Here is a 144,179-nt window from a genome sequence, read left to right as displayed (position 1 = left end):
TCTGTCCATGCACACGTTTCTGTCATGTGCCAAGCAGGGGCAGAAAAAAAAGTAATATGTAAGTATATTTCTATACATAAGTACATTTATAGAAACATAAATAAATATTTATAGATATATATATTTCTTAAATCTACATTTTTGGTAACATTTTTTGAAAGTACCAAAGTGGTCATTATTAGAAAAAACAAAACATTTTTGGTCTCCCTTGTCCTTGTATGGTTTTGCATTGTTTTTAGTTTAATTGCTGGAGTTTCAGTGCCTGAGGCCTCAATGGGTTTTAGTCTGGCTCAGAATTCTCGACTTCTGCACCTCCCTGGCACCTCGGGTTCAACATGTCACAGACAGAATCTATGATTTTCCCATGACTCTGCTTCTCCTCCTTCTGAGACTATAGTCAGCGAGTGACATCAGTATCCTCTCTTCCTTCCGCTTTCTCGTCTTCCCTCGTCGGTCTGTCAACCAGTTTTGCTGATTCTGCGTTCCAAATACTTCCAAGTCTGTCTCCCCCTAACTGTTCCACAGCAACTAATTTTGCTCACTTCTTCCTCGTTTCATACTCAGACCCCTACAGCAGGTTCTTGCTGGTGTTCAGGTGGAGCTGTCTTCCGCACAATGGCTAAAAGGATTTTCTAAACACAGCATCTGGTCTTGTGACTTCTTTCCCAGTTTTAAACTCTTCAATTGGCCCTTTGGTTAAAATTCCTACCATGAGACTTCATGATCTGGTCCTGATTACCTTTACAAGCGCAGGTTAACCTTTCCTCCATCCCAACGACTCTGTGCTTCAGCCTTCCTCATTACTTGTCATTTCTAGAATCTGATGTCCTTGACCCCACCCTCTTGTCTGTAGCGGCTGTTTCCTTCTGCCTGAAATGCTGCTCTGCCCCTCCCCCCACACCCACTGGCTGACTCCTATTTTTTTTCATATCCCCCACATCCCTTCAGCTGTTAAGAGCTTGCTTCTCTATAGACCCAAAGCACCTTTACATAACTTTACCCATAATTAGAGTATGTCACACTGTGTTAAAGTTATCTGATTCCTGCAATGTAAGATAATTGAAAAAAAGTGACTGTTTCTTTTTTCTCTTTGAGTCTACAATTTTTACCATGCATTATACATATAATTAAATAGGGTTGAATAAATAAATGAGGAAATAAATAACTGTGAAACAGAGGGAATAGCAACAAGAAGTGTCTCATTTCAAGGCCAAATTAGAGGAAGTTTAATAGTACTTTCTAGAATAAAAGAAGATGGAGGTAAAGGATTCATAAGCCTAGGCCAGTATTCATAGAATCCTAATTTTGGTGTCCAGGAGTTACTAAATTTAATATAAATGTACTCAATATACAAGTCAGGTGATTCCACATGTTGAAAATCATTTTATTTAATACATCTGGAAAAAAACCTGTGTCCTAAATTTGAATATAAAGGTATTCTGAGTGCCCCTAATCTTAATGCCTTTGGCCTTTCTGCCTTTCATCAAGGTATAAATAAATAGATGGGAAGTGTCTGTTTCTGAATTTTCACTTTGAAATTCAGAATCAATTTTTATAAATATGGTTTTTCATGAATAGCACCCATCCATAGTTTCTATCTGAAAATAACTATCTTACCTGCTGATTTTTTCTTTCCTAGTAAATGTTTTTTTATTATATTACTATTGTTCATGAAAACAATAGAAAAATATTTTCAGAAATTACCAAAGGTTGTAAAGCGTGACAGTTAAAAACCAACAGAGGTTTTTAAAGAACTAACTGGAATTCTAAAATTGTAGTAGGATGGGAAGTCTGAAGAAGCTTACTAGTGTAGGGGAGGAAGACAATTCCTCTACCCTCTAGGTCCTCTGGCTTGTCTAAGAATTAAATTGACATGAGACAGAATAACAGGAGAAAATCAAACAAAGTTTAACAACATGTATACATGGGAGAAACCCAGGAAAACTGAGTAACTCATCAAAATGGCCAAAGCTACCACCTTAACAACCATCTTTAGCTAAAGACAAAGGAGATTGTTGGGGGTAGTGGTTTGGGACTTCAAAGCAGAGGAAGACATTTCACATGGAGATGGAAAAGCAAATGTTTGATAAACAAATATTTGCCATGTCTTGCAGAGACAATGAGAAATGGAGAGGACTTTGACCAAATGGGCCTTGCTAGGTTCCTCCCTGTCTACCACGTCTAGTTCATTTCACACTATAGTTATCGATGATATAAGCTCCTTCCTAGAACAGGCCTTCTATCTTAAATTCTTTTAGGCAGTTAGGAGGAAGGTCAAAGTTTCTTTCTGAGTCTTTCATTCTTAAAGATAATCAAGCCAAAGAGACACATTTTGGGTTGGCAAATTCTGATCTCCCACACCAGCAATTAGTGTTTATGTGTCAGAGTACATATAATAGCGTGCTTTTTCACCAATGGGGCTCATCTGTGTTAGGTACTAGAACTTTGTAGAATAATTCAGAATTTTTTTGTCATTGAGACATTCTAGAATAATGTACTCAAAGTGCCTAGGATGTGCCTGGTACATAGTAGGCACTTAATAAATGGTAGCTATCGTTTTCACTGAGAGCTCCCTGTGTGACAGGTAATTCAAAGCTTGCTTCTAGCCTCTGAACATGCTAAGAATTCCCCCTCCCCAAAGGTGGGTAAGACTTAAACCTCAATTATGCGAAGACCGATGCGTGTTGCTCATTCTTTCTCCGAAGGAGAGTTTATAATTAGATTTCCACAAGAAGACAAAGGTATCACTCATTTTTTGTTTCCACAGAGGAAATGACAGACAACTTTTCAATCTTCTGCTAATGTTCTTACTACCTTTCTTGGTTTTTGTTCTGAATACACTCTACACCATAACAGGAGCTGGACATTAAAAATTTGAAAACAAGGAATTCATTTACTATGTCTCACTTCCTCATTTCAGCTCAGCAACTCAAATTATCTTTTCTTTTTACTCCCGTCTCAACTACCCAGAAAAGCCTCTTAAACAAAGCGGTTAATTTCCCTCCTCTTTCTTCTTCATCTCATTCCATGAAGGGTGTTTTCTAGAAAGGGAGCTTAGAGAGGAAAGGCAGGCTGGCTGGTCTGGGGTAAGTCTGTGAAGCAATGGCAGAAGGGGACTATGATTCCCTCTTGAGGCTTCAGTGTTACTCCACTTGTTTATTTGAAAGATTGTGATTCCCTACTCCAACTGGATTCAAATAGAAGTAAAAATTTATTCATTCAAAAGCGTATGTAAGTAATTTGTGGTTACATGTATCTATGGATCTCTGACTTTTGTCTCTTAGTGTATGTTACTGGGAACCAAAACATTTGTTTTTAACCTTTTTTCAAAACGTTCTCATCATGAGTGCAAGATCAGTACTTGGGAAAGTCACCAGTCCTTGTTACACAGTGTGGAAAGATGAAGGTATTGGTAAACAAACGGCAGTGGGTTATGTAAGGAAGCCATTTGGTGTAAAACTAATTTGGTCTAATCTTGTTTGTTCCAAAAGAGCCTGACGTGGCCGTTGAGCATGCGTTGTATGTCTGCTTTAAGTATTCGCTATGTCCTAAAGACAAAGAACGAATGCCCTTAAGATAAAGGTGCAACTTCCCCCACATTGGCATTTCCTCAAGCATAAGCATCTTTCCCCAGGCTAGGAATTGACTGCTGTGCTCACCCTGTGACCACCCAGCTGGAGACCGCAGACCTACTACCTGCCGCGTCCATCAATCGCTGTGCCGACAGGGCAATCTCGTGACTATTGTAGAAGGGACATTTCAGTCACACATGATACATGCTCTTCAAAAATTACGTTCTGATCATTCTCTGTGTTAGAAAAGATCACCATTCTAAGATTATATTTTCCAGTGCACTCCTTCCTGGAGCTGTTTTTTCCATTCTTTTTGGGATGGTGTTGGGGTTTTCCTTCCTATCAGTTTTCTATTATTCCAATTGCTGTCCCACCACTGTCTTAGAAGTCTTTTTCTTTGGAAACACATATCTGCTTCTTTGTTTTAGCTTGGACTCCACTGCTTGGCCGGCTGCTCAATTCCAGTGTTAGATTACAGGAGGATGGCAGACCATCATAAGCAGCAGTTAACTCTTCATGGCCTTATTCAAGGAAAAAGCTTGAACCGCCACAGCCTGGCGAAAACTTGGCATGGTGGACCAGTTTTTCTAGAAAAACAAACTGAAGGCACTTCTGGCTCTGGTATGCCTTTTTGCTTTTTAGAAGAAAAAACTAGCCTGCTTGAGCAAGGCAGGGCGTATCACCCCCTTAAACAAGCGCGGTGTTCCTTTCAATTGAATGCCACAAACATTTGCATCGTGTCAGAACGCTCTGTGGAGAAGTCACTGGTGTGTGCAGTCTATCGGTAACGAGGAACAAAACATCATTTCAAGTTGTTGGAAAACATTTGGCTATCTTAAATTACAAAGGACAATGGCTACAGCCCATTAAAGTTTCCTGTAAATGACCAGATTAAACTAAATATGCATTAATGTTTTGGTCAAGTAGACAGTGTACGTATATTTCTTTTTAAGCAAAGATTCTTAGGCTACTTGGAAAAATATAGAACCTTAATGTAGGGTACAGTTGAAAACAAAACAAACCCTATCTTTGCTTTGGAGAATGCCAGAGACGAAAGCTGTCCAATAAGCCCGGTTTGCCCTCTATTTCTTCTCCCCAACTGGACCCACTTCTGTCCCTAGAGATCATCCTAAGCACTGTGTTAGGAGAGCAGCCTTTCCCAGCCTCTTGCCCTCTCGTCGTCTCAACTCTTCCTTCCTCCTTGCTCGAGTCCAGCCTTTGAGTCTTGCGCCCTGATGATGAATTGGATCGCCACATCTCTGTTCTTCTGGTCAGGAAAGCAGGTCATGAGCCGCCTTCTCAGACCTGAAAATATATATCCAGTAGGTTGAACAACCATCTCCCACAGGTCAGGATCAAAATGCAACCTTGTTTTTGTCTCCCACAGCCCTTTAAAACTGATTAGGGGTGGAGAGGCGCTAATTTCCCCTGATCTTTATTAAGAAAAATTATTAAAAACTTGGAACTAAGGCAAGAGGATGGCTGTGTGTTCTTTCTGTGTCATAGTGAAGTATCGTCTCACAGGCCCACCCTTCAAGGATTGTTTGATTTTCTCTGGGAATATGCCATTGTTCGTTACTCCTCATTGGGGCCCACCCTTTGTCGTGCTGCATGTTAACTTTTAGATTTTTAGCCAGTAAAGATGCAAATGATTTCTGTCTAATAGGAAAAGAATAACCCAAAGTTATGATTTTATGGCCCTGCAGGAGTTTAATCATTTTCTAATCTCTCCATCTTCCAATATTCTAGCCTCAGTCAGTTCCCACAAATGTTCAGTTTCTCTAATGCTCATTGAACCAGCATTAACATCCTTCTGGCTCTCTCACTAATGAGTTAAGTAAATTTGACACGTGTTTATTCTATGCTTATGTGACAGTCATGTTTTTATCTTTTGAAAATTATACTTTGCCATCCTAAATGAACACTCAGGCAGGCATAACTTTTCGGATCACTCTCAGAAAATAAAAAGTCCTCTAGTCACTTTTGGTAAAAACGGTTTCAATTCAGTAACTAGAACGTCCCATTTGTTTCATCATCGAGACTCTGAACTCCTCTCCTCCAGCCTGGGGCAGCCTCAGGGCAGAAGTCTGCAGAGGGAGAAGGGAATGTGGTTCTTCTGCTCTTATTGTCTATATACTCAGCAGGTGAGTTGTAGTCTTGAACCCCACCGGGGTCAAAGGTGAATGGGGTACATGGAGAGAAGTAAGTGAATCATCCAGAGCTTGCTTGGCTCGCTGGCTACGTACTGTCTACCCAAGGCCAACAGTTCATGCTACATCTCTGCTAGGCCCTTCTCTCAAGCAGGTCCATTGACTGGGGCAGATGAAAATCTGCTGGATTCTTTTATCAACCCCTGGGCAACCAGGGGGTCTGCCTCATCTTCTTTCTGCAGAAGATCTCAGTCCACTGCAGATGGCCCTACTGAGCAAGACCCAATACAACCCAAGCCATTGGTCCCTCGGAATGCACATCTTCTGCCCCACAAAACTCTGAGAACGTAGGATGATCCTACAAGAGCACTCCTCTCCCGCCTCCCTCAGTAAGTAGTTAGCACTTTCTCTCACTGTCTAGATTTCCCGGCAAGTGATCAGGCTGCTGCCCAGAGCCACTTTAAGCTTTCTCAAATGTGAGTCAGGCCTTGGTACTCTGTATCGCCATGTTTAGACAGCAGGGTTCTCTGAGGGGTCGTCTTTAAGCTCGTGGTTAGAAGTTTGTGCCTCCCATCCAAGGTGGGGAGTGGGTCAGCACCTCTGTCCTCTCCAAAGTAGTTTCCCCATCAATCCAACTCCTGCCCGCTCTCTAACCTCTTTATGTGGTTTTCAATTGCCCGAAGAGATCAGGGCTGAGGAACAGCTTCTCAGGTCCATTTCTCTTGTCAGTCTGCATATGGTGGTGTTGGTGTGGGGGTCGCCTCACTCTTGCTTGGCTGTCTCATTATTGCCTCGCTCAAACTGAGTTAGAAGGGGAGTCTCCACCATGTCAGGAGAGGTGTTCGGATTGAAACACACCCAACAAGCAATCACCTGCTCAGTCCAGGAGTAAAGTTCACTTTGAAATAAAAGCAGGAGCTTTGTGAATATGGCCAGTAGGCCGCAAAAGGCATACATTTTCCCTTCATATGCATATGGTAGAAATATGTGCATATTAAAAACCCATATTTGTCATAAAGTTGGGGTGGTACATGCAGCTCAATCTCTATCTCCTCAACTTTCATTTGCTGTTTATTTATTGATTCAACAGTCAGGCATTGTGCTCACTGCTGGGGCATGCAGTGGTGAACTACACAATTGTGTCCCCAACTTTCCAGAAGGTGTAGAAGACTGAGTGTGTGTCAGGTTTTATCATGTTCTCATCTCCCTCTCCTCCTCTCCACTCCACTCCCCTTTAACTTACAGAACTCCTAAGTGACTCAATGGATTTTTACAACCTTCTGACTTTTTTCCATCACACCCTGCCTCTCCTCATATTGTGGTTTCTTGGGAGTTATGACTCTCATAAACTGGACTAGCCCTGAAAATGATTACATTTTTATATTCCTTCCTTCACATCCTTGGGATTGTACGAGTGCTGAAAAGCACTCGTTTTGGAATTAGACCTGGATTTGAAGACCAACTGCCGTTTATTATTAACTTTATGACTTGGACATCTTACTTAATCTCTCTGAAACTTGGTTTCTTTATCCACATGTAGGACTAATACTGTCCAGCTTAAGTTGTTGTATTAACTGAGATGATGTCTTCAAAGTGCTGATATGAAGTAGATATTCCTTAAGTGAACTCCTAGGAGCTTCCTTTCTCTTCGTCTTGTCTTTGAGGCACCCCTTCCAATTTGGGTACAGGGCTAAGGTTTATTATCAAAGCAATTTTGTCCCCTATGTTGTTAAAACTAAATGTCATTCTTTGTATTTGCCATTTGGAGCATGAAGATATCCACCCTTGTTTTACACAATAGGATTATGGCTATGCTTTTTTTTTTTAAAATCACATTCTAAATAGCTATTTCAATAACTGTGCCACCTCACAGACACGAACTAGACTACTATGCTTTCTCTTCTCCATTCACTCACTATACCCCTTGTCCAGATTATTTCTTTAGGATGCTTGTGAAGACTCACAGGTCTTTAGAGATCATTAACTCACTTCTTAGAATGGAGCAAATAATAGATTTACTTGTTAGTCACCAAGTTAGTCTAAGATTTGTTCAATAAGCAACTCATGTGTGACAATTTGTGACCAATCATTGACAAAGTAGTATTTTGGAAGGGAGATAGAAAGTACTATGGCAGTCAAGAGGCATCATCTTAAGAGCATGAAACTTGATTACGTCAGTACTTCCTGGTTTCAATTCCAAGGCATCACCAGACTGATGGATTGTTAACTCCCACCACACCCCCAGATTAGCATCAAATTGACCTAGTTTTTCAGCCTATCCCTTGTTTCTTATTCTCCACCCAACTCACCAAGACTCATTCAGCACTTCATGTGGGAAAGAGCTGGACTCATGTACTCACCGGAGGACTGACAAGGGGTCAATGGCCTTGGATAGTACTTAGTTACTACCACCAGTCACTGAAACCATAGTTATAACTCTTCTCACTGGCCCTGGGCAGACACCAGATCCCTGATGAAAAGGCAAATGGACAACTGCCAGAGATATTCGAGATCATCCAGGGTCAACCTGATGTTTGATTTTTCTAATTGATTTTTTAGAAAAATCATTGAAACCTTTTTTTCAAACTATTGTATAAGAATCATCTTACATAAAACTAACAAAAGATGGCTAGTCTGGTTAAAGCAAGGGTGGGGCATCTAGAGCTCTACCCACTCAGCCCCTCCTTATCTGGGTTATTTCTGAAGACTCCATGCTGTGCAGGTCATAGTCTGAAAAGATACCTAGGTCAACCCCTCCATCTTGCAGAAGAGGAAACTGAGGCCCAGAGATATGAAAAAACTTACTGAAGATCATGTGGTGCTTAGTGGCAGATTTTCTTCAACTCCTATTCAGGGTTTTCTGAGTTTTGTTCTGTTGTTGTTATTTACACTATTCTGCCACTTTGCTTGATGGCTAAATGATGCTAATGGGCCAGGACTAGGATGAGGCAAGTAAATTGTCTAGGGTATAAAATTTAAGGAGGCACTACCTCTCAGGTCTGTGCAAGTGTCGACTCCGCATTTGCAGTGCCTTGAGAGTGAGTGCTTCCTTAAATTTTGTGCCCTACTTCTCTTGTTTGCCTCCCTAATCCCAATCCTGCCTCTACTTATATTTAAAATAAGTAGTAATTTACAGACATGCCATGTGTACCTTCTACCTCTTGTTTCTTAACCTCTTCTCTTTGTCTTTCCTATTAGACTGAATCTTGGACATTAAAGACAATGTCTTTCATCGTTATATTCCCAGGGTTTGGTTCAGTACATGGGAAATATGGGTACTCAACAGCATTTGTTGAATGGACAGATGGGTTGGTGGATCTAAATTCTGTCTTTTGTGAAGGTTTTCCTGACATCTCAAATCCACCCTGATCTTGCCATCATCTGAACTCATAACACATTATCTGAATAACTCAAGTCACGTTTAATCATGTGTGTTGACATAACTTTTATGTTTATGTAACTCTCGTGCAGCACTTAATTTTCTAATGCTCTGTCTTTGTGCCTAATTAGATCTTGGTTAGTTACGAGAAAAAGCTGATTTGTGTTCTTTGAATTCTCTCAGCAGCTAGCAGAAGATTCTGCACATTGCAGGCATGCAGCAAATGGTTCTTCAATATGTGAATGAAGAGTGAATGAATGAATGAGTAAATCAATCAATGGCATTTTCTCAGATGAAAACTGAGTATATAATATAAAACTTGGTAACTGTTTTTAAGTCCTAACTTGCCTGCTAACTAATGACCTTGGACAAATCATTTCACCTCTTTGGCCTCAGTTTATTTATATGTAAAATGAGGAGGTGGCCTGAGTGATTCTGAAGATGTCTCCAGCTCTAGCATCCTGAGAATTGTGAATTTAGAAATCTGTGGTGCAAGAATTGTATAGGTCAGGTATAAATTTTGCTACTATGAATCCACTTGTCAGTCTAAAAGAATTGCCTAAATGTAGTTGATGGCCCAATTTTTAAGTGTTCAGAGAGTCCTGAAATTATGAACAGATTGTGTGTCAAAATTAATTTGTAATATACTCGGTATGTTATGGTTATACTACCTTTTGTGGTCTAGCCTGGAAATTAAACACCTGGTATATAGAACTAATAGCATTTCAAGTGTGCATATTCATTTATAGCCTTATTTCCCTGGGCAAATGCATTCATAACTCTAACTAGGATTTTCAAGAACAAATCTCCCCAAGTTACTGCATGGAGAAGGAGACTGGAAAGGGATGGAATATTCCCATGACTTTAACCACAGTACTTCAAAAAAAAAAAAAAAATCAAACACTGCACCTTCAAATTTCTATCTTGATTCAGAAAGTCATTAGCATATAACAAGGTCAAAGTGAGTATTTTATTATTTCAAGAAAGTAAAACAGATCCTTTAAAATAACCAATTATATCGTTATGTTCTCATTTAGCTATTTTCAATATTTACTTTTTCTTCTGTAAAATAAATGCAAGACTGAAAATGGCTTGTTAAAAATTCTTTAGAGAAATATGAGTAATATTCCGAGAGACCCCTAGAAAAGATTTAACTCTCTTCTCACCTGCTTTTCCCACAATATATTTAATTTCAGATCCATTGTTAAAAAGCATGGAGATTCCCTATGTGAATGGTGTTCATGTTTGGTGACTAAATTAACTGTGTGATGAAATTATTATTTTCTTAAGGAAAAGTGTAGTTTCATAGGAAGTATTTGGTGGTTCATGGTGGGCCCCATGCCATGCTGGAATTCGTTGTTCAGAATCATCTTCTAGGCATTTCAGTTCATGGCAACTAACCCACTTTGCATATACATTGTAATTTCTCCCCTAAGTCCCCCTTTATCTAGGCCCTCATTCACTTAATGAATTATCACTGCGTGTAAAGATGGGTGCCAGACTCTCTGTTAGATCTGACAACTTTATTAATTTACGTGGCTGTCACTTACTGGTCTCTTAGATGCTAGTTCTTTCCATCTAGTTCCTGTTGATTGTGGTTGGCAAGTTAATCTTTCTTGAAAATTATTTCTTCTTCCTTAGTCTTCAGTTTTACCTATGGTCTTTAGATCAAATCTGAACACTTCAGGCCAGATTTCAAGTCTTCTCCACCCCCATCATCAGGCTTCCCCATGGCTGTTCAACATCATTTATCCCATCTTGCTGTCCTTTGGCTGCGATCTGTCGTAGCTAGTTAGTCTGACACCAGGGATCTTTAAAAACCTCTTCCAACTTTATTTGTACCGGAACTTTGTGAGAGATGGATGAGGCAATGGGCCACGTCCTCTGGCACCTGGCCTCCTTCTCCCATTCTCTCAAGACCTTTATTGCCTAAGCACTTATCGCAGGGCACTGTGCGATAACAATGGACATAATAACAATATCTTCCATTACTGAGTACTTACAATGTCAGGCACTAAATTATTTTATATGCGTCATCTCTGCTAAAACAGTAACACAATCAGGTAGATATGGGTATTATTGTCTCCATTTTAGAAACAACAAGAAAATGCTGTATAACAAAGTCATACAGCTGGGGAATGCCAGAGCCAGGAGATAGAGGAGGTCATCAAGGGGACCAACGTTTGACCCACGACCTGGACCTGGGCAACTGGAGGCTCCTCGTGACTTCTTCTGTCCTTGGAATGTTCTGGCCACTGTTGTCATAGCTGAAGCCATTTCAAGGACATAGCCTTGAGATAGTAAGGTGTTGTTGAGACCATCTGGACTGGAAACGTTACTGAACCCCGTTAAGGTCTCTATATAAACTCAAGGTTCTGGAAGGTGGATGTGGAGATCTACTCATCTTGCAGGCAACTAGGACGAGCCTGATATACAAGTTCCTTTGCTTATTAAACCTGTCACCAATCTGGAGTGGTCTACCTTTTTCTTTGGCCTCTCCTTACCCTCCATGTATGGGGACCAGTTTGAGATTTCACCCGAGGAACTCCCGAGGTTTCAAACCGACACCAGGATTCAGCCTGTTGGTATGACTCCAAAACTTTTTGATCTTAACTATTGTACCTTGCTGGTCCCCTCAAATCACCATGCACCATGAGGAATGCAAGGATGTAAAAGACCCAGGGTCTGTGCCACAAAGTTGACTGTTTAGTGTGGTAGATCAGAGATGCACGCAAATCATTATCCTATAAGGCAGAGTGTGAAAAGTCCTGGAAAATTCAACCTAAGGTGCAGTAGGTGTTCAGAGTTGGAAGAGGGCCTTCCCAAAGCTGTGATACTTTATCTCTGAAAGACAGGTAGTGTTTTAATGGGTATCTGAACCATTCAAAATTATGTGGAATTTTATTCTGATTTGCATTGTTTATTTCATTTTATTTTTATTGGTCTTCACTTCAATTAGAGAAGTTGTTTTAAAGCAAGGTCCATGACTTATGCATCTATGTTTCCCAATATCACTTAGTACAATGTTACATACACAGTAAATGATAAACAATTTGTGATTAGTTACCCAAAGATAAAATTTATTCATGAAAACAGTTAAATTAGGCTTTTTCACAGTACACTTTACTGAACACTATTCTTTCTCAAAAGTTCTGTGGCAGCCTATATTTTACCTTTCATCACATTCGTCAACTTTGAAGTGTGACTTTCGTGTGCCTTCTCTCCTAGACTGTCAATTCCATGAGGACAAGGACTGTGTGTGTCCTGCATTCCACTGGCTCCCAGGTGCTCTCAACATGGGCACAGAGTAGGTGTTCAATAAGTATTTGTTGAGTAAATGAAATGGGCCTCTCAAGGAACTCTTTCAAAAGGGGCTTCCTTGACCAAGTGAGTTTAGGAAAAGTTGGATATTATGCCATCCTCTTCCATAGTCATAGTTTCACATCAGCAGATGAAATCTCCAAGAATCTTGCAGTAAAGAAAGCTGCTTAAAGCTGATTGTGTAGTTTCTTAAATTAAATTAACTGAAGACCCACCCTTCTCCCTTTCTCCTGAGAAACATCTGTTAATAGTCTGTGAAAGCACTATTGAATAGACACTCTAAGGAAAGCCATTTTTGGGAGAATCTGGGTGCAGCATTTGTCATACCATGTTGTTACAACTAGAGATTCCAAAAAGTGTGCTCTCTTCTTGATCCTTTTCCTGCCTAAGGGAGTGTGAATTCCAAAAGGTGGAAAACAGGATGATTCTATCTTAAGGTGGCTTCATCATCTACACAAAAGGGCCTGTTTTGTGCTCGTATTCCTCAGCATGTGACAATTGAAGGCTTTTATTCAACATAGCCTGCCCAATTGAGAATTATTTTATTTGTCTGTCTCCAATATTCAGCTATGAGCTTCACATTTATTCATAAGGACTGTGGGAGAACTGACTTCACAGGGCTCACACAGTAATAATAACAAGGTTAAAATGTTGGAAGGTATGTCTTTGAAGAAAGGTTAAATGAGTCGAAGTAATTTTATTTAAAGGAAAGCACAAAAATACTAAGGAAGGACAGACCAAATGAAATGAGATGCCGCAGGCTATGCAGTAGATCTGCATAGGCTGTGTGGGTTTTTATCACTGTGTGCCTATAAGCCCAGAGGCTGGTTCTGTCTAATGCCTCCCTTCAGGTCCAGCGTTATCTCTGGTTCCAGAACTTATGCTAGCGGCCATTCCCTGCTCTGTATCAATATCAAAGCTATACTTACCTCTTTTTGAAGACTAACATTAAATAAATGCTTACTGTGTATCAGGAAATGTGCCAAGTGCATTTCATGGATCATTTTTTGTTCATTCAGTAAGTCTTTTTCAAGTGCCTCCTTTGTGCCAGGCAGGCCCGCCCTTGGTATTTGGAATACATCTGTGAATAAAACAGACAAGAATCTTGCCTTGTGGGACTTATACACTGGTGAGCAGAGACAGACAATAAACATAATCAATAAGTAAATTATATAGTATGTAGGAAGGTGACAAATGTTATGAAAAGTGTGGATCAGGGAAAGTGGACAGAGCATGCGTGTGGAAGGGGAGGTGGGGTGTAACCTTAAATAGATTGGTCGGGATGGATCTCACTGAGAAGGTGCTATTTGAGCAAGGATTTGAACCCATGAGCAGGTTAACTATGTGGATATCTGGAGGAAGAACACTTGGCCAGAAGGAACAATCGACTTAAAGGCTGTAAGTCAAGTGTTTGTTGACTTTGAGAAGCAGGAAAGAGGTCAGTGTGGCTGGGCACTGGGGCTCGGGGGCCTGACCCTGTAGGGCCTTTTGACAGTGAAAAGGATTTGGACTTTCACTTGGAAGAAATAGGAAGCCATCCGAGGATTTTGAGTGGAGGGGTGTCATGTCTTACTTGTGTTTTAAAAGGTCAGTCTGCCTAGAAGGACCAGAGTGAAAGTAGGGTAATGAGCCAGGAGTGCAGGCCAGCAAGGCTCAGGGCTCAGGCCAATCCTAACCGTGGAGTCGGTGAGAACTGATCGGATCCTGGATATTTATTCTGAACACAGAGCAACAGGGTTAGCTGGAAGTGCGTGTGAGAAAGAGGGAAGTCAAGGATGACTGTGAGACTTCTTAACCTCCAGAAATCTCTACAGCCAGGTAGGTTACAATATCATCCGTGTTTTACAGATGAGGACACTGAAGCTTAGGTATTAGCTTCAGGTTATTTAGCTAGTAAGTAGCAGAGCTGGGATTTGAACCCAGGGTTTTCTGAAGCCAGAGGCTGAGCTAACATCTGCTGCCAATCCTCCTCGTTTTGCTGAGGAAGACTGGCCCTGAGCTAACATCCATGCCCATCTTCATTTACTTTATATGTGGGACACCTACCACAGCATGGCGAGCCAAGCGGTGCCACGTCCGCACCTGGGATCCCAACCGGTGAACCCTGGGCCGCCGAAACAGAATGTGCACACTTAACCGCTGCACCACCGGGCTGGCCCTAGGCTGGGCTTCTTAACCATGATGCTGTATGGCATCTGGAGGCATTGAGCTATTATTGTGAACTCTGACCTTAGATCTCCAAGAAATTGATTCCAGGGGTGTTTTCTGGTTACTCGGTACCTACCTTGAACACTATTTCCAAGCCTAAAACCCTGGTTCATTAGTGACTATATTCCTGTCCCTCAACACCTTTTCTTAGAGTCTGCCACTTGTGAAGCCAGTTGCCCAACTTTCTTAATCTCTCTGACCACTAAAACATCCCTGATTACCTTGATTTTCCCGCAGACCTTGGGCTCAGTTTGGTCTCCTGCCCAAAGCTCCCCTTTCCACATTGGCAAATCTTCACATTCCAGAGCTGTTTTCTAAGATTCGTTTTCTTAGATGCACTTCAGATTAATTGACTCCTGACCACTTAAAAAAGTTAAAAGCATGTGATTTTCAGCGAGGAGGAAAACAGCAGGCTGCCATGACATTCTTGAGTCTCCATCTTTTCCTAGTCACATTGGGAGAGAAATGTGTGGCAACTGCAACCAGCTAGCAGGCCTCTAGGCAGGACAAATTCCCATCTGTTGGCTAGTGGCACCTGGCCTCAAGGCTCTCTTTGCCGCTGTTTACCTTCCTCAAGCTGAGCAACTTAGTGTCTTCCTATATCTCCCTTTGCAGCTTCAAGCAAACTTATAATGAGCTAACAGTATTACCTTAACAATCAACATAGAAATTCCTCCTACAGAGGAAACTGTCAATATTGGGGAAAGAGTTTTGATATGTGCTTAGGGCCAAAGATTAGTTCCCCAATGGCTGGGGTGTCATCCGGCACCCAGGTCTCAGGGGAGGGTGAAGCTGCCAAGCACAATGGAGAGAAAGTGAAGCTCCTGGTTTGATGGTGGAGTAGGAGAAAGGAGCAGCAGAGATGAACAGAGATGGACAAAGGAAAGGAAGATAAAGCCATCAAATTGGAGGAGGGCTATTCTGAGCATGGTATGACCCTCTCCACACTTTACCACCACGATCTATAATTTACACCACCAAAGTCTGCTTGTCCCCAGAAGCCTTGATGTGAATGAGGATTGCTGTGGCTCTAAAGAAGAGGATCAGTTTTAGGTTAGGGTATTCATAGCGTAGGGCAGAGGCATTGTGTGAAGGAGACAGAATCCAAGAGACACAAGAGGCAGGAGAGAGCGTAGGGTACCACCAGTCATGAAATGAAGGGATTCAAGGCAATTTTACCTAGATCTTATAGGCAGGATGGTTTCCAGCTGATGCTTGCCTTATTTCTGCAGTACCTCAAATAGATTTAATCCTCTTCCATTTATATGCTAATATTAATTTCATTCTCTCTACCTGAAAATATTTCAGTTCCAACATTTCTACATATTGAAATCTTGCTCAACTCAAATTCTGTCCTTCTGGAAAACTTCATCATCCCAGCATGAAATGAACTTTCTCTCTTCTATTGCCTATATGCCCCATTTTTTCAGTTAGATTTTAAGCTTATAGAATACAGAGATTTATTGAATTTTTGAAATAACTAACTTATACTAGTCTTCCATAGGAAATCTTCTTTTGGCCTCCTGTACTCTAAAGTATATTTGACTCACTCTCCTTAATGGTCACTCATAATTAATGTATTTTCATATATTCATATCCATGACAAGATTGTATCTGACCATTCAAATTTAAGGCCTTTGAAATTAAAATTAAAATTAAAATGAGCTACCACTATATTTCTATCAGAATTGAAAAGACTGACTAAATCAAGTGTTCATGAGGATATGGAGGAACTGGAACTCTCATAAATTACTCCTGGGAAATGTAAAATGGTACAACCACTTTGGAAAACAAATTGGCAGTTTCTTTAAAGGTTAAACATACACCTGTCTTAGGATCCAGCCATTCCACTCCTAGGTGTTTTCTCAAGATAAATGAAAGCAAATGTCCATGTAAAGACTTGTATGCTACTGTTCGTAGCAGACTTATTCATAATAGCCTATTAGTGGATTCAACCCAAATGTCATCAACAGGTGAATAAATAAACAAATAATAGTATAGCCATACAATGGAATACTACTCAGCGATAAAAAATGAACTACTGATACATGCAACAACATGCATGAATCTCAAAATAATTGTGCTGACGAAATAAGCCAGGTATAAAAGAATACATTTTGTATAATTCCACTTATATAAAATTTCAGGAAATGCAAACTAACCTATAGTGACAGAAAACAAAATAATGGTTGCCAGAGAACCAGGGGGAGTATAAAGGAATTACAAAGGGGCAGGAGGAAAAACTCTTGGTGGTGAAGCACGTGTTCATCATCTTGATTTTGGAGATGGTTTCAGAGGTGTATACCTGGGTCAAAACTTATCAAGTTGTCCACTTTAAATACAAGAAATTTACTGTATGACAATTATGTCTCAAAAAGGTGGTTAAAAGAATTTTAAGACCCTGAAGACCTCAAATCATGACGTTTCTTTAATAGCTCTCTGAAATGCCTGGTAAAATGCCACTGTGGGGGATCAGAATTGTCCACCTCAGGATGTATCTCTTTGGCATGAGGATTATTTTGGGCTGGTTACTTTTTTTTTTTTTCAAGATTTTATTTTTTTTCCTTTTTCTCCCCAAAGCCCCCCAGTACATAGTTGTATATTATTCGTTGTGGGTCCTTCTAGTTGTGGCATGTGGGACACTGCCTCAGCGTGGTTTGATGAGCAGTGCCATGTCCGCGCCCAGGATCCGAACCAACGAACCACTGGGCCGCCTGCAGCAGAGCGCGGGAACTTAACCACTGGCCACGGGGCCAGCCCTCCTGGGCTGGTTACTTTTAAGAAACTGTGGACAGGGGAGAAGTTCTGAAAACCAAGTAGAAATTACCCTTTGTAAGAAACATTTGCAAGGGAAATCTCCCTTTGTAAAGATATCTCCCTCTCTGTACCAGGAAGATGGGGGTGACCTTATCTCTAGAAACTCTCATCGACGCAGAAGGGGAGGAGTTAAATCTGCATAATAACCTTTCCCTTGTTTCCTGTGCTTTTCCTGGTAATCTCCTATAACTGACTCCCCCACCTCCGACATCCTCCTTTGTCTTTAGCTAAAGGAGGTATTTAAGGTGACAACCTCAGTCATTCTGGCTCAGTTTTCCTGGGTTTCTCCCATGTACACATGTTATAAAGCTTTGTTTGATTTTCTCCTGTTATTCTGTCTCATTCAATCTAATTCGTAGACCAGCTGGAAGGACCTAGAGTGAGTGGAGGGATTGTCTTCCTCCCCTACACCGCACACCCTCTGGGGAGTAAATCAATACTTACCATTAATTTTTGGACTCAATAACAGTTCAGCAGTTTCCTAGGACCATGAAATTTAGATATTTTCCTGACTTCAAGAATAGTTCAATTAAGATCAGCTCACATTTATTGAGCTTCTCTTATTGAATCAACAAAATAAGAGATGTGCTTCTGATGAGTTTATAGTCAGGCTGATTTTAACATAGCCAGGGACATAGGTTCTTCCTCTTTAACAACAAAACAAAATTCAGTAAACTCTATAAAAATTAAGCAAGTCAGTAAAAAATGTAGTCAGACTAGTTTCACAATCACACAAGTTAAACATTTGACTGACTTTTGTTTTCCCAGCAATTGTTATATTGTATGATGTTCAGGAAGAATTTTCACTTCAGTTTCTTGTTGATGATAGCAAATGTACTTACCACTTGTTAAGTATAGGTAATACCTCACGCACTAGACACTTTATAGAATTACCTTAACTTAATCTTATGACAACAACGTGGGAAGTAATTAGCTAATTAAGCATTTCTCTTAAATAGATGAGAAATTAAGACTCAGAGAAATTAACGATTCAACCAAGGTCATACAACCAGTAAGTAGTAGAAATGAGAGTTGAATCCTAATGTGACTTGAAAGCACAGTTTTCTATCTTAGTAGCCCCCATTCTCTAGGACTGTCCTTGCAGAAATGTCATGGGCTTTAATAATACTGCTAACTATTGTTAAACTACAACATAAAATTCTCTATGTTTTTGAATGGACATGACACAAAGAAGATTAAAAGCAGTACTCTGTTTATTCATAATAAAGCTAGAAGCTACTAAAACTACACACACACCCCTCTACAATTAGAACCCTTTAGCATTTAAATGATACTTCTCTCCTCCCAAGCATTTTATTTATTTATTTATTTATTGGTAAGGAAGAGTGGCCCTGAGCTAACACCTGTTGCCAATCTTCCTCTTTTCGCTTGAGGGAGATTGTCCCTGAGCTAACATCTATGCTAATCTTCCTCTATTTTGTATATGGGATGCACCACAGCATGGCTTGATGAGTGGTGTGCAGGTCCGCGCCCTGGATCTCAATCTGGGCCAACAAAGTGGAGCGTGTGAACTCAACCACTACACCACTGGGCCAGCCCCTCTTCCAAGCATTTTGATTTTTCTTGTCTCTCTTTAATATACGTTTTATGCCCAGGTTACTGTAATTATTATATTGCCGACACTTTTCCTGGTTCTTGTTTAAGCTTCCTCTAGGTTCGGACATTCTCAGTGTGACACGGAAATTTTGCTAGAGGCAAATTCCTCACATCTGGCCTAAACTATATGGAAAGTTCCTTTTCTGTGGGGTTTCTCAGATTTTTGCATTCTGTAACTTCTGCCCACTCTTTCTCTTCTACTTTAAATGTTCCCCACTGTGACTAATTTTCAGTTTTCATAACTACATGAAAAACAACAAAAAAAAACCCCTGGTTACCCAACAATACAAATAGCTGCCCAAAGCTTGTAATGATAGTTTCCCCTGTTATGGGAGCTGACCCTCTAGACTGAAAGGAAGGAGAGAAGAATGAGGGAGGAGCCTAGCGTCACTAGCCCTAAAACGTCAATGTTTGGACATAGTTGTTTCAGACATTTTAATTTAAAAGCTCATTAATTATACAGGTATAACTAAGCTTGTACCTTATCAATGCAACCTCCCACTTCCCTTCCAGAGGTAACAACTATGCTTAGGTCGATCATTTCTCTTTCCATCCATGTTTTTACCCGTTCACTACACCTGTGTGTTTTCCTCAATAAATGGTATTGATCTGGATGTTTTTACTGTTTACCATAATGGGAAACATACTGATGTAACTTGCTTTTTTTCCCACTCGCTATTGTTTTAAAGATTTATCTACACTTATTCATGCGGCTGTATTTCATTAATTTTACCTACTAAATAGCTTTCCGTTACATGAATATACCTTAGATTTTAAATCTGTCTTCTGTTTATAGGCAATAAGGTTAAGTTCAATATTTGCTGTTGCAAAGACAGCATCAGTAAACTTCCTCATACACATTCCCTTATGCATATGTGTTAGATTTCCCCTAGTTTATGGAGAAGAATCTATCTGGAGATAGAAGTTATGGGTCATAGAATGTATGTATATATCCTTGTTTATTTAATTTAAAACATTTTTTCCAGCTTTATTAAGATATAATTGATGCATAACATTGTGTATGTTTAAGGTGTACAATGTGTTGATTTGATACACTTGTATATTACAAAACGATTAACACCAGGTTGGAGGAGGTCTTCGAGAGGACATGACCGCAGGTTGACCCAAGAGCTAAATCTGGGCAATCAGAAGCACCTCACCCCTCCCTTATCTTCGGAATGTACATTCTGCCCACCAAACCCACAGTGGGAGCCATTTTCAAGGAAGCAGACTTGAGAGGGGGAACTACTGTGAGCGCATCTGGACAGTATACAGACTGAACTCCGCTAAGGCTTCTCTAGAAACTCAAGATTCTGGTGGGTGGGTATGGAGACCTACATGTATTGTGGTGCCCAAGACAAGCCTCTCTGGAAGTTCCCCTGCTTGTTAAACCTGCCACCTACCAGTCTGGAGTGGTCTGCCTCTTTTTTCAGTCTCTCCCTGCCCTCCGTGCATGGGGGCCAGTTTCAGATTTCACCCAGGAAGCTCCGAGGTTTTGAGCAAAGGCACTGTGGTGTTAGTGAACACCTCCATCATGTCACATAATTACCATTTCTATTTTGTGGTGAGAACATTTAAGATCTACTTTCTTAACTTCCAGATGAGTAGATAAAGATGTAGTATACACATACAATGGAACATTGGCCAACCATGAGAAAGAAGGAAATCCTGCCATTTGTGACAACATGGATGGACCCCGAGGGCATTATGCTAAGTGAAATAATCCAGACAGAGAAAGACAAATACTGTATGATATCACTTACATGTGGAATCTGAAAAAGCTGAACTCATAGAAACAGGGAGTAGAATGGTGGTTACGGGGACTGGGGGTGGGCAGTGGGAAATGGGGAGATACTGGTCAAAGGGTACATACTTCTAGTTAGAAGATGAATAAGTTCTGAGGATCGAATACACGGCGTTGTGATTATAGTTGACAGCGATGATATCCTTGAAAGTTGCTAACCGAGTAGATCTTAAATGTTCTCTCCACTCTTAACCTACTGGAGGTGCGCCTCTTCTCCAGCCGGACTTCACTGTATTGCCATCAGTACCTTTCCAGCCTCTGGAAACGTCTGCTGCAGCCGGTGACAAAGAGTTTGCTGGCTCCCTGGCTTTACAGGGGAAAAGTTTGCCTTGCAGGCTAAGTGCTTCCAGACCTTCCTCATTACCACTGGTCATATTAAATATTTATTCATTTGTTTATTTTTGTCTCTTATTACTTAGAAGCCTTTCCTTACAGTTAGTTTTCAGCTCTCACTCTCTAGTGTCCCATGGCATCTGAGGTTTTCAGCTGTCCGGATGGATGATTTAAAAAAAAATTCAACTGCTTCATATCTTTCAGGTGAATTATAACTTGAAATGTCCAGAATACTATCCTATTCAATAGTTCGCAGGTAATTATCTTATTTGGCTCTCCCAGCTTCCTGTGTCCCCAAGGCACCGCCGGTCAATGCCAGTGAGAGGACACAGAATGGAAGGAAACCTGTGGAGGAGGAATGTTTGATTGGGGGCAGTTAATGTCGCAGTCAACTCAGGTTTCTGATGTGATTTCTGTTCTGAAAGTGTAATTTGGAAAATGTCTGACTTAAGAGTCCTGGACTTCTATAACTTTACCTAATGTCGACCAAACACCATCAAACTTATCAGAGGGGATTTGACTTTCTAATGTAGGCACGCTCTTAAATAAACAAACTCATCGTGATATTGTCAGTACTGTGCTCAACTCCCTTTAGAGGCCCCCAGTTCCATTATAATTAATTATTTATTGGAATCCATCTGTGTACTTGACTCTGAACAGCCATAAATGAAAACCTGGGCCTTCCCTAGGGCCTCCCAAGCTAAATTCTGTTGGTTAATATCCTGGCATTATTGGACAATTCATTGATCTAAAGCTCAAAAAAATTCTCTGAAGTTTACATTAATCATGAAAACCTTAAAAAGTGATTATCTTTTGTATTAGCTCTAAGCCAAAGTTAGACGCATTTGTTTCTTAAGTACCTAATAAGGTTGATGGTAAAGCTCCTAGGTTATACTTCAGAGTCTTAATATAAGGATAAACTCTTGGTGGGTAGATTAATGATTAAATGAAAGTCACTTGCCTTCATAAAAGACAAATCTTATTAGTGGCTATGTGCATACTTTCAATGTGTGCAATAAACTGGGCCTGCAAAGGAAACTTTCAATGGTGTACCACTACTGTAAAGCAAACCATTCAAAACTCAAAGTTTGTTAACTTTGGCTTAGTGTCCCGTCACCTGCAGGCCACAGCACAGCATTCTGGGGCTTTGCTACTGAAGGTGTGGTCTGGTTGTCCAGTAACTTCAGCATCACCTGGGAGCTTGTGCAGGTCACCCAGACCTGTGGAATCAGAGTCTGCATTTTGAACAAGATCCCTAGGTGATTCGTATGCACTTTCAAGCCTGAGAGACACTGTGTCTAGTCCATTAGCGAACTGTTAGAGCTGTGAGAGCCTGGAAGTCTCTCTCCTCCCTAGGTAGAAAACAAGGCCCATGGGGGCTTAAGAGGATCGCTCAGTTACTAATAGGCAAGTAGCTAGTGGCAGATAGATTGTCAGGTCAGGTCCTGTCCCACACGTTGCTGACATCTGTTTGAGTTGTCTGCCCAGCAGGTCGTGCCCTGCCCTTCTGTAAGAGCCTCAGCATTGCCTCCTTTGGGGAGGAACCATCTGTACTGCCAGCCAAAGGAGATTTCCTCGCACCCCCTATCCTGCCCCCACCCACAGAGGGTGTGACTTAAGATGAATCAATCAGAGTCTGTCATGAGTGCACGCAATCCTTAGTTGAGACACACAGGAATGTAAGGTACTTGGACTCGAATCATCTCCTGGCAGCACTCCAGAGAAAGAACAGGAGCCCGTTCCTGCTGCCCCAGGCCCCAGGAGATGAGCCAGTCCCTGTGATGACAGAGTTGCTCAGCACTTTGTTCTGTTCCACCCCTTAGAGATGATCAACACATATTCTTTCCTTATAAAAAAATATACTCCTTTCAGAATTTCCAGGCATAAACCAGTGTATGTATCTTTTTGAATTATGTAAATTGGATCATCCCGCAGATGCTATTATGCATCCTATTTGTTCACTTAGTGTGGACCATAATTCCTTGCTGAGGGCCTTTGGGACCAGTTGCGTTTAGGAGGTCAGAATCTTTAGATTTTAGAGTAGTGATACCAAGCATGTACCATATTTCACATTACACAGGGGCGTGGTCTGAGGCATCGCCCCATAATTAAGCAGAGTAAATTGCTTTTTCATTGGAAGGTATGCATATTCTATTCATAACAAGTGAGATCAATTAAGACTACATATTTTCATGTCAGGACGGGTAAATATTTGCTGTCAAGTGAGTTTAGGACAGATCAGATTTTGCCACCAATTAAGTTTCAAAAAAGCCTTTGAATTTCTAGAATGTTTTAGATTTTGGAATTAGGGATAAGAAATTGTAGAGCATGTAATACGTCTTGGAGAAATGATTCAAAAATCAGTACTTAGGGATGTACCTCAATCTTTTGCAAGTCTGCAGAAGTGTTCTATTGTGTGGATGCAGCATAATTCATTTCCGCCGTCTTCTGTTGATGGATGCTTAGTATTCTTCCATTTCTGCTCTACATATAATGTTCCAGTGATCATCCGGGTGTGTTTATTTTAATGAAATTGTGCAAATATGAAATAACAATTTAAATGTATGAACAGAACCAATTTGAGGGAAAACGTTCCTCATTTTCTAGCTACAACTGATTTCTCCCAGTGTTGACGGACCTTGACGCAGAAAATTCTAAATCTAATGGTGGAAAATATCCTGGTAAAATGGAAAGAGCTCAGCCTTGGGAGTCAGGACTCACTCAGCCTAGTTCATGCCTTGCCATTTAACATGGGCAACTTTGGGTTTTTGTGCACCATTTCTCGGTTTATAACACAGAGAACTGTGACATAGGACTTCAAGGAATACTGAGTTCCTACGTACAGACACTGTCCTGAGTGCCTGAGAAATAGCAGAAATCCAAAACAGACAATCCCTGCTGTGATGGACCTTACATTTTAATGAGAAAGGCCAATAATAAACATGATAATGAAGTAAAATATTTAGTATGTTAGATAGTGGTAAGTGGCAAGGAAAAAAATCAATAAAGCAGGACAGGTAATAGGACACACAGAGGAGGGAGGTTGAAATTTTAGGCAATGTGGCCAGGGAAAGCTTCATGGAAAATATCTGCACAGAGCCTGAAAGAAGCAAGGGAACCAGCCATGCCTCTGTCTGAGGATGAGCAGTCGGGGCAGAGGAAGCAGCAAATGCAAAGATGCCAAGGTGAGATCATGCCTGGAATGTTCGGAAGTGCAGAAAGCCAGTGTGGTTGAAGACAGCACAACACGATGAGGATTGGAGGAGAATAGGTGAGTGCAGAGAGGCACCAGAGGGCCAGATGAAAGGGTTTTAGAGGTTTCTGAACGAACTTTGGCTTCTACTGTGTATGAGATAGGAAGCCCTTGGAGGATCACGAACACAAGAGAAATGTGACCCGATGCTTTAAAAGGGCCTCTCTGTTACGACTGTACTGAAAGAGGCGAGGGCAGAAGTAGGGACTATGGTAAGGAGGCTTTGGTAGGAGGCTATTGAACTACCCAGGCAAGAAATGATGGTGGAAACAGGAAGAGTGGTGAGAGCTGGCTGAATTCTGGATATAATTTGAAGGTGAATCTAACAAGAGTTGTTGATGGATTCGATACATGATGTGAAAAAGAATTTAACGATGACTCCCTGGTTTGTTGTCTAACAACTGGAAGAATGGAGTTGCCATCAAGTGAGAGGGGGAGCAGACTGCTGGAAGGACAGGTGGCGGGGGAGCATCAGGAGCTCAGTTTTGGATGCATTGACTTTGAGGGGTCTATTAGACACCTTAGTGAGGATATCGAGTAGACAGCTGGATAGGGATGAGTCTGGAGTTTAAGGGGAGAGGTTCAGGTTGAAGCTATAAATCTGATACTCATCAATGCATAGGTGGATTTAAAGCCTTGAGGCTGGGTGAGATCACATAGTGAGCGAATGCAGGTAGAATAAGAGGTGTAAGGAATGAATCTGAAGGAATTCCAACATTTAAAGTCAGAGGAGCCAGCGAAAGAGATTCAGAAGGAACCAGAGGGAAGAGAAAAACCAGGAGAGCGAGATGTCCTGGAAGCCAACGTATCCAGGAGAGAGTGATAGACAGTGTTAAACGCTGCTGCCAGACCAGGTTAGGAGAGGAATTTGGCATCAGAGGGTCATTATTAACCTGACAAGAGCAATTTGAGTGGAGTGGAGGGGATGAAAGGCTGGCTGCAGTCGGTGCAAGAGAGTTGGGAGGAAACGGAAGACAGTGAGTTTTGGCAACTCTTTCAGGTAGTTTTTGTGGATGTGTGTGATGAAAAGAAGAGAAAAGCAGCGGAAACTGGAGGGAGCAGTTGGGGTCAAGATAAGTTTTTATTTTTTATTTTATTTTTTTTTTAAAGATTTTATTTTATTATTTTTTTTTTTTTCCTTTTTCTCCCCAAAGCCCCCCGGTACATAGTTGTGTATTCTTCGTTGTGGGTTCCTCTAGTTGTGGCATGTGGGACGCTGCCTCAGCGTGGTCTGACGAGCAGTGCCATGTCCGCGCCCAGGATTCGAACCGACGAAACACTGGGCCGCCTGCAGCGCAGCGCGCGAACTTAACCACTCGGCCACGGGGCCAGCCCCAAGTTTTTATTTTTTTAAATGGGGTTGCTCAATGACATTATATGCTAAAGGGAATGTTTCAGTAGAGAGAGAAAAAACACGGACGCTGCAGGAGAGAGAGGGGAGGATTGTTGGAGCTTGTTGTGGAGCAGATGAAAGGCGACAGGCTCTAGTGCACAGGCAGGGCCTCATCCAAGATCATCCATAGTAACAGGAGAGATGATAGTAGGTGGAAGATGTGGGGACTTGTGAAAGTTCTGGGTTTTTTGTTTGGGGCAAGAACATTTCAGTTCTGCTCTCAAAAAATTTCGATCCTATAACACACTGTTATCAACTATAGGCACTGTGTCTTACGTTAGATCCTCAGACCTTATCTATCTCATAGCTGAGAGTTTGTATCTTTTACCAACATCCCTATTTCCCCCACTCCCCAGCACCTGGCAACTACTTTTCAACTTTCTGTTGCTGTAAGTCCGACTTTTTATAAAAAATTCCACATGTAAGTGATACCATGCAGTGTTTGTCTTTCTCTGTCTGGCTTATTTCACTTAGCATAATACCCTCAAGTTCCATCCGTGTTGTCAAAAATGGCAGAATTTCCTTCTTTCTCATGGCTGAATAACATTCCATTGTGTATGCAGACCACTTTTTCTGAAGTTCTCTTTTTATGCTTCGGAAATGGGAAGTTAGGTCATTAGTGAGGCAGGAAAGTATGAGGTGGGGGCTGCTGTCTATCATTATGGGCTCTTTGTTACTGCTTGAGTATCAAAACTATATATACATGTTAGTTTGATAAAACACAAATATTTTAAAGAAGTAAGAGAGGAGAATGTCTGGTTTACTTCTGTGGGGAAATGTTTGAGGCATCCTTGAGATGGATGGAGGGTCAGAGCAACCACAGTGGGGAGGAAAGACCAGGTGTAGAGTCGTGGTTCTAGAAGATGCCAACATCAGGATGAGTCATTGGGGTATGAAAGCTTTTCTAAGGCTCTTAAAACATGAAGAATATGAAAAGTATGAAACAGCATTGCTGCATTTCAACAGGACTCCCAGCGGGAAGAATTCCGTCTCCTCCAATTCCAAATATGTTCCAGTGGTCAAGCAATGTTAACCACTGACATTTCTGCGTCTCAAACGCTATCAAGTAAATAGCTATTCAGTTCTATGGATGGGGGTGTTTGGGAGAGTAGACCTGTGGAGGGGGGCTCTTAGCATCCTTTGGTAACTTGAAGGCTATGACTGGAGCATCTCTCTCTCTCTCTCTCTCCCCCTCCTCCCTCTCTCACTCCCCCATCTCTTTCTCACTCTCTTCCCTTCATCCTGTACGGACATGGGCCTCCATACATCACATTCTCAGTGAGGATCTTCTTTATCTTCCTGGGAATCTCCTCCCTTCTTCCCTCTTCTTGTCTAAATCATCCTTATTTTTCAAAATTCAGATAAAATTCTATTTTCTTGCTGAAACTTCTTTGACCAATCTAGTCCTCAGTTATCTTCTCTTGTTCTTTAGTTATCTCAATCCCTGGGGAGAAAAAAGACCCACGTCTGCTATTGGGAAGAGTGAAAAGGTGTTAAGATGTGCAGGATTTGTGAGAATTTGCGTGTGGAAAGCTTCCTACTGAAAGATTACAAGTTAAAAATAAACTTTTGATAGAGCAGCTTAGAAGGGAAAAGAAAGTTTTCAGCATGGCGGAGTTGGACTAAGAGTCAGGAAATTTGGATTTTACTCCTGACTCTGCCGTTAGCTGCATAGCTTTGATCAAGTTGTGCAACTTCTCTGGGGCTTAGAAGACGTGTCTTTAAAATTAATGGGTTGGACTAGATGATCCAACACCAGAAACAATGGCTAAAATCAAACTTTTAGCCGTACTTTGAAGGTAGGGAGAGTGTTGAGTGGGGGCAGATTTTGCCTTGGTGGAGAGTTTGGGATTATGGGTTGGCTCTGGACTTCAAGTCCCTCAGATACTGTCCATTGTCAGAACCATCCACCTTCCTTCGAAGCGACCATGCACTCCCTGGGCCTCTCACCCAGCCCCACAGCACAGCGCACTGTGCCAGCTCTTGCCAGTCGTGGTCTTTGTTCCAGTCCACCTACCTTGGCCCACTCCTCCTTCATATTTATCAGCATCTGCCTCCTCTCAGCGCTGTACCTACTTGTTCTTTCTCATTTCTCTATCTCTAACTTGTTCTTCAGATCAATGCTTGGTCCTGTATTCTTGGCTATGAGTCTGTCTACACCTTGACAATAATTTGGATATTCCATCTGGCTACGGATCTGATTCTATCTTGGGTATACACTTCTCCTTGCTCTCGTGAACTTGAATATTATGACACCTACCCTTTTTCTGAGATTCAAACCAGAGGAAATCACCCCAATTTTCTAGGTCCAAGTAATGACTCTGGTGTTGGTGTTATCTTGGTAACTAGATTGTAGTTCCCTGCATGTCAGCATCAATGCTTTTTTTTTTTTTTTTGGAAGATTGGCCCTGAACTAACATCTGCCGCCAATCCTCCTCTTTTTGATGAGGAAGACTGGCTCTGAGCTAACAACCATACCCATCTTCCTGTATTTTATGTGGGATGCCTGCCACAGCATCACTTGACAAGCAGTGCATAGGTCCACACCCAGGATCTGAACCCATGAACCTTGGGCCACCGAAGTGGAACATGCGAACTTAACTGCCGTGCCACCAGGCCGGCCCCAGCATCAATGCTTTTTTCCTGCTGATTCTCCCAACGACCTTATATAATGTTGAGCTCTTATTAGATGATTACTGACTATTTGCCAATTCACACCTTCCTATTTTTCAGATCCTCACCTAACTTACTTTTTATTGGAGGATCTTATAAAAACAAAAGGGAGAAGAGTAGACATTGCTGAAGGAAAGAACTTATGTCAAGAGCTGTCTTGTTTCTTCCTCTTTTATTTTCTTCCTCCTGTTTTTATTTTCTCCTCTTTTTACTTTTAGTATAGTAATAGGAGTTGTAATAGGACTACCAATATATTTATTTGAATTCAATGAAAAATATCTATTCTAGATAATCACTCTGTTTTTTCTTTCAGGGTACTATATTTATCATTTTATTAATATTTATTAACTTGTTATAATTTCATTTATTTGTTTCCTATTAAATAATTTCATAATGGACAAAGAGCCCTAGTGCCTGGCTGACTAAAGCAAGGATCAGTTTTGTTGTTGAAACAGAAAGTCATGTAAACTAGCTTAGGTCAGAAACAAAAAAAAAGCAAGGAATTTATTGAATGTCTGAAAGTGCCTCTAGCAACTGCAGAGTAATAATTATAGAGATATGTCATATGGCACTGGAACTAGAAAATTTGAATCTAAAGTTACTTGCTCTATCTTCCCTAGAATGTTTAATCTCCTGTCTCTGCTTCTTTTGGCTCGTCTACTTTATTTTTCTCTGATCTCATTGTCGATTATTTTACTATGCTGTGGGTCCCAGCCTCTGCTTTTCCTGACTGCCTAGCTCCAGCACTCATCAGAAACCAAGTGAAGTCTCGTTTCTGCATTCCAAATCTAAATCCAAGAAGAGGTTCTGATTGGCCCAGCTTTGGTCAGATACAGACTCCTTATCCAATCGGCAGTGGTGAGGGAGGGACTGAGCCCTGCCCTACACACATGGCTCCAAATATGGGCGTGGGCACAGGGGTGCATTTACCCCTAGAAGGTCCCAAAAACATTGGCACAGAATAGTTCCTCAATACATACTTGTTATATTTAATATGTCAGGCTCACAAGTGAAGGTTATACAAAATGGGCCTTCCCTTGAGGTCTTTCTTGAATTATCATAATCTCTAAAGCTAAAGATAAGATGTGGCTGATGTTCGAATATAGAAACAAACACAATAACTGATGGGCTGTTTGGAGACGTAGCCTGAAGAACAATCAGTTCTTAATTTAATAAGTACTTCAGATCTTGATTTAGCAGTCTTTCTTTGGGTGAAAATCTGTTTGATCTTGTTTTACCATTAGAAAAGTCACAGCATGCAAACTTTATGCATTCTTGTAAAGTTCAAACACATTACCTTTGGTTGACAGGTACTAATTTGTATGAGGAAGGCAAAGGAAAAATGGATTCAAACAAATGAGTTAAGTTCAGAAGTATGCTAATTAATGGATTTTTTAATTGGTTTTCCTTTTTTTTTTTTTTTTTTAGCTTTTGCCCAAATTCTGCTGATTAGTTATGATTGCTTTGTTACAAGACTCTGCAGCACATCTGAAGACTTAATCCCTGCCCTGGGAAGTAGGACCAGGTTCGGGGGATTGATCTTACAAAATGCTAAGCAGCACCATCTAGTAGATCGAGTGGCATTCTACCAGATGCCACACATGAAACTTTAAAAAAGTTTCCACATTTAAAAAAGTAAAAAGAAATCTATGATTAATTGTAATAATTTTATTTAAACTGATGTATCCAAAATATTTTTAACATGTAATCTATATAAAAATTATTAATGAGATATTTTGTACCTTTTTCATACTGTCTTTGAAAAATCCAGTGTGTTTTATACTTACTGCCTAAGTTTCAATTCTGATGCTAATTTTTCAATGATTAAAGAGAAATATAGTTCTACCAAAACAATACATTTGTGTTTAATGGAAAAATATTTTATGCTGCTTCAACTTTTTAATTTAAATTTAAATGAATTAAAATTAAGTAAAATTAAAAATTCGGTTTCTCAGCCTGCATTAGCTCCATCGCAGGGGCTCAGGAGCCACGCGTGGCTAGTGATCATTGCATCGAACAGCACAGCTTTAGAAGGTGAGATTCATGAGAATTGAGACCGGAGTTTATCTTCTGCCAGTGGAGCTTAACCTAAGAGGGGGTTCTATTATGAATAGTGTCACTCTGTTACAGCTCAGGTGTCACTCAGAACTCTGCACCTGGCCCCCTACTGTTAACAGTGGCTCAGCCCGTCTCACCCTCCCCACTGCAACTGGCCGGTCACCCTGCTGTAGCCTTCCCAGACCAGCCCTATAGGAGTGGTCCTGCCCGAGGCTCTGCAGCCCTGACATGTGTCTGTCTCTTGCTCTGGTGCAGACTTTCCTGTAAGTTTGTTCCTCGGGGCAATATCCCGTGACATCCCCCATGACCTTAAATGAGCTTGGCAAATGTTGCAAACTCAGAGATTAGCACACTAAAGACTCTGAGAACAACCACATGGAAGAAACCTGCTTCACTTTGCTTAACCCAGTGTTTTCCAAACTTAGTTGACCACAGTCTCTTTTTAAGAACAACATCACGTTATTTCTTCTGTTTTGCATGTGTTCTACAGCACATGCCCTCAGAAATGCTCTTCCGGTTGGCTAAATATTGCTTGATTCTGACACCTGCTCATTTGACTATGCTTGGCTGCAGCATGTCCTTGAACGTACCATTCTGATACCGACCTGTAGGGGACACCAGTTGTTTCTGCCTGAACATCATCTGTTTCCCTTCTTCTGGTATCAGAATCCTCCTTTCAAAGGGGAAATTCACTCTCCATGGGTTGGATGTGACATCTTCCACCTCTTCCCAGCCGAAGTTGGGCCCACACTGTGGAGACTGCTACTGTATATTCTCACTGTCTTCCTGGGCACGTAGCCAGGCTGCATCTCCCCGCATCTCTTGCCTTTAGGAGTGGCCATGGGACTAAGACTGTGCCAATGGACTGTGAGCAAAAGTGATATACACAAGTTCTGGGTCAATGCCTCAAGGCAGCAGGCATGCTTCCCGTGTGCCCCATTCTCCTTCCCAGAAGCTAGAGCCTGGATGTGCTTTTCACCCAGGTTTGAACATACAGCCTCTAGGGGCTGATGGAGGAATGAAATGGAAGAAATCCAGATTCCTGAATGACTCCGTGGAGCAAGACCTCCACTGATATGGAATATCACCTCAGGCTGAAACATGAGAGAGAAGCATACCTCTATTTTCTTAAAGGCACTGAATTATTTTTGAGTCTCTTTGCTATGGAAGTGTAGCATTACTCTAGTAAGTATCATGCACGAGTCAGTTCTAGCCAGAGTACCCGACTTTTGCTGGCCATGATGAATGTTTCAGGAACTGGTATGAAACCCTACCCAGATTAGTCAAAGTCATCCTTTGGACGTTTATGCCAAAGCTAGATGGATCTTTTTTTTTTGTGGCAGTAGTTAACTTGCAGTTGTGTATCCCTAACCACCTTTTCCACCACTAGGAGAAGACCTGCTTGAGAATTAAGCCAACTCTCCTTGAGAAACAGTAGCAAGAAATGATGACAGACAGATCCTGCAGATCAGCTGTGCTTCAAACGGGGTCATCACTGGACTTGCTAATTGTATGAAATAATGTTACTATTTTTGCTTAATTAGCTTGAATTGGATTAGTGTTACTTGCAATGAATCTTGCCAAATAAACTATCTGTGTTTTCTTCTCACTCTAACATTTTCCCTGCCATTAGACCATGTCTGTTATTCAAACTTGACTGTGGCCATGCCCTCACTTGCTTGCCAGAGCAAGTCAAGGTAGATTCTGTTTACCCTGCATCAGAGATTCAGGAGAACCAGCTACTCTTTGGGTAAGGCAGGAGGTGAAATAAAGCTGAACATTCTATCATGAGAGCTGTGTGTGTGCTGGAGGATGAGTCAGAGAATATCTACCTCATCGACTTGGGGAATTTAGCATCTTTTCAACCTTCAGCATTTTTATTCCTTTATATGGATATATGAAGGATGCTGAGATAGACAAGGGGATTTCCTGGACTAAACGAGACGTGGCTACTTCCTACATGAACAAGGACCCGTTAGATTAGAAAAGAATTTACTAGACAGGGAAGCACAACCACCACGAGTGTATGGAATAAGTCGTGTGGGTGGACAAGACAATGTGTGGGAAAGACATGAGAAACCAAGGTCATCCAGTCCCTGAAGTTGGAACACAAAGGGGAAGATCATGAGATATTCGGTGGGAAATTATTGACTCTCTGCAGCTACTGTCTCTGTGGGTATATAGCTAGGCTTCTGGTGGTGGCATGGGGCCTCTGTTAAGCAGCAGGGCCAGCAATCAGGAAGAAGAGTTGGACAAGGAGCAGAGGAGAGTGAGGGAAAACTGGACCTGCCTGGTACTTCTGTGTCATTCTGTCATTCTATCTGACTGCAAAGACCTTTGGAGAATACTAGCCACTATGTCACTTCCGTCTCCCAAACCCCAAGTTCTTTTAGTCCATGCTAACCTGGAACCATACAGGGCAAGAAATTCTGGAAAATTTTGTTTCCAGCTTGACCAGATTGACTTTGCAACAACCAGCACAAGGGCTATCTCTAGTTGGTGATAGCAAGGCAAACTGTGAGCGAGCCATTAAAAGGCAGCACCTAGCAGCAAGGAACAAGGTGTGCTTGGCACTACTCCCCCTGTGGGGAGCAGTCCAGCAGCTGCATCAGGTTAGTGCTTTCTCTGTGGCTTCCTCCGACTCTGGGTCTTTAAGTAGATCCTCCGTTTAGACTGTCCACACCACAAAAGGGTTCCTGACCGCGCCTGTCACCCTGTTCATTCCTGGCCATTGGATTGTTAAACCTTGACGTCTGGTTGTCTCCTCTTCTTTCCACCAAATTGTTCAGCAGAGGCACTTGCCCAAGCCCTGCCTTAACCATGTTGCTCCCAATTGTTTAGTCTAAAGCTAGACAGGCTTGGGATGTCCAAGACTCTTGCCAGGCCAGGCTCCCGGCTAAGCCCAGCACCCCCTACAGCCATGCCTAGCTCTATTGTCCCAACTTCTGTCCCAACTGGGAGGCCAGTCATCTTTTCCGCTTACCAAATGAGCGCACCGACTGCTCTGATGTTGAAACCCTGGTGTTATTAGTGATTTTTTTCCTGTAGTTAGCAGACTTCCTCTCACTTAATAAAGGGTTTTTCTACACTTGAGTATGAACTAAGTAGATTCATTTGAGGACTATATGGAGCCGAGGAAAGTCTATGGATTTGGTGCCAACAGACTAGCTTCCATATATGTATTGTGGTAGTTAGATAAACACAAACAAACAAACAACAAACAGAATGCTTGGAACCATATCAGATATGGCCCCAGGTTAGGATATGAATGGGAATTCAGGGGTGGGATTAGCCTTCAAATAGCAGAATTTCAATTAGGAAGGCATGGAGTGATATCTTGCTGTCCTGCCAAGTAATTTGTGCCTTCCCCACACACATCTTATTCAGACTAGACTAATGACTGGATCGGGATCACAATTCTAGCTTTTGTTAGCATTGTGATTCTGGACACATCATTTAACCTCTCTGGGTCTCAGTTTCTTCATCTATAAAATGAATAATTCTTACATTTCAGGCTTGTTGTAAACATTAGGTATTAGAACATAAGCATCTCAAGTGTCAGGCACACAGGAGTTTGTGGTGAATAAATCAAGGCCCTTATTGCACTAGTAAATTCTAGGGCCTCAACCCTAGCTTGACAACTGAAACTTCATTACTAAGTTTAAACAGACCTTAAAGAGCTACAGCAAGAGGCAGCTGTCAACTATTAATTCCCGCAGGTCTCTTGATTGTGTAAGCATGTTCTTGTTGAATGTTCAAGGTTTGGACTGGAATAAACTGTCCAAATGGAACAAATCTAGGAGGGACTCAAAGCCCCACAACACGAACATTCAGGATCTCATCTGAGCTAGGAAGCCAAAGGCTAAGGATTGAATGTGGTTGATCTGGGGTCTGGAGTCCTCTCATCAACAAACCTCAACTTTAATCGTAGTGTTTCTCCCCACACTGAGCAAATTAGTCCCCGAGGACCTAATGGAACTGGAGTACCAGCCCTGGAGGGCTGCCTCTGGACATCTTACCAGGAAGGGGTTTAAGCCGCTGTCTTCTGAAGTTCTGGACTTCTCTATGACCAGCAGCTGCACACAAATCCCGTATCTAAGATGTATACTGCTGCGATCCTGTTCCTAATTCTCTCGTAGCAGCGTTCTGGAGCTGGATTCTCCCTTGTAGGATAAATGTCTTTGCAGTTGAATAGCATTTGGATCCTGAAGGCTCAGAAGAAACCAGGAGCTCTCATAGTCTACCATACCTATGTGGAACTTTGAGCATCTGTGCACGGTGTGCAAACTTACCCAGTGTCAGGGTGAGCTGACCTCTGCCTTCAGAATCAAGGAGCCTGGACCACAAATACAAACAGAACTCTTAACTTGCCCTGGAGAAACTTGACTAGCTTATTTGGGCATCATCTAACACCTGCAAGCATTTGACAATTTCTATAAAGGGTTGATACAGTATGGCTTTTATTCACACCTATTGTTACCTCTTAATCTCATTGTCATTGAATTGTCAACTAATGTTAACTTTTGTGATTCATCTTCAATGAATCTTTACTGCTATGGTCTTCGTGCTTTCACATGTTTATATATTTGGTAACAATCCTGGGAGGTATAGGTCATAATCATTTTAAGAGTTAACACATATAGAACACTGACTATGTGCCAAGCACAGTTCTAAGCATTTTATTAACTCATTTCTCCATGTAACACTCCTGTGAGGTAGTTCTTATTAATATCATCATCATCACCCCCATTTTACATGATTACACCCCCATTTTAATATATTATCTAAGGTCACATAGCCAGTAAGTGGTAACACTTGGCTTCAGACCCAGGCAGTCTGGCTCCATAGTTCATGCTCTGACCACTACACTATCCAGCTTGCAAGTTTCATGAAGCCCAGACTCAGTCAGTAAGTGACTTGTCCAGGGACCCACAGCTGGTAATGAGTGAAACCACTAGTCTTCCTCAGGTTTGTGGATTCCAAGGTTTGATCCTTTCTCATTATTCCATGCTTTGTCCATCAGTTACAAGGTGTGATCTTGGGCAAGTCACTTGATTTTGTTGATTTTTTATTTTCCGCTTATAAAATGGAGGTAATAATGCTTAGTTCACAATGGTGTTCTGAGAATAAAATAAAATTAATTTCACAAAATGTTTAATTTACTCCCTAGCACATGATAAATGCTCGATAAATATTGACTTACTAACTAATGGATTCCCAAGAAAAGCTCTTTATTCTTAATAATTGATAAGATAAAATTTACTAAGAACATGTTAACTCTGGAAAATACAATGTATGTAGTACAAAATTGATGGTTTTACATAATTTCTGTTCCCTAAACCTTGATAATTGCATTTAGCCTTGGCTGGCTTTAGAACTAGCTAGCTGTTGTGTCATAGAAGTACTTCTCATAAAGAGCAAAAAAGCTCTTACGTAGGCCCTTACAAACCCACTCCAATTAAGATTCTGTAAAAAAATTCAGACGTTCCTGATCTGTGTCTCTATACTGTCTTAAAATAGCATTCTTTTATTTCCATATCAAAATTTTAAGGTGAGTTAATGCTGGAACATTCTGTTTTCTTATTCTAAAACAAGGTTTTGTTGACCTGATTTAATCTGTTTTCTCATTGTCTCATAATACTTTTGTTGACAGAATCAAAAGAAATGATCAGGTTAAGTAGTAGAGCACTTTACTTTTTTCTTCTAAATAAAATTGTGGTGTACTTAGACTTCAAAGAGGGAACATGGTGTAAATATCCTCTAGATAATTGTGCTATGGAAAGTGAAAGGTCTAGACAATAAAAGGTAAGAGCCAAGAATATTTTGAACTCAAAATGGATAGGGATATTTTTGTAATGTATGCAGTAGCTGAAAATGGATCAATAGAGCAAGAATGTTAGTGGTTTTTGGAGCGTGGTATCCATTTCAATGTGTATTTGTGGTTATATGCAGTATTTTTCACATTCACAGGTCCGTTCCAGTCGATGTACACTGCCACCATCCCAGCCCACCAACTCTTATGTATGCGATGACATTAGTTTCTTGATCTTCATCATTTAGGTCATAATATGCTCCCTCACAAATGTATTAATTGATTACCCGTTGCCCTCAAGATGAAATCCAAGCTGGTTAGTCTGACTTCAAGGCACACCATTGTGAGGATCATGCAAGATAATACAAATTGATTCATTAATTCACTCATTTAGTGTAGGTTTATTGACATCTTGCTGGCCCGTTCCCTGTATTAAACTTTGGGCATACAGATGGAGATCATGGTCCTTGCTCTCAAAGCAAAGTGCTCACTTAGAGGAGGAGGAACATGGTTCACAGTGCAATGTGGTAGAGGTGTGATAGACGTAAACCGAGGGTACGTGGAGGTTCAGAGGCAAGGCACCAACTTTTCCAACTTGCCTCCCACTGCTGTTTAGTCAGCCTCTCTGTGCTTGATTGATCTATTTGCAGTTCTCCTAAATATCATGCACATTCTCATCCCTCTGACTTTGAGGATGTTGTGTTTTTCATGCTCGATCTCTTCATTTTCTGTTTATTCATTCAACCAACATGGATGAAAGTGTACTGCAGGCCAGAATATGTGTGCTGTACACTGCCAGTAAGTGAATGAGAGAGGCACAGCCTTACCCTCGAGAAGCTGATTGTGTTGCCTTTCCCCATCCCTCCTGCTCCCTTTCAACCCTCCTTCTCTGACCAGTAGCCCATGGTGATGGCTTTCTTCTCGAGTTCCAGTAAACCTATTGTCTGTCACATGTAAAATCTTGTACAATTATCAGAGGCTCAGTATTTACTGGTTTATTAATTTATCCGTAATAATAGAAAACACAAATATCATAGAGAAATAAAAATTTTAGATGATTTTAACACTCTTCTCTGATTCCTTTAGCTGGAGGCTGGTTGGCAATCCCCGTGAGACTCAGTCTCCTCATCCGTTAATGTGGCAGGACGAACTAGAAATTCAAGTTCTCTTCCAAGTACGCAGTTAGGTTTTTTTAAATTGAACATTTTGGTATAGATTTAATAAACTCGATTGAATTTCTTCACACTTATTTCAGATGCTCATCGGTGTCTGGAGGAGGGGGCAGGAGCCAAGGTGGAGAAGGAAGAGGATGAAAAAGGAAAGGAGAAGCCGCAGGGGCTCCATCGGGAGGAGGGTGGAAACTCACTGAAATGAGGGCAAAGACCTTTCTTTGCCGAGAATATTCCATTTTCAGGGCTTATTTCTTCCTATTGCCCATGTCCAATCTTGTGGAAAAGCTGTATTTGTTGTTAACCCTTTGTATAGAATTCACATATTGAAAAGCCATGGCTGGATCGTAGAGTGAGAACTGTGTGACTGACTTCCTAAATCTCTCAGTGCATGGCTCATCTAGTTAGTAAAAGTTTCTAAAAAGAGACCCAAAGTGTATCTTTATAAGCATATTTCAATAAGGTTCAATGTTAAAACCTCCAAAAACAAGTAAACAAACTATACTGGGTTCTCATATATTTCTGATGTTATAATCAAAGGCTCATGAACAACTCCATTTTTCTCTTAGATATATTATTTCAGAGCAGATCTACTGGGTAATTCACTTTACTTCAACATTTATTTTATTGAAATAAATAAAGCATACCTATTGTATGCTTGACAGTAGTTTCTATTCTCAAGGTGTTTATAATCATCGGGAGTACCTATTATTAGTTATAAAACAAGTATTTTATAACATTTTCTATGACATATTTACATTTATTTTCAATTTCTTCGTGCTTATCTGTGTATATATATGCATATATTCATGTAGACATATACTCGTACATTCATAACATTCAGGTGTAATTATGCATACACATATATACAAGGATGGAGAAAAATATTTATTTGTGTATATTTACAAATAGACTTCTGCACACCACACAAAAAGAAAATTTTCATACTTATGCGAGATTATATCGCTAAGAAAACTTCTTCATGATTGAATGATGTTGCTCATGATTCTACATGGTTTGGATCATGCCCTCTTTGCACATCTGATGAAAGCTATGGAACCTCTCCTAAGAAAGTACCTGATGATGTGAAATTTTAGACAGTCGGTGCACTCCTTCAAGTTCACTTTTGTACCCTGGGTTGGGAACCTCAGGCAGAAGCAAGAGCAGTTTCCTATAGAAAATTTTGAACTTGCAGGGTATTGTCCTGTCCAACAGCTTGATGTCACCTTTTTAAAATTGAAATGTCCACAAATCCCTATTAACATGCAAATAGAACACCTAAATCCTGCACAGTTTGAAGTTCTCTGTCGTGAATTCAAATGAAGGTAAACAGCCCAATGAATGAACCATTCACAGTTATATTTAAATATCACATCATAGTCTTTTATGAATCAGTGCATGTAAATCTTATTTTTTCCTGTGACAAATCAGGAGGGCAGTCATGGATAGACTCATACAGTTATCGTTGGGAAGATTTTTCTCTTTAGGGAGAGGTAACATCACTAGGTGGGATTTGGAGAAGTTGATTTCTTGCTGGCTGTTTTGCCGACTTTTCCATAAATTTCCCTGTGACAGATCTGAGACCTGGAAATCGCTGTTAGTCTTCTCTTGTTGATTGCGGCGTCTGCCTTCTTGAACTGCCATTTCACTCCCAGCAGTTAGTTCTCTGATGTTATGCAAAACATATCTGCCTTTTAACTTGTCTGATCCAAACCTCACTCGCCATCTGCATTTTTTACCCTTTGATCCCTCTCTGCATTGCTATTTATCATTATCAAAAAGCTGTCGCTGAAGGGTGGGCAAATTCAAAGGTGCCCAGCATTGCTTTTGGACCTGGATCCATAAAATCAAGTCAGTCTCATGTCTGGTGTGTTTTCTGTAACCTGACTGCATCCATCATAAGAGCACTGCTCTCCTCTGTATTTACTGAGTCAAGTAAAGGACGGAATGTGAGCATTATCTTTAAAATAATGAGTAACTTCCTCCCTACTCATAGCATACAGCAACTTAGTCATCCGTGAGAGCCTTTTCGAAATATCACTGTATAATTTTCCTCCTTAACTACTAGCACAGTTTTAATTTTACATTACATTTGTGTGACTATTTAATTAATATCTGTCTTTGCTATTATATCATAAGCATCGTGGGTCAGGAAGTGGGTCCAGATGGCTCATCTGTATATTTCTAACACCTAGCACAGTGGCTGGCTTATAGTAGGTGATAATGGATATGTGCTGAATGAATTTAACCTCACCCAAATATTTTGGAATTTTCTCCTTCAGAATTATCTTCAGAGTCAGTTTCCCAGCAATAAGAGAATGAATGGCTTTCTCGATTTTCTCTGAAGAGCATCAGCGCATCTTGGTCTGCCTGCTGTTTGCCTTTCTCTCCCTCTTTCCTTTGCTCCACTTAGCTCCCCTCAAGTGGCCTCTTTTTCCTCTCCTCTCAGGGCAACTGAAGCAACCACTGGCACAGTCATACTGATGCTGACCTGGACCCCAATGCGGGGACCTTGGGATAGGCTGAGGAATGGAGGCAAAATAAAGTGTTGGCTGAAATGCTCGTTGCACTGGTTAAATTCATCTGCATGCTAACCAACCTGGGGTTGCTGTGAAAGCCTTAAGTGGGTGCAATTAGCTGGACACTGTCAATGTCATTGCTGAAGGTTTAGGACTCCAGTTTAAAGTGAGTTGACTATAACTGAGACAGTTTGAAGTGAATTGATGGTGTTAATAGTCATTATTTATGGTGGGGGAGGGGCTGAACTTACATGAGACTGTAGCTGTCTCTTTTATATATTTCTGTTTTATATATTTTAGTTTTTTTTTTTACACTAGGGTTATATTTACTTTACTAATTTAAAAAAAGATATGCAGCAACTATTTTTAAGTATCACAAGGGAATTGATGCCCTCAAGTCATTTTTGAGAATTTACCAATTTAAAAAGCTTCAAAAGTATCATATAAAATTGAATGAATTTATAATAAAATACATGCAGATAAAGTTATTGAGCTGAGAGTAAAATCACCTAGAATTATTTTATTTTGAAATCAATACATAAAATTATATGGTGTATTGGTCCAGAGAGGGCTCAGAGCCCCGATGCTTCAGGATGCTACTGCTTGCCAGCTATATGACTCTAGCAAGTTACTGAATTTTATGTGCCTCAGTTTCCTCATCTGTAAAACAAGGAGAGTCGTGGCTCTTACCTGACACAGTGTAAAGCATCCAGAAGAGGCCTAGCTTATGGTAATGCTAAATCACTATTGTTGCTGTTGTAATTGTCATGTTGTATTTCAAACAATGTACACATACATAGGGAGAGATTTCAAAACATTAATTCCCTATTTATCTACCAGAGTTTATTGTTCATATACACAATTTATAGTTGAGAGATAAGTAATGGTAATTTGCCTGATATCTATAGAGTTTGTTCTTCTCCCCTGACTGCATTCCCCTTTATTAAGTACTAATTGAGTAAACAGTCATGTGCGACATAACGTTTCTGTCAACAATGGGCCACATATACAATCGTGGTCTCATAAGATTAGTACCACATCTCCTGGGTGTGTAGTAGGCTAGCCCATCTAGGTTTGTGTAAGTACACTCTATGATGTGCACACAATGACGAAATCACATACCCATCTCTCAGAACGTATCTCCATCATTAAGAGACACATGACTGTATTTATTTGTGGTGTCTACAAGCACGTGGGCAAAGGAGTGATATAGAGGTTGGTCGTATACTCAGAGAAAAAATGGTGGTCTGGCATGATGATGACGACAATGATGCTGTTAGAGGTTATACACCAGCTCTCCTACTTGCATACTAGCTGTGAGACCTTAGGCAGACCACTCAACTTCTTTGAGCCCCTTTTCTCATCCCTGAGATCAAGATATTCTCTACTCCACTCAGTTGCTGTGAAATGATTCCTGTAAAAGTGCTTTGTGAACTTTTTATTTCTTGATTCAGTATGCTAGTTCCACCTTAGGAGCCATGTGCCACTCATGTTTCCCTATACCCTTCCCCAAAACGTTTCCTTCCCCTCTCCTCCTCTAACCTCTCCCTCCTTGTCCATATACTCTTTGAGGTTGTGCGTTTATTTCAGACCCTAAACTCAGGGCGTGCAATCACCCATTGGTGTAATTTGTCCCTAAATTTTTTTCTCACTGGTCCTGCCGCTAGTTTAAGGCATTGAAAGCCAGGGAGATAGACATGGTTTAAAAATTCACTGAAACGCAGTGAAAGCAAGATAACCTACCTGACTATAACAGGAAAACAGTCATGGCAAACAGGGTCATTTCTTTATGAGCTAAAAGCAATAGTGTTCTCTTTAAGTGAAAGAGAGAGCCGTTTTTAATCTGCAAAAACTGCTGCCTTTAGTTCCAGTGGTAAGTAAATATTTATCCAACAGTCATAATGGTGCTGGGCAGGATGATCAAAAAGAGAAAACTGAGAGTCATTGTGCCTTTAGGATCCTGTATTTAGAGGTAACACTTAGAGACACAAATTCATGTGTAGCGTAGGAAGGGCTGATGGCCTGTCGGTATACACAGGCGTGCACACACAAATGTACTACTATGTCTGCAAAAAAAAGCAATGTGATCATTTAGAGATGATGTGAGTGCTGAAAACATGGTTTAACTTTTTAAACTGGTGGTTTACTTAGTATGCAGATACAGAGAGCAAGTCATAGTCGAAGTTAAAATGCAAAAGAATATTTAAAACCAGAAAATACTAACTTTGAAAACTTCTTATATAGTTTTTCATTGCCACAACTTCTCATCAAGATTGCTCAGACTGTATTCCTGAAATCTCCTAGTTCACATGCACTTCTTTAAAAAAACAGAAAAAGTCCTATTAAGGCAAGGCCTTTGCTTTTTGAGCCTCTGGCTGTACTTACTCACCATTCAAATATAAAGACTCTGTATTTTCAGAGCCGTCCATCACAAATGAGACATATAATATTTAAGTTAATAGTCAAGTTAGTTCAGTTAATGTGACTAGTCCCATCACATATTTCTAACTTAAAGGGTCTTGATGTGCACTCCATTGTAAAGTATCCACCATATTATGTGGTGTACTGTGCTGCTGTTTAGTTTCTCTTATTAGATGACTACAAGTCCACCCATAATTTTTCTCTGCATCTCGTTCATCAGCCTTAGAGTCTGAAATGACCTGGGACCCGAGAAGACCCAGGATGCCACTTGTGACTTGTCCCGTGGTTTGTGACTTCCCTTTAATAGATGGTCTTCCTCTTTTCAGTGGATATTTGCAAATGTTTCACTGAGTAAATTGACAATCTTTGTGGGAATAAGTATAGTACAGATCAAAATCCAGGCTAAAAGAAGGTAAAGAAACCTTCTCTGGCCAGAAAACTAGTTCTGTAAGAGATGAAGCTTGTGTTAGTGAAGTAAAGGGATGGTTGAAAAATTCTCTCAAAAGATAGTGGGCAATGGGTCAAGTACCACAAGCGTTGGTTTAATTCTGCTTGGTGGGGAGCTACAGAAGCTGATTAAATGCTGAGCCCATTAGAATTGCCAGAACAGTAGCTGTGGTGGGATTTTTATAGCTCATCTGGGTTACTGTTATGAAAAAGAAGAACCATTAAGGTGAGGTGTAGTTTCCAAGAAACTCTTTAGAAGACACTAGAGAGAGAAGGAGATGGAGAGAGAATCAACGAAGGAGCCATAAATACTCCATGGATCAAAATGTAAAGGATAGAGGAGGATTGGCCCCATGGCCTAGTGATTGAGTTCAGCATGCTCTGCTTCGGCGGCCCAGATTCAGTTCCCGGGCATGGGTCTACACCACTTGTGGGCAGCCATGCTGTGGTGGTTACCCACATACAAAATAGAGGAAGATTGGCACAGATGTTAGCTCAGGGCAAATCCTCCTCCTCCTCAAATAAAAGCAAAGGATAGAGGAAAAACAGTTGCTCCCTAAAACGATAGCATCACTGAGCTTCTAGTGTTGTTTTCTTCTCTCCTGGTTAGTGAGCTGGCCAGTTATGACATGTCGCTATTGCTGCCAGTGTTACACTGTTCCAGGTCTAGTTATCTAGTCTGGCTATTGGTAACCTCTGCTTCTCGCTTCGTATTTTCTTTTTGCCTGTGACAATGGAAGTGAAAGTCAAAATCAGTACATTTTTTGCTTGTTAGCAACACTTGTAAATGTTTGAAGGGGAGGGGGTGATAACTGACGACTAAAGTAAAGCTTTTCCAATTATATCTGATATCCTTTGCCAATGTATTTTTCCCAATTACCATGGATAATTGCAAACTAATTGAGCACTATTAAGTAATACTTTTAGGTTTAATATTTGGATGTCTTCATCTAAAATCTTACTACTACCGGCTTCCTTATAACATAGCTATTGACATTTGCTGTGGACTCATGCCAAGAGGCACTAGGAGGTGGCGGTGCCAATCTGTGACTGGAGCCCAGGCAATGTTTGTTCAACGTGTTGGGCTGGGTATCCCCTGCCATTTGCTGAGAACGGACAGCTTCGTTATGTGAGGTTTGTGTGTCCCAGCCATTGTTTTGTGACATCTAAGATTACTTCAGGGGATTACACAATCCTGCAAAAATAGTCTCAAAACAAGATTTAAATTAACCTTAATTTTGTAGGCACTCCCCTTACCCCTGCCTCTTTTGGGAGGAGGAGGAATGAAAGAAGACTGTCATGATGTGAACTCAATTTTATTTTTCCCTCCAGACAAGAGAAAGCATTTATTGAAGATCCACCACGTGCCTGGCAATGTATCTACATGAGAGATAGAGTAACCCTATGAACAAACAGAGTTTGTAAATGAAGGAACTGAAACTATGAAAAATCCAGATGCCTAACTCAGTTGTATAACTATACAGAGCAGCTTGGGAATTTTAAACCTAGTTTCTGTAACAAATGTGTTTACTCCTTCTAGTGCGTCACACTCATTGTCTGGCAACTTAAGTTCAGGGACTACGTCTTAAGTCTTTGCCCATCCTGCAGTCTACAAGTGGAAATCCAGAGTCAAAGACACGAATTTTAACTAATTGCTTGGGTAAATCACGTGACCTCTCTGGGTCTCACACTTCATTTATGGGTAGATCACAATAGTTAACATTTATGGACTACTTGCTCTGTGGCCGACATTGCTCAGCACATTATACTCATTAGCTTGACTAATCTTGTCACCCTCTACACGGCATAGGTATAATTAAACCTTTTATATGAGAAGAGGAGTAGGAGACCGAGAGAGATTAATAGTTTGGGCAAGTTCACAGAGCTGAAATTGTGGGCACTTGATTCAAATGTAGGCTCCGTGACCCTTAACCGCTGTCCTAACCAGCTGTCTGGAAGACGGTCTCACGGCCTCCTCCAGCTCTCCAGTCTGACTCTACCCAGCTCCAGACATTCTCATCTGGAAGAATTCTTTGGATTCTCTAACTCTTCCTTTTTAGAAACTTTTACCCACGATGATTTTTAAAATAAAGTTAACATTTGGAATCCTCCACAATTAGAATAGTTCTCCACCGGTTAACCTCTAATGCTGTTCTTACCTATTTATTCTGTTATTCCATAGTTCCTATCTAGCACAGTTTACTTTCTTCTTCAAATGATTTATACAAGCCAAGTCTTAGGTGTATCCTATTTCTCTGTCTGCAATTCCCCTTTTAAAAAATATACTGCCTCCCACCTTGTGAAAAATATGACCCAGTGCAGCATAAAGTATAGTTTCACATCACATCAGGAGACCACATCAGAACTCTTATGTTCACAGTAACAAGCCGGGATGCTGCAACTTGGGGTTACGCTTTAAAGGTGAGGAGTAAACACCGGGAACAGGTGATCCCTTAACAAACAGCAACACTGTTCTGATTCCGTCTGTGTTAAAACCGTCTGTCTCAAGAACAAAAGCAAATGGAAAAAAGCAATAAAAAGTAAAAGATTATTCAAGCCAATATTCCCCTTGGTGAATGTAAATATGCTAATTAACATTTTAAATGATGAGGATTCTGGGCAAAATATTAATTTATATTAAATTACCACTTAAGCATTTGGCCTTAATTTCCAGAATAGGTACAATTATCTAATTAGGGATGATGGAAATGAAGATAAATAGTAGAGGATGAAAAAGTACAACATAGTGAATAGGTGCTGAAAAATCTTATTTTTGTCAAACTGGATGTTCTATATCATTTATTGAGTTTCCAATCAAACATCGTTTCTTACATTTAGGATGTTTATTTTAATGACTCAAATTGGAAAGGAAGGAAATTTACAGGTATATCCATAAATCTACTACGTTCTGTTTTATTATTTCTCATTTTGCAAAAATGCTGCCTTTTTCTGGAAGCAGATTTTAAGTTAATGAATTTATGGGGAAGAATACATTGAAGTGTTAGGGCATTTGCATTTTGTAAAAACAAACAAACAAAACTTTAGGAAATAATACTTTCATATTCAGTAGTTTCTCTTATTTACTATTTATCAGCTTAAAAAAAAATACTGAGAACCTGGCAACCTTACTTAAGTAGTTCCCAAATATTTAATACTGTTTAGAACTCGTCTTTTCTTTCTGGAGCATCTGGTAAGGTAGGATAAGTGAAACATTTCAGAAAATTCCCCCTGAGTTGTTGGGAATCCAGGAAGAGCTTGTCTAAGGCTTACCATCACATTTTCTGAAGACTTCAATCCACACCCAGAATGAGTCTTTCAATAGGAGAGATGTGTTTCTCTGCTTAGGAGTTAAAGAGGAGAATTGATGGATGCTCCTCAAATACTGGCCAACTCTAAGAGAACATATTTAAAGATCTAAGATTTCATGGGTTCAAACTGTTTAAAAAGAAAAAAATCTATATTGAAGTGAATGGATTTTCCTACGTCATTTTTCTTTCATTTGTGTTTTCTGATACTGCCTACCTGCTTGACTCTGGGTATTTCTGAATTCTTTCCAGTCCTTATTTGACTGAGAACAATCCCTTTTCTTTTATGCTTCTCTATTGAAGTTTTGTTGGAAAAACAGTCAAGAGGAGGATGAAAAATGCAAAGCAGATTGGTAATGGTCAGAGCTGTTGACTTTAATACATGGAATGTCCTAGGGCTCAGGTCAGGGTGGGGTGGGGTGGGGTGGAGTAGAGAATCAGATACTTCCTTACCACCCAGTGAGTAGAAGGTCCCTAGTATGATGATTTATTGCTTTTTTTGGAAGACAGCCCCTAGGGCTGCTTTGGAAAGAAGCATCCGACTACATTCCTGAAGACGGTGATCATGTGTTTCTTTCCCTTGCTGGGTTCTTCTTAGACTTAGCATGGCTCAGAGCAGTTGCCCATCAGGCTGGTAACTACAAGCCTGAATTCTGAAACCTTATCTTTACTTGTCTGCTCTGTAACAGCCGAATCATGAATCATGTGTACCCTGCTGGTCTGGTGGGGGATGTGTGTGTGTGTGTGTGTGTGTGTGTGCGTGTGTTTGTGTGTGTGTGTCTGTGAAGGGGCATAAGCACACTAATAGTGAGCTTCTACCATGTGTCAGAGAGAGGTCAGGCACCATGTATGTAGTGGTGATCAAGGTAGACGAGGACCTGATCACCTGGAGCTTGTGTTCTGAGACAAAATTTGGGCAAAAGTACAGAAATGAATAGAGAGAGAGAGAGAAAGAAAGGAAAGAAGGAAGGAAGGAAAAGAAAGAAAGAAATATTGGATATGATAAGTGCCAGGGTGATGAGATGGAAAGATATTAGTGGGCAGGGGTGCTGTAGATTGGGTGGTCTGGAAAGGTCCCTTGGAGGAGGCAAAACTCAAGCTGAGAACTAAATGACAAGAGATATGCAGTTATACAAAGAACAATTTCCAAGCAGAGGAAAAAGCTAGTGCAAAGACCTTTGGGTTGAAATAATCTCCGTGCATGTGAGGAATATTTCTCCGGCTGGAGTGGAGTGGAGTGGATGAGGGGAGAGTGGTAACAGACAAGTGGGGTCAAATTATGGAGGGCTCTGCTAACGAGTGCCAGGAGTTCAGGCTTGTGATTGTGATTGGAAGCCACCTAGGGGTTTTCCGTCAGGATAAGGAAAGGGGAGGACTTGATCTGATATATATTTTTTAAAAGATCACTCACTGATACAAATTTTATAGGATCAAACATTTTAAAAAATAAATATGGAGAATGTTTTACAGGAGAGCAAGTTATTAGAATGGCGGCAGGAAGGCCAGGAGGAAACTGTTGGCGTAAGTCCAGGTGAGAAGTGATGTTGGCTCACACAGGGATTGGGTTAGAGGAGAAGCAGAGAGATGGACAATTTGGGATGTGATCTGATGATACAGAGGACAGGACTAGCAGATAGATCAGACCTGGAGGGTGAAGGAGAGAGGAGAATCAAGTTTAAGTTATACATTTTTGGCTGGAGAAACTAGATGGATGGTGGTACCTTTTGCTGAGTTGGGTAAAGATGGAGGAAAGTTAGACTGGGGAAGGGTTGTGGATTCAAGAGTTGTTTTGACCATGTTATTTTTGAGATATCTAAGTGACGATGTCAAGTAGGCCATTGGAAGCGTAAGTCCAAGGACTTAAATTTCATGACTATGACAAACCTGGAGATTTGATTTGGCTTTCGTCAAACCATTGGATTGGATGAGATTTAAGGGAGTTTGGTATGTAGCCATAGTCTACCCCAATATTTAGAGGTTGAGGAGAAGAGGAATGGTCAGCAAAGGTGTCTGTAAAGCAGCAGCTTAGTGAGATAAAAGAGAACGAGGAAGGTGTGATGTCACGGAAGCCAAGAAAAGGAGGTATTTCAAGAAGGATGGAGGGCAACTGTGTCGATTGCTGCTAAAAGAGGAAAGAGAAGTGACCTATGGATTTGGCCACACAGAGATCACAGTAGATCAATCTTTGTGGTAAGGTGCAGGCTGAAGCATATTGGAGTAGGTTAAGAATGTGAAGTAGAGTTCTTGACTAGAGGCAACGCTTCTAAGAAGTTCATAGTCAGGGGTTGGTCCCACGGCCAAGTGGTTAAGTTCTTGTGCTCTGCTTTGGTGGCCCGGGGTTCACCACTTTGGATCCTGGGCACAGATTTACACACCACTCATCGAGCCATGCTGTGACAGCGTCCCACATAGAAGAACTAGAATGACTTACAGCTAGGATATACAACTATGTACTGGGGCTTTGGGGAGGAAAAAAAAGAAGTTCTCAGAGGAGTTGTTTTTGTTTTTAGATTAGGAGAAATAGGAGTACATTTGTGAGCTGATGGCTGTGTGAAATAAAATTCAGTATTTGTAAAACATAATGAACTATAGCTTTTGTAGAACTGCTTAGAAATTTAAAATGCCACTTGATCTCTCCTAGTGGATTAACAGTTTTTTGTGGAAAGAAATTGTTCCTTTTCAAATTTGAAGAGTTTATGAGTTCTTAAGCAGGTTGAAGCCAAAAACATGCCTTATGAGAGTCATCCTCCAGGGATGAGGTTTGGAAGGTCACAGTATAAGGTAGTTTTTACACAGAGAGCAGAAAGAATGACAGGTTCTAGTACTTTTCAAAGGCTAATGCAGAGTTGGAGATACTTAAAAAAGAAAGAAGATATTTTCATGAGCAGATATTTAGGGAGATACCCAATTCACACCCTGGGAAAATACACAAATAAATCCAACTTATTTATTTTAAAAAGTGAACATGTATGGTAAGTCTTCTAGATGGAAGAGGGAAGGTAGGAGTGAGGCATTGCAGAAATGGAGACTACTGGCAGGTGCAGAGAGACCACGGCAATTTCCTGGGGAACTTGGGGAGGGTGAATGGGGGAAGGTCAGATATCTGGGTGGCATGAGCGAAGACAGGAAGCTGTGAGCGATATTAAGAGGAGCAGCGGATGGCCAAGGCCCACTGCAGCACAGGCACGGTTAGGAAGCAAGCACACGAGGATAAGCTGGGGCAATATTGCACTTGGCTTGAATGCCAAGGAAAGAACTTAATTTTGTGAGGATTTTGTACAGTTGGAAGTTTTTGAACAGAGGAATGGTCTTTTTGATATTAAAGTATACTTTTTTCTTTAAAGCTTCAGGGCGTGCTTGTGTATCCTAGTTGCAGTTTTAATTCTCTACGTGAGCCGTTGCCACAGTATGACAACTGACAGATGGGAGGTGTGGTTCCAGAACCAGGAAACGAAGCTGGGCCTCGGTGGAGAGAGCACCAAATCTTAAGCACTAGACCACCAGGGCTGGCTCGAAGTATGTTTCTTTTCGAAAGTACACATTCTGGCTTAACTTTCTGTAAGAGTTTCATAATAGAAGCTTTTGAAGTGGTCAAGCCAGGTGTCTTGGAGAATATGAAAACTAAAATAATAGCAATAGTGACCACTGTCTGTTTTTAGAATTGTTAGGTGGAAGGCACTGTGCTAGGTGTGTTACATCCATCCTGTAAGCTAGGTGGTGCTGGCCTCGTTTTAGAGATAAGAAGACAGGCTCAGTGAGGTTTAATAGTTTACCTAAGACCACACAGAGAAGCCAGCATGAGCATTTAGCCGGCTCTGCCTGAAAAGCTGGAACAGAACATCTCTCACCCTTGAAAAGTAAGAGATCTCTGCACTAAAGGGCAATAACTCCCACATTTATTGCTTTTTTCATTTGTGTGTAACTTAGTGGGCACTATCTGTCTCTATCTATCTGTCAATATTTGGCACTATCTGTCAAAGCTGTGGAACGATCCAGGGCCCTTATACCAGGATTGTGACCTTAATTTCCAGCTCAAGACTGCAGTTTCTGTGTGCATTGAGAGTCTACCCTAAATAATAGCCCTTGTCTGTGGTCTTGACATCTTGTCCAGGCTTGTCAGCTTCCTCTTGTTCCCTGTCAATTCTGTGTTTCTGATCACAGGGAACTACAATGCCCAGCCCAGGACACTAGTTCACACTCCAGGGAGCACCCCTCACACTGGAGTCCATGCAGCTGGCACCATGTCGCGTAGTTGGTTGGCCCCATTTCAGGTCTCCTATTGTGCTGAGATTGGACCCCCACAGGCATTGAGGCCCAGAAGCCCCAACCGAAGTTTCGTATGATCCTGTGGGCCCTGTGTTTTGGACTGATGACTTCATCTTCAAACTCCTCTGCCCCAGTTTTTCACCATTTCATCCTTCCTCCAGGTCACTCCTACGCGCCTGAACTGCTAAACACCCACAGCGCCTCGCACTGAACTTAGTCTAATGAGTAGGAAAGTGCTTTAGGAACCTGAGCACCTCATTCAGAGGAAATGCCAGAAACACATGGAAGCTGTCAGAAAGCAGTTTGAAAGATGCACTCACTCATTCATTTATGAAATATTTACTGAGCACCCAGGTGGGCCAGACAGACCCAGCATCACGGGCTTGTGACCTGTGCAGTCATAGAGGGTCCCATGCTCAGAAGGGCCCTGTGCTTGGATTAATGCGTTACTGTTACTATCGTGAAGTTCTTAATAATTTTATGGTTGAATATGTGTTTTGTAAGTGAAGTCTGTTGGGGCAATGGGGCGTGCACATGAGCAGAGGAATTACACACAACATGTGTGTCTACCTCGTTCCTCGCTGCCCATTCCCATACGGCATATGTAATGCCCATGAGTGCAGAATGCCGGTGGACCCGTAATAGATGGGAGTTCAGTAAGACTCAAAGCCAGTACGTGGTAACCGTGCTACATCTGGGACAAAGGATGCATGGGTGCTGACATCCCCAGAGGCCACGCTTCCCATTCAAACCAGATCTTGCTTCATACACAAGAAAGCAGGCATTGGTGGTCTAAGAAACATGGATGATCAAGCAACCTTTGCATACACTTTCTCAGTTTTGTTTCACTGAAAATGATGATACAGAAAGAGAAAGATAGACCTTGTTCCTTTCAGCTATTTCGGACTCACTAGTAGGCTGAGGGTGGATGGTGTTGGCAGAGTGTGCACATATGAAGAAGTGAGTTAAAGTAGTTGGTTAGTTGTGTGCAGCATTTCTACCATTCCAGTAAGAATAAACACATGCGTGTGCGAGCTGCAAAACACAAACTGTAATTCTGATGATTCCACACATGTGTGAAGTGCACTAATATTTGCATTTAAAGTTGGCAATACATAATATAAAGATGAATGGTAAAAATTCATCCTAAAAAATTACTTTAAATTTTTCTTAGAACATCTTAAGCGGCAAATAAAAACACCATGACAAGTCAAGAGAGAAAACATGGAAGGAAAACATTTTGTATTTTAATACTGTTAATAGTATTTCTACGTTACTTTTTGAACAAGCAGTCCTGCTTGACAATTTGCATGGGCCCCATAAACTATGTAGCTGCACCTGGGGCTGGGCACTGTGCTAGGAAACAGGAGTATAATGATGGACAAGTAAGACATAGACTCCTCCCTCACAGAGTCTACATTTCAGTGGGTAATTACATAAAAACAATTGCTATAAGAGGTACGAAGGAAAGGTACGGGTGTTATGAGAACATATAAAGGGAAGAAGCTGCTGTGGTGGGCATTGCTGATTGTCTCTTCAACAGCCCTTCTCCTTGCCAGCAACATGCGCCTCCTTTAGAGACTAAAACTGCCAGATGGTCCCCTCTCCTAGCGTCTAGAGTACGGGCATGTGATTAAATCCTTCCCAATGCTGTCTGAGTGGTGGTCTGTTATGAGAGGGTCCCTTTGGGCAAAGATTTTCCTCCCTGATAAAGAGAGAAACATGCAAAGAGAAAACTCTTCCCTTCTTTTCTACTTTAGACATTGTTGTGTGAGGACACGATGCTTGGCGCTGTGGTAGCCGTCTTGTGACCATGAGGGGAAAGTCAAGAAAATGGCAGAAAGCTCACCCAGTGCTCTAACATAACTCTGAATCTCTGGGTCCATCCAGAACTACATGTCTGTAGAGTTCTTGTTAGGTGAGGAAAAATAAATTCTCATAGCTAAAGACATTTTTGGTTGGATGTTCTTTGCTTACAGCCAAGACTTCCGAACTGACACATTGATCTAGTCTGAGTGATCAGGGAGCGTCCCCTGAGAAAGTGACATTTTATATTCACCAAAAGGATGAGCAGGAATTAAATTTTCAGAGATTTGAGAGAACAGAGTTCCAGGCAGACAGAATAAATGTATTTGAAGGCCCTAAATCAGGAAGGTGCTCGGTGTGTTTGAGAAGCTAAGACTCCGAAGTGTGTGTGCTGAAGACCAGAGCAGCATGCAGTCCAGCATCCTGGATGCCGCATTCCAGGACGCACCAGCAGACAGACGGCAGCCCCCTTTCCTTCAGGAGGATGGCGATAAGCTTGTCGCTGCTACTCTATCAACTGTTCGAGAAATTGGCAGCTCCAGCCCTCCTGTATCAGCCTTCCCACAGCAAGCTGGGGGCACAAGTTTTCTTTGTCTTTTTTGTTGACAGTCCCACTTGTGGGCAGTGGTTGCCTCACCTGCATGAAGTTACTGAGAGTGGTGACACAAACGTTATTGGAAGTTTTCACAAACTATAAACCCTTGGCACGTAACCCTTCTAGTCCTGATAAATAGGCAAAGTGATCTGAAGGAGGCTGAGTAAAACCCGTGGAGGCTTGCATCAGTACCTATACTTAACAATATTTTTATGAAAGACTTGGATGATTCCCCAAATGGTGAGAGTAATGAGAACAGCGAAGTCATCAGGCGTGTTTGTGTAATTGCAGTGTTAATGGTTAAAACCCGCTCAGCCTCCACGGGGGCGGTGCGGTCAGCTGCCTGACATTCCCACAGTAATGACACCTGGAGGAACGAGGCTGTCGGAGCCATTATCATCATCGTGTTTACCAAGCCAGCATCGCGGTCATGGGATTCAATGCGGGGATGGGGGGAGCTGTGGTTCGCAAACAGATAGTTCCCTCAAAGGCTCATATAAACTGCAATTATGGGACAGTAGCAACTTTCTGTAATTTGTGGGAGGGAGGGGATGAAACCCTGGGCCCTGTGTTAGAGATGAGAAGGAAAATAAGAAGGGAAGGAAACTGCATTTTATTTGTGTTTTTAAAAACTTACGTGGCACCTGTCAGCATGATAGAAGCATGATCTCATTAGGCCTCCTAACAGCAGTATTAGGCGCCCAGATGAGAAGAGGAACTTGAAGGGATGGGCTGTCTACGTGGCTTGTCCACAGCATAAATGAACTGAAGACGCCAGGGAAATAAAACCAGCGCTGCTGATTTAATGAGTGGTTCTCTCTTACCTTTTCTTCTGGTTTTTAAACCTTGACCCAGATTGGGCAGGAAATAGGAGAGAATGCACCGGGGCAAAAGCTGTTGCTGGCCTCGTGATGTTCAAGTGGAAATAGCCAGCACGCTAAGTCACCCCATAATCTTCTACAAAAGAGCTCTGAACCTGCACTGGTATTTGAGTGGATTTTCAAGGAAAATCCAACTGAAGTATCTACCTTGAGCTAGAATAGGCATTCACAGCCTTCCCATTTTAGTGTTCTCTCTTGTTCATTCATTCATTCAACGAACATTGGTTGAGCACCTATTATGTACCAGGCACAGTGCTAGGTACTAGGAATACAGCAGTGACCCGACCAAGCAGGGTTCTGCTGTCATAGAGCTCACCTTCTACAGGGAGGGAGACAGGCAATAAAGGAGTAAGAAATAAATGCAGAAGAGAATATCGGGGAGTGGTGCCCGCAAAAGAAAACAGAACAAGCGAAAAGGAAAGAATGTGAGTCTGGAGGATAGGGTTCCTTCGGATGAGGTAGCCAGGGAAGGAAATTTAAAATGTGAAATATGAATGGAGATCTTTGGGGATAGATTCCTGGTGGAGAAGTCTGCAAGAGCAAAGGCCCTGAGGTAGAAACAAGAAAGGCAAAAAGACCTCAGTGTGACTGCATTGCAAGGAGAAAAAGGGCAAGTGGTAGGAATGCAGTTGCAGAATGATTCATTCATCCATTCAAAAAAGATGGAATACTATATGCCAGTTAATGCATTAGACGCTGCTTCAGAGGAAAGTTATATGCCTTCTTTTGTGGGTTCTTTTGTGAGATTCTCCAGAATTATGAAATTTAAGAGAGAAAATGCCGCACCCAGTGAGTCTTGGTCTCTTGTCTCTTTCCTGCCTGCTCTGCATGAGGCGCTTAATAACCTTATTTTGCCTGAATGTGCTTTCATAGAAAAAACCCAAAGACGTTATTCCATGCCTATTTTTAAGGTAGTTTATGAAATAGCAATGAATACAGCACAGTTTGTTCCAGTGTGTCTCTAATAATCAAGTGCTCTCTTACTTGGCATATTTTGGCTTCCACAAAGGAATTCTAATTGGGAGGATTTTTGCAAAATCAGCATTTAGTGTTCATTTGGCAAATACTTTGTTAGTATAATTGCCTTCAGTGGATAAGGTTACTTGAAGTCTCCAACAATCTCTGTCTGGACCCTGACAAATGGCTCGGCAGAAGGTCTCCAGGCAAGTGGAACTGGCATGGATTCCGGCATTTCTGGTTTTAGATTCGTGTATAAATCCAAACCACTTCACTTAGATCCTGGATCCAAGCGCACACATGACTTCTTTTTTCTGCTATGACCAAAGCTCTGATCATGTACGGAACCTCAGAAATCTCAGAAAGACTTACAAATCGATTATTATTTGCTTCTTGTTTTCATTCCCTTTAGGTTTAGATTTTACGGTCACTTGAGCCAGTGCGGGTAACGCAGGCGCACCTCTGTTGTTTTAGCCTAGCTGCTTGGGAAGGTTTGCTTGGGGAAACTGAGGAAGGTTCGGATAGTTGATTGGCTGGCATAGCTGATTTGCAGAAATCAATGTACACTCTATATTTTTGGTGCTGCTTGAAAACAAATTATGTCTGTCTTGTTCGGATTACAGGTGTGAGAGAGTCTCAGAAGTTCATTACATAGTAAATTTGCTGATCTCCATCTCTCACTACTGTCACCGCTCTGAGTAGACAGAGGCCATATCTCACTCACAGCGTCTAGTATATGCTGCCTGGCATACAGTAGATGCTTATTAAATATTTGTAGATTAAATGTCAATAAAAATAGGAACTACAGTGAATTAGTTATAATTAAGACAATTTTCTCTGTGTGTGAGATAAACCAGTTTTTGAAATTTCTAACATATTCTCTTGTAATAGTTCATTTTCTTTTTATTGTTAAAAGTGGCTTTATATACATATACAAATTCTACAGATGTATAAATGTGATGATGTTGTATCATTGTTTTCTTCGTTCAGTCATTTTTTTGCTACATTCATTAGCTTCTTCCTCCCTCCACCCGGCAGCCCTTCAGTCCTTTGCCCCTACCTCCAAATCACATTAATAACCCGGTCACGTGTGTGAGGAAGAGTCTGAAGGAAAGAGGCGATATTCTGTGTTCTCATCTCAGCACCGCCACTTACAAGCTGTGTGGCCTTGGAGAAGTTTCATATATTTTCTGTGACTCAGTTTTCTCATCTGTAAAATGAAGATCATATGTGAAAGAGGTATGAGAATTAAAGGAACAAATAGATTTGAAGCTTTTAGAAGAGTGCCACCTGCCCATATACACAAAAATGGACTGGCTGTGGGCAGAAAGAAGGCTACGGTTCTTCACCACATGGGCCTCTCTGCAGGGCTGCTCCCCACGCGGCAGCTGGCTGCCTACAGAGCCAGCGGTCTGAGACACAGGGAGGAGGAACAGAGCCTTTTATGGCTGACTCCGGTGTGTGTAACATCACAGTTGTAAATGTGTTTATAGTGATTTTTAAAAGGCTACCTTTAAAATAGCTCCAGAGTTTCCAGTCTTGGTTAAAAGGTAACTGTTGTTTGGATGCATATCCACCAAGAGTTCTTACATGATTTGTTTTACTATTAAAAACAACTCTTTAATCCACCTGCAATTCATGACTATGTATGATACAAGGGTTTAATTTTATTTCTCCTTAATGGCTAGATAGTTAAATATACAAAATCAATTTTATAACCTCCCTTTATTCTGAATTGAATTTGTATCTTTATCACTAAGTGCTGTAACATGTAAATGCCCCCCAATCTCAGAGGTTTAATACTATAAAAGATTATTTCCTTTTGCTAACCTGCCCAGTGTGGGTGTTTCTGGGTGGGAGCTCCCCCAGGTTGCCTCTTCCAACCAGTGATTCAGGGATCCAGACTCCTTCCATCTTGTGGCCGCTCCATCTTCAACATGAGGCTTCTAAGCCTGCCTGGGTGGTCATCGCTGTTCCAGTTAGCCAGAAGTGGAAATGTCCACGGAGAATCAGATATATAGGGTTTTCACAGGTCAAGCTTAGAGGTGGTGAACGACGTTTCCATGCCTGTTTCATAAGCCAGAGCCAGATGTATGGCCACATCTAACCACAAGGGAAGACGGGAAATATATTCTAGCTATTTGTCACTTTCTATGCTAATGATCTATTGACTTGATTATAATGACTTAATGGTATGTTCTGATATTTCTTAAAGAAAGTCACCTTTACTGGTTCTCTTTAGTCACCTTTACTGGTTCTCTTTTTGTTATTTCTCTTCCCTTTTCTTGGGCATTATCCTTCTATGTGAAGCTAAATCCATTTTGCTAAATTCCAAAATCAAAATGAAATAACTGCAATAGAATTCTGTGTTGATTTTAATAGAGAATGTATTCAATTTAATATTATTTGTACAAGAGAAGATATCCACGTGCTCTTACTTCTTCCCAACCAAGAACGTGTATCTTTTCCTTTTTTGAGGTACTGTTTTATGTGCTTCCTTAAGATTGGGCTAAGCAAGAGACTGGGAAGGATCAGAAGGTTTCACAGCTGAGGTTTTTCTTTTGTTTTTAAATTGAGGTGTAATTTACTTGCTGTGAAATGGACAGATCTTAACTCCTGTTGAGATGTAGAGTGCTACCAGCACCTCAGAAGTTTCCCTGTGCCTCTGCCGGCGAATCTTTGCCACAAAGGTAACTACTATTTGGATTTCCAACACTGTAGAATGAGTGGTGTTTATTCTTGAACTTTACATGAACGGAATAATACAGTATGGACTTTTTCTAGTAAGGTTTCTTTTGCTCCACGTGGAGAGTCATCTACATTATTACATGTATCAATTTGTTCCTTTGAGTTACTGAGTAATATTCCATTGAATGGATATACCACATTTGTTTACTCTCCACAGGTTGAATGACATTTGGGTGGTCTCAGTTTCTTGCTATTATGTTGAAAGCTGCTATGTTTTTATTTCTCTTGATAAAATACTTAGGAGTAGAATTCCTGAGTCCAGGGGTAGGTATACGTTTAACTTTATAAGAAATTGACAAACAATTTTCCAAAGTGGTTGTGCCATTTTATGCTCCCACCAGCAATGTATTCTCCCCATTAACAGCTGTTGCACATTATATTAATCACTGTGGATTTGTCTTTCTGTTGTTGGCTGTGAAGTTTTGTAGATGTCCTTTACCAGGTAGAGAGAACTCTCTTCTATTCCTAGTTTGTTGAGTGTTTTGTAATGAAAGGGTGCTGGATTTTGTCAAATGCTTTTTCTATGACTATTGATATAATCGTGTGATTTTTGTCCTTTACTCTGCAAATGTGATGCATTACATCGATTTTCACATGTTGAAATAACCTTACATTTCTGGGATGAATTCCCAGAATGGTCATTGTTTTAAAATGTGGGTTTTATGGTTATTCAGAGGTGGTGAGGCGACCAGATCAGGAGATGATTGCCATTGAAAAGATAGTTTGTTGCTCACAGTTGTCAAGAAGAGAGGGCATGCTATGCCAAGGGGCGGGGTACCAATGGGGGAAGCACCAAGGTCAGTCAGGAGACAAAGGGAGCAACGGGAAAATGTGGGCAAAAATCTTTATTGTGGTTTCCATGGGAAGAAATGGGCAAGGCAGTGTAAACAGGTCAGCCTTAGGGCTTGATAGTTTGAATAATTTCTGTGGGCTCTGGGGTTTTGGGGCTGTCTCTAATTGTCTAGTACCTGGCTTTGGGTGTTTAGGGTAGAGGAATAGAGGTCCAGAGTGTGAGAGCCCTGTGAGAGCCTGATAAAGGAGATGGTTGACTATGGGCTCTGGATTGGTTGGTTTGCTTATGAAAGGAGCATTAGCAGATGGGCTGTTTACCATTTCTAGGATTTGGCTAGCCCTGGGAGGGATAGTCTCTCCAGAGTCAGCAAAGCCTCAGATGTCAGAGCATCAGGATAAAAGGCATGCTTAATATAGTCATGATGTATAATTATTTTGATACATTGCTGAATTCAGGTTGCTAGTGATTTGTTAAGGATTTTTGCGTCTATATTCATAGGGGATATGGATCTGTGGTTTTCATCTCTTGTGACGTCTTTGATTTTGGTATCAGGGTAATCCTGGTTTCATAGAATGAGTTGAAAGTGTTCCTTCTTCTTCTATTTTTTGGATGACTTTGTAAAGGATTGGTGTAACAGTTTGGTAGAATTCACCAGTGAAGCCAACTGGTCTTGGGCTTGTATTTCTGGTGAGTTTTTTGATTACTAATTTAATCTCTTTCCTTTTTAAAGGTCAATTCAGATTTTCCATTTCTTCTTGAGTCAGTTTTGACAGTTCGTGTCTTTCTAGGAATTTATCCGTTTCATCTAGCTTATCTAATTTGTTGTACAATTTATATATTTTGTCATTTAGATACAACTTTTCATCAACACACCATTTCATGCAATGAAGCAAAACCATAGGAAAGTCCTGTTAAAGTGCATGGGATGTCATCTCAAAATAAATCCTACTGTGTGGGGAGACAGAAATAGAGATATTGAATTATTGTAGTTGATCTTTTCTTTAAGGATCATTTGGTTATCAGATACCCACTAAAACTGGCTCAGGTGAAAAGATGAGTTATTGTAAGTATGATAGGATGTTAAAATGGAAATTCCAAACACTAGAGAATATAAAGGGTTAAGGTGTTGAAGATTAAGGAATTTGTGAAAAGTATTTCTTAGAGCTGTGTGCATTGTCCCTCCCTCCCCTCAAAGGGTTAGAGGTAGGTGGTATCTGATCCTCCCTTCAAGACTAGGAAAGGTAGTTTCAACAGGATTGACTGAGAGAGCAGATGGAGGACGCTGATTCTTGGTGTCGGACCTGACTTGTGCAAGAGCAGAATGAGAGGAGGTTGCTTTGGCATTAGTCTGCACTCCTGAAGTTTGCCAGGGCAAAGAGGCGTAGGTGCCGCCTAAGAATCAGGGGCAGACCATACACGTGAGAGAGGCAGTGTGATGTTGGATTAGGTTCTGTTCAATAGGGCCATCAGAATGGGAGATAAGACTGTAGTTAGATAGAGGCCAAGGATGGACCACAGGATTCCTAGGGGTTGTGAAAGAAATAATGGTGCTGTTCTATTGAGAGATGCATTTATCTGAGTTAGATGAGCTTCAGGAAGAGATGTCTAGCAACAGATTCCCTGAAGTACCTATAACAGTAATACAAACATATATCAAGCTCACAGAGAGGGAGAAACCAGCTTCTCACAGTGATAGGTAAGAACCTTCTTTTTCTTTGTCCCTCCATCCTCCCACTGACCACTCCCCTAATCCTTTAGGAATCAGAAACTGGCCAGTGAGTAGAAGAGGAGGTAGAGAGAACTGATGAAAAGGCTACTACCATAGCTTTCCCGGGTAGAAATTCCTACCTGGAGGGAAGGAAGTGTCAAGAACTGTGAAGGGTCTGAGAGTTTACCCTACTTGAAAGTTAGCCTGCTATAGTTTCATGGATGCTGGTAGAAGACAAAAGACTCTCGGGCTAAAGGCAAAGGACAGTGTATTACTCACAGCAATGGTATTTTTATGCTGGTTCCCTAAGCCTCAATTCCCACAGAGTGATGCAAAGAGGACCAGATTATATCTGTTCATTCAGTGGATTATGCTATAAGGGAGGAAGTCAACGTTTAGGGAATCTGAATGTTTCTTAGTGGGCAGTAAACATGCCTGCCCTTTTCTCTAGAGGGAGACATTATCTTTATTCTACTGATCAGTAAGCAATCTGCTCTTTCCTCCTGAGGGAGACACTATCTCTGTCTTCTAAGGCTGTTCACTATACAAAGGTCCTTGGGAAGATGGTGCTGAACAAAGGAAAGTCAGTGCCTCTCTAGCAAGATGTGCAGAAACAATGGAGACCCATGCGGAATCTTCCTCCCACAGGAACGAGCTAGAACTTCGAGCAAAATTGAAAGCTTTGTCCCCAAAATGGAACTTAATCTTCTAAATAGCAATATTTGAGACTTTTCTTCACTGTTTAAATTGACCCTAGGATGTTATGTTATATGAATGAGTAGAAAAGAAATTTAAACAGGGGCAGGGAAAGAATTCTCCCACTCCAAATAAAATGTGAAGGAGAAGCAGGAGAAAAAATTCAAGTTGCTTTATGATTAATTCTTAGCAGTTATATTTGATTAATGTACCTATTCCAAAAGAACTCGATGACTAATCCTAAAGTCATCAATGGCCTAGAAATCTGGAGTTAAAGTATAACCAAGACTTCTGCAAATTGGAAAGGAGAATTGCAACGTCAGGATTAGATAAATTCTATCTTCTCTCTTCTCTCTTTTTCTCTCTTTTGTTTGGCTTCTCAACTCTGATTTCTCTGTTTTTCTGTTTGGTTTTACTTTCTGTAGATTACCTTCCTCTGCTTGCTCATGTTTGCAATCTCCCTTGACCTCAGTGTGTGAGCAGCTCTGAATCGTCATCGTCCCAACTCTGGCTTTGCCTCTGCGTGAGCTTTGTGGCTAGATCCTGGCACCATTTGCCAATAGTCGTTTTTCCTCTTGGTCCAAACTCTCCAGGGAGGCAATCATATAGTTATTAAACTCACCAATGGATTAACTCCTCTTACTCAAGTGTCCAATTTGGTCAAATAATCTGGAGGTGGGGCTGGGACTGGGGTCTGGTGAGGTCATGGGGCAATAATAAGGCTGGAGCAGCCACAAACGTGGGTGTGTTCTCTGAAATGATGGCTGAGGGAGGGGCAAGCACACCAAAATGCATCTCTAAATCCTGATTTCAATATGATCTGAATTCAGAAGAATTTCCAGGCATAATGCATACAATAGGATTTTAAACACACAGCGTGATTTCTTTGTTGGTAAAGTCTACAAAATTTCGAGGAAATTGTAATTGTATTCTGTAAATATCCGATATTGGTCATAAGAGCTTGGTGAGTAGAGCTGGGTCAGGTCAAACCCATCCCCCTCACGGACAACCCAAAGCATATGTTCAACTGATGGGAGTTACATCATCCCTGCAAAGAGCAAATGGCCTAAAGCAAGTGAGAGGGACAATTAGCCACCATCCCAAAAATGCACACTAAGGACATTTTTCAAGGTAGTTTTCTTATTGTGGAAAAATCGATGCAATTTTGATGCCATTAATGTTATTTCTATAATAATTTAAATGACTCTTTAAAAGATATCAAACAAGAAAAGACAGGCATCTTTCTGTTCCTAGATAAGAACTGAAAATTTTAAGTAATCCTAAATCCTCTTATTAACAAAAGTAATTTTTATGAGCGCATGTTACTGTTGGCTTAGAGGAGACTGTAGCTTCTTAAATAACACAAAGCAAGGATCCTTTTAAACAGAATTCTGAGTAAAGATCAGGCTAATGATAAAGGAAGAGAATGAGACAGGGTGTCAATTTTGCTAGTTCTTTTTAAAACTTTTTCCTTCTCTGTTATTTCCATTTAGTTGTTTGTTTTATGGTGTAACAAATCGACCTTGCAGATTGATTTAAAAGAAAAAAGCTTTGAAAAGCTCTTATAAATATGTACGTGTTGACATATCTCCCCTTTTTATGTTTTTTTCCAAAGAAAAGCCTACTTACTACAAGGGACTATGGTTGATATCGTTATATTTATTATTATTACATAAAGAAACAAGCATTTCCTAAAACAAAAGGAATCTATTCTCCCCCTCCATTTGGGGGGATGCTTGTCAGTACAACATTCTTTTTCACATCTCCCTGAGGAGGCTGCAGGGAGGTTTGTCAGGGGCCTGACGATCAGTCATGCAGGCATTTTCTAAAATGGTGAAATGTGTACTTAGCATGTCTTTTCTCCGGAGGGAGAATTCTTTTGTCGTTTTGTTTTCTCTCTCCTTGAAAAGATAGCTTCTCCTCTGCTATCATTTTAAGGGTCACTTAGGACCACGCTGCTTCAGGTCATCTTTCATTTTCTTGTAGATTTGTTGGCTCTTTTGTTTGTGTGTCCAGGAAGAGATTTTGTTCTCTATCCTAGGGCTAACTCTGAAAAGGAAGCTAATCACATAAGTGAAAATAGTCAATTATACTCATTAGCTAAATCCAATATAGTGTTGGTTTCCCCACTGCTCAGTCTGGCTCTAAGACCCCAAATCGAGGGCAGAGATGCTTAAGGGGTTTTGCTTGGCTTCGATGCGCATGTGGGTGTGTTTGTGTGTGTATGATTGAGAAGGTAAATGTCAGGAAAATTGCAGAATGCAGACCAAAGCTCCAAATGTAGAATTTGGTTTATCAACAAGCAAATAAATAAATATAGGCAATAAAGTGTGGATCTATACAATTAAAACATGCTTAATTAAAATCAATGCAGTAATGCAAAATGGTACAATCACTTTGAAAAGCTTAGTGGTTTCTTAAAAAGTAAAACATAGACCTACCACATAATCCAGTCATTCCTCTCCTAGGGGTCTACCTACCTAAGAGAGATGGAACATATGTCTACAAACACACTGGTATAGCAACATTCGTAGCAGTATTGTTCATAACAGCCCTGAACTGGTAACAATTGAATGTCCATCAACTGGTAAATGGGTCACGAAAATGTAGTTATACTTAATCAATGGAATACTATTCAGCAATAAAAAGAGTTACTGATATATGCAACAATATGCAAGTCTCAAAAACAGCATGCTAGGGCCCAACCTGGTGGTGTAGTGGTTAATTTCATGCACTCCACTTTGGCGGCCTGGGGTTCGAAGGTTCAGATCCTGGTGTGGACCTAGCATGGCTTGTTAAGCCATGCTGTGGCAGCATCCCACATAAAATAGAGGAAGATTGGCACAGATGTTAACTCAGTGACAATCTTCCTCACATTAAAAAAAAAAACAAAAAACCCAACAGCGTGCTAAAAGAAAGACACCAGATTACAAAGGACTGCTTACAATATGTCTTGGTCCTTTTGGGCTGCTGTAACAAAATACCAGAGACTGGGGGCTTATAAACAACAGGAATTTATTGCTCACAGTTCTGGAGGCAGCAAGTCCAAGATTAGGCTGCACGCATGGCCAGGGTCTGGTGAAGGCCCCCTTCCAAGTTGTGGTCTGCCTGCTTGCCACTGTGTCTTCACGTCGGGGAAGGGGGCAGGGAGCTCTCTGGACCCTCTTTGACAAGGGCACTATTCCCATTCATGAGGGTGGAGCCTCATGATAGTTCAAGCAGTCATTTCATTTATTTGTTTCTTTGTTTAGTTATTTGTTTATTTTTCTTGGCTCCTTCACCATCACTGAAATCACGTGGCTAGCCTCGTGTGTGTTACATATTTCAGAGCACGTGCAAGGCTGAGAAATGTCCCTTTACTGGTGTAAGGAATAGGAAGAGCTTATGTGTTCATTTATTCATATTTTTTGCTGCTAAATTATTTATTCTTATTCAGAATGTTTGTGCTCAAAATCTGAACTCTTCTACATAGTTTCTTCTTACACTTTTGGGTATGTTACCCCTGGCTTTCTGATGTTTTTGGAATCATATTCCACCCTATCTATACTTCTAGACAGACCTATATTTCATTTTGGAAGTTAAAATAAAGCATAACCCTCTAAAAGTGAGATATTTCTTTTGGCCTTGCCACCCTGACTTGAAGAAAGGTGACAGGTGCATCTCAAATTCTAGGTTATTTCTAGGTGAGGAAACCAAAGTTCAGAGAAGGCAATGGACCAGCTCACTATACCCTGTCATTGGCCCAGAGGAGCTAAGTCCTGTTCTGGGCCTGTCCTTGTGCTCTGTCGATTGCACCTTGCCAGGCACTACTTTCTCTATCTCGAATTGCATAGATTACCCATTCTTTGAAAAGATGCATTTATTCTTACACATGTGTATTGTTTCCACCCTAAATTGCAGAACGAAGCAACAAATAGAAATTTCTTTTCATGAACTGAAACTCACTGGGACATTCTGTGAACAGGATGGTTCTGCATTAGCTTCCCTGTCAGCAGCAAGAATGATCAACAGCTTGGTACCAGAAGCAGGCTGGGCTCCAGGACTGACTGATGGCAGGGCCGGAGCCAGGGTGTAGGGAGAGGAAGGTTCGAGGAGCAGCCCTGTGACTCCAGGCGGTCTGGTCTTCCAGTCTACCACTGGTGTTTCTTCTGCGTGCTGCACGGACTTATCTTTGCTCTCACACTGCTTCTATAACGCTTCTGTGCCTTTGCACGCGGTCTTCTCCCCACCTCCCCTTTGCCTCCTCTCTTCGACCTCTCATTCTGTCTTTCCTCGAGTCTCAGCTCTGAGAGGCTTTGCCTCACCTGCTCACGTAGAGTTCATGAGTTCCTCCTCAGTGGTCCAACTGAATCTTGTATAATTCTCTACACATTATTTTCACCTCCTAAGTATCTATGACTCGTCTCCCCATTCTTTCAGGATTTGTATTTGTGGCACCTGGAGCAATGACGGGCAAATTGTAGGCTCCTGAATAAGCAGATGGATTAATGAAAACCCAGCACAACAGACTTAGCAGTCGCTCCCAAAATATTTATGTGATTCCATTTCTGAATTGATACATAAACATGGAAAATAGAGTAAGTATTGTTCAGAAAACTAAATCTAGGCATTAAAAATATAACTGATATGTCTTCCTTTACCAGTTTGAGGGCAAGAAATAATGTCACTTTGCCTTTAGTATTTAAATGAAAATCAATCACTTGTAGACACCACCTGCTGAGATTAGCAAGAAGTTTAAAATTTCCTCGAGGTTGCCCTCTCAAAATATTCCTGAAATCCCATGACTCAGTCTCCTGTTTGTTTGGCTTGTCTCCTTGATCTGAATTACTGAACTCAGAAACACCACTGGAGGTCCGTTTCCCAGCCTGGAGGTCAAGCCCTGAACCCTGGCTTCCACTGTTTTCAGCCACACCTCAGGGCTGGTGGGGGCAGGGGCCTGGGTCACCCTGAGGGTTACCAAGCGGTCCAGCTATTCTGACGAAATGCCCAGAACATCCACCTCTATTTCCCAGAGCGCTAATCCGCCTCAGGGGGGTGGCTGTTCCAGTGGAATGCTCATTCATGGGTTCTCCAGCCAAAACTGTCTGGGATCCAAGTGTTATCACTATGATAGATCAGATCTTTCAAATCATGCACTTACAATGATGCTTCCCAAGGCTCACTCTTGGGACCAGGATGGCCGAGCAGTTGAAGCATCAGCCTCACACTCTGCCCAATGAGCCCATCTCCTCTGATCTTGGAAGGAGATTCTGCTCTCTCAGCTCTGAAGGCTCAGTTCTTGTTCCTTCGACATTTGCCAATTGGAACTCAGACACATCCCTTGAAACTGGAGGTAATGATGTAGAATGGAATTCTTTCACGAGAGAGTCAAGATTGTTAACAAAGTTCCATGAAAACAAGGCCTTTCTGGATTAAGCAAGCAAATATGAATGCAACATCTTATTACAGGAAGCGAAGGAAAAAAGCTGGGTTTCTGGTCCACAGGCAGATGCAGTTAAAGGCGGTGATCTGCCGGGAGCCTGCCTGGAAAAGAGAACGAGGGTAGAAAGCTTGCCTGTGAATGACTCAGGCCAAGGAGATCAGAGAGGAGGCAGAAAGAAGAGAAACTTCAAATCGTGGATGGAGGCTGGCGCCAACTCCAACCTACAGCCCTGGAGAAAGGTCCTTTCTGATGGTAACGATCACGCTGAGCTTGTCAGTGAGGGGCCTGCGGCCTGGGGTCCTGGTTACATTATCCCAATGTTAGAAAGACTTGATGTGAACCCAAAATGGCGTGTCTTTTCCCTGTCATTCTCATTTTATAATAAAAACCTTCCTGGAATTACTGTGAAAAATTCCTGCAATGACAACAACCATTTTTAAATGTGAAATTTTCAGGCCTGGGTATAATCTCCAAGACCTTCTAAATTTCTTTCTTTGTGTTTTGCAGTAAGAGCTGATGTTCAAAATTAGGTATTATAGGATACTAAACAATTCATAAAGATTCGATTAAAAGAATGGGTAATTGTTTTTATTCCCTATTTGGTAGGTAAAGAGACTATAGATCAGAGAGGCTGTGTGCCTGAAGTCACACAGCTGGAAATTACAAACACAGGATTTAAAACCGAGACTGTGTGACTCTAGTCTGTGTTCTTTGCAATCATCTGAGACACAGTATAAGTGTTAAGAAATAAAAAACAAACTGGTGTATCTCAGAAAAGCTTAAAATACATAAGTAGAAGCAGAAATACTTTTTTCCAGATAAAGAGAAAATTTAACTCATCATATTATTATAGTCACTAAGGGTCCTGTTTTACCAATTATTTTACAAAACCCACCAACAAACCACATCTGCAGTAACGAGTAAGGCTATGAATTTGGAGTCAGAACACATTATCAACTGAAGAGAAATCCAAATAGGGGAAACACACGCTAAGCATTTCAAAGCACTTGTAGTAGATTTAGCTGAAAAGGAAATAAAACCAGAATTTTTTGGTAATTTTTCTCAAATGATTAAGCATAATAGCTACTACGTATCAAGCACCTGTATTTGGCAGACGTTGTGTTAGGCCATGTCCATGGATGAGCTTGTTTAATCCTCACTTGAACCTTATGCATGAAGAACGCTTCATCAAGACCCCATTTACAGGTGGGAAACCGGGACTTACTGGTTGAATCTCACCTAGTGTCATGCACTGGTGTGTAGTGGGGCCCAAGTTTGGTCCTGGAGCCTGCTCTCTCAATCAAGAATTTCCTATAAGAATTTACTAGCAACAGAGTCAACTAATAATTAATTCTTTATCCTTTAAATAAGATTATTTCTTTTGCAGTGAGAATTTGTTGTTACCAACACTGTAGCACCAGAATGCTCGCTTAAGATGAAATAAAGATGTCTTTGTTTAGTGGACACTTCCCCCCTCCGCCTTCCCCCCTGCTGAAATTGGAGGACCGGTGCATTTTGTGCATAAACGGAAGCTGGCAAACAGGACTTGATGTTGAGGAAAAAGACAGGTCAGACATATGCTAGTCAGTAATTGAAAGAGTTGAGACTCCAGATACTGCAACCAGAAACGCTCAAAGAAAGTAGAATACCTCGATCATTTCCATATAAAAGACACAGGGGGTGGAATTCGATAGCTCTTTCTCCTTTGAAGAATAAGAAGGTGGTTTTCGTCAGCTGATGAAAACTTGATCAGGGGACGAGGGGCCCCTCTGCTTCTTCCGGGCAGAAAAGAGGTTCTGTGACTGTTGCTTTGTGCTCCAGGTCTTCCCAGGTCATGCCATATGTCTAGAAGATGATGTCATTGGCTTCCAGAATAAAAGCAGCCAAGGGTGGAAGTAGAGTTGCATGGCGTGGCCAGGTCATTTGTGTCTTCTAAATTTGCATTGCTAAGGTGTAGGCCAAGTTCTCAGCTTGTTAGTCATTTTGCTGGGTGAATAGGGCCAGGTGGACACCTGACGTTTGGGAGCTTCCAAGTTACTAGGAACCATGAGGCAAAACCCTGGGGCAAGAAGCCACATGACATGGCTTAGGTGGGAGTTCAAGTCCCCGACTTCATGAGTTTGTATCCCAGATCCCACGGTTTGAGGATGTTGATATTGAAAGAGTTTTTTAGATGAAGGTTGGATGTGTTGTATATGTAAAGAAATCAGAATAGTACACAACTCATTTCAGCTTCACACACACACACACACACACACATACATTCCAGGCCAATCCAAATCAACATTCTTGGTGTTCTAGATTTTCATAGAAGGAGTTCAGGAGTACATCTTTTATGACAGGCCCTGTGTAAGGACTTAACTTGCCCTGACCGTCAACTGTCATGCCAGCCGCGGTTCCCCATTCTGCCTTCTCCCCGGGGCTGCCTCATACTACGTCAGTCAGGAATAATGCAAAGAATGTGCTATTTCTCCACCTGAGAGGTTTTTGTTTTTTGGTGTTTTTTTTGACTATGTCTCTAGATGTGGGGTTTTTATCTTGGTTTGGTGCCTTTAGCTTTCTTTTATTAATGCTAGCATTTATTAAGCACTTACTGTGTCCTAGACACTGTGTTAAATACTCTAAATACATTTATAATAATGCAGGAGGTATTATGTCCATTTTACCATGGAGAAACCAAGGCCCAGACTGGTTAAAACCTATCAAGGGTCACAGAGCTGGAAGACGGTAGAGTGGGAGTTCCAATTTAGGTTGGCATGACTCCAAATCCTGTAGTCATAGCCACAAAACTATATCACCCATCAGCTTTATTTTGTTCTTTCGTGAAAGATGAAAGTCCCAACCTAATTCCACAACCTTGTAAATACCATCTATGGTTCACTCGGAAAATAAAGTAAAAAGTATACATGTGGAAGGATGTAGCCCGTGACCACCACTAGAGACACAATTCAAAGTCTATTTGCGTTTGGTTAGAGTTCAAGAGTGAGATCAGGAGCAGGTCCTTCTTCCTGTGTAAAAGTGGGCCTGAGACAGAGTGCAGAGATTTGCAAGTTATGGGGGAAACAAATGCGAGCTTTAGAGCTGCCTCTCGTGCTCTCTAGACTTAGTGGGGAGGAAAGGGGAAGATTTAGCAGTGGGAGTAAAGCGTTTGGTTTCTCAGCGTCAGATACCGGCACCTGCCCACAGTGGAGGGAGATGTTGTCTTCGTTCCTGGTGGGCGTCCGAGGAAACTGGGGAGGCTGTCAGTCCTCATTCTGTCAGGAAAAGCAGCTTTTCTTCCAGCAGATCTTGGCAGGTGCAACAGCAGCCGCAGGCCAGGAATATGTGCCCTATTGCCTCAGGCTGTCCTGGAAAGACCTCTGGTATGGGCTAGCTAGGGTAGTCCTGACTTATGTCAAGAGCAGTCGGAATCTAGGATGCCCAGGAAAAAATGACCATCTGTCTTTCAAAGTTTCGAGTTAAAAACCAATCTCATTCTTTCATTTCAAAACCTAACTGGTGCTTGAATTGAAATTGTTGTGTTATTATCAGATTGCATCAGACAACTTTGCAAGTAAGGGTTAAAAATTTAAGTTAATTTAGAGAACAGTCTGATGACAAAGGTGAGACAAGCATCATTACAAAATGGTTTTGTTTGGTGGACCTTAAGCGCTAAAAAGAATTTCCCCAGGAGCCAGCAACCCCCACTGACACCAAACCCCTTTGGATGATGCATCAACCACTTCATCTTTGGGCAAGAAGTACAACACTTAGGTACTTTTATATATATTTGACGGAACCTTAGAATCAGATATTGGCTACATTACTACACAGTGGCAGCGTATGGTGAGCACATTGAAAATATTTGTAGTAAGTAAGAATTTCAAAGTATAGGTTCAGGGATAAGGAATAGAGCTTTATTTCCCTTTAACTCTGCTTCTATTATGTAGAAACACAATCTCAGTCAATTTGTGGTGCCCGTCTTCCTCTTAGGATTGTATCTAATAGGTTCCAGGGGCCTTATGTAGTAAGGCCCACGGCATTGGAAGGAGAGAAGGGAGGAGAAATGAATTCTCAGCATCTTCCAGGCATCTGTGTAACATCCATGGTCCCATCAGTCCTAGCATCCATCTACACTAGCAGGGCCTTCCTGAAAAGTGTTGCAGGCCTGGGACAACTCAACCAACATGGGGCAGACAAGCCCAAGACAATTGCAATTGGAAAGAAATGACATTGCTGGCATCTTCCAAGGCATTTGGGATACTATTAAAGACAGAAAATTTAAAGTTAAAATTGTAAAAATTATGAAAACTTTAAACATATATAAAACTGAGAGCAGTGAACCCCCAAGTTTTCCTCACCCAGCCACAACAATCATGAATTTTTGTTTCACCTATATCCCCACTACACTGGATTATTTTGAAGCAAATCCCAGACAATATACAACAATTTTAATGATCTTCAGAAAACAGGGGTAAGGGGCAATGTCTCAAGACTTTCTTCTAGTATGAGGCCTGGGCGGGTCCCCAAATTGCCCAGCCCAAGAGATGGGCCTGGTGACATGTGGTCGCCACTGAGAAGGCTCTTCTTCTCTGGCCCCTTCAGGACCAAAGTCTCTCTCTGCTTTAATGCTGTAACTGAGGTTTTCGTAACCCGCTGGGGCACAGTCATTTTTCTGAAATTCTCTGTGATCCACGTCTTCTTAGATAGGCACCAAAATCACTCACCCCAACTCCAACCTGGAAAGTGGGATGTAGGGCCCCTCTCTCAGACACCCACCTAGGTCACCGCTCTCTCTGCTTCTCTCCTGAGCACCTTCTTCCTCCAGCCCCTTTCTGAAGAATGGGTGGGCGGGAGCACGGGGTGCTGGTAGAGGGAAGACCCGCTCTTTTTCACCAAGCCTGTTGAAAACATCCTGTGCCCCCTGAGGTCTCAGAAATCCCAGTCAGGAAGGGTCTCTTCAGCAACATTCTGCTTTTGGATCTGCCATCTCTCTCTCCCCAGTGGCAAGGAGCTCAGAACCTAGTGTCTCTGCAAATGGGATGGAAATACTGGGAGAAAGGAACGAAAAGAATATTTCAAAAATATTCCCCTGCCGAATATTGGTTGAAAAATCTGTTCCGGAAAATAAGAGGAGCCAGCGCAGCCTTCTTCACAGCCTTGTGAGATGAGCGACAGCATAGGCTGGGGATCTGGAGCAGACAGACCTGGCTTGTAATCTCTTCTACAATTCAAGGTATTTCTCAGTTTCCTTATCTGCATAAAAGGGACGGTAACACCTACTTCTCATAAATGGCGTTATTAGGAGATGAAATGATACGTTAACCTTAGTGCTAGTGACATATTAAGCATCTAATAGCATGAAGTATTATTTCTGTTATTACAGATGCTGTGAGAATGCTAATAAGTTCTCCCTGAGGTCACATAGGAAGATTTCTTGGGGAAGCTGGACTCAAATTGGGTCTTGAAGAGCGTGTACCTCTTCTGTAGACAAACATGGGGGTGTGTGGCAGGGGGAGCATTCTGGGTAAAGAAAATACGTCCAGCAGAGACAATGACCAAAATCCCTTTTTATTTTCACACAGTTATTAGCCACTAAAAATAATATTAACTAAAGGGGAATGGATTTTCATGTTTTCGCATAACCAGGCTCCCCTTTATTTCAAGTAAAATACACAATTCTTAGAAAATATTTAAACAATGCAGACAAAATGAAAAAACTAAAACTACTCATAATGTTATCTTCAAGATATAAAATTTTTAATTGTGGTAAAATACACATAGCATAAAATTTACCACTATCTTTAAGCGCACAGTTCAGCAGTGTCAAGGGCATTCACGTTGTTGTGCAACCATCACCACCATCCGTCTCCAGAACTCTTTTCATCTTCCCAAACTGAAACGCTATACCCACTAAAACAACAATTCCTTATTCCTCCCTCCCCAGCCTGACAACCGCCATTTTACTTTTTGTCTCTATGAATTTGACGACTCTCTGTACCTCACATAAGTGGAGTCCTGCAGTATTTATCTTTTTGTGACTGGCTTGTTTCACTCAAAACTGACATTTTAATATAGTTTTGTTACCTGCTTTGGTATGCTTTTTGTTTGGATCCACCATTGTTTATTTAACTATTTCCCTGCAGTGGGATAGTTAGGGGAGTACAATAAAATAAATCATTATAAATAACAGTGCAATTATTATCTATATACTAAATCTATAGGCACATTCATTGTCAGTTCTTTAGAATAAATTTCTAGAAGTGCATTTGCTGGGTTACAGGGTATGCACACATTAGGCTTTTGATAAATACTTCCACCTGCCCTCTAGAAATGTGGTAGTGATTTCTGGTCCTATCTATTGTGTGAGCACTGATTTTTTTGTCCCTTTCACTTTTCCTCTTTTACGGTTTAAACTGGAACCATTTTTGATCCCTCATCAGTCATTGCTTAAAGCCCAGACTTCACAACGGATATGCCAAGCAGCTCACGGACTCGAGCCCAAAGGGCTATGGAATCAAACTGAGAACTTCATGCTTCAAGATGTTCAGGCAGTTAACCTAATCCTGGCTCACCACGAAACCCCAGGCTGCTGGTGTAGGATTCTCTCAGTATTTGAAGACGACAGAGAAGCGTGTTATCCAGTGGCCTAAGGATGTAGCTCGCATTGACTGAATCGACCTTCGTCATTGTTCTTTAAATTTAATTCCTAACAATACCTGTTGTTGGGAAAACTCAGCAAAGAATTTAATCCAGTTAAAATGCCAGAATAAGAGAAAATAATGTCTAACTCAACAGATGATCCTACCCGCTGAAAAGAACCAGTCTACAAATAATTTCCTCGTGATTTGATCCGGAAAGTGCTTTAATCAATTCATTAGGAAAACCAGAGTGTGGACATACTGATTACCTGTGGTTAGAGTATTTTTGCGTCATGGGATGATTATATTTTCAAGTCTACACACGCAGGTACTGAATTTTCTTGGTTAAATGTTAAGTGCAAATTTAGCACATCCATGGAGATTTTGCACATTATGTCGTTACCTAAACAGTTTTGGAGATTTAGCAAGGTAATAAAAAATTAATAAGCTTGAAGATCAACAAAAACATTGCTTCTGGAAATTAGATTGACTGGAACATGTTATTGAGCGAGCTTAACAAAGTAAAAGATACTAGAAGGATTCTAAACACTTGTCAGGAGGAAATACCAACTAAGACCTAAATCGTGCTTCCTGATGCACATACACTGGTGCACACACACACACACACACACACACACATTAAAAGGAAGAAAGATCGGGACAGCCTGGAACAGTGTTGGTTTGGAAGCCATTTCCTCTGCAACCCGGACCTTGAGTTTCCGTGAGGGTGGGCATGGATTTTGTTTTGGGGTTTGATGGTTCTGGGCAGTGATTCAGTCTTCAGTCATATCCCTTTGACTGGCCTCCATCATTTAAGACACTATTTATGAAATTCCACTTGACTTTTTCTCCTGTCTTCCTCTTTTTATCATTTGTCACGTGGAGACAGATTCACTGGAGTCAGCAGCCCATGACTTATGATTAAAGCTGAATATAGGCAAATCTGGGCTTGATTCCGGGGCCTGGATGGGAGGGAACTGGAGAAGAAGTTCTTGAGAGGACAAGGAGCATGTATTGCTAATGAGGGCGATCTCATCCCCAGTGGAGGGAAACTTGGGGCCAAAAACTACCTCACTCTTTTTAGGTATAAAGAGCATGTGTACAGTATATCTGTGGTATTAAAATTCTGTGAGGGTGATGATTAGGAAAAAAATGTCTAAAAAGGTTATGGGGAGTGATAATGAAAAAGATTGAGAAACAGTGCCTTAGAGGAATAGCAACAGTTCTCTACAAGGCACCCAGCTTCCTAGCAATGGCCAAATTTAAGAATCTGTTCTTAAAAAGGGGAATATTTACCTTTATAAGATATCCCCAATGATTGTGCTTAGGAGTGAGGGGTACAGACCAAAGTTCCCTCAGTTTCTTTTCTGCTCCCACCTTTCTAGGGTTCCCAGTGCAGAGAATAGCACAGGATAAACGTCTGAATCAGAAACGAAAGGCTTCCTGTATTTGTGAAAACTTGAATTACTTCAAAATGCTGAGCAAAAGGATCGGAAGGGAGAGCATATTTATTGACCCTGTATTGTGTGTCAGGCACTGAAGGGCTAACCGGTAGACTGTACTTGAGGGCAACTGTGGAAGACTATAATGAATCATTGTAAGGCTGCAATGAATCCTACAGCTGTGCCCTCTACAATGTCACTTTGCAGCATCTCCAATCAAGAGGTAACCCTATTTCTCTAAGCCTTGAAAGCTGAAGCTTCAAGAGGACTTTGCATGCTTTTGCTCTCTTGAGGGACCCCTGCCTCCTCTGTGTGAACAAGCCTGAGTTAGCCTGATGAAGGATGAGAGGCCATGTGGAGCGGAGATGGACCATCCCTGCTAAGGCCATCCAAATCAACCAGTGCTCGACTGACCCAGCACCCGACCACAGACACCTGAATAAATCCACCCGAGACTATAACTGCCCAACTGAGCCCAGCCTACAGGTTGACCCACAGAATCAGGAACTAAAGAAACGGTTGATGCTTTCATCCACTAATTTTCAGGGGGTTTGTTTATGCAGCAACAGCTCACTGGTAGATCAATTCAGATGCTGCATTACCCAGTGTGGGCAAGGACTGAAAACAAACAAACAAAAACTCATCAGGCACAGGTAAATAACATCAAAAAACCCACAAAAACCTACAAAAAAACAGGTATCACTTGTCTTCACATGGCAAATATGATGGTTGATTTTACCTGTCCACTTGTGTAGGCTATAGTGCCCCGTTGTGTGGTCAAACAGCAGCCCAGATGTGAAGGTATTTGTTTAGATGTGATTAACAGAATCAGGAGACTTTGAGTGAAGCAGATTGCCCTCCGTAATGTGGGTGGGACGCATCCAATTAGTTGAAGGCCTTAAGAAAAAACACTGAGGTCCCTGAGGAGGGAGGAGTTCTGCCTCCAGAGCGCCTTTGGACTCACGATGCAACATCAGCTCTTCCTGGAATTTCCAGCCTGCTGGTCTGCCCTGCAAATTTTGGACTTGCCAGCCCCCACAATCACATGAACTAATTCCTTAGAATAAATCTCCCTCTCTCGCTGCATCCTATTGTTTCTGTCTCTCTGGAGAACTCGACTAACACTGTAAAGATGAAGTTATTCTTTAACTCTCAGGCCACTAGTTTTGTTTAAAACCTGGCTTGGGCCACACTAGCTGGTATTGCCCAAGAACCAAGCTTTTCTTCCTCTCCCTGCCGGTCCTGTTTCATGGAGAGGACCTCACACCCAGGGCCAGCGAGAACACACTTTAGTCTCTGCTTTCTCCTTCTTCTGGGTGTCATAAGGGTGTTCTCTGGGGGCTTCACGGGGTGTTAGTGTTCTTTCTGTTCCTGGCAGAAGAGCTCTTTGGTCTGGTCCCTGATTAATGTCAGTGGAGGCAGACGTGCTCCTGAGTGATCACGGCACTGAGGCAGCCTTAGGAGAATGTGTGTGTGTGTGCACACATGTACACCATGTTGGGCGTAGAAAGGTCCCTCAAAAACTCTGCTGAGGGGCCGGCCCCCTGGCCGAGTGGTTAAGTTCGCGCGCTCTGCTGCAGGCAGCCCAGTGTTTCATCAGTTCAAATCCTGGGCGCGGACATGGCACCGCTCATTGAGCCACGCTGACGCAGCGTCCCACATGTCACAACTAGAAGGACCCGCAACTAAGAATATACAACTATGTACCGGGGGGCTTTGGGGAGAAAAAGGAAAAAAAAATCTAAAAACAAAACAAAACAAACAAAAATCTCTGCTGGGACATAGGCTGAAACCACCACACAGACACAGGCTTTCTCCTGCCCGTGGCTGTGGGATGGGGCACACGCTCCCCTCTATTACCAAGTGTTCACTTCGGTTCGTTGGATGGGCTGGAAGCCCAGCTTGACACTTTCTAACATCTTTTTGGCCATGGTACTCTTTCCTTAAACTAACATTTACATGAAAGCCCAACATATAAAAGGGAGAAAAGCGGAGAGGCTGTGTTGCGGTGGGTTGGAGGCCCGCAGAATTTCCTCGTTGTCCCCTCTCTCCCGACTTGGGGCAGGTCCTGAGCAGATGTGGCGGGACTGCTGGCCTGTGAGGAGCTGTTTGAACACGACTGAAGCTCAGGAATGGTGAGGCCGAGTCTCTAGACCTCCTTGGATCTTGGCTTTCTCTAGAAGAGGATGATGTTCTGCTAGGTGGTCACCAAGGAGTCGTCCAGCACAAACATTTCATGAGTGTGCAATTTCTTTCCTCCAGGAAGAACATTAACCTGTGGTGGGCATGGACTGTGTAGCAGGTACTTTATCCATGGTTACTACCCCAGGTAATATAACCACCCTGTGGAATAAGCATATTATCCCCGTTTTACAAAAGAGGAAACAGAAATTCAAGGAGCTTAAGCGGTAATTAGGTGGCAGACCCGGATTGTGGACCCAGGCCTGAGTGACTCCAGGGTAATGCCCTTTCCACCAGGCCATACTGCTCCTCAAGAAGTGAGAAATTCAGGTGAGGGTCCCTGGGAGCCCTCTTGGGTTCCTTTCAGAAGCGTTTTGTTTCTCTGCATTTTTGACCCTTGGATGCTCCTTCAGGTGCCCTGTTACTCACGTCGCTCAGCTCATACTCTCTGAGGTTCCAGTCTGTTAGCCACTCCTAAAGTGGTTCAGATGCAAACGTCTCAAATTAGTACGCTTTTTCATTATTGCCTGTCTTTTATGAGATGTCCTTAAGATCACACATGGGGTCCTTACACCCCGCACCAATGGACTGTATCATAGAAATAGGCAGCGTTACCTACCAAACAAACACGGTCATGTCCTGGGTGCCCCTCATTGTAGATGAGCAGCCATGACAGTTCACAAGCCATGTCTGTGTCCTTTCAGCCACCAGGTGCCATCTGGAGATGTGCTAACATGTCCTCCTCTGTCAGAGTGGTTTTCTAAGGATCCTTTTCTACAAATTTCTTTCTTATTCATAAAAGCACCTGTGTATTTCTTGGTTGAATGTCTGGTTATGTTGAGTAAACACAGACTGAACATGAATACCCTCATCCACTGAGAAAGAAAGTCAGCTTTGTGTTTGTGGCTTGATGTAAAGACTGTGTAGGGGGTCTTAACGCAATCCCATGTGATATGAGGCTTTTAAAACCTTATTCTTTTAAGAACTGTTCCTTTAAAATCCTACCATATTCAGCTTCTCTTTTATTGTGATACTTTCTGCCCAGTAAATACTCCACAGTTTTCATTTCGCTCCATGTCGTTGCTACTCTGAGTTAGCTGAGCCTCACACCCGTGGCACCAATTTTATTTTTCAAAATTGAGATGTCGGAAGGTTAAGAGATGAAGCACTCGGCAGCTGCATCCCTCTTTGTAGTGTGTATTCGTTATTGAAGAGGCAGCATTCTAACCATTCTAAGATGAAAGCAGACTGTATTTTCCATCTTCTTTGACCCTCTTTTCCATTATTGTTCAGCTAAGGTGGCCTCATTTCTATTGGTATTTAAGCAGCAGCTGACAGTGGAGTTAGCTAGAAGTTCTTCTGAGGGAGGGTTTGTGTACACAGAGGAGTCTTACTCTCCTCCCCTACATTTTTAATGATGGGAGGATGGTTTTCCTGGATATCTACAGCATTTCGTTATTTTAGAGAGAAATAGAAATCTTGGAAACATATAAATGGATTCTCTCTAAAGCACAATGCTTCGATTCACATAAAGCATAATAAAACAAGCCAATTATAGACTTCTTTGTAAAGATATTCCTCTTAAATGTTACTTTCTCATAGCTATCAAAGAAATAAGTGGTTTAATTAAAGGACAACTCTAGATATTTCTTTAAAATATCCTTTTTCAGCTTTATTGAGGTATAATTGATGAATAAAATTATACTATATTCGAAGCGTACAATGTGATGATTTCATATTCATACACATTGTGAAAGGATTCCCACAATCAAGTTAATTAACACATTCATCACCTCACAGTTATCTTTTTTAAAATTTCTGACGAGAACACAAGTTCTACTCTCTTAGCAAATTTCGATTATACAATACAGTGTTATCAACTATAGGCATCATGTTATACACTAGAGCCTCAGACCGTGTTTTATAACGGCAGGTCTGTACCCTTTGACCAACACGTGTCCATTTCCTCCCAGCCCCTGGCACTACCATTGTACTCTGGCTTCCATATGTAAGTGACACCATGCAGTATTTCTCTTTTTCTGTCTGGCTTGTTTCACTTAGCATAACGCCCTCAGTTTTATCCATGTTGTTGCAAATGGCAGGATTTCCTTCTTTTTATGGCTGAATAATATTCCATTGTATATATATACCACATTTCCTTTAGCCATTCATTTGTCAGCAGACACTCTGGCTGTTTCCACACCTTGGCTATTGTGAATAATGCTGCAATGAACATGTGGGTGCAGATATCTCTTTGAGATAATGGGTTCATTTACTTTGGATATATACTCAGAAGTAAGATTGCTGTATTATATAGCAATTCTATTTTTAATTTCTTGGGGAACCTCCATGTTATTTTCCACAGTGGCTGCACCAGTTTACATTCCCACCAACAGTATACAAGGGCTCCCTTTTCCCACATCCTCATCATTGTTATCGCTTGTCTTTTTGATAGCAGCTATTCTAACAGATATGAGGTAATACCTCGTTGTGGTTTTGATATGCATTTCTCTGATGATTAGTGATGTCAAGTACATTTTCATGTACCTGTTGGTCATTTGAATATTTTTGGAAAAATGTCTATTCACATCCTTTCCCATTTATAATCCGGTCATTTGTTTGTTTGTTTTTTGCTATTGAGTTGTATGAGTTCCTTATATATTTTGGATATTAACCCTTGATTGAATATATGGTGTACAAATATATTCTCCTATTCCATAGGTTGCCTTTTCATTTTGGTTGATGGTTTCCTTTGCTATGCAGAAGATTTTTGATTTGATATAGTCCCATTTGTTTATTTCTGCTTCTGTTGCCTTTTCTCTTGGTGTCAAATCCAACAGGTCATTGCCAAGACCAATTCCAAGGAGCTTACTCCCATATTTTCTTCTAGGAGTTTTATAGTTTCAAGTCTTACGTTCAAGCCTTTAATCCATTTTGAGTTTATTTTTGTGTATGGCGTAAGATAGTGGTCCAGTTTCATTTTTTGAATGTGGATATCCAGTTTTCCCAACACCATTTATTGAAGAGACTATCCTTACTCCATTGTGTATTTTTGGCTCCTTTGTTGAAAATTAATTGACCATATACACATGAGTTTATTTCTGGGCCCTCTATTTTGTTTCATTGATCTATGTGTCTACTTTTATGTCAGTACCATACTGTTTTCATTACTAGAGGTTTGTAATATAGTTTGAAACCAGGAAATGTGATACCTCTAGCTTTGTTCTTCTTTCTGAAGATTTCTCTGGTTATACAGGATCTTTTGTAGTTCCATTTGAATTTTGGGATTGTTTTTTCTATTTCTGTGAAAAATGCTGTTGGAATTTTGATAGGGATTGTGTTGAATCTGTATACCACTTTGGGTAGTATGGATATTTTAAAAGTACTAATTCTTCTGATCATGAACACTAGATATCTTTCCATTTATTTGTGTTTTCTTCAATTTCTTTCATCAGTGTTTTATAGTTTGTGGGTTTTTTTGAGGAAGTTTAGCCCTGAGTTAACATCCGCTGTCAATCCTCCTCTTTTTGCTGAGGAAGACTGGCCCTGAGCTAGCATCTGTGCCCATCTTCCTTTACTTTATATGTGGGATGCCTACCAAAGCATGGCTTGACTAGTGGTGCGTACATCTGCACCTGGGATCTGAACCAGCGAACCCTAGGCCTACGAAGCAGAACATGAGAACTTAACTGCTGCACCACCGGGCTGGCCCCTTATAGTTTTTAATATAAGGATCTTTCACCCTCTTGGTTAGATTTAATCCTAGGTATTTTATTCTTTTTGATGCAGTTGTAAATAAGATTGTTTTCTTAATTTTTCTTTCCAGCAGTTTATTGTTAGTATATAGAGACACAACTGACACAACTGATTTTGGCATATTGATTTTGTGTCCTGGAAATTTACTGAATTTATTTATTATTTCTAATAGTGTTTTGGTGAAGTCTTTATGCTTTTCTGTACATGATATCATGTCATTTGCACACCGAGACAATTTTTACTTTCCTGATTGAAATGCTTTTTATTTCTTTTTCTTGCCTAATTACTCTGGCTAGGACTTCCACTACTACATGGAATGAGAGTGGCAAGAGTGGGCATCCTTGTCTTGTTCCTGATCTTAGATGAAAGCTTTTCAGCTTTCAGTTTTCATCATTGAGAATGATGTTAGCTGTGGGCTTCTCATATTTGGCCTTCATGCTGTTGAGATACATTCCATCTATACCTAATTTGTTGAGATTTTATGATGAAAGGATGTTGAATTTTGTCAAATACTTTTTCTGCATCTGTTGAGATGATAATATGACTTTTATCCTTCATTTTGTTAATGTGGTGTATCACATTGATTGATTTATATATGTTGAACCATCCTTGCATCCCTGGAATAAATCTCACTTGATCATGGTGTATAATCCTTTTACTGTATTGCTGAATTTGGTTTGCTAATATTTTCTTGAGGATTTTTGCATCTATGCTCATCAGGATTGCTGGCTTGCAGTTTCTTTTCCTGTAGTGTCCTTGTCTGGCTTTGGTATCAGGGTAATGCTGGCCTTGTAAAATGAGTTTGGAAGTGTTTCCTTCTCTTCTATGTTTTGGAAGAAGTTGAGAAGGATTGGCATTAATTTTTCTTTAAATGTTTGGTAGAATTCCGCATGTAACCACCTGGCCCTGGACTATTTTTGTTGGGAGGTTTCAATGTCCTTATTAGTAGCAGATTTTCTATTTTTCATGATTCAGTCCTGTGGCTTGTTAGTTTATAGCAATTTATCTGCTTCTTCCAGGTCATTTTTCATTGTTTTCAAAAGCACATCAAACAAAATGGGTTCCTACAGATCATACGAGAGTAAGAAATAGGCTGAATCTGAATCTAGAACTCAGGTCTATCTACCCTCAAGGTCAGTGCTCTTTCTTTGAAACAAAACACTCTCCCCAAACAAAACCAAAACCAAAACACTTCTCCAAAAGAAACAAAAACAACAGCACAACCAAAACACTCCCCCAGCAAAAGTAAAAACAACTGATGCAGTGCATTAAGTTTCCTTATAGATGCTTCACATGTTTTTCACTTCTATATTACCAGTTCCATCTTATTTCTCTTTGACCTTGTATATTTTCAGATGACCCTGAAATCAGTTATATTCAGTGAGTTTGTGATTTTTCTTAGCATGGGAAGTTTCTGTAATTTACAAACTACAGGTGGTGTTTTCTCTTGTCTGATGGATAGTGGTCTTTTTGCTTCTTATATGCAGACTTGTAGAGTTTTAAAACTTAAGTGGACCTAATTTTGTAGATGAGAAAGTCAAGGCTCAGTGAATTAAGTGGCTTTCCTAAATTTACACAGTCTAGCAACAGAACTGGGAAACTGAGGCAGAAAAGTGTAGAGGTCACGTAGACACCATTTTACTGTGCTGAGAGAGAAGCATCTGAGTAAGAATTCAGGACATTTAAGATGTATTTAGAAGACGACTGAAACTCAGCATGCGTGGCGTGGTGTCTGTTTGCCACTAGAGATGGATATTACTGTCCACCCTTCTTGTAAAAAATCAGTACCTGCCTAGGCTCCTGACCTGGATTAAAATCCTAGCTCTGTCTCTTTCTCTGTACTCACAAACAAGTTAATTAAGTTTCCATTTTTTCATCAATAAGATGGGGATAGTGATTTTTACTCCATAGGATTACAGTGAGAATGAAATTTTGTAATGTTTTTTCCATTATGAGTGGCACATTGTGTGTGCTTAATGAGTGAGTAGTTTTTCCTCTGATCTTGTCTGTACATAGGAAGACTTTTGGAAATATGCCCATTTTACCATTATTATGGTAAAAATAACTGACCTGAACAAGGTAATCTGAAACGTTAGGTCAAAGGATAAAGGTATCAGGAGAGAGCATCTTGCGTCTAGGGAAAGTGAAGTGCTCTGTGATGCTTCCATGGCTAGCCTTTGAAGTAGTTAATTTGTTTAATTAGGGTAGATTTCCAATAAAAGAAAGAGGTTAGACAAGTGAATAAGGAAAGAATGAGTCTTTCTGATCATCAGGGTATTATATAATAATTATAAGAAGTAGAAGCAACATTATTTTAACTGGAAGGAGCAATGGTAATAGAAACAGAAGGGAGAGGATTTGTTTTAAAATATAAATATAACACCCCAAATATAGTAACATAAAATAGTGATGGTTAAGATGAGGACTTTGGAATCATACAGATGTGGGTTCACATCCTAGCTTTTCCACATGCTGTGTAACTTGGGCACATAATTAACCTCTAAAGCTTAGTATCCGTATAAGAATGGTAATATCTATGAGGTTGAATCTTATGAAATTGCCATTTTTGTAGGTCAAAACTCATCAAATACTGGATATTTCATATGATTCAACCTAATTATGGGAATAAAAGAATAATACATGAATGTTCAGGACTTCTGGTTTTTAATTCAGTACGCAAGAAGCTTAGAAGTTGCCGCTCCATCCTAACAGCAAGTAAAAAGCTGGACAGACTGAAAAACCAACAATTCTTCTTAGATCCGTAAGGAAAGTAAAGTCACAGGACAAACCACTGCCTCCAACGTTGGAGAGGCAGTCAAGCAAATGCAGAGAATCGAAACACTGGAGCAGAAACCCAAAAGCAGAAACTCCGAGGGAACCAGTGCCAGTGTGGGAAAACCTGAGCTGTACTTGATGCATTTCTAGAGGCTCAGTGGAAAACTCAGAGTTAAAAACTCCAGGGAGGCCCAGCCATAAGGCAGACCCCACACTTTTGCGAGTTTTGCTTCCAGAGGTTTGACCTGGTTCTGACAGTGAATATTGGAGAAAAATACCCTTATGCTTCTGGCAGGGGAAGGGGGAAAAGAAATAATTTTGAAATATTGCAGAGCATTCCGTTCTTCTTAACAAGGTCTGCCCTCGTGTATGCAAGGCCAGTTCAACATCGGAAAATCAATGAATGTAATCCATAACATCAATAGGCTAAAGAAGAAAAGAAAATCATATGCTCGTATCAATAGACTGTAGAAAAAGCATTTGACAAAATCCAATGCTCATTCTTGATAAAAACACTCAGTAAACTAGGAATAGAGGGGAACATCCTCGACTTGATAAAGATTTAACTACAAAAACCCTAAAGCTAATATCATACTTAATGGTGACAAACTTGAAGCTTTCCCACTAAGGTTAGGAAAAAGGCAAAGATATCCTCTCTCACCACTGAGGTATACAAATTGATAAGGAAGAAATGAAACTGTTTTTGTTCAAAATAACACAATCTTCTGTGTAGAAAATCCAAAATAATTTATTAAAAAAACTCCTGAACTATTAAATGATTATATCAAAGTTGCAAGATACAAGGTTAATATATAAAAATCAATTACTTTCCTATATACCAGCAATGAACAAGTGGAATTTTAAATTAAAAACACAATACCATTTATATTAACACCCCCCAAAATGAAATAGTTAGGGATAAATCTAACAAAATGTGTACAAGATCTATATGAAGAAAATTACCAATCTCTGATGAACAAAATCAAAGAGCTAAATAAACAGAGAGATATTTCATGTTCACGGATAGGAAGATTCAATATTGTCAAGATTTCAGTTCTTTCCAACTTGATCTATAGATTCAATGCAATCCCAATCAAAATCTCAGCAAGTTATTTTGCAGATGTAGACAAACTGATTCTAAAGTTTATATGGAGAAGCAAAATACCAAGAATAGCCAACACAATACTGAAGAGAAAAGACAAAGTTAGAGAGTTGACAGTACCCAACTTCAAGACTCACTACAAAGCTATGGTTATCAAGACAGTATAGTACTGGTGAAAGAAAAGACAGATAGATCAATGCAACAGCGCAGAGAGTCCAGAGAAAAACATAAATATAGTCAACTGATCTTTGACAAAGTAGTAAGGCAATACAATGGAGCAAAGACAGTCTTTTCAAAAAATGGCACTGGAATGGTGCTGGACATCCACGTGCAAGAGAAGGAATCTAGACCCAGAGCTTATGCCCCTTACAAAAATTAACTCAACATGGTCCATAGACCTTAATGTAAAATGCAAAACTATAAAACTCCTAGAAGATAGCATGGGAGAAAACCTTGACAGCCTTGGGTATGTCAATGACTTTTTAGACACAATACCAAAGCCACAATCATTAAAAGAAATAATTGATAAGCTGAACTTCACTAAAATGAAAAACTTCTGCTCTGTGAAAGATAATGTCAAAAGAATGAGAAGAAAAGCCACAGGGTTGGAAAAAATATTAGTGAAAAACATGTCTGATGATGGATTGTTATTCAAAATATACAAAGAATTCTTAATGGTAAGAAAGTAAACAACCTGATTAAAAAATGAGCCAAAGAGCTTAATAGACACCTCGCCAAAGAAGATATACAGATGGCAAATAAGCATACGAAAAGATGCTCCACATTATATGTTATTAGAAAAATGCAAATTGAAATGATGTACCACCACCTATCTATTAGAATGGCTAAAATCCAGAACACTGACAACACCAAATGCTGGTGAGGACGTGGAGCAACAGGAACTCTCATTGATTGCTGGTGGGAATGCAAAATGGCACAGCCACTTGGGAAGACAGTGAGTAGTTTCTTACAAAACTAAACACACTCTTACTGTAAGATCCAGCAATCGTGCTCCTTCATATTTACTCAAAGGACTGGAAACCTATGTCCACCAAAAACCAGCACATGGATAGTAGCTTATTCATAATTGCCCAAACTTGGATTCAACCAAGATGTCCTTCAGTAGGTGAATGGATAAACAAACTGTCATACATTCACACAATGGAATATTATTCAGTGCTGAAAAGAAATGAGCTACCAAGCCATGAAAAGACATGGTGGAAACTTAAATGCATATTACTAAGTGAAAGAAGCCGATCTGTAAAAGCTAATACTGTCTGATTCCAACTACATGGCATTCTGAAAAAAGTAAAACTATAGAGACAGTAAAAAGATCAGTGGTTGCCAGGGTTGGGGGAGAGAGAGATGAGTGGGTGTGACACAAAATTTTTAGGGCAGTGAAACTACTCTGTATGATATTATAATGGTGAGCATATGTCATTATACATTTGTCCAAACCCATAAATTGTACACCATCAAGAGGGAACCTTAATGTGAACTACAGACTTTGAATAATTATAATGTGTCAAAGTAGGTTCATCAGCTGTAACAAATGTGTCACTTTGGATGTGGAATATTGATAATGCGGGTGGGGGCTATGAATGTGAAGGGGCTATGAACCTAATTTTGCTATGAATCTAAATCTGCTGTAAAATAAAATCTATTAAAAAGAAAAAATTTTATGTAAAATTATTTCCACAATTATAGGCACCATCTAATTGTTCAATAAATGATAGTTCTCACTATGTTAATGAGTCTAACAATAAGAGAATAAAAATTACATCATGGTTCTTCTATACAATGGAATAAGATAAAACCAGTAAGAATCCTGATTCATTTTATCATGAAGGAGTATTCATGATAAAATGTTAAATCAAAAAAACCTAAGACCTAATATTGTATGCATAATTTTGTCTCAATTTTGAAATATCCAAGTATATTTGTCTATTTGCATAGGAGAAAATATATGAAAATGTTAAATAAACATGATTACCTCTGGATAAGCGATATTGTCTTCTCTAAGTGGTTTCTTCCCATTTTCTGTAAGCTCAGACTACTTCTATAATCAATGAAGACACATACTCTTTTGTTCTCCCATCATTTTTCTTCTCAGATTATTACAATTCAAAGTTTTGAGTTTCTTTGGATACTTGGTTTTAATGGCTATAGAAGCTGGAAAAGTAACCCCACAAAAATATGTTATAATATTTGCATCCATCCATATTTCAAATAGTGTCTTTAATAATTTGCATTTTATTATGAAGCTGACCTGGGGCATTGCCCAGCAATCTGTATTTTTCACAAGCACAGAGATGATCCTGAGATCGTTGGTTGAGAACCGTAATTTGAGAAACACTGTCAAGGGTACAGTCTGTAACTTCAAGGATGGGGTTTTTCCTGGAGAATCTTTGGGACTCTGGTTCACTCTGGAAGACTAAATTATGAAGATGGTGCAGTGACATCAGATCCTGAGCCTCATAGCTGTGCTATCCTCTTCATTTGAGCTCCAGTCAGATAGCCAGGATCCTGACTTTCATCAAATCTTGCTCTGAATAGGCAACAGAAAGAGGCTTAGAATCCAGAATAGGTAAATTATTTCTATAAATAGTAGAAAAATAAAAGAGTACAATGGAAAAATGGGCAAAAGATTCGAACAAGTAACTCACAGAAGAACAAACCCAATGATGAGTAAGTATTCACAGTATCAGGGAAATAAAAATTAATAAAAGAATGAGATATCATTTTTCACCAATCAAATTGTCACACATTTAAAAAGTTTGATAATATCAAGTGACTTCTAGGGAAACTGGTACTGCCAGGCATCCATGGGGGAGTATGAACTGGATGAGCCAGTTTAGATGGCAAGTTGATAGCATCCATTAAATATGTTTATATCCTACATTTCATTTCTCAGTATTAACTATAGAAATACTGGAACACAAACAAAAAGAAGCATATTCATGAATGATTTAAAATGATTTAAAACATAAACATGGAAATCAATTGTAAGTCTCCAAAAGAGCAAGTGTCTAAGTAAATTGTGGTATATGGGGCTGGCCCTGTGGCCAAGTGGTTGAGTTCTCGGGCTCTGCTTCAGCAGCCCAGGGTTTTGCTGGTTCAGATCCTGGGTGCAGACATGGCACTGCTCCTCAGGCCATGCTGAGGAGGCGTCCCACATGCCACAACTGGAAGGACCCACAACTGAAAATACACAACCACGTACTGGGGGTCTTTGGGGAGAAAAAGGAAAAAAAAATTGTGGTATAATCTTAGTTAATATCATGCAACAATTAGGAAAAATGAAGTAGGTCCATATGGACTAACTTGGGTAGCTCTCCAAGACTTATTGCTGAGTGAAAAACCTAGTCACAGAATGCTACTTACTGTGGGAACTTGTATCCAAGGTAGTGCCATCAATTCCTTCCCTCCCTATGCACATGCCACTCCTCCAGCAAGAGGTGGACTCTCTTCCTGCCCTCCCCTTGAATCTGGGCTGGTCTTAATGACTTCCTTGACCAATAGAATGGGGCAGAAGTGAATCTGGGATTTCTGAGGCTAGATTGTAAGATTTTCAGCTTTCTCCTGGGTCTCGTGGAACTAGTTATTGCAACTCTTGCTTGGCTATGTAAGAAGTCCAATTGTCTTGAGAATGTCATGTATGGAGAGAGGAAGATGCCAGATAGCCCTGGCTATTCTAGCTAACCCAGCCCAGGCAATAGACATGTGAGTGGAGCTGCCATCTTGGACATCACAGTCCCAGCAGATGCCATGTAGAGAAGAACCAATGTCCCAGTCATTTGTCCCAGTCAAATCATCCCAGCCATCCCTAGCCTTTGAAGCCACCCTAGCTGAGACCTCCTACATGTGGAGCAGAAATGAGCCATCCCTCCTGTGTCCTGCCCTAATTTCCGCCCCACAGAATTGTGAGCATAATAAATGTTATTTGTTTTACCCAGTAAGTTATTGTGTGGTTTTTTATGCACCATTAGATGACTAGAACACTCACAATAACATTGTGCTTTAGAAAAACATGCAAAACAATAGCAGATATTTTTGTTGTATGTGTGACAGAGAGAGAGATATCTAGAAGGATAAACACTAAATAGGTGACAATATTTATGTCTGGGTCAGAGAGAAGTTCAAGCAGGACTCAACACAGTGGTCCTTAAAAGGGACTGTAACCCTGCGTGTGGTCAGGGTTCAGTCAGGAAAACAGAAAGTACTATGTAGATTCAAGTAGGAGGGAGTTTAAATTCAGGTAATTAGCTGTTTGCAAAAAGGGCAGGAGAAGAGAAAGGAAGGGAAAGCTGACACTCATGCTCAGGCGTGCTGCTAACTTTCCAAGAGTCGGAAGCTGCAGGAATTGCAGGAAAGAACTTGGGGTGGTCCCTCTGCTGGGAGCAACAAAGGAAAGGCCTGGAGGCTGCCGGCGGAGCCTCACAGCCACAGACTATCTGCCCACACTGACTGGGAGCAAGGAGGCTCCGTCTCCCTTCTGCCTTCAAAACTTTGACGGAGTGCCTCCTATTGATGAGATTTAACCCAGAATCCTGTTGGCAAGAGATTCTGGGAAATATAGCACTGAGCTGGAGGGAGCTGTCCTTAGATGCCAACAGAAGAAGCTGCTCTAAAAAATTGTGAAACACTACCCTTCCGAAGGGTATATCATTGAAAGTCACTTTCGTTGATAACTCTTTTACAGAGATGTAGATTTTAGGCTTAAGCTCATAAGAAAAAAACTAGTAATTTTCAGTATTTATTTTTGCATTTTTCCCCTTTGACAGCAAATAGTGAATTGGCAGACAGACTCTGAACGTGGTCCTATGATCTCCCACCTCCCAGTATTCATGCTTTTGTGTGGTTCCCCTCCTTTTTGTGGGTGGGACTCATGACTTGCTTCTAACTGACAGGGCAAAGTTGATGGAGTTATGTGATTATGAGTTTTCGATCATGTGATTACACAGCATAAATTTGTAACTCCAGTCTTGCTGGATTCTGTCTCTCCCTAGCTGGCTTCAAGGCAGGAAGTAGCCATATTGAGAAATCCCGTGTGGTGAGAAACTGTGGGCAGGCTCTAGGAGCTGACAGCAGCCTCTGGCCAACAGCCAGCAAAACCTAGAAGCTCTCAGCCTTGCAATCAAAAGCACCTGAATGCTGTCAATAACCATGTGAGTCGCGGGGTGGATCCTTCCACAGTCAAGCCTCCACATGAGAACCCAGCCCTGCCTAACACCTGGATTGCAGCCTTGTAGGAACCTAAGCAGAGCACTCAAAGCTAAGCCAGCCCCAGACTCCTATCCCAGGAAGTGTGAGATAATAAACGTGTGTTCTTGTAAGCCACTAAGTTTGCCGTAATACTGTTACGCAGCAATAGAAAACAAATACAGGGACTTTTTCTATCTCTGGTTGGGCCTGGCCCTGTTGTGGACCCACGAGGCCGTACTGTGGAGTTCCTATATTTAACTGGACCCCTTTTCTAGCAGTGGTCACCAACATGGGGGATAGAGGGAGAGTGCCAGCCTTAGGTGTTCACAAAATGATCCATTGCATATGAAAAGAAAACATTTGAATTTTTATTTCTTTATTTTTTCTAAAATTATGGGAAGGAATTTAAGCGTTCCGAAGAGTCAGTATATAGACTGACAGTCAGCTGGTTCAGTTCACGTGTCATAGAGTCACAAACTGTGGAGGCAGATGAGGAACGTGTAAAGCAGAGGGGGCGTCCCCAGGAAGAGGCTCACAGCGGCGGTCACACTCCTTCCTTCACGTTGAGGGCATTGTGACATAGGACAGTGCAGGGGAATTAGGCATTATTTCCTCTAGTTTAAGTACAATAATCTTCCCCAATGGACCCCTGGTTTAAAGAGCTTCTTAGAAAGACTGTAAGAACCTCTGAGACAGTACTCAGTGCCCGCGTAAGTGATCTACAAGAAAATGGTAGTGCAGACATCATTTATTAGTGTGAACTTTTTTTTTACATTATGAGATTAAAAACAATGACGATATAATCTTACATAATAAAATGCAAATTATTAAACACACTATTTGAAATATGGATGGATGCAAATATTGTAACATGTTTTTGTGGGGTTACTTTTCTACCTTCTGTAGCCATTAAAACCAAGTATCCAGACAAACTCAAATCTTTGAACTGTAATAATCTGAGAGGAAAAATAATGGGAGAGAACAAAAAGGTGTTTTGTAATGTTAAAAAGAAGATACAGGGGCTGGCCCCATGGCCAAGTGGTTAAGTTCATGCACTCCACTTCAGTGGCCCAGGGTTTTGCTGGTTTGGATCCTGGGTTTGGACATGGCACCGCTCATCAGGCCATGCTGAGGCAGTGTCCCATGTAGCACAACCAGAAGGACCCACAACTGGAGTATACAACTATGTACTGGGGGGCTTTGGGGAGAAGAAGGAAAAAAAAAAAGAAGATTGGCAACAGATGTTAGCTCAGGTGCCAATCTTTAAAAAATATATATGTACAGAATTATTTAAAATATTTCATCACATCTTTTGCTCATTTTAAAATTCTCATGTGTGTGTTTTTGAAATGTTCCTAAATATTTGTAATTTATAAATAAATTATAAACATGGAGATGAGAGTTCCACCATATTGGTATTTACAAAATGCTATTAGAATAATATTTAGGGAGACCAAAAGATATTTTTGTGCCATTATAAAGGAAATAAAATATGTAATTACCTAAACATATTTTTATTTTATAATATTTATTTTTCTATTTGAATATGTTTTGAAATGTAAATGAATATTAATAGACATGCATACTTGTAATTTATAAATAAATATCTGTATATTGGGGATGCACGCTTATATATTTTTGCTGCTGGGATACAAAATCAATTTGTTTGAAGATCTGCTGTAGTGGATGAACATACCTGGTTGTGTCTAGAATTGGGTAGTTGGGTTTCTCTGATGTCGTTCAGACTTATAATGCAACGAGGGTTTCTCCCGGTTGGAGCTGCTGCTCACCATCGCGTGTGTGTGTGTTTTACAGGGCTTACGGGAAGACAAGGAGACCAGGCAAATGCAATTTAGTTATTTAGTTAGCAAATTCAATTTCTTGATTAACTACATTCAAGTCATTGTGGGGTGATAGAGAAGGGACTGGATTCCTGCCCCCAAAGGAGCTTACAGTGTTATTGTTATTAGAATGAAAGACATAAATAAGCACATGTGTGGTGTAGTAAAGATATAAGGTGGTCTGTGATGGAGTTTAGAGAAGGTAAATATATTGAGGGCTATGGTTATACGCCAGACTTTGGACTGCAGGCTACTTACATACTTCTCGGTGTTTCTTTCCTAGTCTGTAAAACTTAGATAATAATACCTCCCTACATACATCTTAAAGATGTGAACTTAAAATGATTAAAAGTTGAGAGGGTAATGTAATGTATACAAATAATAGAAATCTACATTATTTTAGAAGCTTTGGTTTGAATTTTTCTTTTTTTCCTCCCTGCAAATGGAAAGGATGATGGTTGGATCCTTGTGTTAAAGCCAGGCTCGCTCTATTAGAATTTATGCAGAACCTTGAATTTGAAACTATAGATAAGATGGAGGTTGAAGCGGACAAAGAGTCTTCTGCTCATAGAGTGAGGATTCCTTAGGTTTCTTTGGAGAATGGTTATTTCTTTTATTTCTTTAAAGATTGAGAAGAATTCTCTCATGCTGCGTATAAATTAATGTATAACTCTTGTTCTAAAAAGATTTCAAATGAAAAATATTGAGTTAGCAGGAATTTACTGACCTCTGATGGCCAGACTTAAAACTGCTCCTTTTATCACACTGCATACAATGACAGAGTGAAGCTCTCTCTGGAAGCCACCCAAGTGCATATGGTAAGGCAATCAAGAATCACCAGCCCAGCGGAGGGATACCATGAGACGTCAACTAGTCACCGTTCCTTTTCCCGAGCTCTGTTAAATCAACGGTGCTTCATTTAAAAACGCTTCTGCGTGCAAGTCAGAGTAATGCCAAAGTGTGTGCCAGTTTCATCTGTAGCCTAGGAGTGATTCGAACATCATTTCAGACGTCTCTGATGCTAATTAACAAACTCCGTTACAGATTTAGGTAGCAATATTTGAGATGCTACTGTCAGTCATTTCTGCAGCGTGGATTCCCCAACAGTCTTTCGAATGCTAATTAACCACTCTGGGAGTATGGATTTCTGATTTGAATACATCGAACTTTTTTTTGAAAAATTCGTGGTCAAGGACACCTGCTTTAGATCATAGTGAGAAGGTGGCATGTTCTCTGCGTGGTAGAGAGAGCTGGGAGGTCGTGTGGACGTCTTAGCAGATTCTATCGGTAGCCTGAAATGGAGTGGTCATTTTTTGTGCACCAGAAGCTTGTGATATATTAGTGCCACTGTTCTGTCAATTTACCAGAAACAGGGGAATAGGGAACAATAAAGTTGACATGAAGATGTTACTTCTTAAGAACATTTTGTTTCATGTAAGTATATATTTTAAAAATGGATTTACATCTTATCTCCAAAAAATGGATTTGTACCCCTTTGAAACCTGCATCCAGTCCTCTAAAGCTGGCCTTCTGGCCGCAGACCTGGCCTCCTCACCTCTCCCTCATTGACCCTCCCGCTGCCCCGGCCCCACGGCTGCTCCTCCACAGCATCACACCCCCACTCACGGTTGGCTGTTCGCACTGCCTGGGATATTCTCCCACCTGTCTTCCCTTGCTTCATCAGGTCCCTACTCCCACTTTTACTGCCAGGCAACCTGGTACAGCTCTGCCTGCGATGGGCTCTTCACGCTAAGGAACCGCAGGTGCTCAGTTACGCAATCAGCGCGCTAATGCATGAACTACAATGTCTCCATTTTCACAGTCTCCAGATAACCCCAATCTTCAATCCAACCAGATCCCGTAATCCATTCCACATTTCTGTCCTTGAGGGTCTATTCTCTGCAATTGCTTTGGCTATCTGTGCCAGTCCAGAAGATAGTAACCAATCTACATATTTTTAGCAGAAAGAGATATAACACAGGGAATGAGATGCCTAGAATCCGTGGAAGGGCTGATAGAATGAGCCAGGAGGCACCGGTGGAAGCACTGAGTTCAAGATCACGATCCTATACAGACCTCTCTGCCTCTAGGTCATGCCCTTCAGCCCTAGAGAGGTAATCGCCACTGTCACTAGCTTCAGAATACTGTTTACCCCTTTTTAATAGTCTCTTCATCAAAACTTTCCTCAAGCTTTAACCAGTTTGGGTCTGCTAGCTGTTTCCTATTGATTCACAAATCTAATCTTTTAGATATTCTAATATGGCAAATTCTCTCCAAAATTACATGTGCTTTAAATAGTAGTTATGCCAAGACCGAACTATCAATTACAAATATTTATTCTTGAACTTAACGCAAAAGCATTACTATTCTTCCTGGAGGTAAAAGATACTTCTTCATGAAGATTGCTACACATGGTTGCATACATGGCTCCTGAACAACTCTGAAGGCAATGTTCACATCCTCCTCGATGTAAGAGGTGGGCCCTCGACTTGGGTGGTACACGCCCTGCACAATTGCATATGGTGGCCCTGTGCCAATCCGGGAAACATTTTTAGTCTTCGAAGGATATGAAGGTTATCCTCTCAAGCAAATTGAGGGTAAGAAAATCCCAGCACACGGAGGCTGCTGACTGGCCAGAGAATTTGGCTCGGTCTTAGCTTTGATTCTTTCCTCGCCACCAACCCATACGAGAGTTTTTCTTTTTAATTCCATGCCCTCCAGGTGGTGCCCCGAATTCACGCTGAACATTATCTAATTCTTCCGTCTGGTTTGAGTCTGAAAATCCCAGCCCAGGTTCCTTTACCCCTTGATCGAATTAAACTAATCTGTTTATGGCCTGCCTCTGCTCGCTTCTTCCCGTCTGGCCAGGCCACAGCCTTCAGGCTATCTATATGTCCTCAGATTGAATCCTGGGTCTCTCTCTGTCTGTCTCTGCAACACAGCACGAGAGTGGTCACGAATGATGGGACAGCGGCACAGCATGAGGCTGAAGACGTGGGCAGAAGTCAGCCAGAAAAACCAAGCCTTGGAAAGGTGATTTTTTTCCGCAAGAAAATGTATATTTTATTTTTTTAGCTTTGTTGAGGGATAATTGACAAAGTGGTAAGATATTTAAAGCACACATTGTGGGATTTGATACTTTGTGAAAGGATTAACTGAGTTAATTAACGCATCCATCACCTCACATATTTATTTATTTTTTTTGGTGAGAAACTTAAGTTCTACTCCCTTAGCAAATTTCAGTTATATAATGCAGTGTTATCAACTACAGTCACTATGTTTTACATCTGAGCCTCAGAACTTACTCATCTCAGAACTGAAAGTTGGTACCCTTTTACCAATCTTTCTCTGTTTTTCCCACTCTTCAGCCTTTGGCACTGATTTTCTACTCTCTGTTTCTAAGAATTTGACTTTTTAAAAAAAATCCCACGTTTAAGTGACACCGTGCAGTATTTGTCTTTCTCTGGCTTATTTCACTTAGCATAATGCCTTCAAGGTCCATCCAAGTTGTCACAAATAGCAGGATTTCCTTCTTTCTCATGGCTGAATAATATTCCATTGTGTGTGTATACACACACACATACAAGTGTCTTCTTTGTCCACTCATCCATCGATGGACACTTAGGTTGTTTCCATATGTTGGCTATTGTGAGCAATGCTGCAGTGAACACGGGAGTTCATTAAATTATCCTGTTCATTAAGCAGGATATCTCTTAAACACCTTGTTTTCATGTCCTGTGGATATACACCCAGAAGTGGGATTGCCGGATCATACGGTAGTTCTATTTTCAATTTTTTGAGGAACCTGCGTACTGTTTCCCATAGTGGCTGCACCGATTTACATTCCCACCAACAGTGCGCAAAGGTTTCCTTTTCTCCACGTCCTCTCTGAAAGGTTTTAAACAGGAGGATTACTTGATCTAGTGTGAGTTTTAGGAAGATCTCTCTGGCTGAGTTCCAAAGAATGAATTGGAGGGAGGCAAGTGGGAAGCAGGGAGATGAGTTAAAAGTCTGTTGACCAGGTCCAGATAGAGATGGAGTGGCTTAGATTAGTGACGATGGAAACAGAGGCTGGTGGGTGGATGGAGAAGGATTTTGGAAATAGAATTGATGGGACTTGGTAGTGACTGGATCTAGGGAGTAAGACATAAAGGAAGATCCCTGGCCATAGCTGGTGGACTGTGGGGATGTTTACTGGGGCGGCGGGGGGGGGGGGGGGGCCACATCGTGAGGTGTGACGGTGAAGCATGGGAGGGAGAGGCTGGGGAGCAGGGAAGATCCCAGGTTCAGTGTGAGGTGCCTGAAGAAAGTTCCTCAAGTGGCGATGTTGACCAGGCATTGATGGATGGTTTGAGAGGTTGCTAATGGTAACTGGAGCAGACACAGGGTCCTTAATTTTTTTTTAATGCAGTCTTTAATGAGTCGGGTGGAGTGGAATAAAAAAATGTAAAATAAAAGATAAAAAAATCATTTAATCATTATCCATCCATGCTACATTCATTCAAAGACTGTTTCTTAAGGGCCTTACTTACACCAGATCTTATTCTAGGTGCTGAGTAAAGTGGAGAATTAGCCAAAGCCCTTACTCTCACAGATCCCACTCTCAATGGAAATAAATTCAGAATGTTGAGATTAAATGGCCAATGATCTTCAGGAAGAAACAGATCAAATTTTGTTTTATTTTATTTTATTTTTCAAGACATGTCACATTTATTTTACTTTTTCCATTATTTTGTGGGACTTTCTCTAAATGCTCTATTGGCTGGTAGTTCATAAGTTTTCTAGTTAATTTCCAGAGATGTTTATATTTGTATGTCCAGCAATGCTGATTGATAGAGTATTCTTTTATATCTTCTTTCTTGAACTTCATTAGCAGCAAAAGCCCTCTAAATATTACACACCAGATGAAGAAATATGTCACGAGGAGAGGCTTTTTTCCTATGTGTGTGAAGTAACTTTGTAACCTAAAATATGCCGCTGAAATATCCTTCATATAGCAGTTTCACAAATATAACTTTAAAATATTCAATAGAACTCTCGCCAAAGATTTGGGTACACAAAGCTAATGTCTATGGAAAAATATGCCTCTCTTAAAAATCTATTTAGGTTGAAATCATGGCATATTACACTTAAAGCAAGGAAAATGATTTTGACAGTAGAAATAGGATGTTCTTCTTGTTTTAAAATACATGCAGATAAGTCTTGGAAAACCAGTTGTAATTTAATTGAATACATCCAAGTTCTAAAATTCCCTTGTTTAGAAATGTACAAATTTGCAAATGGGAAATGAAAGCCGGGTTGCTTTAGACCAAACGAAATAAACAAAGCATGACCCCATCTGAAGGTCTTCGTGAGACAGGCAGACTTTCAGACTTTTAATGTCATAACGGTATATTGCTGACTATTGCTGATAATATTAATCCTTGACTATTAAATTGTTAATAACAATTGGGCGGGGAGGGATTCATGCCACCCAGGCAATCCAAATGCTAAATAAACATTACTGGGTACTCGGTTGTGCTAGGCATTGGGACAGGGGCTTGGGCTACAAAGATAAAAAGACTCACATGCTCTTAATTCAGAGAGAGTTGCTTCCTTCAATTTCTGCCTAACAAATAAACGGGGATCCTAACGCGTTATCCAGTGCACATGGCTGGGACCACTCACCAATCTCTACCCATTCCTACCTGGTTTAGGAACAATGTTTACTTTTTCAGGTCTGCACAATCCTTTTGTTTAACGATGCTGAGAAGGGAAGTGTCATATTAACAAATTTCCTAATATTTTGGATAGCTGATGTCTAGTTATAGTATCCTTCAATGTTCATTCAAGCAAATAGAAGTTGCTCTCTGTATTTTACTATAGGGAATGAGAAGTTTCACACCTGTCAGATGAGAAAGGGAAGGGCAGTTCGCGAAACCCCCTGCCAATAATCTCGGCCAGCAATCCTGAAGCCAGTGGTCCTCAAAAGCATGACAGACGATGCTGTGTGCTTCTCATTCACCAGCTGCTCAGCATCCGCCTGCAACCGATGCTAGAGAATATGGCCTCTCCTCTCCTTTGGGATCTCCCCACGTGCCCCACTCCAATTCCCATGGCCCCATTCTTTCCCGGTCGACATCCTAACTTTTACAAAAGAGGCTTAACAAAGTTCACTGTGAGTTCAGCTTTTGTTGTTACTCAGCCACCTGTAGGATTACATTTGGTTTTGACTTTCACGTATCTCAACCCGGCAGCTACAAGAAATAAAAGGTTCTTTCAGGACAGTCTTAAAGGCTGTGGGCTTCTCTGACTGTGCTTGAGAATTGAAAAGCTTTTCTTCTGTAAGCTGCAGTGTTATGTATCCAGTCAGCTCCACAGTCATGGCCTAGTGAATGTTTCTACTAGAACATTCTATTGCAACAGTCCTGCTGTCTTTCAACATTTAGCTTTCTATAGGCGCTTAATTCCAGGCAACTAGAGTGGAAATTTAAGGAATTATTTTGCCACTGCCTTTGTGCACCAAAAAGTTTTACTTTTCACTAGCAATGAGGTTATTACTTCCTTTAACTTTATTCAGATCAAAGAAGAAGTCCAAGATCCTCTTCTTTGAGGTTCTGTTTTGCTAAAACTGCTGACAATACTAAATGTTCTAAGGGCCAGAGTTTGGTCATTAAAGCAGAAGTCACTCCATATATTCCAAGCACAAAGGACTTTAATACAGGGAATTAAAGACTACAAACCATCAGAAAGCCTAGGGGATCAGGATCAGAGAAACCATTTTTGACAGTTTCATCCTGCAACACTGAAGTAGGTGGATCTTAAGAGCTCACTCAGACACCATGTGAATCTCATATCTGCTGAATACGTGAGGGATTGGCAAACTATAGCCCAAGGGAAAGTCTGGGCTGCCACTTGTTTTCATACAGTGTGTGAGCTAAGAGTGGACTTACACTTTATTTTATTATTTTGCTGAGGAAGATTAGCCCTGAGCTGACATCTATTGCCAATCTTCCTCTACTTTATATGTGGGTTGCTGTCACAGCATAGCTGACAAGCAGTATAGGTTTGTACCTGAGATCTGACCCTCTGAACCCAGGCTGCTGAAGCGGAGGGCGTGAACTTAACCACTAGGCCATGGGGCTGGCCTCTGGTCTTACATTTCTAAATGGTTGAAAAAACCAAAAGCAGAGTAATATTTTGTGATGTGATGATTACATGGAATTCAAATTCCAGTGTCCACAAATAAAGGTTTATTGGAACACAGCTATGCTCACTTGTTTATATATTGTTTATAACTGCTTTGCACTCCTATGGCAGAGACTGTATGACCTGCAAAGACTAAAATATTGACTATCTAGCCCTTTACAGAAAAAGGGTGCTGATCCCTGGTCTTTGGGCAAACAATGGCTTCTCAATCTCTGCCTTCCGAGTCTTACGAGAATGACTCTCATTAGCAGATCCTCAGAATCATATGGGGAAAATAATTTTGGGGGAATGTCACTCTTGGGTTCTCTTCTGAGTTGCAGAGGGGCAGTGGTCCTGAGCTGGCAATAAATAATTGAGAATACTCATAATGTGGTTGGGGATCCCCAAGACCACTTTAGATTAGAAGGCCTCACAAAACTCAGAAAAGCTGTTATACTCATAGTTATGGTGTTTTTTTTTTTTTTTAAAGATTGGCACCTGAGCTAACAACTGTTGTCAATCTTCCTTTTTTTTTCTTTCTGCTTTTTCTCCCCAAGTCCCCCCAGCACATAGTTGTATATATTTTTTAGTTGTGGGTCCTTCTTGTTGTGGTACGTTAGTTATGGATTATTATTGCCAAAGAATGCAGATTAAAGACATGAGCCTCCAGTTGTCCTCTCCCAGTAGAGTTATGTAGACAGTGCTTCATTCTCCCAGCAATGACACGTCAAAACACCCATGAAATATTTTCCACCAGGGAAACTCACCAAACCTTGGTGTCCAGGGTTTTCATTGGGAGTTGATCACATTGGCACGGCTGATTGCTCACATGGCTGACCTTATTTATTCAGTCTCCAGTCTCCAGTCCCCCCAGAGGTCAAGCTGATACTACATGGCACACGGCACCCCACCATATATAATACTGTTAGCATAAACTACCTGGAGTGGCCCTGGTCCAGGCAAAGGAAGATACTCTTACGAGGCAGAATAGTCCAAGTCTTAGAGATGCTCTCCCAGGAGCCAGTCAAGGCCCAGACTTGTCTTTGGAATGTGCAGGTTTGGAAAACCCAGGCCTGCTGAGTTAACCCTTTATTGCCCACAAAGACTCACTGCAATTTGGATCTCAAGGAACCTCAGAAATTTTCTGATTAAACCTCCTTTTTTGTAGATGAGCAAATAGAGGCTTTGGAATCAAGTAGATGAGGATTTAAATCCCAGTTTCACTACTTTACCAGCTGTGTGGTCTTGGAAAAATTATTTAACTTCTGTGAGCCTAATTTTTCTCACAGATTCTTAGTTAATAGGGTTATAGTACAAAATAAATGAGAATTTATAAAAACACTGAAGTCAGATCAGTGGTCAAACATGGTGGGTATAAAAGCAATTAATTTTCATTTATTCGATAAGCTCATTGAAAGCCCATTATTGTCATACTCACATAAGTGGAAGAAAAATTGCTACTTTATTAAAAATAAAGACTTCGATACACTAGTACCAGGGAAAACTTTATATCAGGAGACATGTCACTCTTTGTTTTGAAAATGCCCTGAAGGCCCCTTTGAGAGTGAGGGCTCTCCAGGGCTTAGTGTGCAAAGAAATGGATGAACTGCGCTGCAAAATAATGGAATGAAAAGGCAGTGAGATGAGAGAGAGGAGAAAGGAAGAGGGCTGGAACTGAGCGTAAAAATGAGAAGTTGAAAATATTTCTTGAGAAGCTCTTTCATGCCAGCCAGGTTGTTAAAAGCCTTCAATTCCACAGAAATGAGTTGTCCAGGGTGGTAGAGCTAGTTAATGGCAGAGCTGGGACCAGAGATCTTTCTAGAAATCCGCATTGCCTCTCTAAGAACCGAAGTTTTTCTTTCAACCACTTTCAATGTGAAATTATACCTTGGGATATTAAACATACAACTATTTTGCTAACATCTGCGACTCTCAGAAGCTGTCCACTGACTATCTGGGGTAATATGCTATTTCAAATAGTTAAATATTTACTTGCAGAATAGAAAATAGTTTATAGTTAAGTTTCAGAGAACGCTTCTGGGAAAATAGCGAGGAACCACAGTATCATTACAAACACTGTGAGAGAAAACAAAATCGTGCTTCATGCTTGGCTACTTTTGGTATTTTATAGTAAGCAACTAAAGTTTCCTGAATTTATTGTCATTCCTTTGAATTGATAAATGCCCATGGTCTTGTCCAGCTGACATTTTTATACAGCAGTGGGGAGATGTAAAATGTTCTTAGCTTTTGGAAACCCACAAACTCTGAATTTTGCAAGTGTTGATATCAAATATTACCCTTTGGTTGGGCTTCACTTTTGTCATATGTCTGGAAAGATGATCTAAGTCAAGGAACACGTACAGTAAAGAAATGGGGAAGCTTGGAAAGTATTTTCTCTTTCTCACTTCCTGTTTGTGACAATGAGCGATTCTGGCTCCTGTTAGATGGGCCTGGAGATTCTGTGAAGGCCAGGCATTCAAGGCTTATACACCAAAAGTAAATCCTTATGTTGGTCCCCAAAGTAAACTGCAGGCTGAGCCCCGTAGTAACAGTTCTTTCCCTTCTTTCTAAATGGCTTCCCTTGGGATTTCCCATTCCATCTTTTTCAGCCACTTTACCCTAACCTCTAGCTGCTAAAGATTTCCATGATCTTGGAACCTTCTTCCATTGCTCTGGTTGATTCTTCTTTTGCTTCTTTGTTTGTCTAAGGGTTGGGCATGTAGATTAAATTACTGCTCACAATTTTTCATCTCTATTAGTGTTATATATCCCTTGCCGTGGCCTCATGGTGAATTGACGCTGCTTCTCTACTTGAATTCTGGCTTGGCCACGAGGCTTGTTTTGGCCAGTGTGATGTCAACAGCTGTGATGAAAGCAGAGGTTTAAAACATGCTTGTGTGGTTAGGTTTGCCTTCTACCACTCATGTCAAAGTCATGAAAAGAACATGTACCAGCTGGCCCTCTGGTCTGGGGAGGATGAATGGGACACACCAAGACCCAACTTGCACTTGGAGTGAAGCCCAGTCAAACCCAGCTCAGGTCAGCTGATTCCAGCTGACCTGCACACATGTGCACAAGAATATGTGATTGCCATTTTAAGCTACTGAGTTTTGGGGTGTTTTATTACATAGCATTGTAATAAGTGCCAGCTGCTAGTGTAGGCAATGTTAGGACATGTAGGAGAAAGGGCAAGAGAAGACAGCAAGAAAGAGCAACCTGTCCTCAACATCTGCTCTCTTCTTTTCATTGTCACACTGGTTTTATTGTCAAGCCAGGCAGCAGCCTACTGGCGACTGACTGCACAGCATTTGACTTATGGTTTTACCACTTATTAGCTTTGGACTAGAATTTTTGAATCTGAAAAGTAGAGATAATCATGAGTATCTATTAAGACTCATGTGAGCATACAAATAATGTCAAGTATCAGGGTTCAACAAACGGGAAATAGTACTATCATCATCATCATCATCACTAGTAGTTGTGCCAGCAGAAATAATAGCAACCCCAAACTCATCTTTTACAAGATCTTACCCTTCACCTCTGCCAGAGATCTGTGTGGCAGTTTCTCACAGGGTTCTGGTAAATTCTATGAAGAAATACTGTGATAAAGAAAGATACCTGTGGAATACTTATTTGATATTTTTTCTGAAATGTAAGATTAGTTTTCTCTTATCTTAGTCCTATCCTGTATTTCTATTTGCCCCAAGTTTGGGTAAAAAAGGAAGACAGAAGAAGCATTGGAAAAGATCCTCTTCACTCAAAGGAAAGAGACTCAGGACCACATAGCCCAGCGAATGAAGGTCTGAAGGGAGGTGGACAAAGTTTGTGAGAAAATTAATAAAAAGAGGGTTGTGTAATGTGAGAAAGATCTAGAGCCATGTTCAGTGCCTCTCTGGGGAGTGTCAGTGCAAGTCGTACTGTGTATCTATAAAAACGTACTGAAGTGGTACCCTTTCCGCGGTTTCCCCAACATTGGTAACAATGAAAAGCCAGGGGAGGCCTGAGAAGGGAGCTCCACTGTTCTCCCTCCAGAGGAGGGATATGCTGAGGGAGCCTGTGGGTTTGGCAGTGAGTGAGGGAGGGCAAGTTGAGTCAGAAACAGAGGGTGGTGACCAAGAAAGCGTAGCACGGTGACCAGGCCTGGGGCTTTTCCTGGGATAAATAATGTCTGCAGAGTAGGAGACATGGCTTCTTACTTTTCTCTGACTCTCCCACTTCCCTTCTCCACCAAGGAGGCTGCCCAGACCGTAAGAGCGTTCACCAGGGACTTAGAATGTGAGAGATGGCGGTCTCCTCTTCCAACACAGTTTCACTGGGAAAATGGATTTGATTTCCAAACTGCTGACTTATAAGCTTCCACTTGTCTTTACTGTCATTCTTTGAAAACAGGGAGCTGCTTAGTACTTTGAGAGAGTTTGGCTTGGGATGACCAAGAAAGAGCTGCAGGCTGTCGTTACATCCAGAGGAAGTGCCCTTTCTCGGGTGAAGCTGTCACCAGCAGTTGGGTCTAGACTTGTTAGGTGTGTCCAGAAAATCAGCAGGCTCCAGAAGTCCATTTTTTTGAGGAACTGAAGAATCTCCTGGGAGTGAGTTCACCTCTTGGTACCTCTTGCTTAACCTAGAAAGATGGAAGTGAGGGGTGATTCTGAGCACTTTGTAATCTTGGTTTCTCAGCTCTGTCCTTGGCCCAGTCCTTACGGACTAAGTGGGATCCAGTGGGGGTAGAGTGGTGACGGTGGCATATCATCAGTGAAATCTGCAAGAGCTATTTTATAAAAATTCTGTTAGACCTTAGATCTTAGATCAACGTCTTCGTACAGCAGTTCCCTCTCAGCTGTGCTTTCGCTTTCTGCAGTCTCAGTCGCCCATGGTGATAGGTGGTCTGAAAATATTAAATGGAAAATTATAGAAATAAACCAATTCTTAAGTTTTAAATCATGCGCCATTCTGAGTAGCCTGATGAAATCTCGGGCTGTCCCACTTTGTCCCAACTGGGACATGAACCATCCCTTTGTCCAGCAGATCCAAGCTGTATATGCTATCCACCCACTAGCGTGTTAATTAGGGAAAACATAGCAGAGATAGGATTTGGTACCATCCATGGTTTCAGGCATCCACTGGGAGTCCTGGAACTTATCCCCTGCAGATAAGTGGGGACGACTGTACATCATATCACTCTACCAAATCAGCTTTGGCACCTAAGGGGCTCCACTGTGGTACTGATGGGTGGCAGTGCCTGGAAGCTTCCGCAGTGGTATCTGGTGGGAGACCATGGGACCTGGAGGACACTATGGAGGACATTATGAGGTGAGGGGGTAAGTTTTCAGGGAGCTGGAGCAGAGGGAAGAAACTGGGCAATTCCAGGGCAGCTAAATGGCCAGTGCACTTCCTTTGTTTGTGGCGAGTGGAGTGCCTCAGGCGGCTGGAGTCCCACATGCGGAGGCGGCAAAAAGAGAAAGTAACAAAGTAATATATTTGAGAGCCAAGCACTTTAGATGGGTTATATCATTTAATCCTTACAATAACCTTATCAATTGCTTATTAATTTGTCCCCATTTTCCAGATAAGACTTTTGAGGAAGAAACAATTTAAGTAAATTATCCAAGCTCACTTGACCAGCAAGTGAGGGATGCAGGTTTATAACTCAAGCAATCTGACTCTAGAGTCCTTACTCTCAGCCATTTCCTCCTGGATGCCCTCATATTTGTGAGAGCTGGAAAAATCAAGGTTAAATACTCATTAAGTACAGTTTGTTTGCTCTGACATGGTTTACAGGGCTGGCAACCCTGCTTCACTTTGGTACTCTGAGGCAGGATCAAGGATATTCCCAGCACAGGGCCGGCCTGGTGGCATACTGGTCAAGTCCTCACACTTCTCTTAGGTGACCTGGGGTCTGCCAGTCCAGATCCCAGGTGTGGACCTACACACTGCTCATCAAGCCGTGCTGTGGTGGTGCCCCACGTAGAAGAACTAGAAGGGCCTACAACTAGAATATACAACCATATACTGAGGCTTTGGGGAGAAAAAAAAGGAATATTGGCAACAGATGTTAGCTCAGGGCCAATATTCTTCACCAAAAAAAAAAAAAAAAAAAACCAACAATATTTCCAGCAAAGTGCCTGCATATTTTAACAGTAACTACCACCAAGGGTATGATAATTATCCTGTGGCCAGTTAATTGTTTTTAAAGATATTTTCTTCAGGGAATAAACATTATACTGAGGCATGCATTAACCCAATAACAAAAACCATGTTCAGCATCTGCAGTTTTTTTTGACTGTGAAAGTCTTAGAAAAATAAACACAATTTTCCCGTCCTCAAATTTTTCCAGGTGGCAGGATATCTGTGGGCTAGGGGATAGGCAGGGAATTGACCGCCCTCTTGAGTTAATTAAATGAGATGTGAGGGGAAAAAAATCCACCAAGGTGACTGTCCTATTTTTTGTAAGGTGGTGTCACTTACATAAAGAAGACTGAAGCAAAAATACGCCTAACAAGACCTAATTTACATATTATCTTTCTTCCGAAGAATTAAAAATGGCTTAATAATTAGATTTCTCCTCATCACATATTCCTTTGAAATATAGCTCTCTGTTCCCCTACTTTTTCAGTCAGTAAACATTTTTAGATGCCCCTGTTGTGTCCAGAGCCTCTCTGCTAGATGCCGTCAACAAAAAAATGAAAATACAACATCACTGACTACTGGCTCCTAGAACTGTCATCTAGCGGAAGAAAGAGGTGAAAAGGCAGATAATTACATGAGGCACAATGTAGATAAATACGCGAGGAATAGTGTTGCTGATTTGCACAGGGTATGATTGAATGACAAACTCATCTCTCAGGATGGGGCACGAGTACATAAGGAGTAAGAAAGTGCTTCTTGAGGATGGAACCCCTTTTCTGAGTGCTACAGGACACAGAAAGTTGGCCCCGCACAGGCGTGCCTGGCAGCGGGAGGCAGTCGTCCATCCATGCCCAATCCACAGAGGCAGCTTGAGCCGAGGGGAAGGGCAGGAACATCTCAGAGGTGGTGGGCGGTGAGCTATGAGCAATGAAGAGCGGCTGGAGCTCAGGCTGGGAAGGGTAAGGCTAGGACAGCAGCCAGGGGCCAGCTCGCAGGAAGCCTTGTATGCCGTGCCAGACTCTGCAGACAGCAGCCAGCGTGAGGCACAGTTCTCACGACCTCGGGGATGCGTAGAGAGTTTTTCACAAAGTTAAATTTATTCAGTGGAAGAGACTGTCCACTTTTCTGAAATTACGTGTGTGTGTGTGTGTATGTGTGTGCAGTTTTAAATTCTTTTCTTTTATTAAAAGATTTTGATGGAAGATTTTTTTTCTTAATTGTCCTTCTTTAGCAAAATGTAAATCTGGCATCTTTGCGTAGGTTTCTAATACTTAAAAGAAAAATTATCCTGGTCTGTAAGTGGAAGAGCCTGAGAACTACGGCTGCAGACGCAGGAGCCTTTGAAGGGGTGTAGCCGTGAATGTCACAGCTGGATTCACATTTTAAACAATTTCTTCCACTGTGTGCAGAGTGAATTTGAGGGAGACAAGGCCAGAGGCGGGAAGCCCATTTATGAGGTTAATGCTCTAATCTAGGTGAAAGATACTGAAGACCTGACCTGGGGCTGGGCAGCAGAGAGGATGGGGAGCAGGAAACAGATTTAAAAATACGTTTATCAGATAAGATCAGCAGGACTTGATGGCTGGATCCAGGAATGAGGAGGAAAGCTGAATGTCGCCATTCCATCCCGTACCACATCGCTGTGGGAGACTGAGTTTCCCCGTGTCCATCAGTGGCTGATGAGGCAAATGCAGTTTTTTGCCCCCATTTAGCTCCGTCCAGTACAACTGGCAGATAGATGGAGGGAGACAGCAAAGTCACCTTCATGTAACCAGTTGCTTTCCAGGTCGAAACCACTTTGGAAAAAGCCTCCACAAGCATGAGCTTTAGGTTGGGTGTGAAGAGAAGTTCTTTGTGAGGGGGCCTGGTGCAGAATGAGGTGGTGAAGGGCATGTGCTGAGTGGTCAGCGAATAGGAAGGATGTTATGAAGCCCAACAATGGACCAGGACAGACGTGATTCGCGCATGCAAAGCTTGCCCTGGGTCCTTACACAGTCAGTGCAAGCGCTAATGTCTTCTCCACTCTCCTCACTGTGTTCATCAGGTTTTCTTACTTTCTGTATTTTATGATGCTTTGACATCTTGGGGTCTTGCCAATCTTGGAGAGACTGCCCTGCCCAGGGCTAGCTAATTCCTAGAGACAATAAGCAAGTCGCCCGTAAGGTTTTCACATGCACGCCCACCAATCCAAGGGCCATAGCACCAACCGCCTCCTTTATTTAGCTCTCACACACCAAGCCAATCTTTTCCAGCCCTGAATCACCTCAGGGCCAGGTATCACAACTAGAGACCACCTCACAGCCCAGAGCCCACTGAAAGTATTAAACCTCCAAACCTAAGCTTGCTCAAATTCCCCCATCCGGCCTTGCCCATTCTTTCCTGAGGAAACCACAATAATGGCTCTGGGCCACGCTTTCCCCTCCCTCCTCCTGCCTCCTGAGCAACCCATGTGGCCCTGCACGGTGGGGCACGCCCCCTCCCCTCAGGAACTGTCAGTAATAAACTCTTCTTCCAAAGGCAATTGTCTCTGTGTCTGTTACCTCACATTACCTGATGAAAACAAGTTTCATGTACGTTTTAATCACTCACATCTTCCTCAACACCCCCACCTCAGCTCCTGTGAGAAACTGAAGTTAGCAGTCAGCTCTGGCCAGGAGGCACAGCCCAGGCAGGTCTTGGCTGCAAGGACAACCATAAACCTTTGGTTCCCACAAAGGAAACTGGTTCTAACCACGTGTCTGATTGAAACAACTTGGGAAACCACACTGCTTTTACTCCTGAAGCACAAACCATGCCCTAATGGCTAGCTGGGTGCTCTCTGGGAAAAGAAGTTTTCCTACTAACTGTGGTGAATTACTCGAGGAAGTAGTATCCAAATGGCAGATCTCCTGACTCAGCCATGCATTGTGCTAGGCAGAGTAACGTGACCAGTGAAATACTGAGACCGTCTGATTGGGAGCTGGCAGAGGATGCAGCAGGGCCCCCGAGGACCGCTGGGAAGGGATTCGCTGAAGGATAAGAAAACCATACAAGGCCACATCCCCTGAGTTTTGATTCTCCTTGGCCCTGACAGAAAATAAGCTTGAAATGTGGAAAACAGTCAGAAATGGGCTTGAATTTTGGGAGGCTGCATCACGTGGTGTTACAGCAGGAAATGAACTTTGATGGGAAAGAAGCAAGGAAAATAAAGTTAAGCCGGAGAAGTTATTGAAGATGAGGCTGCCCAACCACTTTGTTCTTAGGTGAACGGCCCGTCTTTGCATTCAACAGCCGGCAGCTGAACTGCAACATCAAAGAATCATTCTTAACTGTTTGCATTTAAGGAGCAGGAGGCAGAATTGTGTTAGCCTCTCTGAAAAGACTCCATCTTATCATCTTGACACAATACTGTTATGAGGCAACAGGAGATAAGTGACTTCAGTAACGTTAACTTTCAGTAAGCAAACAGTGGACAAAGCAGTAAGCAAAGCAGAGGAAAGTGTTTGATACAGTTTCATGCAGCAGCGCTTTCCTCGAGGGTCTACTGAGCACCTGTGCTCTGTGAAAGAGTCCGCGCTGTGGGCGAAATACACAGCCTTGGTTGCCTGTGCACCATCAATTCCCTTGCATCCATCCTTCTGATAGTACCCAGCTTTTCTTTGGGAAACCACTGTTTTCTCCACGGTGCAGCTGCCCTGCAGCTCGGGTGACCCCACTTCCAGCTGCCAGCCCTAGCAGGGTAATCTCATTTTCCACACCACGGGAATTGGTGAAGGGACCCCAGGTCTAAACCAATCAGTGTGTGACTTTATCCCCATCAGAGGGTGGTCCAACCCGTGCGACCCTCAGAACTTTGGTCCTGGGCGCAGCCTTACTCTTCTTGATGTGAACAAGGAAGCATGCAGTTCTGGCGCCTGCAGGAGCATTTTGTCACTGTGAGAGCAGCTGTGAAGAAGAGGGGAGACAGAGCCGTGAGGGGACCCAGCGCGCCTGCCTTCCCTTGGGACTTTCCCGTTTCGTGATCCACGAAAGGCCTGTGGCGTTTCCCAGCTGTTTGCTGGTTGATGGATTGCTGGATTGCTGTCTTCTTGCTGATGCAGGGGATGAAAGGAAGTATAAAGGTTGGTTTAATGTCCTTGCATTTCTACAAGAAACATCAACCTTGGTTCTTTATCCTGCAGCTTCACTGTGGAATGACTGGGTTCCCCCTCACCCGTTTCTGGCAGGCAATATTAACAAGAGAAAGATTTCTGGTTTTTTTTAAAATTTGTAAATATTTCACTTGGAAGAACCTGACATTTTCCCTCCGGCTCCGCTGAAGGCAACACAAGATGGTGTACACTGCCTGGGAGAGCCGGGAGGAAGACCATGGGAACCGTGAAGAGGGGCATAGAGAGAAAATGACCATAGCTCACCCGATTCCTTCCCCAAACAGAATAACCCTGTTATAAAGCTTCCCCTGGGTGTGAAGACGTCATTTTATGTACACGTAGTGAGAGGGTGGTGCTTGAATTTAGGACTTGTCTACCAGTGGGATTCAGATTAGTATAAACATGTCTGACACATTACTGGGGTGGGTCTGCCGGGGGCTTCTGTGCACAAAGGACTGAGGAATATCTGAGGGGAGATCTCATTTGCTGGGAAGCCCAGGAGGCAAGCTTGATATAGTGAACAAAACCTTAATTTTTAGGGCAGAGAAATGATCAGAGTAGAGCCCCAAGTGGATGCACATGTGGTTCCTGAGATAGGAAAAGAGGGCTGTGGGTAAAAAATGAAAGAAGCTAAAAAAGAGGAAAGAAAGAGAGGAAAGAAGAGAGAAAGGGGGCCAGCTCCCTGGCCTAGTGGTTAAGTTTGGTGTGCTCTGTTTCGGCGACCTGGGTTCAATTCCCAGGCGCAGACCTACACCTACTTGTCAGTGGCCATGCTGTGGCAGTGACCCACATACAAAATAGAGGAAGGTTGGCAACAGATGTAAGCTCAAGGTGAATCTTCGTCAGCAAAAAAAAAAAAAAAAAAAAAAAGAAGAAGAAGAGAGAAAGAAGGAAAAATAATGTGGCTGGGCAGGAGTGATTTTCACATGCTGGCTGTGGCCACTGACCACATGAGCTTGGGTTTCTGCTGATTTTCCTGGTGTGGCTGTGTCTAGCCTAGTCAGGGACCACTGGAGTACTGACAATTAGTTTAAAAAAAGCAAACAACCCCAAACTCCACGATGACAAAATAAAAGGAGATCAGATAACAGCAGGGAGTATAGCTAGAAACAATTACCTGGAAGGAAAGGCTGCAATTTCACATGAAATGACTAGTTCTTCAAACATTAACAAGGTATCAAAATTGCTTTCATAAGAAAAATGTGGGGAGAAAGCTTTTATTGCTCTCTTGTGCAAAATAACACCAATTTGATGGATTTGTAGAAGAATACCAACCGATTCTTTGTTCAAAAGAAAGTCTGGTGCCAAGGAAAAATATGTCATATGCATATTGCTGCAGTGGCAGCTGCCAAAATCACTCCAGGCAAGACATCCCAGAGGTCACAGAGCAGAGAGCCTCACAGACGAAATGGAGATGCTCAGATCACACGGTCTATTGCATCAATATAAACATCCATCAAGTAGCAAGGCAAAAGAGATGCGGGGTAACTTTACACACTTAGGGTGGACTGGAGGACCACAGGACTGAATCCTGTGTTACACAATTATTCCTGTGTCCTCTCTCTTTCCTTCTGTCGGCTGGGTGGGAATCTTCCTTCTTCCCTTTTTGTGTTCTTGTGGCTGGACCAATAGTAAAATTGACACAAGATCAGATTAACCGGAGAAAAACCCAGTTTAATCCGTATGCATCGGAGATCATAAAGAAATGATGCTCAGTGAGTGAACAAAGCAGGCAGTATACATATCTTTTACACAAAGAAACAGTAAATTTGTGAAGAATTGATGGGACAAGGAAACTTAGGTTTGGGGTACATAATTAGTGAGGAATTTCAGCAGAGTTTAGGCTTGAGGTCATACATTAGCCGGGTTTGATTAGATGAGCTTCTGGGCCCTGAGTCCCCAGCTCTGGGGATAAGGACGCAGGGAGAGCACTTCACCTGGGAGATTATTCCTTGCTTTCAGGGGGACAGAGAGAAGAGGCTCAGAATGCCCTTTTTGCTTCTCAAGGAACTTTAATTCGAAATAATCAATATGCTATTGTGGGGTATTTTGGGGTGGCCTGCCCTGGGCCCCAACATCTCTCTCCCTCACTATCTCTCTGTAGCATCAATTTTTCCTCATGGTGGCGTGGTTACAAAGACCAGAGCTGAGTCTGAACAAGGGGGCTTAGCAAGCACACAGTGTACGGAGTTAACACTGTTTGCTGACACCGGGGCGAGGAGGCCAGGCCACAGCTGTAGCTCACTGACAGTTTGCTGGGAGCTTTGTCTCTTGGGCGGAGCGTGTGCAAAACCTGAATGGGGCCCTAATATCTGGCCAGTTTAGAGATGACATGTGTCAGTCTGAAGGGGCTTGATTTGTACCTTGTGATTTGGTCCTTCCATCATTTCCTCTTTATAAGTGAACATTCTTGAGTGTCCCATCTTTTTCAAAATCATCTGTTTCATTCCTTCTATCTTTAACATGTCTTCCTGATTGCCAGCTATCCATACACATCTTGTGAATTCTGCCACAAGACGCTTGCTTACTCACTGTCTTTATTTAACGCATATTAGGAGTTTGATCCATCCTACTTGCCTTTTCCTGTCTGCTATAGGAGAACTGAATATTCTCAATTAATAGCAAACAAACATTACAGAATGTAAACTTTGCCTGCCTCCTACAGAGGGCATATCACCATTCTCACCATCACCTACATTTCAATGAAAGAACGGAGCAAAACAAACTAAAAATGTGGTTTGTATTCTTTAGCGTCTTAGCAATGAAGGCTGCTCCTGCTCCTGCTGCTGTCGTCTTCTATGGAGTGTTTACTCTCAGAGGAATGGTTGGCACGTGTAGTTGGATCCAGTCCTCACAATGAACCCCTGAGGTAGGTATTCTTACCTCAGGTCTACCAGTGTGATAGCTGAGGTTTGGAGAAGGAAGGCGACCTGTCAGGGTGAAGTGTATGGGGCGAGCAGAGCAAGGAAAGGAGCCAAGACTCTCTGACCCCCCAAGTCCTCCTTCTGGTCATCGGACGAGGCTCTTCCATTCCCAGAGCCCCCGCAGGGACCTCAGGCGCTCCGCTCCTTGCAGCCCTCTCCCACTCCCGGCCCGACATCCGTGAGTGCTGTGGCTCCTCCGGGGGCCTCCAGGATGGCTTAGCCTTCACGTGCTCATTTCAGATAACCATGTGGCATTAAAATTCAGGTCACATGGGAAGTGAATTCAAGAGGATTACTCGTTTAAAAGTAAGTGAAAGATCCACGTGGCACATTTGGTTGCAGAGTAGGTGTAAATGGGTTGTCAGAAGGAATGGCCAAATTGTCTAGTGAGCAAAGAAAAACAATGCAGCTGGGGAGAGGCAGCCTTACATTCACGTGATAAGAGAACAGCTACAGTTTCCTGAGTGTTATTATGAGCCAGATACTGTACATTTATTATTTCAAATCCACACAACCACTCCGAAGGATGGATATACGGAGGGGAAATGAGGCGCAGGCTGGTTAATAACATGCCCATAGTCACTCAGCTAAGAAGCCATGGGCTGGGTTTTGATCCCAAGTTGTCCCTGCTTGTTTTCATGACCAACCTGCACAAGACAGCACACCTGGAAGAAAGGATGTGGGGGCTAAAAGGGAAGTTAGAGGTCTATAAAGCACTTTCCGTTTGTTTCACAGAGGGGCAGACGGAAGCCTTTGAACACGGAACATGTGAAATCAGAATTACATATATTCTTATATAAGATTTAAAAATACAAATCTTAATTTCTTTGCATCCAGGAACATCATATTTTGTAAAACATACCTTAAATAATTATAAAATGTTGTAAAATATGATTAGACTGGAAGGTAGAGATTTTTCATCCGTTGTTACCTATCATCAATCCTTTCCGATCTCTACCTGCTCAGACTGAATTTACTGAGATTCCTTTCTTAGTTTCCCTTTCTTGCACTGAATTACATTTTTTCCCCACTGACTGTAACATCTTGCTTTAACTTCTGGTCCCTATGATAGTTGCTATAATTGATATCTCCACACTGCAACTCCTTTTGACAAACTTAAATAAAAACGTATCTGACAGATTCTAAGTCTAACCCGTTATTAAATTGCGTTCTTCCGCAGGTCACAGAGTGAGTTCCTGGCAGGATGGGACTGTAGCTGTGGTAGGGGCTGTGTAGGAGAGCTGTCGTGAATTTGCCTCTATAGAAAACTAGTTCTGCATCTAATTTCTGTCAAAGAAAATGAGCTAAATACCACTCTAAAGCAAAACCCATCATTTTAGGCAGCAGCCTTTAATTGGCTTATGTAATTGGTCAATATATTTAGTTACCTGGGAGTACGTTTTGCAACTAAATTCTGTTGAAAAGCTCCTTAGGAAGTCACATTATTTAAAATGTGACATTTCCAGCATGTATTATTGAGTTTTAATGGCCAGAGTGGGAGAGTAAGTGCTACTTTCAAAATTTCAGGCTACAGGAGTCATTTTTGAGCCTTGATTGTTCAATTGTTTGTGGGAATGGGAAGCTCCAGAACGATTCTCTGAAGACAGCAAGGTCCTGCCATGGGGATGCCCTGGGCCCATTTCTGTGGCGGAGGTGTGGTGGAGCTCCACAAGCCGCATGAGTCCTTGTGAGGCATTTTGAATTTCACCAGCTAACACCTTTTTTTATCTTTTTCTCAGCTGTTCTTTAAATCCTATTGAACTGTTCTTGCCAGGAATAGTGACTGCAAACTCCTGATGACCAACTGTCAAAGGAGTGCCCCGAGGCCGTGAGCCCATTGCTTCCTTCCTCCCGTATTCTGAATTCTACTCCTGAATCAGGTCAAACCTTGAGGGACCATATGGGATTGTACTCTCTTGGCTGCTGTGCTCTTGCATCTTGCTGGGATATTAAACTGCCATGGGGTGGTCGCTGTTGAGTTTATAACTCATTAGAAGGCTCCTCCTTTCCATCTTGCATACGACTTATTCTGCCCCTCTGGCGTTGGTGGGTAACAGCGTCAGGAGCAGAAACCAGGGGTTTTGCCTCATGATCTCTTGGTCCAGGAGGTTACCTGCTGACTGGGACACCCCTCTGACAGGTAATTTGCAATGGGGTGGGTTGGTGACGATAGGCTGTTTGTAGAACAGTGTTACATCACTTTCTGAATATCTACGCAAAGGTCTTTCCTTCTGGGTGTTGCCTCGTTTCCTAAATATCTCCTCCCATAATCTTCCTCATGGTTTCCTTCCACGGGCCTCAGCATCCTCTCCCACAGAACAATGATCTTTCACTTAGGATAATAGAATTCTGGCCCCAGGTCCGTCGTCTTTCTCAGATTTCTTCCAGATCTTAAGAGTCTCTCTACCCACTCTGGCATCTACTAACTTCTCAAGAGGGAAAGCTGAACACTGGTCTCGGGTCAGGAGAGGGCAGGAAGTGCAGATGCTTCAACTCTATGTGAAGTGTCTAAAGGCAAACACATTCCACCGTCTACCTTAAATACTCATCCTGTACCTGTGTGACTTCAGTATTCACCTCAGGTGGAGCTGAACCAAGCCCAACTCAATCCAGGCTCAATTCCAGTCTGAGGTGAAGATTATACTTTCATATCCTGCTTTCTGTCCCAAATCTCAGCTCTACATCTATTGAAACCAGTTGTTCAAATGCCTTGAGGCATTTCTCCAAGAAGACCTCCATAGAGAAAATTATAAACCTTTATTAGGAGATATAAAAGTGAACCTTAATAAATGGAGAGACGTGTTTATGGAAAGGAAGGCAATATCATAAAGAGGCCAACTCTCCCCAACTTGAATTATAGATTCAAAGAAATTGCAATCAAAGTCATGGAATTTTCTAGGCTGATTTCAGAATTCGTAAGGAAGATTAAAGGGTCAAAAATAGCCAAAGATACCTCTGAAGTACCAGGTATCAGAACTTAATGTGAAGATGTGATTAAGACAGTGAGACAGCAGCATGGATAGACATGGGGTAGACAATACATAATATCAAAGGACCCCCAATGCTTATTAATCAGATATTAATTACTAAGTTCAAAATACTTATTAATACCTTTGTAGTAGAGATTTTGGCAGACACCAGATTAACTGATTAGAAAAAGTTATCTTCACCACTAATGGGACAAACCAACATCATGTGCCTCCATATAGGATACGCTGACAGGACACAGAATCACTTGTGTGGTATTCTGGCCCAAAATGCATACCCTCAAGCCAATTATGAGGAAACACCAGACAAATCAAGAATGAGGGACATTCTACGAAGTAACAAGCTTGTACTTTTCCAAAGTGTCCAGGTCATGAAAGACAAGAAAAGACTGGGGAAGCATTCCAGATTGAAGGAGACTCAAGAGGCACGACAACTTCATGCAGTGTGCGATCCCAGATCACATCCAGGAGCGTGAAAGACACTGTTGGGACAATTGGCGAAAGTTGAACGGCGTGTGTGGATTTGATGTGGTGTTATATCAATGCTAGTCTCTTGATGTTGATGGCTGTATTTGGCTACATGGGAGACAGATAGTCTTGTTTTTAGGACATACACACTAAAGTATTGATGAGTAATGGGGCATCGTGTTTGAAACTTACTCTCCGAAATGGTTGGGGGAAAAATTACACACACATGCAGGAAGAGAGAAGGAGGGAGAGAGAAGAGAATGAGAATGATAAGGCAAATGTGATAAAATGTTAACAGCTGTTAGTGGGTGAAGACTATAGAAATGCTTTGCGGTTTTCTCTCAACTTTTCTGTAAGTTTAAATTATTTTAAAATAAAAAGTTAAAAGAGTATATTGGGAACTCCTCTGAATAATAATTAACCTCTTACCCACCTTAACCTCAGCTTCCAGCACCCACTTTCCTACCACTGCATCCTGTCTTCTGGTTCATGCTCTCGGGGGTCCTGTCCTCACCCTTCCAAACCAGCAGACGTTCAACCCATTGATTGACCGTCTTTCCCTGGGGACCTCACCTTGCAGCCTCACCTGGCCCACATTCCATTCTTTGAATGGGGGAAGAACAGGAAGAAGTATTTCACACAGTAGAATCTACGTGGCCAGTCAAGCCATGACGACACATTTGACATTATTCATGGTGCCGACCAGACCACAATGAGGCACCATTTTGTATTTTACCAAAAAGTTTAAAATCTGAAACTATCAAATGAGCCATTATAAATTTCTAGGGAAACCCAATTTATTACTGTCACTCTAAGCAATAGTTTGTCATTATCTGAAAAAATTGAATATTTGCATATCCCATGACCCAGCAAATCCACCCTAGGGATATAGATAAAAAACCTCTAATTCGTGTGCAGCATGCTCACAGCAGTACCTTTTACAGCAGCAAAAATCTAGAAAGAACCTAAATGCCCGTCAGTGGACAAGCGTGTAAATGACCTGTGGTACATTTGCGCCATGAAGAATTTTAGCAACATAATATGAAATGAAAAAGGAAGCCATCCCCCAATTACATACAGCAGGCTACCATTGTAGCACAGTGAAGGTAACTACAATTTTTTAAAATTATGAATATATAGTAGAGTCATAGAAATGTATAAAAACAATGCAAGGGGATAGAGAACACACAAGGATATATGTTTTTATTGCCATGGAGAACACTCCGCCTTAAAAGTGAATTGATGTTTTTATCTCTAGAAAATAAAAACTGAGAGTAATTTTTAATTAAAAAGCTTTTTTCTTGGTTTTTATTCACCAAGTTTCTAAAGTCTTAGGGTTCAGCCTTATCCAGGATCCCTATTACACAGATAGGGCCTGTGGTTTATTGTGGTGAACAAAAGGAATTTTATGCACTGAACTATAACCTTCATGAAGACAGAGATTTTTGCCTTTGTGTTTACTAGTGTATCTCAAGAGTCTAGAACAGTGCCTGGTACATAGAAGACGATCAATAAATAATATTTACCAATAAGTAATAACATTGAATGAAACCATCCCATTTGCCAAAGGCTAGCATTGCAGTAACAAGAAATTTCCAGCGGGTGGCGCCCATGTCGCATTTTGTTGCACGTGTACAACAAAGAAAGAAGTGACATTTTTGGTGAATATTTCCATATCCTTGGGTGAATTTTAGGCACTTCTAGGGGAACTCCGTAAGACGTTTCCTTTGAAGTGTATTATTTCTTACCAAACTTCAACCTTTTTAGTTTGGTATTTACGTGTTTGGTTCACAACTTCCTAATAGAAAATTTAAATCATTTGGTTCTGGAGTTAATGTCTAGTGAAAAACATTTTCATCTCTATGCAGTTCAACTAGATTTTTAAATTTGTTGCAGTTAATTCTGGGTGAAAAACTAAGAGTATTAAAGAGAGAAATCTGTTTAAAAGAGAATGAGAGGTGAAAACGTGGTAAAGCATGTAACGTGAATGTCAACAGCGCTGACAACTTCTGAAGGAAAATGGAATCGAAGCGATTTCCCTGTCAGTTAAAAAGGCCAGGTATTCGTGTAAACTCAGCATATTTGAATTGCGTTACTGGATGAATTCGTTTTCCTCCTTGGGTCGGTTACTAGATGCTCATCCTCCTCCGGCTCCGTTCGTCTGTCCCTGGCCCATCGCTCACCCCTGCCCACGCCGGGGACCTCCCGCGGTGCCCCCTGGAACTCAGGAGCCGTCAGCTGCAAACTTCCCAGGTCCTCCTCTTCCTGCCTGATCGCTTCTTTTACTTTGTCGCTCAATGGAAACCTGGCTCTCCTGCGAGGACCCTGATTCCCTGCGGCTCTGCCTCATGCGCTTTCCCTCCCGAGCCTCTTTCCACGGGCCCGAGGGGCAGGAGGTGACCGCCAGCTCCGCGCGCCAGCCCGGCCATTCCCCCTCACCTCCCCAAAACTGCCGCTCAGAATCCTCCACAAGCCCTGCTCCCTGCAGTCATCCACTTCCGGTCCCTCCACCTCGTGTCTTTAATATTTTTAGCTCCTGGTTCACTGCCGTTTTCCTGTTAAATCTCCTGTGACAATTTGTAGTTATTTTAATATCCAGATAAATGACCCTTTCAGCACCCCGTGCTCTTGGTTCTTAGCCTCTTCTCCAGGGATCTCGGCGTTCCCTTACCTAAGGCTCTCTCCGTCATACCCTTGCTCCTGTGTTTACCAAAAAAAAAAAACAAAAAAAAAACGGCATTAACCTCTTACCTACCTTTAACCTCAGTTTCCAGCGCCCACTTTCCTACCACCGCATCCTATTTTTCTGGTTCATGCTCTCGGATGCCCTGTCCTCACTTTTCCAACCCACCAGACCTTCAGCCCATTGATTTGATCACCGCTCCCTGGGGACCTCATTTTCCAGCCTCACCTGGCCCATATTCCATTCTTTGACATAATAACCCCTTGCCAACTCCTGGATGCCCTTGCTCCATCCTTCATCACAGGGCCCGGAAAACCCAAATCCTACTTAAATCTAAGTCTCTGCCTACTCCCTGCCTGCCTCCTGGCAATTGACCACGACTGGGTAAAAGTCTGCAGCCACGACTTTTGGGTCCACGTGAAATTCATCCCCACCAACCTCAGCGGACGCCTCCTGCTGCCTGGCAGTCGGCCGGGCGGTGTCTCCGCAGCGCCTTCCTTCTCCCACTTTGCTAGACAGGGGTTTTTGTAACTGCGGTAAAAAAACTTACACAGATTAGAACAGAATCGCACTTTAGAGTTCATAGCATGTAGTAATGGTGACTATTATTTCCTGAAATGCTTGATTCAGTTATATGTGGATGATCATTTATATACACATGTGTGCTGGCTTAGGATGTAAGATGTGCTTTGTGTAAAGAAAAGGTTCAGGAAGCACTGTCCTGCGTGGTTCATTCATATCACCTCTCTCATCAGCCTTCCGTCCCCTCCGTCCTCTCCTCACTCTCTGATGACCCTGCTTTCTAAGTTACTAAGGGGTTAGGAGGATTAGAAGAGAACTCCTTCACCTGCCAGCCTGCTGCACCCCCGTCCTACTCTCTCCCCCGTTCCTCTCTGTATCCCCCCAAGCCCGTCCCTCCACTTGTCTCCTAGATCCATCAGTCTTCAACTTCTCAAAGACCTTGCTTATTGATATCTAGTAATGAGGCAGAGCCTCAATCAGGTTCTTTCTCATGCATCACCAATTTCTCCCTCTCTGCTAGATCCTTCTTATTAATATCTGACATTCTGCAACTACTCCCATCTTAAAAACTAATATCCAAACCTAACAAAACCTTTGTGGTCCCCCTCTAGCTACTGTGGCATTTCTCTGTCCCCCTTGACAGCAAAGCTCGGTCAAAGAGTTGTTTACGCTGCTGTCTCTGAGGCGTCTCCTCCCATTTTCATTTGTCCTGACTTCAAGGAGGCTTTTACTGCCACTATTCTGCCAAAACCTTTTTACCAAGTTATCAGTGACCTCCACGTTTCTAAACCCACTGAGCTTTCCTGAGAGAGAGCACTCTCTCTGCCTTGAAACACTTTCCTTACTTAACTTTCAGGCCCCCAAGTGCTACATTCCTAATTTCTTCCAACTTTACGTCCTACTTCACATGTCACTCCTTGTGAATGCTGGAGTGGCCGTGTTGGAGTTAGACTGCCCAGGGTCTCAGTCCTTGGACCTCTTCTCTTGTTTATTTATACTTATCCCTTGGAGATTTCATCTAGTCTCATGGCTTTAAATAGCATTTATATACTGACCATTCTCAAATTGACAGAGCACAGACCTTTCTCCCGAAACTTTAACATATATCCAATTGCCTCCTCAGCCTCTCCTCTTGGGTGCTTAACAGCATCTTACATTAAAACTGATGCCCTCCCTGCTCCTCCCGTAGTCTCCCCCATGTCAGTTAATGGAAGCTCCACACTTATAGTTGCTCAGGGCAAAAAAACCTTAGTGCCAGCCTTGGCTCCTCTCTTTCTTTTATGCCCTCTATCCAATTGATATCACCAAAGCCCATTGACTTTATCTTCAAAACAAAGCCTGAACTCAACCACTTTTCATAACCTCCGCAGTTTCCACCTTGGACCTTGTGTGGTAGGTATTGGGCATGTTAACATGAAAAGGCATACTTGGTTGAAGTCATCTGATTAATAACTCCTATGCAGCAGATCAGTGTCAGAATAAAGGAATAATCACTGTGGGGTGAGACGTGGGGTTGGGAAAAGCTTTGTAACTAAAGTGGCGTTTGAACCAGATCCTGAAGGGTGAGTAGTAGTTAGCCAGGTGAACACAAGTGGAAGAGAGTTTCAGGCAGAGGGCGTAGGGCGTGGAGGTATGGCCTGACCTGGGAATGGTCAGGGATTTGAGAAAGCTGAACACATTTTCTCTGTTGGTGCCATGCCTTGAATGCTAACGGTGGAAAGAGAACCAGGATGCAGATGTTTTCAGGAAGCATTTTCAATTCACTCGATGACCATATTGAAGGCGAATGTGAGTCAAACGTGTTACATAGTCACATCTACGATGTTCTGATGGATGACTGCCTGACTCTGTCAAACCTATGAATAGTCCTAATGTTGGAAGTTCTTTAACTCTGATCTCTATATAATACAGTCCATTTTACCCAGTTTTGAAACAAATGCAAGCACATTGCCTCTGACCCTAGCAGTTTTCTCTCAAGAAAGTCAATAAGCACTCACTGAATACCTTCAATATACCAGACACTGTGTTGAGTTGCAATGAATTAAAAAAAAGTCAAGTTTTCAAGGCATGAAAAAACGTGCAAGAATCTTAAATGCAGATTACTACGTGAAAGGAGCCAATCTGAAAAGGCTACATACTGTATTAATATGGCCAAAGTGGGGATTGGGAGAGGGTTGTGGAAGAGACAAAACCGGAGAAGCAATCGAGGCCAGATCATGAAGGGCCAGGCACACAACAGCTTTGTTCAGAAAGAGCATTCTATGGCAAGTTAAAAAGGATGAGGGCAAGACTGGAAGCAGAGAAGTCTCTCATAGAAGCAAATTTGTTATTTAGATCACACTTCGTTACGACGTTCTACTTGGGTGGTACTAACTTTCTAATAGCAGATTGTTGCTTTAAGGTCTATACTGAATTGTGTTTATTCATGTATTCATTCTATAACCCTCACTAGTGACTATTAGATGCCAAATACTGTATGTGTGGTATCTTGGGGATCTCAGAGTGATAGACACTGTCCTTGGCCTCAAAGAACTCATGGTCTAGCAGTGGTAGTGGATACAGGATGGATAAATGTGATTCAGATCAGTGCTATGAGAAGAGTGAGCATAGACTACTTATAGAGCACAGAAGCGGAATGACCTCTGAGACAGGAGTCAGGGAGCCCAGGCAAGGCGGTCCGGAGCAATGGCTTTGAGCTGAATTTGATGGATGAGTAAGAATTACTCTCAAAAAAGCTGGAGGCCTGCCAGGCCACTCCAGGCAGTGGGAACAGCTTGTGCAAAGACTAGAATGAGTCAGTAGAGTTTTCAGTGGCTTGAATTTATGGTGCAACAGGAGGTAGGACCAGGAATGAGGTAGAAGCAGGCATGCCATGGTAAAATTTAAGTTTTATCTTCGGGGGCTGGTCCCGTGGCAGAGTGGTTAAGTTTGCACACTCTACTTCCACGGCCTGTGGTTCACCGGTTCAGATCCTGGGTGTGGACCTACACACTGCTCATCAAGCCATGCTGTGGTGGCATCTCACATAGAAGAACTAGAAGGACTTACAACTGGGATATACAACTATGTACTGAGGCTTTGGGGAGAAGAAGAAAAAGTGGAAGACTGGCAACAGACGTTAGCTCAGGGCCAGTCTTCCTCACACACGCACACGCACACACACAACTATCTTGAAGGAGATCTCACAGAAGAAAGTGGAATTCTGACCTCCTTTCATTAATGGATTAGGTGGAACAGGGTAATAGCTATGTTACTTATTTAAGAAACTGAATTGTAAACAGTAAGACAAATCATCAAACTCATCAGGGCCTTTTGGTAGAAATATTCTCAGAGAAGAAAGGTTAGCGAGTCTTTCTCTAGTCACCAATCCACATTTCTGGGTTTGCATCTGCTTCTGGCTCATGCTCAAAAATTGAATCCAAGAAATCCTGCAATTTCCCAGAGGGCCAGTAGTTCCTGTAATAACTACTCTCATGACGTTTCCTGGATATGATAAACCTTCTAGCCGCATATTTTAAGATGTCTAAGTCAAAGATTGTCTTCATCGTGAGCCCTCAGAACACCTCCAGGTAAGGTAGTGACGAGACTGGCGGAGAAATGGTGGCAATTCCTGGCTGCAACACTATCTTCTCCTGTATGAACAGATTTGGTCAAAGTTTTACTTTTTATTCCAAAATAGCTTGGGTTCCTCAGAACATTGTATGATGCACCTCAAAACAAAATAATTACTCACCTAGCAAAAGTGGCCAGTGTGTGTCTACTGGTTACACACCGCTACCTTCAGACGGAGAGATGTGACCCTGTCAGAGAAGGATGAGGAAAGAACAGAGTTTTAGAATTTAACAGATGTACAGCATCCTGAGGGGGATTTCATTTTCTGCACTGAGTTTCAACATCGCTGCGAATTAGAACATGTTCTTTTCAGATGGAAATAGCACCACCAGTTTCCCTGTCATTGGGCGGGGGTGGGGAGGGGAGGGGGTCTGCTAATGATAGTTTTACCTTTAGGATTTAGGAAGAAGCCAAACATCTTCCTTTTCCATAGGATAAAATTTTGTGTGTTTAGATTCCTCAAGTAGTTTAGATTCCTTTGGTTTCTTTCTATCCGGATGCCTTTTCTTCTTTGCCTGGCATTCCTGTGTCTTTATTGAGTACTACTGCCTTATGCGCATGCAATCACAAACAGCCCAACTTCTGAGGCCCAAAATGTAGGCCAAATGCTCTTTAAAGGAATATGGCTTTTTTATTCAAATTTAAAATATATTAATTTTGTCTGCACATCAGTCTTTGATATTTAGAATTGTTTAAAGAAATGTTAAATAATAAAGCAGAGTTCTCCGCAAAGACACGCACTTATAATAAGGATGGACAGTAGAAGTTTTAGTAATAATGTAAGGTCAGTTAGTTAATACCTTGGCTGCTTCTCTGTTAATCTCAAATTTAGCACATCCAAATCCGACCCAATCAACCTCCCTCCACTTTGACTGAGGCCTCAATGTTTTTCTAACCTCAGAGGAAGGCGGCACGATGATTAGGAAAGTGCACAGGCTTTCTGACTCAGACGGAACGAGGTTTGCGTGCTGGCTGTAAGACCTTTGCAAGTGGTGTAACCTCTAGGTGACTCTGTTTCCTTATCTGTGGAAATGGAATAATAATTCCAACCTCACAGGGCTGTGATGAGGATTAAAGGAGCTGTGAAATGTAAAGCAAGCCATCAAGAGGAATGAGTACTATGAGAAATTCTGGTATCACGTCTTACTCTCTTTTTCTCTCTCTTCCCAATATCCAGTCTTTAACAAAGTCCTGCGACTTCATTTCTTGGAAATATTTCACATATATTTTCCTTAATATTCTTACAGCCATGAGTTTATTACATTATACTCGGATTATTGCATAAATCTCTTAGTTGACATCTGTCTCTTTTCCCTTCTATAAATAAATTTTTTTCCTTAATATTGAAAAGTGATTCTGAAGTCGTCTTAGAACCCTTATTTGCATATGCCATTTCCTTGGGTTAGGACTTCAGTGACCCCTAATTTTGTCAGAATCATGTCAAAACGCCCCTTTCAACTTTTAGGACCTGGAGAGGAGACTGTGTGTTACAGTGGAAAGAGCACAGATTTTCAATTCAAACAAAAGTAGGTCCAAATGCTGGGGACAGGGTTTATATCTACCAGATATTGAAAAAGTAACCTACACTCTCGGAGTATCAGTTTCCTTAACTATAAATAAAGTCTGCTTGTGCGCAGGTCTGCACTGTCCCAACCCTGCACGTTCCGAAGAAAGGGTGGCCCTTGGCTGACTTCTTGGACAGAACCTCTGAAATCTTGGAATATCCTGCCTGTTAAGAGTGTTTTGTCTACCTGAGGCCTTGGGCCTGTAGGGGAGGAAGACATTTCCTCTATCCCAAGTGTGTTCGTCTGGCCGGAGAACAAATTAAATTCACATGAGACAGAATAGCAAGAGAAAATTAAACAAAGTCTTTATGAGGACCATGGCCCAGGGCCCTTCTTCCTGAAGGAAGAAAGGGCACCGAAGGAGTCGGGTGCACAGAGCGGTTATATACCCCCAAACAGGGTGTTTCACATATGATTGAAATGTCCCTCCCACAATAGTCACAAGATTGCCCTGTCAGCACAGCGCTTGATGGACACAGCAGGAGGCAAGTCTATTGTCTTGAGCTGGGTGGTCACAGGTGAGGGCAGCAATCAGTTCCTAGCCTAAGGAAAGATGCTTAATCCTTAAAGAAATGCCAACGTTGGGAGGGGCAGTCGATCATGGGAGATTACCACACAAGCACAGTAAACAAAATGCAGATTTAAGTCCTTGCCTTTGGCATTGATTAAGAGTTTCTAGAGAGAAGGTCATCCCCTTTCTTCTTCCTGGTACAGAGGGGGATATCTTTACAGGTGGAGATTTCCTTTACAATGTAAATGTCTCTTATAAAGGGCAAGCAAGTTCCACTCCTCAGAGCCTCCTTCCCCATCCCAGTTTATCAAAAGCAATCAGCCTCAAATAATCCTCATGCCAAAGAGACATATCTTGGGGTGGCCAATTCCAGTCCCCACAGGCCACACCAGGTGGTTCATGGTGACAATGTGGTTTATATGTGATTGAATCCGAGGGTGGTCTTGGGGACCCCCAAACTGCACTACTTCTCAGAATTTTTGTAAGAATTAAATGAAATAGTTCATGTAAAGCATCTGGACCATGAGCTGGGTGTTTCTTTCCTTCACAATCTTTATAGTCCCCGCCCTGCTTACAGCTGCCCACTCTCCTGCCTTCACCTTCTGGGACCTTGAGTCTGCGTTTCTCACTGACCAGACACACACTTGATACCACGTGTCTTTGCCCATCCTGTCCCGACTGCCTGGAGCACCCTGGTTTTCCCTTTTGTTCAAATGAAGCCTATGTATTCCTTCCTAGTACAGGTGAAGCCCTCCCTTCTCTGTGGAGCCTCCACTGACTACCCCAGCCTGGACTAATTTCCTTCTTTCCTGGATTTTTATTGCACTTTTAGCTGGTATCAAAAGCTGGCAGCACCTTATGTATTTATGTATTGGGCCTCTAAGTAGATTGTAGAAAACTTGAGGGCATGGAGTATGTTTTATTTTTCTTGCTCCTCTCCTTGGTAGATGCTCAGTAAATGTTGCTTTATGGATGTACTCATAGCTTCCTGTTTCAAGCTCCAACACCCTCAGGGGTGTGTACAGACAGGTGCTGGCAGCAGCCAGAGCAACTTGCCCATGTTCTTTTCACTCCTGTGGCTCTAGAAGGCCCTGGAGTTATAAATACTTGAACTGTGTAGGGGTGTGCCAACTCTGTGAGGCCAGTTGGCCCATGACGAAGAAGCCATACATTGCCAATTTATTGAAGAGTCTCATTGCTTAGGGTAGAACCATGAAATGCCTTTTGTTCCCCAATAACTGCCTTCTAAGTGGGCCATGTTGAATCCCTTTTCCACTGGGGAACATTTCCGTCAATTACAAGTTGGCTTATTTCTTTATTTTCAATGGTTTTTAAAAAAGTCATTTTAACCCTGTGCAGCTTAAAATTCAATCTCAGAGGAATTCAGAGCTCTTCTCCTCTCTCACCAGCACAGGATAAACCCATCAGGAGCTCTAGTTGGTGGTGAAGTCTCATTACACACTGATCCTTCCTCCCTCTCTAAGGGTTCACTCTTCTAGTGTGAGGGGCAGGGAGAGGGAGGGAGAAAAGAACAAACACCTCCTATGTGGGCGGTGCTGTAGTCTTCTCTCTGCTTGGCAAATACTGTTTTCCCACTTACCACTGACTCTCTATGGATCACATCTCTGAAACACAGGTCCAAATGTTGGCTCTCTCATGGTAGGCATCTCTGGGTGCTTTGAAGGTTGGTTCCACAGGGCTTCCTGCTGCGCAGTCCACTGACATGGGATCAGGGCTGGCTTCATGGCTATGGAAACTGTGGAACTTGAGCCCAGGGACACAGGGCCTTGCACTCAGAAATCCCCCACCCCCTTGGAATTTAATGTTCTGCAGTTGCCATCTTGAAATTCTTAATAATTTTACCTTTGCATTTGTGCTTCTTAAGTGAAGTCCAGTAGGACAATGGAGCATGGGGTGGGTGGTGGCTTGGAGCCTCAGCTCATGGGTGGTCCTGCCCTGGCAGTCTCTGGCCTTCCCTGGGCAAGGTTCCCAGGGACATGGCTGTTCCCTAGGGACAGGAACTCTCTCTCCTGGCACCTGCCTGGCTACTGCTCCCATCTTCTGCCCAGGGCACTGAGGGAGTCGCAATGGTGTGGGGTAGAGGGAAGACCTGGGCTCTACCATCACCTGGACGCAGACGTGGGAGAGTCAGGGTTGGGTGGGGCAAAGAAGTGCCTCAGTGTCTTTGGTCAGTGACTTGTCAAGAGACTCTTGGCCCCCTCCATCCAGGCGCATAGTGTATCTCTGCACAGAGGCAGCAATCCCTTGGGGGGATTCCTTGGATTGGGGCCAAGGAAATGTGCAGGAAGGGGAGAATGACATCTCCACCCTCACATTTTCATTTTGTGCCAGACTGCAAGTTGAGTAGCCAGCCCTCAAGATCTCTGGCTCTTGTGCCCCCAGAAGCCTTACCTCAGCCTTTGCTAGAGGAGATCTATCCCGTTGTCTGGGAGGCCCTCTTGAGAGGGATGCTTACGTGTCAGATCAAGCCCATGTGGGGACCTGGAAATGGCTACCGGAAGATATGTCTCTTTGGCATGAGGATTATTTGAGGCTGGTTTCTTTGCAGACAGGAAAGCAACTGAAAAGTAGAATTTACTTACCCTTTGTAAGAGACATTTACATTGTAAAGGAACTCTCCATCTGTAAAGATATCTCTAGAAACTCTTAATCAATGGGGAAGGCAAGGACTTAAATCTGCATTTGTTTTTTGTGCTTGTCTGGTAACCTCCTGTAACTGACTTCCCTCCCCCTCCCAATGTTGGCATTTTTTTAAGGATTAAGCATCTTTCCTTAGGCTAGGAACTGATTGCTGCCCTCACCTGTGACCACCCAGCTCAAGACAATAGACTTGCCTCCTGCTGTGTCCATCAAGCGCTGTGCTGACAGGGCAATCTTGTGACTATTGTGGGAGGGACATTTCAAACATATGTGAAACACCCTGTTTGGGGGTATATAACCACTCTGTGCACCCCACTTCTTTGGTGCCCTTTCTTCCTTTGGGAAGAAAAGCCCCGGGCCATGGTTCCTCATAAAGCTTTGTTTAATTTTCTCTTGCTATTCTGTCTCATGTGAATTTAATTCATTCTCTGGCCAGACGAACCCACTTTGGATAGAGGAAATGTCTTCCTCCCCTACACCCACCTATCTTCTTTGAAGTGTCCACTCAACCCCAGGGGAGCTCAGGTAAGCTTGTGATGCCATTTGGCAGAAGTGCAGGCTGCTCCCCTATTCCCTGTCTCAATCCCACCATCTCTCCCTTCCTTCTCCTTCCTGCTTAGCTTTACAAGCACAAATCTTGAACTTCCCAGAAGGCCGCCACCTATACCTCTCACCTCTCAGTTCTCTTCTGCTATGGATGGGGTGGGTGGCGGTGGTGATGGGGAGAGGTGGCTGGTGGTAGGGCACCTCTCACTGACTCTTGAGGGAAGATGGTTGGCTGTCTACGAGATTTGGTGACTTACTAGCATCTCTCTGAACCTAGATTATGGGATACTGTCTTGAGCTCTAGTAGCAATTTGGAGCAAAAAGAAAAATTCCACCTGGCACCCCACTCACAAAGAATGGAAGATAGACACTGGATATTACCAGCTTTATTATCAAAGGCGTTTTATGAACTACTTCAGGGTACAAACCTCAGTACTCTTTGAAAGGCAAATCCCACATAAGCTAATGATAATGAAAATAGCTTCCAGTTATTGCCAGATGTTATGTTATGTACTCCACTTTATTTACACACACACATCAGGTACACATATGTACACAAACATGAAGTTCAAAGGAGGTAAGCACTTTGCTCAAAGTCACACAGCTGGTGAGTGATAACAGCCAGAGATCACGCTGAGACCCTCCAGCTCTGAAGCTCTACTCCTAACCACTACCCAGGGCTGCCAACCAGAGAGCTTGGACACTGCAATTAGAAGCATTTGCTCACACGTGAGAGAGACAGTGGTAGCCAATTAAGGACTTACTTCTCTGAAGGCGGGACTAAAAATATTACTCATACAGTGTTTCTCGCAAGCCACCAAACCAGATGATTTCTTTTCTTCCCCATGGGACGGTGTCCATAAAAACTGAGAAGTTTCAGGGAAAGTTTTGGATTTTCTCCTTTTAAAGCAATAAGCTTCAGGAATTGTCTGAAGAAAACATAAACATGAAAATTATTAGGACAGTAATGGTTTCTATAGGAGAAATAATCTAGCATTTTCCTATAGCAAGAGAACTTCGTCTTCTAGAGCAGAGATTTCATTGGGGGCATAGTCTTGGCAATAGATCGTAAAATTTTGTTGCTGTTGTTTTTTATCCTTTTTTTTATTGCAGTAACAGTGGTTTATAGATTGTACAATTGAAGTGGTCAAATACCACATCTGGTAACCAGGGTTTATTTACTAAAGGCTACATTAGAAACAGCTTTTAGATATTTCTAAAGTTTCTTCTTGGGTCTACAAGCATTAATTATTTACGTTTGTTTTCTTAACCGGGGAGTACAAATGACCATTTTAAATTATTCTGAATATATAGATTGAGATCATCAACTATTGTTTCTCTCCCTTAATATAAACAACTGTCTGCTTGAGGCCTTTCTTTTCCTTCAGAATTTTGATCACCCACGGTTACTTCACCATAGTTTATTGGTCAAAGAAGTCACCAAGTCCAGCCCAGATTCCTGGCAAGGGTAATTAGATGCCATCTTTTGATGGGACAGTGACAAGGTCACACTGCAGAAGAATATGTGGGACGGCAGATAGTTTGGAAAATACAATCTGCCAAATTCATATTTATTCTTTAAAAAGGCATGAGTTGTATCTTTTAACCTAAAAATTTCTTGGTCAAAGTGCTTAGGCTCTTGGAGGATAAAAGTCAAATTTCTTAGAGGACTTAAAAAAATCTGGGAAATGAAATTCAATTGAAGGCAGACACCAACCTGTGTGCCCACCAAGGACAACGAAGCTATGTACATGGGAAACAAGCATTAGATTAGGAATCGGGAGCAGAGAGTCCTGATCCCAACACCCTTAAGGGCTTCCTTGTAAATTTAAATAAACCACTTCACCTCTAAACCTCATACTTCTCCCCTGTCAAATGAGGGTTAGATTTGCCCAGCTTTTCTATTCTGGTTGTACACTAGAATCGCAGGAGAGCATTAAAACAATACAGTCCCTCACAACCATCTCAGACAAATTGGGCTGGGGAGATTGATGCCAAAATCTTTTGTTATCACCTAATCAGTCAGGGTTGAGAGATACTAGATTAGATTTGTAAGGCTGTGTCAACCACACTCACTTTCTTCAGAGTCTTGGCTACGGACCCTGATGGCACATTAGAATCACCTAGCAATGTGTTTGTTCAAACTGATTGAATTGGTCTGGGGTTGGGCATAGGTGTTGGTGTTTGCAAAGAGCTGCCCAGATTATTTCAATATGAAGCTAGGGTTGACAACTGCTGTCTCACAGAAATGGTTTTTAAACTGTAGTGTGCATTAGAAGGTATTGTAAATACATGTATTTTCAGCTTTCTGTATATTATGATGTTTCGATATCTTAAAACACCTTTCTGGCCAGGGAGGGACTGCCCTTCCCAGGGCTCACTAATGCCTAAAGATAATAATGACTTGCCTAAGAGGATGCCTTTCATATACAAACCAAGCAATCCGAGTTTATACCCCCCGACCACCTCCTTCTCTAACTCTCACACCCAAAGCCAATATTTCCCCTGCCCTGCATCATCCCAGGGCCACGTACCAGGCAGCTAGAGACCATCCCTCTAGCCCAAAGTCTGCCAGAATTCTTCAAACTAGCCAGTCCTAACTGTTTGCTCCGTCTTGCCTCTCCTCAGAAACCCCAATAAAGGCTCTGGCTTTACCCTTCACCTCACTTCTCTATTCTGCCTTCTGACCACCTGGCATTTTCCCCTGAGACCCTGCGTGACATGGAGTGACACTCTCCGGGACCTGTGAGTCTAGGAAACTTCTTCCAAGCCTCGTTCTCTTTGCCTCCTGTGGCCGCACAACTTTACCATGCCATATCCAACCTGAATCACTTGAAGGGCTTTTTAAAATGCAGATTGCTGAGCCCCACTCCCAGAGCTTCTGATTCAGCAAGACTGAGAGAGGCCTGGAAATGTGCGCTTCTAACAAGTTCCCAGGTGCTGCTGGTGCGGCTGGTCTGGGGACCACATTTTTGGAACCACTGTCTCAGAGAATGGCTACAGGGTTGGCTATTATTAGCAGGAGTGGGTTGGGTAAGCCCCTCGGGGGTGGTGAGGGGAAAACCCACCAGAACAGTGCTCCTCCAACTTGAATGAGCATCACCTGGGGATCTTGTCGAAATGTAGATTCTGCATTTCTAGCAGGTGCCCTGGCTGCTGGACCACAGAGAACACTGCACAGCAATGCACTTGACTAAGTCATCTGTAAAGGTCATTACAAGCCTAAAATCAGCCCTCAGGGGGATTATGGTAACAAGAAGACCAGGTGGAGAGCCACATGTGAGCTAGCCACGTAAACAAGGCTGAAAAATGATGAGTGTACCGGAATGATCTGAAGCACAGACCCCAGGGCTCTATGATAATGATCTCGCCATTTTCCACACTAATTGGGCCTTTAATGGGCTTTCTCACCAGCTTCTTGCTTTTTAGTGTATTAGGTTTCTTGTTATGAAACTTATTGTGTATAATGTATGTGAGGGACATAGAAAGTATACAGAAAAAAAAATTGACAAACATAGCCTCATTTTAGAAATTACTTTGACCCAGAATCAAAAAAGTCTTAAAAGTAGGTAAAAATAGCAGTCACTTTGGAGCAGAGAGATTTCACTAACTCAAAACTCTTCCCACCACACTCAAGGCTCCCTGATGCCAAAAATACCATTAGACATTCATTTCATTGGATTAAGGAATGTTAACATGTAAATGCTCCTGGAAAAGTCATCATTATTACTTGATTTATGTTCTGAACTGGATGACACACCAGAAGTGGACGTGCGTGGGAGCGATCTTTGAAAATATACGTGTCTTGGCCCTCTCCTTAGAGATTCAGATAGGATAGATTTGATGGGCCATAAATCTGTATCTAAAAAATCTCCCTGGGTGATTCCCATGTGCATCTTCCACTGAGATCCACTGCCTCGTGGGTCCTGTCCACTGAGAACAGCTCTGTGCAGAATGAGGCCAAGTGGGCAGGAGGCAGTGGGAAGCATGTGAGCCTTGATGTCAAAAGTCTTTGTTTTGAGCCTCAGCTCTGCCCTTAAAGTTTGGTCTCGGATAAAAAGTCTCTACATTACATCCCACAACTAGAAGGACCTGCAACTAAGATATACAACTGTGTATGGGGGGGTTTGGGGAGATAAAGCAGAAAAAAAAAAAAAGATTGGCAACAGTTGTTAGCCCAGGTGCCAATCTTTAAAAAAAAATAAATAAATAAAAATAAATAAAAAGTCTCTACATCAGTAAAATGAGAATTATTAATAACAGATTCCTCACAATGTAGTCATCAGAGGTAAGTGAGGTATTGTATGAAAGCACCTCGTAAATTCTAAAGCAGACAAATGTTATCGTGATCACTGTGCTATGTGAAAGTGAAGGGCTGATGGTGGGAGAGACGGCAGGTAGGCCATTAGCTTTCCTGTCCTATGATCTGTCTTTACATATATTTATGAAGAAACGTGAAGAGAATAGTGATGATTTAGCCTGTAGAAATGGAGTTTCTGAACCTCAGCACTATCGATGTTTGGGGCTGGACAATTCTTTGCTGTGTGGGGGAGAGGGAAGGGAGGGGGAGGGGAAGAGCTCTCCTGTGCATGACAGCATGTTTAGCAGCGTCCCACTAGAGGTACCCACTAGACGCCAGTCACGCCCTCCCACACTCTACAGCTACAATAACCAAAAATGTTTCCAGAATTACCAAATGTCCCCTTGGAGGCGAAACTGCCCCCTATGAAGAATCACTCCTGTGGCCATGCACTGTGTACGTGGGAAACAAGCATTGGATTAGGAATCGGGAGGGGAGAGTTCTGATCCCAACACCCTTGAGGAATTCCTGGTAAATTTAAATAAACCACTTCACCTCTAAACCTCATACTTCTCTCCAGCAAATGAGGGTTAGATTTGACCAGTTAGATTTGTGGCCCGCCTGCGGTGTAATTGTTAATTTCACTGCCATCAGCTTAGCTGGCCCAGGGTTCACAGGTTTGGATCCTGGCCAGAACCTAACACTTCTCATCAAGCCACGCTGTGGCAGCATCCCACATAAAATAGAGGAGGATTGGCACAGATTTTAGCTCAACGACAATCTTCCTTAAGCACAAAGAGGAAAATTGGCAACAGATGTTAGCTCAGGGCCAGTCTTCCTCACACACACACACACACACACACACAAAATCACTACTGTAAAGTAGCTAGTCTTCAATTAAGTGATTAAAAACAAATTATCAACATGATGAGTACCTGTTTTTCAACTCTACTCCACAAACCAATAGAAAGCACTATTCATAATATCAAGGAGGAACTAATAGCCATATATTTAAAACCTGAAATAGTTTATCAAATGCAGCCCTTTGAACATCATGTCCTGGTTTGCCTGGGATGTTCCCACTAAAAGTTGTAACTCCTGGGAACCCCTCCCTGCTCTTTATTTTTGTTTTCTGTAGAACCTAGAGAAGGGGGTGATCCCACATTTGTTGGCAGTGCAGGGAACTGACATTTGTTGGGCGCCTGTTACGTATAATTAGATGTATTACGTGTTTACACCACTTCGTCCTCACAGTAGTCCCGCAAGGTAAGTGGTCCCATATCACACATGAAGAAGCCGAAACCCAGAGTGACGCGGAAACTTTCCCAACATCGCAGAGCTAGCAAATGGCAGAGGGGCGTTCAGACCTAATGTCTGCACTGTTTCCGCACACCACTCTCACTAGGGGGTTTGATTATTTCTGAAGCCTTAAGTTGCAGTTTGACTTTCTAGGGTCTTTGAAAAGTGTTTCTAAGTGAGGGATAATATCCCTAAATGAGGACTAATCATCTCTAGCCCAACAATCTATTACGGTTGAGCTCTGGCTAGTGAACTTCCAAGATCAGAGTCATTTGGAGAAAATTCCCTCCACCTTCTTGCTTGTCTCCAGGTACAGGAAGAGAACCTACAAAACACTAGAGCGGCCTCTCCTGTAAATAGAACCAAACTCGAGGCTACCGTGAGAATCCGAGTTCATGAGAGATGACAGCTGGAGTCCATTAGATTCCGTTACATGCAAACGATCTCCTGCAGTTCCATCTAGCTCTCCAGGTAAGAGAGTAATACTTGTGTTTCTCAATATGTCTTGGTTAATTATATTGCACAATGGCCCATCTGCTGTAAAAGATACATTGATGAACAGCAAAATTATATTCGAGATGTCTCATTATATTGGAAACGCTATTATCGGTCTCAGATCACTGTAACAGGACAACGTAGTAGCTTAAAATTGTCCTCGGTCATGGGAGAACCTCGGGGGAGAGGAGGTTAGGAGAATGACGTAAATGGGGAAGTAAATCACTGAATGTAGCTATAGGGTCTGGAATGCAACCAAAAATAGGCTGAAACTGAAATCAAGGCGGCCACAGGGCTGTGTAACGCTTCTCTAGAAGTGGCACTTGTACAGATGCCAATGAGAAAATTCCAGGTAACCAAAAATTGCTAGTTGTCACTCATTAGTTGAGCATGACTTGTCAAATAAACAAATTTGCTTCATAGCATCAGTTATTTCAGAATAACTTTGTATCTCTACAAAGTTTAGAGATATCTAGATAAATTTTTAGACAGAATAAACAGAAGGAAACAGATGAGTAGAACTCTGTATTGTGTGTGTGGTGTACTCTTCATGGAATAAGGATACTTTTCAGCATTTGGCAAATCATTTTGTTTGTTGAACATTTGAAGGAGAATAATACTCTGTATGACCACACGTGTTTCAGTGACAAAGGAGCACAGTAGCAGATTCTGGCTGCACTGATCTTTTGTTCCTGGTCTCGTGGTTAAGTTTTTGAAAACAAACAAGGGATTTGTGGATAATTAGTCTTCACTGGGAGCCACCGGTCTTCTAAGGAACTCAAAAATCGTATCATGGGAGGGAGTGCTAAAGATACTCTTCAGATGATTCAGTCTGGAGAGATGGTTCAGAGAACGCGACAATCCTCCTCAAATATCCGAAGAAGTTGCAGATGGAAGACAGATTAAATTTCTACGAGTAGCAAAGGAGCACATAATTGGGTTCTTGGGTGGAAATCACAAGAGACAGATTTCAACTTCATTATAAGGCAAAATACGTCACTAGGCTGTTCCGGAATGGAACGGGCAGCGTGATGGCACAGTGAGTTTTCAGGCACAGCAAGTTTATATGTATTTGTTCATTCATTTACTCAACAAGTAATTACCAGTGACTACTATGTGCCAGGCACTGGTCTAAATTCTGGAAATGCAGTTATAGACAAGAAAGACAGGGTCCCTGATCTCATGGAGCTTGTCTTCCAGAGTAGCGGTTGACAAACTTCTTCTGTAAAGGGCCAGGTAGAAAATATTTTAAGTTTTGGAGGCCATGCGGTCTGTGGTGCGACTACTGAACTCTGCTGTTATTTTGCAAAAGCATCCTTAGACCAGGCATTGGCAAACAATGGCCTGCAGGCCAGATTCTGCCCGCCATTTACTTTCCTGAGGAAAGTTGTGTTGGAACACAGCCACACCCACTCATTTCTGTGTTGCCTGTAGCTGCCTTTAGGCCACAACTGCGGACCCTGTGGTTATCACAGAGACCCCATGAAGCCTAAGCCGTTTACATGTTACCCTTTACAGAAAACGTTTGCTTTCAGCTGCCATGGAAAATTCAGAAACAAATGACTGTGTCTAAGGAGACTTTATTTATGGACATCGCAATCTAATTTTATGTAATTTTCACATCATGAAATACTCTTTAAAATTTTTTTTCGATCATTTAAAACTGTAAAAACTCCTCTTAGCTCATGGGTCATACTAAAACCCAGGTGGGCTGAATTTGACCATGGGTCATAGTTTGCCAATCCCTGTTCTAGAGCATTTTAGCCAATTCATATATCTTGAATAGTACTATTTTCACTGGTGAGAATCTATTTCTAACTTCATTTATGCTGATAATTACAAATTTCACTATTGTGCTAAATAAAGAAATGTCTGTTGTCCATCAGAGAACAAGGTCACCAAAATGCTCATAGTAGCTATCTCCGGAGTTGGGGCCTTTTTGATAAAATTCTAGCTGCTTCCCCCACTCCCTTCTGCCATTTCAGTGTGAAATCCTGATCACGACATCTGACTGCGCCAGGCTGTATTTTAGCCTAACTAATGCGTAGTGTCCCACTGTCCGTGCTGAAGCAGTTTAGAGGGCACACAGAGATCATAACCCTGTAAAATGCAGAGACACTGAACTCTTTTTTTTTCATTCAACTCTTTATAGGCGCTGGGGCATACTTTGCATAATTACAAAGGCCTGTGAATCTCTCAAACAAAAGAACCGTCCATCTGGGCAACTATTTTTAGAAACCGGCTATAATTTTTCATTTTTTCCCCCCAAATGGCAATTTTTCCTTCACGTCGCACATCAAAACAAACTCCTCAAGGTCAGATGGAAAAAAAGTGAAAGTATTTGACTGGGTGTTTGACTTAAGTGACTAGTAAATTCGATCTTAAATATTAATCTAATAACCACTTTTAGGTACCAGCTGAATTTTTCATTCTGAAATAATTTCAGTTTTTTTCTGGGATAAATTTTCGCTTTTGCAAATGTGCTCTTTGTGCAAATTCTCTGAGTCAAGGTGTAAAACATCCTTTTAGCCTCTTTTTATTGATCTCCTTCCCTCAAGCCGTCTCTCTTTTAGTTTATAAAAGACAAACCATAAATTCCTTCAGTTTTTAAAATTTTTTTCCTGCTCTTTCATCCATTAGTAGATTTAACTCTGAAAACTGAAATTACTTTTGAGTAATAAAATCGAAACCCTCCCTCCCGGTTCGATAGTTTGAAAGTGTTTTTCACTTTGAGCTTATTTCACCAGTGGACTGGCTAGTGCCACTTTGGAGGAGCTAAAGCGCATAGGTGTCTGGCTAAGAGAGCAGATGCCGTGGCTTATTGCTGGAAACCCCCAACGACGTGCAATTTGGCGTCTAAATAGAAACTTGACAATGATTGAACCATTGGGATGACCTTCCGCTAAATCATTTAGAGCAGCACCGTTCTCAAACATAAAAGGTGACAATGTGTTGGCCTCTTTATTTTCTTTGAAATTAAAACAAATCTGTGTTTTGTGAAATAAAGGATGGGATTGGGGTTTGCATTGACTTCAAGCACTGACTGCCTGCCCTTCTCGGCCAAGAAGCTCGCTAGACAGTCATGTCACCTTGATCAAAGGGGCTATTGCTTCATGTGGCCCAACCCTTATCTCAAAATCCTTCGCAGTAAATTCCTGTTATTTTTTCTATGAAAATGTGAGATTTTATTGGTAAAGTTTATATGTGTAGGTTACATACATAAAGAATACAAACAAATTCAGGGCCCACTGCTAACACTAACACCGATTTCCTTCTTACTTCCTACAACAAGGGATATTTGATTTTGAAAGTGGAAGGATGACTTCTGCTTTGGGGGCATACACACAAATCCTCTGAAATTGCTGTTGACTGTGGGGCATGGACAAATACAAGGACAGTGATGTCATATTTTTGTAAACAGTGATTACAGTGGCTACATTCACAATAATCTCTCGTGCACAGCTTCAATTCCCTTGACCCATATTGCAAGGTCATATACTTTGGCCACATCCAAACCCTGGTTAAATTCAGCTCTCCCCCACTCTGCCTGGACCCAGGCAGCTGATTGTGGGTGGGAAAAAGCACATAATCACGAGAACTGCATTTCCTTGGCCCTCAAGATGTCAGGCAACTCTGCTGCACTTCTCTCTTTCATTCACCATGCTTCTCTTTCAGACAATTTTCTTAACACCCAGGGGTCACTGAGAAGTGTGTGTGGGGGGGTGGGTTGGGATGGGGAGGGGGGGTTTAACATAAATACCAGGACTGGTTTAGAATGGGTCAGGTTCTGCAACCAAATACAGTGTCAAGATTCTTAGTCAGTCTCTAGTCTTTGAAAAAGATCTCAGAGACCAAGTCCTTCCAAAGGTGATGGTGCACAGAGATTGGGTTGGGAAAAAATATAGTAGTAAAAGAGACTACAGAAAATTTGTACAATGGTCCTTTAGAGTAAGATGAAAAACAGTAGCCAGCCCCCAAATTTAATAAATAATTTCAATATAGAATTTTTACAGCTTAAAATTCTTACTACTGTTTTATAAAATTTCAAAATATAAAGTAGTTTAGAAACTATCTTTATTAATAAAATTATAGGAGATTTAAGTTGCTACATTAAATATGAAGTATGAAATGCTAAAATAAGTATTTCAGCCTCTTTCCAAAATAAAAGGTTGTACATAAAAGTTGGCTAAGGTGTTCCAAATCCTTTTCAAAGGAATTAATGATTCAATAGGGAGATTTGAGTTCACAGAGATCTTTGAATCTAATACTTATTCTTTAAAAACAATATCCAAATAAGAGTAATGTATCCAAATTGATATCTTTAAGCCTGTTTTCCCCCAACTGTTGCAGGGGAGAATTGAAAATAATCAATGACCAAGATTGTTTTTAAATAATGTAAGTTTGTTGATCTATCTCATGTTAATTCCTTTATTTGAATTCCTCTAATTTTGTTGCAGCTTAAGTACTCCGTTTACCATTTCAAATATATCTAAAAAATATACCATATCACTTAGTAGCAGTATTTTAAATTTAATGTTTGATTTTTAATCCTTTGAACTAAGAAATTTTATGATAGTGTCTAATAATGAAGAAACTTTTATTAAACAATTTCCTATGCAGGGGCATTTTATTTCCATGTTTAGAATGAATAGTATTAAAACTCTTTGTTGCCAGTGCTCAGTTTATAAAATAATCTTAGTCAAGGTATTACTCTTAATTTAATAAGACTTCTAACAATATTCTTTCATTTGTGAGAACTGTCACAAAGATTCCTGCTGCCTAAGACTTGTTGATGAATATATAATTAAATGCTACAATACTTGGTGCTTCTTTTTATAAAAGCTAAAACCCACATTACCAACCAGCTATAGTAGGTATAAGTAATGAAATTGGAAAAAGGGACATTTTTTCATAAAATAATTTTGTTTTAATATCAACAACCCCTTTGTAGCTAAGGTCCATAATTTTGAAAATGGTATTTTGTCTCTGACTTTCTATTCCATATTATGCTTATATATGCAAGCAATAAAACTTCATCCTACTTTATCCATTTGTAAATCAAGTTTGCCCTATTGCTACTCATTACACAGCTGACTTTTGACATCTTTCATATCTCATTGATTCTTCTCAAAAGAATATTGTTGCTCAACAAAATAGAAGAAATTATTTCATTTCTATTCTTTTTGTTAAACCATAGCCTCTTCTATAGCTGTTAAGATTATTTTTCTTTTCTTTTTTTTCCTGAGGAAGATTTGCCCTGAGCTAACATCTGTGCCAATCTTCCTCTATTTTATACATGGGTCACTGCCACAGCATGGCCAACAAGTGGATTAGGTCCGCACCTGGGATCTGAACCCGAAAACCCAGGCTGCCAAAACTGAGTGCACCAACCTCAACCACTATACCACAGGGCTGGCCCAGTCTTCTACTTGCTTATCTGCAAATGCCCGACAGGCGAAACCCGGCTCCCACTATCTACCATCCATTTAATTGTTCAGCCTCAGAATGTATGCAGAGCAGTATCAGAATTGTTAGTCCACACTCCCATGGGAAGCAACTTTATCACGGAGTGTATACTCATGCTTAGTTGCTTTTGCCTTCCGTATTACAGACTCCATTCATGTCCAAAGTTGCTTGGGTCAGCACCCTTTTTCCCCACCCCCTCCAGTGAAGTTGTTTCACACACTTGTAGTACAATTAGATTGTTTCGTCACATTCTACCTCCCATCCTGGGATCCCCCAACCTTCTAAATGATTTTTTAAAAAATTGTGTACTATGATTCAATCTTTGTGCTGTAAATTTCTCTGGGTTTTGACAACAGCACGATGCCACGTATCCAACATTACACTATCATACAGAATAGTTTTACAACCCTGAAACATCCCCTGTGCTCCACCTGTTCAACCCCTCTCCCCACCCCACATCGCTGGCAGGCACTGATCTTTTCCCCTTGCTGTAGTTTTGCCTTTTCTGGAATGCCATATAGCTGGAATCTTACAGCGTCCTCGTTTCCAACGGGCTTCTTCGACATAGGGCTACGCATTTAAGATTCATTCTTACCTTTTTGACACTGGCAGGTTTGTTAGTGTTGGGAATGTTATTTTTCATTGATGAAATGAGTGTAATATGAGAGATGTGGCTGCCTCGAAAGCGTGTATGTACTCTCGCCACCCCTCACCACGTGAGCCTCTATAAGGAGAGAACTGGGCAGAGGAGAAGAGAATAGGAGCTGAAAACTTTTTTAGGCTTGTAGGAAGAATATGTCTTTGGGAATGTTATCAGTTTTATTCACTGTTGCAGTCTCAGTGTTTAGAACAATGCCTAGAATGTAGTAGTTCTTACGTTTGTTTGTTGAAAGAATGTGTTAATAACCCCACTGAGTGGAAGTGTTAGAAAAAGAATTAAGTGCAATGTTATTTTTATTGGTTTCTGTTTTTTTCATTCCAATCAAAAATTGGACTGAGAGAGTAGAGCATGGATTCATCGAATTTTTTCATCGATTAAATAGACTTGTTTGATACTTTTTATAATCTTGAGCTTTTATAATCTTGAACATGTGGGCATGTACATTTTAAGCTTTTTTTCCTAAATTAAGGCTTGTTTTCCGAATTACTGAAGTGTATCTGCATTCTGTGAGTTAGGTTCCTCGATCAAATAAACGTGGGAATTACTATGTAGCTGAAAGTATTAATTTATGTTTATTGCTCTTCCTATCTTTCTGGATTCCCCTGTTTCTTCCTGTAATTTAAACAATAGCTTTGTGCTTCACTGGCTTGGGCGGCGGAGCAGGCATGTGGGATAGAAACAGAAATAGTCTACAAATTTGTCAAGAGTTTGGCCTGGAGAAAGGGGAAGAGCGCGGTGGGGCGCAGACAGAGGTCCAACAGCCAGCTCTCTGCGGAGGGAGGGGCAGGAAGTCCCTACTTGCGGCGTTTGTCCATCCACATGGGGTAAATATTTACACCACGGCCGCTATCAAGCTACCAAGGTCAAGGCTAGTATTTGCAAGATGCCTAGCTGTCAGCTCTCGTCAGCTGGTCTGATTCCAGGGTACCACTGAGAGCAGGGTCCCACCCTCCTCATCCCCACCCCTCCTCATCCCCACCCCTCCTCCTCTAGCCCAGTTAAGAAAGGGATTTACCTGAACTGGGCAGAAGAAAAGGGAGGAGGAAGACCTGAGGGATCATTCTTGGTGTATCTAGCGCAGCTTTATGAAATTCCTGGTTCTCGCCTGGGCCTTGCAAGCATTCCCTGGGGATCAAGAGAAGAGGGTGATTTACAATTCAGCATCAACTAGTGAGTATTGATGACCTGGGGCTAGGGGGCTAGATTTGTGACAGCGACATTCACACCCCCCCACCCCACCCCCTACCCTCGTCCCCACACACATGCCTTAACACTCCCTGAGATTCCAAAACTACATCCCAGCACCAGGGAGTAGGGAGAAATCCCAGGAAAAACTGAGAGTGTATCTTCTTCTTTAGATTGATAGAGTAGAAGCTGGGTATCATACTTTAAATAGTATTCTAGAAGATTCTTTTTGTAATGGGAACTGGAGTCATCTCATTACAACTACTTACTTTATTAAATGTTTCGTAAATCATTATATTACAGTTTAAAACAGCCCTGCTATAGAGAAACCTGCTTTTTTTTTTCTTGCCGAGGAAGATTGGCCCTAAGCTAACATCCATTGCTAATCTTCCTCTTTTTGTATGTGAGCCGCCACCACAGCATGGCCACTGATAGAGCAGTAGTGTAGGTCCGAGCCCAGGAACCAAATCCAGGCTGCCTAAGCAGACCACATCAAATGTAACCACTAGGCAACCAGGGCTGGTCCTTAACTTCATTTTTTTTTAAAGATTGGCACCTGAGCTAACAACTGTTGCCAATCTTCTTTTTTTTTCCTGCTTTTTCTTCCCAAATCCCATAGGTACATAGTTGCATATCCTAGTTTTGGGTCCTTCTAGTTGTGGCATGTGGGATGCCACCTCCGCATGGCCTGATGAGTGGTGCCATGTCCATGCCTAGGATCCAAACCAGTGAAACCCCAGGCCCCCAAAGCGGAGCACACAAACTTAACCACTCAGCCTCAGGGCTGGCCCTAAGGCCTTAACTTTTTTTCGTGTGAGCATTTCACCATCTTAAAATGACTTAAAAAAAAAAAAATATATATGTAGCACTGTTTAGCATCTTAAAGAATTGATTGTCCATGAAACAAATTTTGGGAAACACTGTTGTATATTTTTCAAGTCTTTTGCCCTGTGTGTATGCATGTGTCTGCATGTATGTATACGGAAATATGAACAATATAAAATAGGAATTGTAATATTCATACTATTTCAAAGTTTTCTTTTTTATTTAACATATTGTGACTACATTCCTTTGATTTTTTTTGCTGGGAAAGGTTCACCCTGAGCTAACATCTGTTGCCAATATTCCTCTTGTTTTTTTCCCTCCCCAAAGCCGCAGTGCATGGTTGTATATGCTGGTTGTAAGTCTTTCCGGTTCTCCTATGTGGGATGCCACCACAGCATGGCACCTGACAGACAAGTGGTGTGGTTCTGTGACCAGGAAACAAACCCGGGCCGCCGGCACAGTGAGAGCACCAAACTCTAACCACTAGGCCACCAGGGCGGGCTCCTTTTGATTTTTTAATGGAATATTTTCTTGCCATTAAAGCATTCTGGGACTAATTTGGAGGCAAACTGAAGAATTAAAGGCAGGATGAATGCTCTTTCTCTTGATCCGTTTCCACAAATCACAGTGCAAACTTGGACATAGCTCCTCAGCTACCCCAACAGGGCATCAAAGGAATAACCGAATCAGTGAGCAAGCACTCAGATCGGCCGAAGAAGCTGCTCGTTACTGGAGAGGCCATAGGAGAGAGGTTTCTAATTGGTAGACTGGGGTTTACTGTTAGATTTTAAAGATTTTCCTAAAAGTATCTCTAAGAGGGTTCAGCCTGGTGGTGCAGTGGTTAAGTTCACGTGCTCTGCTTCAGTGGCCCAGGGTTTGTGGGTTGGGATCCTGGGCGTGGACCTACACACCACTCATCAAGTCGTGCTGTGGCAGCATCCCACATACAAAATAGAGGAAAATTGGCACAGATGTTAGCTCAGGGCGAATCTTTCTCACCAAAACCAAACCAAACCAACCAAGCCTCTGAGATAGTTGCTTCTGTCACATCTCTCATTTCTTCTTGTTTGTTGAGATTTCTGAAAAGAGGAGAGAATGGCCAGATGTGATTTCCCCCCTCTTCACCCCACCATACAGACATATACATGAGGGCTCTGTGCTCTTGCTCTTTCTGTCTCTCTCTCTCTGTCTCTCTCTCTCACATACGCATACGTACATATTTTCTTGTCTTTATGGAAAGAATTATATCCTTTGAAGTTTGCTTTTAAAAAGTTGCTGGTCATATCAACCTTTTTTAAAACTCTATCAAGTTTTCTCCAGTTGTGTCAGTGTTAGAAACAGGTGAAGAAAGCCTCTGCAGACCGTTGCTACTGTTATACTGCATTCAATATGCCCTTTAAACTCAGATTCCCCAATAATGTTCCAAGTAAAGCAGCCCAAGTAATAAATATCTTAAAAGGAAGCTGACTTCCATATCTTTGGGATTTCCTCTAGCTCCTTGCCGGGACTGTGATGGCTCTCTATTCCGTTTACCCAGTGAGATGCAGACTGCTGGCTTAGCCAGGAAAGAAAGAAGAAACTACTTAAAGTAGGTATTCAAATTGAGGACACCAGAGAGGGCAACTCCACATTTTCCAAGGTTGGTGGCTAAGTAATTTAAACTCATCTCAAGTGACATGGGATCACCTCCGTCTCAGTCCACTCTGAAATAATTGCACTACCTCCTTTTGGGAGTTAGCACCAGGAAGAAAGTCGAAATTTCATTAAGCCCAGAGGTGTCAAACGACTCTAACAATGCTCGGGTGAAAACAAGCAAATTTAATCACAGGGGTTACATATTAGCCCCACAGACAGCAAAAAGCCTCTCTTATTCACTTTTCTTTATCAACTGCCGAACACAGTGCCGCACGAGGCTGGCACTCTGTTTATAACTATGTAAACGGCAGACGTAGAGTACTTTCAAAGTATGATTGCAAAATCATAGGTTTGGAAGAGATGTAGCAAAAAAAACAAACAAGAAAGCCAACTAAAAAACTGAGTCTGTTTTCTTGGGTATACTTGAAGGCAAATAGATTTTTGAAATTGTCCAGGGAGAAGAAATTCCAGAACCTTCCCCAGTAGTCATTGAGCTGTGATGAATTGAGAACTACACAGGCTAAGTCAGTGATGTGGAGACTGCTTTTAAAAAGCCTTAATTCATATTCATAGCCTTAGATTTGTCTTCTCCCTTGCATGACCACAAAACTCCCACCCCAACTAATTTTTTTATTTACTTGCATTTAGATAAGAATAACAGTTATTGTTTTCTAATTTGGCAAGACTCCTTAAAAAGATATCCTGGAACATAGTTTAAAATGAATAGTTCTTTCCTGTTATTGTACTTCATTACCATGTATTATATGATAGCAAGATATTCATTCATTCATCCATCTAGTCATTCATTTACTCACTCATTCACAAATAAACATTTCTTGACCACCCTTTGTATCCTGGACCTGGCACTGAAACATGCATGGGAAAAAGCGAATATAAATTATAATACATGGTGTCAAGCACATTAATGTCTGTCAATATGTTATGAAGACGCAGAAAAGGAAACAAGTAATAATGAATCATAGAATTTACAGGGTGTAAGATCTGAACAAAGAACTAGAGGTCGTCTGATTACCCTCGTTTTGTGGTTCAGAAAACCAAAGTCCAGAACTGTAACCTGCTGAACATCACACAACTCGTTAGGGTGGTGACGGCATTGAGGTCAGTCATTAATTGGGTGCTTAATTAATTCTCAAAACAATACCCAGAGACAATTAATATCATCTCCACTTTACAAATGAAGAAACTGAACTCAGAAAGATAAAATAGGTCCTCCAAATATCATACTATCAGTAAATGGCAGACCTGTCATTCAGACCTGGCTCCGTCTGAATCTAACACTGAGCTCTGAGACATCCCACCGTTGTTACAAGTAGAGTAAAATCTCCTAATGTCTAGTTCGGTGATTTTT

This window comes from Equus quagga, chromosome 1 (genome assembly GCF_021613505.1).
Source record: "Equus quagga isolate Etosha38 chromosome 1, UCLA_HA_Equagga_1.0, whole genome shotgun sequence".
NCBI lineage: Eukaryota > Metazoa > Chordata > Mammalia > Perissodactyla > Equidae > Equus > Equus quagga.
This window is presented reverse-complemented; position numbering follows the sequence as displayed.